At 40.9% G+C, this 144179-nt stretch overlaps 2 protein-coding genes across 3 annotated transcripts; one reads left to right on the top strand and one right to left on the bottom strand.

The window, feature by feature from the left end:
• The first annotated feature begins 38952 nt into the window (after positions 1-38952).
• Positions 38953-42866, top strand: LOC103544752 (calicin-like). Its single transcript, XM_070594925.1, has one exon. The coding sequence runs from the start codon at positions 41020-41022 to the stop codon at positions 42790-42792; it is 1773 nt and encodes a 590-aa protein (XP_070451026.1). The 5' UTR covers positions 38953-41019; the 3' UTR covers positions 42793-42866.
• A 10424-nt stretch (positions 42867-53290) lies between these two features.
• MELK (maternal embryonic leucine zipper kinase) lies at positions 53291-142000 on the bottom strand. Of its 2 annotated transcripts, XM_070597014.1 has the most exons (18): positions 141826-142000; positions 137531-137625; positions 132051-132136; positions 129346-129462; positions 125900-126043; positions 124916-124984; positions 123052-123144; positions 118449-118547; positions 90427-90495; positions 88892-88990; positions 83788-83874; positions 74335-74466; positions 70715-70837; positions 63664-63895; positions 60928-61024; positions 59753-59921; positions 56289-56392; positions 53291-53817 (listed from the first exon to the last, which is right to left on the bottom strand). In XM_070597014.1, the coding sequence occupies exons 2-18, from the start codon at positions 137586-137588 to the stop codon at positions 53640-53642; spliced, it is 1956 nt and encodes a 651-aa protein (XP_070453115.1). In that variant the 5' UTR covers positions 137589-137625; positions 141826-142000; the 3' UTR covers positions 53291-53639. The 2 variants fall into 2 exon arrangements, with proteins under 2 accessions (XP_070453115.1, XP_070453116.1); XM_070597015.1 differs by lacking the exon at positions 90427-90495 and having other exon boundaries at positions 141826-141975.
• Positions 142001-144179: the final 2179 nt, after the last annotated feature.

Raw genomic sequence — 144179 nt, 5'->3', positions numbered from 1 at the left:
AGGGCCCCTGCCCAAGCCCACACGGAGAGATGGGATCCAGAAGTCCAGACTCCACTCCGTGGGCCAATTCTAGTGCTGCCTGTGTCATCAGTCTCCGTGGGACCATCCTTGACGCCGGATCAACAATCCAACAGAGAGCTTTTAAAGGGGCCCCTCCCTGATTTAATTCTATGTACACAACGAATATCTCCTTTGACCTAGTGATGCCGCTTCCAGGAATGGACCCCTGGTGTGCACAAGGATGTTCATTGTGGTGTTGTTTATAAGAAAGAAAAATTGGAAACAACATATATTTCAACAGTAGGGGCCAGTTTAGTAAATGATGACATATCTGTTTTATGGAATGTTGTGCAATCCTTAAAAATAAATTTTAAGAAGAATACTTATAAAGAAAATGTTCTTGATAGAATGGAGAAATAATACATATAATATATTCCTAATATTGCAAAATTATATATATATAATCTCCTTATAGCTGGGTAAGGGGGTCCCTGCCTTGGGCCCCACAATTTAGGGTGCTCTCTGTTTCCTAACACACACTCCAAAAGTTATTCCAGAAGACACGGGCGCTTCTGTGACTTGGGATCTGGTGCTCAGTGCTGCACAGCATAACTCTGAACATCGACTGGCAGCTCATAATTGTGTCCTGGGAAATGCGTCTCCACCTCTTGTCCTGGGTCTTTGAAACAAAAGGGACCGAATCCCAGCGCCCCGACACTGTGTGTGCTGTGCTGCTGCGGACATCGGAGATGGACGCTGCTTCCCAGTGTGGGGAGGACCTGAGCAGTGGACGTGCTTAAGTAAGAGAAAAGACAAATCAATTTGTCAAATACTTCCTGTCAACTAGCATGAAATGCAGTCTTTTCTTGCAAAACAAAGTATCATCTCCCAGTAGTGCCAAGTGTCCATTTCCTTGTTTTTCTTCATGTTCTAATTCTTGGTTCCAGAGGTGCTCACTAATTAGCACGATATTTGCAACAGCTGCAGATAACGGCTGAGGAATAGTTCGCAATAGCAAATAATTCATTTTAATCTTAAATTTGTATATATGTAGGTCTAGATACAATGTGCATGAAGCAAGATACCAATTCTTTACATCCACCCCTAGACAGACCTTGGCTGTTGAAATAGCATAGAGTTTTACTAATTTTAATATTTAGTTTAATTTAATCAAATACTTAAAAATTAAATTAAAAATTTGGGCTTTATTGAAATAATTTTGACCTAAATTTTTTTTGGGCGGGTGGGGAGATTAGCCCTGAGCCAATATCCCCCACCACTCCTCCTCTTTTTGCTGAGGAAGACTGATCCTGAGCTAACATCCGTGTCCATCTTCCTCTGCTTTATATGTGGGACGCCTGCCACAGCATGGCTTGCCAAGCACTGCATAGGTCCACACCCGGGATCCGAACCAGCGAACCCCAGGCCGCTGAAGCGGACTGTGAGAACTTAACCATGTGGCTGGCCCCTTGACCTAAATTTTTAATATTTACTAATTATAATTTGAATTTTGTCTTTTCATCTTAATAATTTTGAATATTTTAGAAGAAAAACAGCTTTTGTAGAAAAATGGTTTAAACAGTAAATATTTAAGCTTGTGGTGTGTATAGTACTCTTGCTGTGGACTCCTCAGGTATACGAGGTAGGCCTGTGTTTAGAAAAAGATCCTGAGAGAAAATACATCAGAATTTTAAAGGAGATTGACTCTAGATTGTAGGGTTGCCATGATTTTTATTTTATTTTATTCTCTTATTTTTTCTTTGTACTTTTCCAGATTTTCTATCATGAAAAAAATATTACTTATCTGGTTGGTAAAAAACACTATAGGTGTATATGTCCAAGTGTTGCATCTTTGCCAGGTCAGCTCTCCAACTGGGAACGACTTTCTACCCTGAACCAGGATCGTGGGAAGGGTTTGTAATTCTGTCCCTCTGTTCCCACCACCACCCCAGACTTCCAGCAGGAGGGACCCCAAGGATGGCTCCACCCTTCAGCCACACTGAGCGCCCCCCCCTTAGCCAGCCTTGTGTTGGTCAATGAGGTCCACAAAGCTGCCCCTGAGCCTCCCAGGGGCCACTCCCCTAGCAAACAGCGTTGCCAGCCTGGGGTCCTCCTGGAGCATGTAACTCAGTGCTGCTTCTGGGCACCAGGTAGAAACTGGTGCCTCCCCCAACCCACGACAGGGCCGACATGCCCCACAACCTGATTGTCCAGAAGCCTCCTCTGGAAGATGATCAAGCACACTGGGGCAGAGGGAGGTGCTGTTATGGTTCTATGACCAGTTCTTGAGCCCAGCAGATGGAATTTCCCCATAAAGGGGACCGACATGGAAGGAGAAAACCGGAGTTTCTTTGGAGAACACAGCAGTGGGAACAGAGAGGTGGAGAAGGCAGGATGCTCTCCCTGGCTCCCACTCGATCCCCGTGGAGCTCTCTGACACCTGCAGCATCCCCATCTCACCCCGAGCCCCTTGGCCGCCCCCGCAGGCAGTGAGTGAGGCCACATTCCCCCGTGGGACCATCTAACTGGCAGGAGGCTCCTCCTGGAACTGGGGAGGGAGCCTTTGCCGCCCTGCAAAGCCAGGGCCTCACGCTGAATCAACCCCTTTTTACACACCAGGTATAGAGGTTGACCGACCACTGGCCCTAGGTCACAAAGCAGTCCTGTCCCAACGGGAACCCAAGATCTTTCTCTTCTGGCACAGCACACAGCCTGGAACTTTCCCTCACATTGTAAGGTTTTAAGTTGAACACAGGATACCCGTCACAGTCTTTGAGAAGACTTACACTTGAGGGGTTTTTGGAAAATCCCCACACCGGAAGCTTGCTGAGCTGCAGATGGAGCAAGGGCAGAGCTGATGCGTCCCTGTGTCCCGTGGCTCCCAGCCTGCCCCAAGCTCACTGCCTCGCAGGGGGGCGTTTTCTCACATTTTCACATCTCTGAAGGTGGGCTACAATTTGCAGTCAATCACAGGTCAAAGTTTAGTTGGCAGCATTTTTTTCCTTAAAAGGTCAATCACTGTGCATCATACAACTGATGCATCTTACATTCAATGAAATATAGTAAAATGCGGCCATAGTGGCCAAAGCATGTTTGTCAAATGTGCCTAGCACTATGCTAAGGGTCTCATGCATCATTTTATTTATTCCTCCCCAAAATCCTCCTATGAAGGAAGCAATATTATTACCACTTGACAGATCAGACAACCAAAACAGAGCAGTTAAGACACTTGCCCAAGATCATACCATAGTGGTGGAGCCATAATTGCCATCCAGCTCTGGGTGGGCAGAATCTCTCTGGTGACCACTGAGAAATCCAGCTCTCCCAGGAGAACGCAATTCTCTTGTCAGCAAGTAGGGTGACCAACCATCCGGGTGTGCCTTGGTCTGAGGGGTTTCCTGGAATACAGGACTTTCAGTGTTAAGACTCGAAAGCCCCTGACAAACCGGGATGGTTGGTCACTCTGCTACCAAGCCCAAGAGTCTCCCATGCCCCCTGCCCTCTCCGCTTCCACCGTCTCCAGGGCCTGCCCTGGACAGGCCCTCGGCCTGGCAGGATTCCAGGTCCGAGTCCCCGTCTGAACCAGCGGCCCCTCCGCTTTCAGTGTCAGGGAAGCCGCCCACATCCCACCTTCCCTGAGTGTCTGCCACCAGCAGTGCCAGATCCAGAAGCTCCCTGGACCTGCTGGGCTGTTCCCACAGCTGATGGCACACCTGGTCCGATTCTCGCCGCTTCACTGAAGTTATGTACCAGGCGATGGCTCCTCCATTCTGGTTTCTTGCTGCTACATGGATTTGACATGAAGCTCAGTGTCTTCGGGTTCTGGGAAACTGCTAATGGTAGCATATTCGGACAAAAGCGGGGCGGCTCCTTCCCTGTGAGAAGCTCTCAGCCCCCCGACAGAGGCTGCAGGAATCCAGACAAGGCCCACGCTTGTTCAGAAGGCCAGGCTGCCACTGGGCAGTGCTTCTTGGGGGACCCCAACCCGGAGCTCTCATTATGGTGCATATTCCTGGGCCCTGGCCCAGACTTGACAAACCAGCCTCAGGGATGGAGCCCAGACGTCTGCATCTGAAATAATTCCCCTGGGCGTTCTGATACCTGCTAAAGGTTATGCCCCACAGCTGATGACAGTTCATGAGACCTGCCTCATGTCTCATCACTCCAGACCCTCCTGCCACTGGGCCCCCATTCAGGTGGGTCCAGACTCTCAGTGTCCCAACCACTGGGACCCTTGACCCTAGCCCCTTCCTCGTGGGCCTGTCACTGCTGTCCCACAGTTGGCCGGGAGGCATTAAATAGCTCCGTTCCCACTCAGGAGGTGACGCTGCAGCCCCTGGGAAGCTGAGCACCGCTTTACTTAGGACGTGCAAGCATCTGTGGTGCCCTCTCACGCCAGCTTCAGCATGAACTGGGCTCCCTTCTCTGCCCGGCCATCCCTGCCTCTGCCTACTGCCCTGTCCCCTCTCCTCACCTGGGTGCTTCCTGGGGCCCTCGAGGGCATTGTGGACTCCCTTGTAGTCCTGGTAAATTTACATGAACAATTAATACATCCACATATGTTAGCCCAGCCTGACCACAGCTCCACAAATACAGGGATGGTCTGGGCTTTGCTCTGAACTATACCCTCAGCACTCAGGACAGAGCTCAGCACATTGTAGGAAACTCAGTGATCGCTGAATGAATGGATATATAAATGTCACCACACGACCCTACAGAGCAAGGACTATTCTCACCCCACTTACACAGAGAGGTTAGGGAATGGACTCACATGGCCCAGCTCCTAACTGAAGGAACAGAACTGGGACCCGCTCTGCTGGCCCCAGACCGCCAAGCTCTTATCCGCTGCGCTCCCCACCTTCTGGAGGGTTCAGGGGCAGGCAGACCGGGGCTGTTCTGGCACCTGGTTTGCCGTCTGTCCTGAGACTGGCCAATGTCTTCATTTGTAAACTCTCTCTCCGGTTCTTACTCTAGATTTCTGTTTCTGCTTCTCTTTCTTTCTCGCCTTCCTCTCTCCCTTCTCAGAATTCCCCTCTGCCCACTGGGTTTGCAGCCTGGTAGAGTCACAAAGACCTGGCGAGCCCTTACTGGGGAACCTCACAAAAGAAAGGCAGAGTTGTGCTGGAGACAGAAAAAGCCCAGCATCACGGCCAGGTGACTCACTCCTCCCAGGGAGCTGGAAAACGGCGGCAAAGAAATAGTGAAACGAAGTGGTGGTTTTTTCGTTTAGTCTGTCTTCAATATGAAAGGAAAATAAGTTTAAAACAATTTTAAAAAGCTCCTGAAGATGAAGAAAAAGAATCTTTGGAAAACTTCGAGAAACAGATATAATGATAATTGGAAACTGGCTTCCACCCTTTCTAGCGAATCCTGATGAGATGCATCCTGAAGTGTAAACAGATTTGAACAATAAGCTTATTGAACCATATACAATTATTTCTGGAGAGAAATGGATGAGCGGTTGGTTAGACAAATGGAAGAGGTGTGAATGATTCTTAACACTCTGATCTGGCAAAATGGTCCTTGGAAATTAATGGAACAAAAAATTATACCAGGGAAGAGCAGCAGCATCAGGAGAAAGCACTAAACATAGGAACCATGAAATGAAAACGCATTCTGATGAATAAGAGAATTAATGAAATGAATTTAAGAAAAGGTCAAGTTGGGGAGAATATCAGATGGACTGCAGCTCCACAAAGCCCTTAAATTTATGGTGGCATTTGAAGCACGGGACTTTGGAAGTTCAAAGAAATCATCCATTCCAGGCTTTTTTTCTATAGATGGGGAACCTCATGTCCAGAGAGGGTGAGTGACTTGCCCAAGGCCACACAGCAAGGTAGGTACCACTCCTTATGCTTCATCAGTGCCTCTGGTGGATCGAGGAAAGTTGTGCTTCCGTTTACTCTGAGCTGCCTTTAGTGACAGATGCTACCGTTTAGAGGGTGCTGACAGGCAGGGGACAGGCCTAGAGGAGCTGGCTCAGGAGTCTCCATGCAGGGAACACACTTTCTAGAGTTTGGGAGACCTGGGTTCAGACCCCGATCCTGCCACTTACCAGCTGTGACCTTGCAAATCACTCCACTGTTCTGAGCCTCAGACTCCTCACGAGTAAAATTCGGCCGACATTGCCAACTCTGCAGAGTGAAATGAGACAGCCAGGAAAAGCACCCAGAACCTGGCAGGAGCTCAGTAAGGGTGCTAATGCCAATGGCACCACCAGATTCGTTGTCTTGAGATTCTAAAGTCACCCAAAAAGAAAAAAAAGTACCTTTTAATGGCAATAAAGCAAAAGCAAAACATCATGACAGAATTAGAGGTTTGACAGAAAGAAATTAGGAACGGAGTGTGGTCCCAAAGCTTGTCATCTTTCCTCAGAGAAGTCCAATGGCCCAGGATTGCAGCACAATATACTCAGACAGTGGGCGTGGCCTGGAGAGGTGCTGGCATCCTTTCCCAGCCCGGTTCTCAAGGTCCTGTCGAAGACTAGGACTGGCCTTCCCCAGGTCACGCCTCTGAGGGCCGCCGCACAGAACACTGCCCCACAACCGGTGGTGCCCACTCTGCAGGGAAGTAGGGTTCCTTGTCAGTCCCTGTCACTTGTCTAGGTGTGGTTCAGGGGAAAAGCCCCGCTTCTCCTGACAGAGGGCACAGGCAGCGCCGTCCTCCCAGGGCGGTCTCGGGGCAGTCCTGTGGGGGCTGTCTGGCAAAGGCATGGGATTTTGTGGAGGTCAGGTTTGGAAACATCCATGGGGCTCCTGAGGTCTGCAGAGCCCAGAGGTGACTCCACTCCGCAGGGCCCCTGAGCGATCCCACCTGCGAGGGAAATGAGGAGAGCAGGCTGGCTAAGAACTCATTCCTGTTCTATTCCTGTGAGAAGCCAAAGTGTGTTAGGCTGGAACTATTTTCACAAAATAACACTATGAAGGACTTAATCGTTGATTGCCCAGTAAACTACTATGCAGAGAGCTCTGCACGGACGTGACCTAGGAACTCCTGACCAGCAGATCAGACAGGCTCACCACTCCAAGCTATGACCATGTGGCCACAGCTCTCCAGATCCTTCTGATTAAGCTGCCTGTTTTGACAGAATTAACTAGCCAGCAATGACACCCCAGTTCAAATTCCGCCCTGTTCATAAAGCCGATGACTGACGCCCCCGTCAGAATCAACTTCCTCCTCCAGCTCCCGTGACTCCATGTTGACCACTGTCTTTCTGGAATTTAAGACAAGATCGCATGTCAAGTGGCAGCAACTGAGGTCAGGGACCACCTTTTCCTTCATCCTCAGTGCCTTTGGCGGCATCTGGCTGGGTACCTGGCACAGGGCCAGGGCTCAGGAACATTCTTGAAATCAAATTAAACAAAATAACTGTGGAAAATGTGTTGTTGTTACATGCTATCGAGTCGACTCTGACTCCTGGTGACCCTATCAATGAGTGATGTGCACGACGTCCTGCCCTCAACAGCTGTCCTCAGCTCCTGCACACTCAGGCCTATGGCTTCCTTTACGGAGTCAGTCCATCTCCTATTTGGTCTTCCTCTTTTCCTGCCGCTTTCTACTTTTCCCAGCATTCATGTCTTTTCCAGGAGTCCTGCCTTCTCCTGATGTGCCCACAGTAGGACAGCCTCAGTTTTACCATCTTCGCCTCCAGTGATAGTTCAGGCTTAATTTGCTCCATGACCCACTTGTTCATCTTTCTGGCAGTCCAGGATATCTGTAGAGCTCTCGTCCAACACCACATTTCAAATGAAGCCATTCCATCCTGTCAGCCTTCTTCACTGTCCAGCTTTCGCATCTGTACATGTTAACTGGAGTATCAAGGTGAGGATCACCTTGGCCTTGGTCTCTGATGACGCTTCCTTACACTTGATGACCTTTCCTAATTCTTTCATTGCTGCCCTTCCAAGTCGCTGCCTTCTCCTGGTTTCTTGGCTGCAGCCTCCACTTAAATTGATGACTTATCCAAGGGAAACAAAATCTTTAACAACTTCTGTGTCTCGATTGTCTACATTAAAGTTGGGTAGTTCTTCTGTGGTCATGAGTTTTGTCCTCTTGATGGTCAATGCAGTCCTGCTTTGGCCCTTTCTTCTTTCACTTTCGCCAGAAGTCGTGTCAAGTCGCTGTTGCTTTCTGCCAGTAAGATGGTGTCATCTGCATATCTTGGATTGTTGATATTTCTTCCACCAATTTTCACTCCTGCTTCATCTGAGTCTAGCCCAGGTTTTCATATCACATGTTCTATGTACAGATTAAGCAGATAGGGAGAAAAAACATGCTCTTGTTGTCCGATACCTTTGCCTATAGGAAACCATTCAGGAAAATGTGCAGCTGGGCCGAATGGACTTAGAGGCCAAGTTTTCCAACTGTGGCTTTAGTGTTTCTGCATCCCTTGTTCTTTGCAGGGAATCCAAGGTAGTTTATACCAAGGGACTTCTAGTAAAGGGTAACGGACTCTGTGTTCAGCCATGGGCATGACAGTGACTGGAGAGTTGGCGTCCCAGCCAGGGAGCTGTCTGAGGGAGGGGGGTTCTCTGGTGATGGGTGGACCCAGGTCAGACTCCAGCTCTACTGTTTACTACCTTGGGCTTCACTTTCCTCACTTGTAACAAGAAGAGAATAGCATTTACCTTGCAGGATGGTCGTGAGATTTAAATGTGATAAATGTGCAAAGCGCCTGCCCCTAACATCCCCATAGGTGCGATAGTTCCACTCTCCTTTCATGTTTTAGAGAGACGTGGTGGGGCAGAGAAGCACCCAGGCTGGAGAGCGTGGCTGACCTGGACAGGGTGTGAGAGCTCCGTTCTCCACATGCGCTCCCGTGACTTTGAGCAAGTTATTTGATCTGTGCAAGCCTCTGTTTCCTCACCTGGAGATTGAGAATAACAGTACCAACTTTATTGGCTTTGAGGGAAGATTAACTGGGATTAGTAAAATACTGAGAATATTGCCTGGCACTTAATTCTAAACAAGTGGGCACTATTATTGTGCTCTTCCTTAGGCTAGCAGGAGGCACCCACCAGGCCCACAGTCAGGGTCCGGCTTTGTGGTGGTCTCGGTGGATTTGGGGGTCCTGGCTGAGAGGGCCTGCCAAGGCCAAGGGGGAAAGGATCTGGCTGATGGCAGAAAGTCTCCAATATGGTCAGCACCACCAACAGCTCCCCGGGCATCTTCGGCTGGACTGCGGAGATGCCCCAGAGGTTCACAGCCCCCTGGGGGTGTAAAGACGTTCCAGGGAATACTCAGCACAGGTGACTTTAAGGGACTTGAGTCCCTGGTTCTCGACTTCTATATGAGTTCTTTCCTAAAACTGATCTGCCCGTGGTGAAGGCATCAGGCTGTTTTCCACTCCCACCTTCCCTATAACCCCCCTTCTTCTATGGTGCAAACAAACTCATGCATCTCTTCACCTGGACTCTTACTATGGTGCTTTGTCCTGTTGAGTCAAAACTTCTGGGGCATCAAATGAGGGACAATTCCACAAATGGTGTTCTCAATGTCACCTTTAATCAAGACACTATAACCAACCACTCCCCAAATCCAGGGCCACCACGTATAGTTGTGCTGGTTGTTCACTGCATAATTCCGGGGGTTGCCATCGATATCATAGTCTGCATGAATGGCTCTCCCTGGAGTTTTGTGGTGTACAGACTGCGTGTTGTATGGGGTGGTCCTGCCCCCATCCATCTCACTGGGACACATTTCCAATAAAATTTAGCTGTGAAATAATTATTTATCAAAATTTCCAATACATTCATGTTATTTTTATCAAGTTTGTGTTACCAATAGTTGAAATGATAACTCAATCTAGAATTTTTTTTTTAATTCTTAGAGGCTTATGGTCACAGGAAATTAAAAAATTCCATTTATATACATCTTTTTGTTGCAGAGAAGTATGATAGGAAAATCAATAAAAGACTTTCAAGCATAAAAATACATTACATTAGAATAAAATTCTGTGGGGGAAGTGGATTGGAAATACAATTTCCTACTGTTAAATAAGAGCTCATTCTTGTATTTTTTAGAAGGATGGTGGTGGGTTTCAAATTGCTATGATTTTGTGTTTTATTGGACAGATTTAAAATGGCAATGTAAGAATTTTATCTTATCATTCCTATATTCATAATACACCAGACGTTACATCCTTTGTAATTATTTAAAATTGTTTATTCAAAATTGTTTAAGATACTCTAGATGTCAATTTTATTTTTTTATTTTTTTTATTTTTTTTTCTGCTTTTTCTCCCCAAATACCCCCAGTAAATAGTTGTGTATTTTTAGCTGTGGGTCCTTCTAGTTGTGGCATGTGGGACGCTGCCTCAATGTGGCCTGACGAGCGGTGCCATGTCCCCGCCCAGGATCCGAACCAGCGAAACCCCGGGCCGCCGAAGTGGAGCGCACGAACTTAGACACTCAGTCACAGGGCCGGCCCCTTTCAATCTTTTTTTTTTTTTTTTTCGGATGTCAATTTTAAAATTTTCAGGAAGGGACATAGATTTTCAAAATTATTTTAGGGAGCATTGAGCAAAAATTGTTAACCCCACTGATGTCAACCACACTTTAGACATCAGCCTGCCTGCGTCAGTGGCTGCATCCTCTGCCCAGCAGATTACATATTCCCTTTGGGGAGCGTTTGTTCTTAGCTTCTCTTTAGGCCAAGCTCAGGCTCAGGGGTGGGGAAGTTGCTCTGTGGGAAGGATGGCCTTTGGCTATCAGACCAGGTTTGCTGGGCTGCTTGCTGTCATTCCTCTCCTTGTCACAGAACTTGGGTTTTCTTCTGTGTGACCTTGAGCAAGTGCTCACCTCCCTCTGGGCCCCAGCAGTCTGGCCGTCAGCAAGACGAAGGGGTCAATCAGGCCTCTCCCCACACAGAACCTTGGGACTCAGGCGGTGCTTGGGACTCTGGTTTCTCCTCCATCAAGCCTGCCTCATTGTGCCTGACACTGTACCTGGCACATAGTAGGCCTACAGTAAGTATGCCTGCCCCCGTGACACTCCAAGTCTAGAGTAATTTGCCTTTTCCCAAAGCTTTTGACCAACTTGTATGTATAAACTTTTAGGAATACAGATGAGATAATCAAAGGTGTATTTATTTAATAAATTTAAAAATTCGGTCCCACATATATTTAGAATAACTCATATAAAACATATTGATATGGCAATGCAGTATTATAAATTAATGTTAATCTAAAATTAGCATGTTAATATAAAATTTTATATGAATTACAAGCGTACTTAGAAACACCGCTTTTTTTCCATGCTCACATTTAATTCCTGAAACAATTACATTCATTCTCTTCACATACATCTTTGACATTGGTATCTTTGACACCACTAGGGCCACCTCTCAAGTCATCTGACACAGCTTTCCAGGGCGCATCTAAGTCATTTAAGATACAGGACGTTTTGTATCCATGGATGACGCTGTCACTGGAAATTATACCCCAGCCCCAAGTACCCATTCTCTATTCATGAGTTCCGCAAAGTCACCACTTAGAGCATTGTTTTTTAAAGGGATCTTTAAAAGGCTTGTTTACAACATCCAACACTGGCAATTACCAGGAAAAATGACTAAATCTGTGCTTAGCGTTTTTGTTTCCATTTTTGCTCCAATAAGTGACCTTTATAAGCATTTGAAGCAGAGCGTTGACTGAGGTTATTGGAGGCTAATATGTCATCCCCAAATAGTGCTTTCTGGGTCAAAATTAAGAGATTGAGAGGGAACCCTATAACGTGAGAGACTTAAAGGTACTTGAAAGTAAATTTGTCTTCTCAGAGATCGTGGGTGAGTGGCTGGTGGATGAGCAGGTGAATGTCTGAGTCTTTGGCTAAATTCAAGGCCCTCCCCTCAGGGCCGCCCTCCAGGTCCCGAGCGTCCTCCACCAGGATTTCCTTCCACTGAGCCTAGCGTGACGGGTTCCAGTCTGGGCAGAGGCTGGCGGCAGGGCTGTAACCCTGACTCAGTCCCCAGCCAGAGACAGGAGGCCGTGTTTACCACGTGCTGGCCCTGTACCAACAGGCCTGGAGCCTTCTCCTCTGCTCTCCAGCTGGGTCTCCCAGCCAGGCCGTGAGCTGGGTGTTCAGCTGCATTTGGCCATGAGGAAACTGAAGCTCTAGGCATTTCTCCACTGCATTTAAGGAGACATGGGAGCCTGCCCAATAGTTAGCCCCCTGAGTGGTTACAAACTTATGCCTGGCGGCTCAGAGCTGGCTTTGGAGTTAGTTATTCCCAGTTTAATCCCTTGTTCTTGCGCTTAGAAGACAGATGACCAGGAGAGAGTCGCTTCCTCTTTCTGGGCTTTATTCTTCCTACCTATCAAATGACGGTGATAATGTCTGCCTCATGGCGCTGTCATGAGCGTTAAAATATCAGTACCTAGCCCAGACCCAGTACATTGTCAGCTCTGCCTGTGGGAACCTGGGGCTGCTGACTCTGAGGGAAGACAGTACAATAGAGAAAGAGAGCCAGGTGCTGCTTGGAAGGACACAGCTTTCCCTGGACAGCGTGTGGCCACACTGTTGATCTTTGCGCATGTGAAATACAGGAAAGAAGACAGTCAGCTGACCACCCACCCAGACACAGTACCAGTGATTCTAGCAGGGGTCTTCGTGTGTGACAAGCACCTTAAAAATCATGTCTGTGGTCTGTTTCTCTTATTGCAAAAATGATGCAGTTCATTATACAGAGGGGCAAAAAGAAAATCAGAATCAATGCTAACTCCCAGGGACAGCATCGGTTCTTGTTTCCGGAGGCATCCTTCCACTTCTTTTGTTGTTGGTTGGTTGGTTTTTGCTTGTTTACTTGTTTTCGCTCTTTTAATTGCAAACATAGGGTCTTACTCTCCATACGATTTTGTACCTTGCTTTTCTCACTTAACACCCGTGCACACCTTTCTGTCGCAGTAACCATAACTTTAACCATTTTAATGATTACTTAATGCTCCACTGGGTGAATGTGCCATGCGTTTTTTAAAAACCAATCTCTGTGACTGGCCTGGTGGCACAGCGGTTAAGTGCACACGTTCTGCTTCGGCAGCCTGGGGTTCACCAGTTCGGATCCCGGGTGTGGATATGGCACCGCTTGGCACGCCATGCTGTGGCAGCGTCCCATATATAAAGTAGAGGAAGATGGGCATGATGTTAGCTCAGGGCCAGTCTTCCTTGGCAAAAAGAGGAGGACTGGCAGCAGTTAGCTCCGGGTTAGTCTTCCTCAAAAAAAAAAAAAACCAATCCCTCTTTTTGGAGGCTTTTGAGTTGTTTCTGGTGTTTCCCATTACAAACAAGGACTGTTAGAATTTGATGGTGGATAAAACACTTGCTCCCCTCACTTTCGATCATCTCCTTAACTTGGAAGGAGGGCAGTGTGATCGTCATTCCTTCCATTTGACAGATGAGAAAACTGAGGCTCATGAAGCGAAAAGTGGTCAGTCAGTGACCCATAGAACAGTTCCTGACCTGGGTCTTCCGGAGAAGGACGCTCGTGCGTCTTCCTCCCCAGGAGTATCTGGGCTTAGAGAGACCACTTAACCCAAGCCAGAAACCCTGAGCTCCCCATCCAAAGTAGCTCTCACTCGCTCTCTAGCCCATCACCCAGTTTTATTTTGATCACTGTAGTTATTGCTACTTATTATTTTCTTGTTTATTTCCTGGTCTTTTACATAGTTCAGTGATTCTCAGTGGGGCAGAGCCAACCCTCAGTGACTAGGAGGCAAAGCATGGGTTGTCTCACATGCTCACAACATTTGAATTTTAACTGGACACCCATGTAGATCAAAACCCATTTATAATTATCTAAATCTAGACTCAAAGTCCATCTTACACACAAGCACAAAGGGTGGTATGCTTGGTTTGATACACATCGACTTTTCCAGGAATGTAACCACCCCGGAAACCAAGAGACTATTTCACTGTCTTCACTTTGGAGTTTTCTCATTGCAGAAAAAGATGCCATCAATGGCAACTGTTGATGGTATTTGAACCACCGTTACTCCTCTTGTATCAGTGTGCACTTGTAGCTGTCACCTTCAAAGGTACATTCAAAGCGATTCTAAGTAGATTTACCAATATCTTTTTTTAGCCCTTGTTTCAAGTAAAGAGAAATGTCATCAACATTCAGTTGGACATTATCTCTTTTTTCTTAAATTCAAACATTCATTATAAGTAATGATGTTTTCTGGTGTATTTATGACCAAACATTTGAATATTGAAATACGTACTATTTTATTAAAATTGCTTTCCTTTCATTTTTCCATTATATTACAGTTAAAATGCTATATTGATTTTTTAAATTTTGTGAATAGATAGAATGCATTATCTGTGAATTTAATTTCAGGGTGTTGAAGGAGCCATTCACAAAATTTGAATTACAAAGGGGCCTTCAGTCTGATTATCTGTAGTGAGCCACCGGTGAGGTCATCTCCTCTCCAGAAGATCAGCCCCATGAAGGCAGAGCCTGGTCCGCTGGATCCCCACTGGGCCCGGCACCCAGAACAGACTCCCTAGTGACAGTTGAATGAAGGGGTGACAGAGGTGCTCCAGGCATTGTGAAACACTGGGCTGGGGGGGAGACAGCCTTCAACAAGCTGATTAGGCAAGATTTCTGAAGTTCCTTTTCTCCAAGCACCAGTTGGGGTAGGAACCCTGATCTGCCTGGATGTCAAGAAGATTCAAGGAGATCATGGATCTGAAGACCCCACACAGTGGCTGGCACAGGGCAGGGCTGAGGAATCGATTGTGGTGGTTGCTGTGGTGGGTAGATTTCTCAAGCAGTAAACCACAACTCTCTATTTTCAGCTACCTGGTGCCCTCCGCTGCTCAAAACCTGATAGTCGTTATTAGTACATTTTCCTAAGAACCTCCTATTCCCACTTATTTCCTCCTACCTCCCCCACTCCAGGCCTGGTACCTTCAACAATCTCACTCTAGTTGGAAATTGGGGCTGTCAGGATGACCTTCCTCTCCCCTCCCCAGTTCTCACCTTGGTCCTATCTCTGACATGCAAACGTCCCCACGGCTCCAAGCAGAAGCCACAGACCAGGAGGGGGCCTCGAGGGCCAGACTCCCCATGGGCCCCGTGGCGGAGCAGCCCGACGCCCCGGACTTCAGCTGCCACGCAGGGAGTGGAGCTGGCCCCTCTGCCAATGCTCCGCAATGAAAGGCCGCCGCCCCCGGGGAGCCGTCTCCAGCCTTCCACAGTGGCTCGGTGGCAGGTTTATCACACTCTCTGAGAGAAGACATAATCAATTCCCCAGCTGGCACTTTGTGCTGAATACCCACTTTTTCAGCTTGATAGCAGGACTAAATTAGTTATTTAGCAACTAGGCCCTAATTTAGAGCAAGCGAGAGACTTGACAAGGATCATTGTTCAAGGCCATCCTCCCTTTGCCTTCAGATAGGAGGCCCACAGATCCCCAGAAGGTGATAAATAGACAATTAGAAAATAGATATATTTGGTTAGATCTACAAGGCTCCCCGGTGCTGTCAGGCTCACAATGAAGGGGGCTGGGGTAAATTGGTGGCCAATGAACGCCAGCTGCACGGCCATCCGTCCTGCAGACACTCAGCCATATGTGGCCATTTACAGGCCGTCCTGAAGAATAGATCGGACCAACAAGACCAGAGGGAACGAAAAATACTTGCCGAAGTTGGCTGCTCTTCATTTAACAAGAATAAAATATCTAATGGGGTGTAATGGAGGCCATCAATCACCTTCTGCCAAACCCAGCCGTAATACCACACTTTTAACTATTAATGCAACTTTTTTTTCTCTCCTAAGTGGGACAGGCACATCCACTTTGCACACAGGGTGAATGTTTGGAGAGTGAAGATGAATGGGAGATGCTGGAGAGCCGTGGCAGAGGATGAATTCCGCTTAAGAACAGAAAGGGATGGTGGGAATGTAAAATGGTGCAGCTGCTCTGGAAAACAGTATGGCGGTTCCTCAAAGAGTTGAACACAGAATTATCGCGTGATCCAGCAATTCCACTCCTAGGTATATCCCCGAAAGAATTGAAAGCCGGGACTCAAACAGATGCTCGTACACTGATGTTCATAACAGCATTACTTACAATAGCCAAGAGGTAGAAGCAATGCAGTGCCCCTCAGTGGATGAACGGATAAACAAAATGTGGTCTCTCCACACAATGGAATATTATGCGGCCTTAAAATGGAAGGAAATCCTGACACAGCTACAGCATGGATGAACCTGGAAAACATTATGCTAAGTGAAATAAGCCAGACGCAAAAGGATAAATATCACGTTTCCTCTTACATGAGGTACCGGAGTAGTCATATTCATAGAGACAGAGAGGAGAATGGTGGCTGCAGGGGGCTGGGGGCAGGAGGGAGTGAGAGTTATTATTTAATGCACAGAGTTTCCATGTGTGACGATGAAAAAGTTCTGGAATTAAATAGAGGTGATGGTCGTAAAACATTGTGAATGTACATAATGCCACTAAATCGTACACTTAAAAATGATTAAACTGATGTTTTGTTATATATACTTTACCATAATTTAAAAAATTTTAAATAAGAAAGGGACAGCAAGCAAAACATTCCAATTTGTCTTAAGAACAGAAGAATCTTGGGAATTCAGTTAATCTAAGAGTATTTAAAAAAAAAAAAAAGTCACTCCGGAAGATTAATCTTCTCTTGGGCAAGTCATACTTTCTCAGAGTCTCAGTTTCCTTGTCAACAGATGATAGATAACAACCTCTGACCTGCTCACCTCCCAGAGCTGTTGCTATTGTGAGGCCCGAATGAGATGAATGGGGCATCAGCTTCCTTTGTAAACTATAAGCACTGGTGTCTAATTTGTCAGTCCATACCTGCTTCCAGCACAGCTAATAAACATTTCAGGAAACCTACTATCGGTACCTCATCCATATGGACAGAGCCATCAGTCTGAAAGACCCCACGGATGGGAAAGTCGGGTTCCCACAGATGGAGACGAGACCCTGTCCTCAACCCACCACCCACTTGCGGAGGCTCGCCCTTGCCCACTGCTGGTTTCATGCATTATTCAGAAACCAGAGTCACCCTACAGTGGCCCTGATGATGTCCTTCACACAGTCTGAGAGTGCCTCCAGGTAGGGCAGACAAGGAACAAGAAGCAGAATGACTTTGAAGATGCCTGCAGAGTGCCGACGAGCCAGGTGCTGTGGCAGCGTGGGGCTGAGTGCTCGTTACGAGGAAGACAGGGGAGGGGATGAAGATGCTGCAGAATCATGGCCTTCAGGCTGCATGGTAATGCCTGTGGTTTAGGCTTTTTGTAGTTTATTTACCCCATCCCACTCCCTAGAATGCATATTCTGGGTTTATTGAAAAGCTTCCTTCTACTTCAGTTTTGAAAGCACGTTTATGCCTCTTAACTCGTTTGATCCTCAAAGCCACCTTGTCCGTAAATAGACATCTCCTGAGTCTGGCATGCTCTGCCTGCATCCTACTTCACAAAGTTTGAATTCAACACAGTCCCTCTGCTCACTGTTTTATATACACTCAGGAACCCAAATGCCCTACATCCTCTTTCTTTTTCCATCAGACTCAAGCTCAATAGCGCATTCATTTAGCAAATTATATTAGTTAAGATTCACAAGAAGCAGACAGTCAACTCAAACGAGCTTAAGAAAGAAAGAGGAAGTTATCATAAGAATTAAAGAGAATCTCATGAAACCCAAGAACAAGAACGTGCCTGGGTCCGAAGTGCAAAACTCAGAAGCTCAGTCTTGGTCAGCACACTCTTCATCTCCCTTCTTGGGCTATCTATGATCTCTTCCCTCTCTTTGTCTCTCTCCCCAGATCAGTCTTCTCCAGTTCTCAGGTTCAAAGACAAGGAAATATGGTGGCCAACAGTTCCTGAGCTTTACTTCTTATGTTTTTAACCACTGGGAAGAAAGAAATCTTGCATTTCTTCTACCTCAAATTTTAAAAGCCCCAAGAGGGAGCTTACTGGCCCAGGGACTCACTCTTGGACCAATTCCCACCATATGCATAGAATGGGGAGAGGGAGAAATTCCAGAAGAAGATGGTTGCGGATTAGCACTGAGAAACAAAATACAAGGTGTCCATGACACAAATGCCTCCATAGTCCACCACGTGTGAGGCATCCATTTATTCAAAATATGTGTTGGGCCCCAACCACATGCAGCCTCGGTGGTAGGCACAAAGACACAGCAGTGAACAAGAGACTACCGCACTCTCAGGGAGCACACAGTCTGTCTGGCAAGACAGATCATACATAATCATACCCAGTAACCTATTGCAATTGGGTGTTATAAAGGAGGAGGACAGGACGTGTTTATACAGGGTATAAACCAAAATAAGCCAGGAAATATACATACGGATCATCCGACCTAGTTTGGTTGGGTGAGATGTCTTCCCTGAGGAAGTGAGATGGGAGCCATGAGTAGCTTCAATGAAGAGTTCCATCAAACACTGGACGCACAAGGTCTGAACAAGTCTATGGTTTATAAAACAGTTTCTGTGGTCAAATAAATTTTGGATACGCTGGGTTGGACAGTTAAACTGTTCTCCTTACTGCAGAACTTGTCAGAGATTTTTTTATGCCAAGGTGCCCTGAGAATCTCCAAAGAAATTCTCTTTTCCAATCAAGACAAACCTTTATAAGTAACATCTTAAAATGTATGCAAAAGTGCTCTGTCAGAAAACCCTATCAATATAGGGAGGGTAAGAGACGTGCTCAAGGACACAGAGCTCATTAATGACAGAATCTGCACTCTGTTGACCTTCCACTGGCCTTTCCTCTCCCCCATCTTCCTTGCATGATAGAGGTCGTAGATGCAAGATAGCCACTGTCCCAGCCTCTTTTACAGCTTTGGATGGCCATGTAAGCCATTTCTGCTAATGAGATTTTAGGAGAATTCTGCTTGAAGGCTTGTGAAAAAGATTTTGCTCCTGATATAAAGAGAGATTCAATAGGATGAATTCTCTCACTGCCCTCTCTTCCTACTTTTGGACTCCCTTGACTGAAGACATGGTGCTCTGGGCTGCTGCAGCTATCTTGTGACCATGAGGGGAAACAACACCAACACTGGGAGTGGAGTAAAGCATAAAGCAGGTGGGAATAGCCACAGCACTTGATTACATTGTTAAGTTGCTGGACCAACTCTGTGACCATCTACCTCTGGACTTCTTGCCATGAATACTTCATGAGGGAAGGTGTTGTGTTACTTGCGGCCAAAACAAAAATCCTCATTAATTCAATTCTCAACCCTGGTCATCATCCATCTTGGACTTTCTAAATACAGAATGTCTCCCTGTTTGACATCTTCCTGGTAGAATGCCTCTTAGAATAGGAACATCCAAATTTCCTAGGACGCACATATTTTTCAATATAACATTGCAGCCAATATTCAGAAAGGAAGAAATTTTTAATTCATTAAAAATGTATCACAAAAAGTCATTGTCACATTAACAAAGCAATGTATGAGCAAAATCTCAACTTCCTTCCAACTATAGTTAGTAGATCGTCAGAATCTCATATAAGATTTTGAGAGGCAAACCACCAGACAAGAGGCGTGTCCCAGATGGCGCTGGCCCTAACAGGAGCCTCGCCACTGTGCGCAGACAGCTGCCAACAAAGCTGCTCATAGAGGATGACGGGAAGGGATGCTGTGAGCCTTTTCACATCCTAGTCCTGTAATTTGTAACTTAAATTTATAAAGGCATTTGACCACGTTTTGGTAAAATTTGGTTGAGGGGTTTAGATTGCATGTAACACATTGAATTTTTTTCTTTTAAAATAATGGAAAATTGGTGCCCAGTTAACATTTGTGTAAAAAAGGTCTATTTTCAGGAATGGATTACCGAAAGTACAGATGCCTGTAATTTTATATGGCAGGAAAATTGAATTTGAATTGTTTTAGAAATGCCTTTACTGAACTACAAGTCAATATTCCTCTTATATGAAGAATCAATATGCTAATTGGTTGTATTAAGAGTTTCTGCATCTTCTACAGAACAATGATTACTCATTTGTTCTCCATAACGTTATACACCACTGAGCCACAGGCCCAGCTGTGCATCAAACCCACAAGACGAGCTTTTAAAAAATATAGATGCACATGTCCCACCCCAGGGAAATCAAACAGAATCTCCAGAGTAGGGTTCATACACCAGTATTTTTTAAACTCCTCAGATAATTTTTAAGTGTACTGAAGCTTGACAACCACTGCTCTAAACAACAAATTCCTCCAAGAACTTAAGAATAGGAACAAGAAGACACAATTTACGAAACCCACTAGTTTCCTTTTTATCTTGGCTACCAGGAAGCTCAACCAAACTTAACCACAGTAACTCTCTTGTCCCTGGTTCTTACTTCAATTAACTCCCTCCTTTCTCCAGATGTCCAGATGCTGCTTCTTTTATCTTAATTCAATTGTATTACAATAAAATCCCGAACCTTCTGTGGCCTATCGTCAGAACTTCTACCCACTCTAACCAACAATTCTAGCATCCAGGACCACACATGAACACACACACACACACACACACAAGCCAGGGCTTAGCTTACTCTAAGAAGCCACACCACCTTAATCTTTTTTTCCCCTCCAGAAGTTTGATTGCCTTCAACGTTCTACAATTGACTAATCCAATTTTCTATGAATCAGGGCTATCAAATATTAATATCAACCTACTTTCTAGGGCTAAAAAAACATTTGACTTTGGGAACAAAATATATGGCCTCATTTATGCCTGAGTTCATCAACCAGTTAAAATTTTTGTGCTGTTCTTTTCATCAGCTCTGACAAAGTGATATGGAATCAGACACCCTGTGAACCGTTATTTTGCTCTAATGTGTGAGCGCTTCACTAGAGGGAATAAAATAATCCACTGTCATTTCTGTTTTTATCATATTCATTTTTGGCAGAGAATTTATTCGCTCTTCGCTATACAGTTATTTACATGCTACAATCTCGCATTTCTACGTTCCCCAGAGAATGCACCATTAAAACTCTTAATGTGACACCTCATATTTTTAGTAGACTAGAAAATAGTTACAATTTTAATTTAAATTGAAATGACTGTGTAATAGCTGGACAAATCAGTTTGAGATCCCCAGAGCTCTTAATTGTAATTCTCCATTGTTTTCTATGCATAAATTTCTTTTCCAAAGTGCTCATTCTGAAATACTCACTCATTTTTTTTAAGCTGTTCCATGTTCATTCCAAAACCGCTTATTTAATAATTTTCTATGGTTAACAACTTTATGATTAAACTTTAATGTTAAAAATAAATGGTTGAAATAATAAGCTTGTTAGAGAGTGTTTAGAAAAGAAAGACGACTGGACATTTAAGAAATGATGAATTTAAGTATCCAGTGTAAGGATACGAAAGATATTCAGTCTGGCCAGGAACAAAGCGGAGATACAGGTTTTGATAGTTTAAAATAGTGTAGTTTTCTGTATCTCTAATATAATAATATAATAACACACAGACCTAGTGTGTGTTAGAGATGCCGTGGTGGATGCGGATGTCAGCCTGCTCACAGCAGCAGGCTGAGTAGCCTCGACGTGACAGGACTCAGGGCCACGGCCGCTCTGAGAGTTGCTAGTCTGACCTACTCATTTCACAAATGAGGAACACAAAGTTCGGGGAAGAGAAGGATTTTTTCCAAATCCAATGATTCATTAGCCATGACCAGGCCAAGAGAAGAGTCAGAAGTAAAGTAAAAGAAGGGAGAAAGCATTCTGCTGAAGGTGGTCAGACAGCCTCTCGTCCAGAATTCCCGTGTCCACCGACACAACTGCCAGGTCGAGCAGTGAATGATGTCATAGCCTCCCGTTACCCGCCGAGCTGAGGATGTGTTTCACAGCATCTGATTCTCAGTTTAAAGACAAAAACAGAAGTCAAGTCCTGAGCCACCATCAGATGACACTTCATTTAACCTGGTCTGGCAACACTAAGAGTTGAAAATGTCTCTGATAGAAAACTAGCATGAAGCGTTTCAGGCAAGCCTTGAAGGGTCTGCTCAGCAGCTTTGAACTTTGTTGGAAGCAAGAATATCTATTCTTCCCCTTCATGCCTCGCCATGAAACTCCCAGGACACTCACACACACACACACACACAGGGGCCTCATGAAGGCTGACTGCTGAGCGATCCCTCTACTTAATGAAGAAGATTTGAACATTTGAACCACCTAGAGAAGAGCCTTAGAAAGATTCTGGCATACCTGGGTGCAATACTGACCTGCCACCAGCTGGCCATGTGACTTCTGTCAAGTCCATTCACCACCCTGGGCCTCAATTTTCTTATCTATAAAATGAGAATGTAGGAGTAAGAGCCCACTCTTTCAGCTCCAATATTCTATGGTTTCGAACTCCATCCTCGTGTCCTTTATTGACATTTATTGAGCATCTTCTGTAGGCCGGACTCTGTGCTTGGCACTGGGGATATCAAAGTGAGTAAGAGAGTAAGACTCCTGGAGGGCTCAGCATCTCCTGCAGAGAGAGGAACAATACAGAATGTGGGAGTTCAGCAAGAAAGGGCTTAGGAGAAATATGAAGTTTCTGGCGTGGGCATTTAAGTAACTGGTCATGCTATTGTCTAAAATGGATAAAATGGCCATATAATGTATAATTCAAACCATTTTTTAGAGTAAAAGGAGGGATTATTAATAATTATACTGGGATAATAAGCTTAAACTGAGACCATCCCAGGCAACCTGGGATGTACAATCACCCTAAGGATGGGGACTGCAGGAGAAAATAGAGTTTAGGGGGAAGAATAAGTTTGGGTCTAGAAATGCTGCCTTTTAGGTGCTTATGGAACATCCAAATGGAGCTGTACTGTGGAAAGGTGGGCACAGAGGCTTGGAGCTGAGGAGGCAGTTCTGGGCCAGAGAGACCAACTTGGAGCCATCATGAGCCATAGGAAAGATGAGAACATCTAAAGAAATGTGAAGAGTAGAAGACAGCCAAAGTCAGGAGCCTGGAATTAACACCAAAGGGGCAGACAGAGGAAGAGGCTGAAAAGGAGACTGAGCAGGAGCTGTAGGAAAACCAGAAAAGGATAAAATCAAAAGCAGAGAGAGTTCTAAATGGTGGAAGCGGTGCTCAGTGTCAGGGGCCAGGAAGAGAGAACGTCGTCACCGAATTCAGCAACAACAGGTCAGTGGTGCCCCCTAACTCTCTACCTCTGTGCGGTTTCCTCTGTAGCCACTTTCTAAAATCCCCTTTAGACCAAAAGATTTCTCACTTTCCCTTAAACCTAGTCCCATGTGAATGGAGTCTGGTTGTGGATCTGAAAAACAGAGATGGTGTCTGAAGACGATAGTGCGATGTGAAAGATTGAATGGCATCATGGACCTGGAAAGCACTTTGCAAACTATTAATACCATGCTGAAGTTCTCTCTCTTTCCCCATCTTCATTCTCCTTCCCTTCTGCCTTCGATCTTCATAATCGTAGGTCTTATCTGTCTAGCCTTCAGCCAATCATCCTTGCAGCCAAATCTGTGAGCATGTGGCCTGGACTTCTTGCCTCCACTTCTCAGCAATCTTCTGGTGTTCCTGAGGTCAAGCTTCTGCCCACCACACTCTTGAGGTTACCCCTGGTTCCTCCTTGACAGATCCAATGCCCTCTTCTCATTCCTGAGCCTCCCTGTCCTCTATGCAGCATCCAGTACTGCTGTTTATCCCTCCTTCAAAGGTCTCATCTCTTGGCTTTGCTAACTTCTTATTTCCTCTCCCATCTCTCAGCTCCTTCTCCTATTCTTCAGAGATGTGATTGACAAAGGCCAGGTTCACCTGCCAGGTTCCCTGGGGCCTTAGACCTAGTTGTATAACCCTGGGGCCAGGAGAGATCCCGGGCCATTGGAAAGGGCCCATTTTCCCTTTCCTAAAGCCAGATATTAGACTGGAGCTTTCTACCAAGAAACCCCTGGGACTCCCACTCACCTAAAATTCAGATCCTAGATTCTCATGTCAAGAACCTCATAGAATTATTGCCTCTTAGGGTTACAAGGGAAACTCAAGTGATTTAGTTCAAATATCACCTAATCCTTATAACTCCTCCTCAGCTGTCCCAGTCAAGGGACATCCCTGTTCTGCTTCAGCACTCCAGGAACAGGGAACTGACCACTTCCTAGGCAAGCGTCTTTCCTTTCCAGATGGCTAAGAAGAAAGTCCTACAGCGTATCAAACCATATCCAGCTTCTTACCATACCCGTGCATTTGGTCTCCTGTGGGTCTCCCCAGTGGGTCCACCCAGAAAAGCTGAAATCCCTCTTTCACATATCTTCCGATCTTTGAAGATGCCTGACACCTGTCCTCCTCAGTCTTGTCTCTGTAAAATCTGGCGACCTCCATTCCTTCCACCATTCCTCGCACCACACAGCTTCGAATGCCCTCATGACCCTGACCCACTTATCTGCGCGTAACCTTTTCCAATAGTGAGGGGTGTGTGTGTGTGTGAACAAAGGGAATTTCTTTTGGTTTTCCTTTAAGTAGTTCATTTTTGCAAACATCAGGGAACAATTTCCAAGCGGCAGCATGACATATGATGACATGGAAACAAGGTTATCCAGAGCCCAGCGCATCAGACAGTCTGGAAAGCCCTTAAGTGAAGAATGCTTGTGTCCATGAAACCTTGATAATTTAAAAGGGACAATGACTATCTGAAGCAGTCAAGGTCTCCGTTAAACCCGGCAAAGCTAGGCGACTGGAAGGGGGGGCTGCTCCTGCAAGGGGACCCTTTGGTCTTTAGCGACATCATTATCTGTGGGTTATTATCATTACTACAAATACTAATACACTTTTATTAAGCACTGGCAATGACCCAGGGCAAGTGAGTTTAAGTTCATATTATATCCATTTTCATTATCGAGAGAAAAGAGGAGAAGGAACAAAGGCCTGTAATGTGAAATTCTAAAGTAGGAAAAATGAAAAAAGGTTAATTAAAAAAAACCCACAGAGGAAAGAGAAAGGCTCCAACTGTTCGTGGTCAGGAGCCATGATGCATGGGGGATCTTGTCACCCTGGACTTGTCCCCTGTGATTTCTTTCCATCTCTGTCTCTAAAAAGAGATCCTCCGCTCAGCTGAGGACACGGCAGGGCTGGCGGGAGGACAAGGGCAGGAGATTTTATCTCAAGGGCCCCTCTTGGCTCTAAAATTCTACAAACCAATGTTTCCTAATTCTAATATCTAGCCAAAAACAGAGTCAAATTTAACAGTAAACATACATTAAAACGTAGAAGTGAAATTAAAATTAAATCCTGAGAGACGCTTCCTTCCCCCAAAGCCTTTTTTTACATCTCCAACACTAAAAAATCAAAGTGCACCCTCTCACCTCTGAGCACACCCTGGCTTTCTGCACAGTTTATGTCTCTCAGGACAAAAGTAAGGAATTTCCCATCAACCCCAAATTTCTTTGAAAATCTGCTATGGAATTACATCTTTCTGCTCTATAACTCTGTGCTTAGTAATTAAAAATATTTTTCTAGGCAAGTTATTTCTCTCCATCAAGCCGATGCCTGAGGCTCTTCAGAGTGTATAAACCAGACTGGGAATTCAGAACACCAAGCAGGCCAGCAGAATGGACGTTTAATACAGGGAAAGTTTGTCATCCCGGCCAGAGTGTCCTTTGGAAGGAGTGCTGTGTTTTGAGTGGATACTTATGTCGCATGGGGAGGCCTTTGGAGCTATCCTGTTGGAGCTACTATCTTGGCTGAACCTTTCATTCCAAATGACACATCAAACCTTGATATTGTTTGTGGTGTCAGCTAGGAGGGACCCTAACAGAGGTTTGCAGGTGTTTGCATGTGTGTGTCATGTTTATAGAAACAAACCTGGAGACGGGTAGTGACTTACCCCAGGTCATACAGCCGAATCAGGTCTAGAGTCCAAGAGCCTGAGTCCCAGAATCCAGTGCTATTCCTACTACAGTGCTCGGTCTCATAGACAGTGGTACAAAATGCCACAGGGGGTCTGAGACAAGTCTCACGATGCCTCAAAGCAGGAATAAGAGGTCGTACCCCAGACCCTTCTCCTCATATGCTATGAGAAACACATGCCTCTTGGAAAGTTGGCTTAGAGTGAGGATCATGTGGAAAGGAGACACTGAAAAACCCTATGTGTGAACTTCTATACATCCTGGTGCCGCCTAGTGTATTTCTTGTTGAGGCCGGAAGCACCTTGATGGCAAAATCATACATATATTCTTTCCCACATCCCCCCTAATGCCAACTATGAAGTTCAAATTCAATAAATGTTCACAGAGTAACTGAACTCAATGAAATTAAAAGTGAGTCAAGAATGAAAAAATATTCAATGAATGGCATTGGGTCAACTGGCTAATCATCTGGGAGGTGTTAAGTTTGGTAGCAGAGGAACTGAGGGCAGGCACACATGGCAGATTTGGGTTTTGACCAGATGTCTCTGCACAGAGATCAGGCAGGAGAACACCGTGGGGCTCACCTTCCAGGGCCTACTTCTGGCAGGCCCTGTGCTATGAGCTGCACGTATATTCTGACAATTCTTACAACCACTCTTTGAGGAGGGCACTATTTTTTTTGTTTTACAGCCGAAAACCTGAAGCTTTCAGAGGCCAAACAATTGCTCAAAGTCTCCCTGCCAGGACGTAACAGAGCTTTTACAGTAAGTGCCATTTCAAATATCTTAAATTTTTAAAAATCTGCCAACATCCCCAAGTTCTTCCCCACTTCGTGATATACTCCCACCAATGTGGGTGTCAGCACTTCGTTCCTTTCTGGCACTACAAGATGCTCCAGACTCATCTTGTATGTTTCCTGCCCCAGTCCTAGAACCAGCCATTTCTCCAATGAGCCCTGGTTCCTTTTATTGGGGAGTGGGGTCAGAAACCAAGATTTGGGCAGTAGGTCTGCTTGTTGCTACTGAGGTGTCTTTCAGACCTTCTCAACTGACAGAACAAAGGAATATATGTGTGAATACTAACTTGTGTATATATACATACCTATAGCTATTTCTCTATGTAACCATTTGTGTCTATATTAAGGTAAACATGAGTTCTTACTGATGTCTCCTACCCTAATCCACTATCATATGGATCATTCTAGTCTCCCTCCCTTGCTTATCTGTAAATTCCCACTCTAACAGTGAGAAATCTGGATTCCACCATCCACCAACCATTTACTTCAATCCCAGTATACAAGCGTCAGCACTGCTAACCTGTACTTCCATGGGAAACGACTTTACCCTCTAGAGGACAGTGCTACATGTGGCTCCTTTTGCCTTGAGTCTTACACAGTCTTCTCATTTCCAAAGTTACTTAGGTTAGCACCCTCCCCCCACCCCCTTCAGTAAAGTTGTCTCACACGTTTATAATACCGTTAGATTCTCTTGTCACAATATACACTCCTTCCTGGGATATCCTAACTTCTTTAATGATTTTTTAAAAATTCACATGCAGTAATACTACAGACTGAATATTTGTGTCTGCCTCCTGTCCCCCAATTCATATGTTGACTCTTAATCCCCAACCGATGGTATTTGGAGTGGGCCTCTGGGAGGTGATTAGGTCATGAAAATGGAACTCTCATGGATGAGATTAGTGCTTTTAGAAAGACTCCAGGGAGCTCCCTGACGCCTTCCACAGTGTGAGGTCATAGCAAGAAGACGGTCATCTCTGAATCAGGAAGCAGGCATCAGCCAGCACCTTGATCTTGGACTTCCTAGACTCCAGAACTGTGAGAATTAAAATTTATTTTAGCCACTCAGTCTATGTACTTTTCTATAGCAGCCTTAATGGATTAAGACAACTAAGGTTTACTCTGTGCTGTAACCTTCTATAGGTTTTGACAAATGCGTAGTATTATGTGCCCACCATTATAGTATCATACAGAATGGTTTTACCACCATAAATTTCCCTGTGCTTTGCTTATTCAATACTCCTTCATATCCCACTGGCAACCACTGATCTTTTTAATCTCCACAGTTTTGTCTTCTCCAGAATGTCATATAGTTGTCATACAGTAGATAGTCTCTTCAGACTGGCTTCTTTCACTTACCGTATGCATTTAATGTTCCTCCATGTCTTTTCATGCCTTGGCAGCTCATTTCTTTTTATTGCTGAATAATATTCCACTGTCTGGATGTACCACAGTTTGTTTATCCATTCGCATATTGACAGACATTTTTGTTGCTTCCAATTTTTGGCAATTATGAATAAAGCTGACATAAACATTCACACACAGGTTTTTGTGTGGAACCTAAGTTTTCGAATCAATTGGGTAAAGACCTAGGGTGCAATTACTGGATTATATAGTGAAACTACGTTTAGTTTTGTAAAAAACTATCAAACTGTCTTCCAAAGTGGATACACCATTTTGCATTTCTATCAGCAATGAATGAGAGTTCCTGTTGCTCTACATCCCTGTCAGCATTTGGTGTTATCAGTTTCTTGGACTTTAGCCATTCTAATAGATGTGTAATGGTATCTCACTTAATTTGAAATTCTCTAATGACAAATGACGTTAAGTATCTTGTCATACATTTATTTGCCATCTGCATATTTTCTTTGGTGAATCATCTGTTCAGATCTTCTGCCCATTTTTTAAATTGTGTTATTTGTTTTCTTATGGTTGAGTTTTGAGAATTCATTTATATTTTGGATATAAGTCATTTATCAGATATGTGTTTAGCAAATATTTTCTCCCATTCTGTGGGTTGTCTTTTCACTTTTTTGATGGAATCTTTTGAAGCGCAGAAGTTTTTAATTTGGGTGAAGTCCAGTGTATTTATTTTTCCTCTTGTTGCTTGTGCTTTTAATGTCACATCTAAGTAAACATTGCCTGATCCAGGGTCACATTTACTTCTGTATTTTTTCTAAGAATTTTTATCATTTACCATTTACATTTGCGTCTCTGATCCATTTTAAGTTAATTTTTATGTGGTGTGAGGTAGGGGTCTAACTTCACTTTTGCATGTGGATATCCACTTATCTGAGTATCATTTGTTGAAAAGATTATTCCTTCTCCTGTTGAATTGTAATGGCATCTTTGTTAAAAATCAGTTGACCATTGTGATAAGCAGAAGAATGCCCCGCTACTAAAGACATTGCATCCTAATTTCTGGACCTACAAATATGGTATGCTACACATCAAAGGAGAATTAAGGTTTCAGAGGGAATTAAGGTTGCCAAACAGCTGGCCCTAAGACAGGGAAATAATCCTACATGGTCTGGGTGGGCCCAATATAGTCATTAGAGTCTTTAGAAGTGGAAGAGGGATGAGAAGAGTTCAGAGTCAGAGGAATGTGACTGTGGAAGAAGTCAGAGTGCTGTGCTGTGAGAAGGACGCAATTTGCCTTTGTTTAAAGATGGAGGAAGAAGGCCATGAGTTGAGAAATGCTGGCAACCTCTAGAAATTGGAAAAGGCAAGGAAATGGACGATACCTCAGAGCCTACAGAAAGGCTTTAAATATATAATTCTGTAGGCCTATATTACATAATAATCATAATCATAAATATAAGCTCTTTAAAATGCCTGATATCGCTGTGGAACCCAGAAGCTGAAAATCTTTCAATTCTTATTTCCTTAGTAAACTTAAGTATTCTCCTTATTCAGAGGAAGACACTTCAAACTTGTTACTTTTACTAAGAAAAATCACAATTGTAGTAATTACACTGTAATAAGGTCTGAATTAGTGAAGCTTTCCTATATCTTAACTAGTTTGTGTAAAATTGCTGCTATAAAAAAGCAGTCTTTTAATAAGTCTTGTATATAGTCATGTTTCCCTATATGGGGCTATTTCAGGAGAGAGGTGTGACTCCATCTCTCATGGAAGAAAGAACATGGACTTTGGAGCCTGTCACACCTGGTTCAAATCCAATGAGCCTATAAATTTTATGACCTTGAGAGAGTTATCACTTTGCCTCTCTGAGCCTCAGCTTTCTCCTCCATAAAAAGGTACCACCTACCTTTCAGAGTTAGTGTAAAGATTGAATGAGTTAATATATATAATACATGTTGTGATGATCTGAAAACATTTATCTAATCATGGGTCAGCAAACTGTTTCGGTAAATACTTGATGATAGTAGTTACTTTGTGCTTTGCAGGCCATACATTGCCTGTCAAAACTACTCAACTTGGCACTGTTGCACAAAGCAGTCAGAGAGCCATGGAGCATGGCTGCGTTCCAACAACACTTTACCCAAAAAGGCTGCAAGATGGCCCGTAGACCATAGTTTGCTGAGCTCTGATGTAAATCATCCAGGGAAGTGTCTGGCATGAGGTGGGCGCTCAATACCTGATAGCTACTATGATCGTTGCCTTATTTCTCCCTATCACAGCCAACATACACAATCTTTTATTGCTCCTGTCACTCCTTCATCATTCTATTGCTCCCAACTTCCAAAACATCCAAAACTTCCTAAAATACTGCTGCCAAAGCTTCTTGGGTCACTCTACTCTCAACATCCAAAGAATTGATTTATTATCCTCCACGCTTTTATTGGACCACAGATGCTAAGGTAGACAGGAGCTTTAGGACTATTGGTTCAGGTTAATGTCTCACTCCCTTCTACGACCTGTACCACGAATGGTTGTCCAACACGTCTGAACACCTCCAATGACAGGGAAACCACCATATTTCTAAGCCTTCTTTCTCTTGTCAGGCAGCTTGGAGTTTGTCTGAAAGTTCTTTATTGTGAGCTTAAGTTCAATATCATAAGTTCAACATCGTAAGTATATACGGAGTCCTTGCTTTGTTCCAGACACGACCACTATGTGCTGGGGCACAAAGATGAGTAAGGTATGACCTCTATCTCCAAATTCTTACTGGAATTTCTTTGCCTGCTGCTGTCACCAAAGCAAGTCCCATAATCTCCCCTCGTGGCAGACCTTCGGGTACTTGAGGATAATGCCCTACGTATTCTCCAGGTTCCAGACTCTCGATTCCTTAGACATGTCTTCACAAGCTCCTTTGTCATTCCTTCACTCTGCCTTCCTCTGCACATAAAATCACACACATCCTACGAAGAAGCCCAAGGGCGGCTGGACAATGGAGAGTGGAGCCGACTTACAACTATGCGGATTTAGTTCAAATCTAAACCATATTGCTTCTTTTTTTTTTTTTAAAGATTTTATTTTTTCCTTTTTCTCCCCAAAGCCCCCCGGTACATAGTTGTGTGTTCTTCATTGTGGGTTCCTCTAGTTGTGGCATGTGGGACGCTGCCTCAGCGTGGTCTGACGAGCAGTGCCATGTCCGCGCCCAGGATTCGAACCGACGAAACACTGGGCCACCTGCAGCGGAGCGCACGAACTTAACCACTCGGCCACGGGGCCAGCCCCCCATATTGCTTCTTATGAACGAATGTAGCCTGATTCACTTAACCCACAGTTATATCCCTTTAATTTTCTACGTTTCTTTGGAGTTGCAGCTAAGTGATAAATTTGAGATGATATAGTAACCATTAACATTTTATTTTCCATAAAGAAAAACAAGATTTAGTTTAAATAGCAGTTGGGTTACCTATTTTTACTTGATCCAGTGTAATGGGTAGTAGAACTAATAATTGCATTTCTAGGCTGAAATGATCCCCCCAAAATTGTTTTTAATTTTTTAAATTTTAAAGTAAATATACTAAAAACTCCAATCTAAAGACTACAGTTGTCAGGCTAGACGTTTAAAATAGAGAATAGCATCACTTAGAGTAAGGCTAAGCAGTGTTTTATAAATATGTTTAGTGTGATGGATCACACAGTAAAATGTGCTGCTTACTGTGGGTCATGGTCAAAAGTTTTTGAGAATCACTGTTCCAAACTATTGCCATCTGTCACAGGGATAAAAGGGTGATTCTTCTCTCATGTTTTATAAAAATAGATCAATTAAATTTTCAAAAATTAAAAACTTTGTTCTTCAAAAGACACCATCAAGAAAGTAGAAAAGACAACCTATAGAATTAGAGAGAATATTTGCAAATCATATATTTGATAAGCAACTTATATCTAGAACTATAGAATTCTTACAACTCAACAATAAAAAGAAAAACAACCCAATTAAAAACGGGCAAAGGGAGAGGGGAGGATCCAAGATGGCGCCGTGAGTAGTCCTCTTTGTCTCTCTCCCTTCGAGTCTACAATTATTTGGATACTCATTGCTTAACAAAGGATATCCAGACAGCATCTCAGGACGTCTGAGAGACCCACGCGACTATACATCAGAAGGCGGACAGACTTCCCTCCAGGAGGATGTGGAGATAGGTGAAAACTCTCCGACCCCGACCGAACAGCCTAGTACCTGCAAGCGGGTTTCTTCCAATGGATGCCCCCAGAAGATCAACACACACCTAGGGCAGGAGTGAGCACACACCAGAGGAGCGACAGTGGAAACAGGTGACCAGAACCCTACCTAAACCCCCCGCAATTACTCCTAAATGCAGAGGGAAACTCTAGAGTTACACACCTGAGCCCGCACGGAGAGTCTAGCCCCGCCGTTGGCGGGGAGATCCCGCCTAGTGTTCACGGCGCCCAGAGGGTCCCAGAGAGAATCACTGAGGGTACTGCGGCCCCCCGGCTACCACTGCCTGCACGGTGGGGTAAGGGATTGCCGGAGATCTCAGAAAGGACTGGGGCTGGGTGAAGCCCCAGAGGCCAGCTCCGCGCCCCGGAGGGGAAGCTCCAGAGTTCCGCCTGGGCAGCAGACAAAACTCTCTGTCTGCCACTAGCGGAGGGGCTACGCCCAGCATCCACAACACCGGGAGGGTCCTGGAGAGGAGACTATCAGGCAGGGCAGCAGCTGACCAGCTACCGCTGAAATAAGGATCTCCGGTTATCCCCCAGACAGGGCAAAGGGCTCCCCGAGTTCCTGGGGAACAGGACTGGGGCTGGGTGGAGTTCCAGTGACCCAGCTCCGTAGCCTAGGGGGAAACCCTACAGGCTCACAGCAGCCTCAGGAAAAGCCTCTGCACAGCACTAGTAGAGAGCACCCATCCAGCAGCCACAAGGCTGGAAGACCCCGGGACAAAAGTAGCATAGCTAGGTGAACTAACCACAGACTGTAGAAGATGCCAATAGCTCTGCTGCGACCCATAGTGGACAAGTGAGATTTTGTGGGTGCCGACAGTGACAGAGCGGCAAATATAAGTGATCCTACCCCTGGCCACTGGAAAAGCCCATAACACCATTGCAGACCCCAAGGAGGGAGCACGTCTAGGTGGGCTGCAACAGTAGGCACCAGCAGCCTGAAGCCCCCCGTGATGGCCCCCATGGCAGAAGAGGGAATCCAAAGGACCACTGTGACTACGAGGAGGGGCCCAGGCCCAGTTAGCAACTGCGGATAGGGTTCCTGGTTGGTGCAGTATAAACAGCTCCTCCCCCACCACACCAGCAGAAACAAGTGGAAGGAGCAACTAAACTCTATCTCTATGCGGAGGCACAAATCTACAACATCAAGCAATATGGAAAAATACATTAAATCTCCAGAACAGAAGGAAAATAACAAATACACAGAAAACAATCCCAAAGAAAATGAGATATATAACCTAAATGATGATGACTTCAAAACAGCCATCATTAAAATACTCAATGAGTTAAGAGAGAATTCAGATACACAACTCAACGAGTTCAGGAGCTATGTCACAAAAGAGTTTGATACGATAAAGAAGAACCAAACAGAAATACTGGAAATGAAGAACACAATAGAGGAGATTAAGAAAAATCTAGATGCACTGAACAGTAGGGCCGATAATATGGAGGAAAGAATTAGCAATTTGGAAGATGGGAATATAGAAATGCTGCAGGCAGAGGAGGAGAGAGAAGTAAGACTAAAAAGAAATGAAGAAACTCTCCGAGAATTATCAGACACAATTAGGAGACACAACGAAAGGATTATAGGTATACCAGAGGGAGAAGAGAAGGAGAAAGGGGCAGAAAGCCTATTCAAAGAAATAATAGCTGAGAACTTCCCAAATCTGGTGAGAGAGATGGATCTTCAGGTGACAGAAGCCAATAGATCTCCAAACTTTATCAATGCAAGAAGACCAACCCCACGGCATATAGTAGTGAAGCTAGCAAAAGTCAACGACAAGGAGAAAATACTAAGGACAGCCAGGCAAAAGAAACTAACCTACAAAGGAACCCCCATCCGGCTATCAGCAGATTTCTCAGCAGAAACTTTACAGGCTAGAAGAGAGTGGAATGATATATTCAAAAATCTACAGGACAAAAACCTACAGCCGAGAATTCTCTACCCAGCGAAAATATCCTTCAAATACGATGGAGAAATAAAAACTTTCCCAGATAAACAAAAATTAAGGGAGTTCATTGTCACAAAACCTCCTCTTCAGGAAATCCTCAGGAAAACCCTCATTCCTGAAAAATCAAAAAAAAGAAAAGGGGCTACAAAACCAAGAGCAGAGGAGATAAGTAGAAGGACAACAACAGAGAGTAGCAGCTCTTCATCAGAACAGATTAAACCATGGGACGAGAAACAAAGGAAACTGAAGAAAACCGGAAAACAAGACATAATATGGTAGTGGTAGGCCCCCACATCTCAATAATCACTCTAAATGTAAATGGATTGAACTCCCCAATCAAAAGGCACAGAGTGGCAGGATGGATCAAAGAACAAGACCCAACAATATGCTGCCTCCAGGAAACACACCTCAGCCCCAAAGACAAACACAGACTCAGAGTGAAGGGATGGAGAACAATACTCCAAGCTAATAATGAACAAAAGAAAGCAGGTGTCGCTATACTAATATCAGACAAGGTAGACTTCAAAGCAAAACAGATAAAGAACGACAAAGAGGGAGAGTATATAGTGATAAAAGGGACTCTCCACCAAGAAGACATAACACTTATAAATATATACGCACCCAACACAGGAGCACCAAAATTTGTAAAGCAACTCTTAATAGAACTAAAAGAAGACATCAACAACAATACAATAATAGTAGGGGACCTCAACACCCCATTAACACCAATGGATAGATCATCCAGACAGAAAATCAACAAGGAAATAATAGAATTAAATAAAAAATTAGACCAGATGGACTTAATAGATATATATAGAACACTTCATCCAAAAACAGCAGGTTACACATTCTTCTCAAGTGCACATGGAACATTCTCAAGGATTGACCATATTTTGGGAAACAAAGCAAACATCAATAAATACAAGAGAGTTGAAATAACATCAAGCATCTTTTCTGATCATAATGCTATGAAACTAGAAATCAACTACAAGAAAAAAGCAGAGAAAGGTGCAAAAATGTGGAGACTAAACAACACGCTTCTCAACAAACAATGGATCATTGAAGAAATTAAAGAAGAAATCAAATATTATCTGGAGACAAATGAAAATGAGAACACGACATACCAAATCATTTGGGATGCAGCAAAAGCAGTCCTAAGAGGGAAATTCATCGCAATACAGGCTCACCTCACTAAACAAGAAAAAGCTCACATAAGCAACCTCAAACGACACCTAACAGAACTAGAAAAAGAAGAACAAACAAAGCCCAGAGTCAGTAGAAGGAGGGAAATAATAAAAATAAGGGCATAAATAAACGATATTGAAACAAAAAAGACAATAGAAAGGATCAATGAAACAAAGAGTTGGTTCTTCGAAAAAATTAACAAAATCGACAAACCTTTAGCCAGACTCACCAAGAAAAGAAGAGAGAAATCGCAAATAAATAAAATTAGGAATGAGAGAGGAGAAATCACAACAGATACCAATGAAATACAAGGGATCATAAGAGAATACTATGAAAAACTATATGCCAACAAATTGAACAACCTGGAAGAAATGGACAAATTCCTAGACTCCTACAATCTCCCCAAACTGAATCAGGAAGAAATGGAGAATCTGAATAGGCCAATCACAAGTAAGGAAATAGAAATGGTAATCAAAAACCTCCCCAAAAATAAGAGTCCAGGACCAGACGGCTTCTCTGGAGAATTCTACCAAACATTCAAAGAAGACTTAATACCTATTCTTCTCAAACTATTCCAGAAAATTGAGGAAGATGGAGTACTCCCTAACACATTCTATGAGGCCAACATCACTCTGATCCCCAAACCTGACAAGGACAACACAAAGAAGGAGAACTACAGGCCGATATCACTGATGAACATAGATGCAAAAATCCTCAACAAAATTTTGGCAAACCGAATACAGCAATACATCAAAAAGATTATACACCATGATCTAGTGGGATTTATACCAGGGACACAGGGATGGTTCAACATCCGCAAGTCAATCAACGTGATACACTACATCAACAAAATGAAAAACAAAAACCACATGATCATCTGAATAGATTCAGAGAAAGCATTCGACAAGATCCAACACCCATTTATGATAAAAACCCTCAACAAAATGGGTATAGAAGGAAAGTACCTCAACATAATAAAGGCCATATATGACAAACCCACAGCCAACATCATACTCAACGGACAAAAACTGAAAGTCATCCCTCTGAGGACAGGAACAAGACAAGGGTGCCCACTTTCACCACTCCTATTCAACATAGTACTGGAGGTGTTGGCCAGAGCAATTCGGCAGGAAAAAGAAATAAAAGGAATCCAAATAGGCAACGAAGAAGTAAAACTCTCGCTGTTTGCAGACGACGTGATCTTATATATAGAAAACCCCAAAGAATCCATAGAAAAACTATTAGAAATAATCAACAACTACAGCAAAGTAGCAGGGTATAAAATCAACATACATAAATCAGTAGCATTTCTATACGCTAACAATGAACTAACAGAAAAAGAACTCAAGAACTCAATCCCATTCACAATCGCAACGAAAAGAATAAAATACCTTGGGATAAACTTAACCAAGGAAGTGAAGGATCTATACAATGAAAACTACAAGACTTTCTTGAAAGAAATTGACGATGACATAAAGAGATGGAAAGACATTCCATGCACATGGATTGGAAGAATAAACATAGTTAAAATGTCCATACTACCTAAAGCAATCTACAGATTCAATGCTATCCCAATCAGAATCCCAAGAACATTCTTCACAGAAATTGAACAAAGAATCCTAAAATTCATATGGGGCAACAAAAGACCGCGAATTGCTAAAGCAATCCTGAGTAAGAAAAACAAAGCCGGAGGAATCACAATCCCCGATTTCAAAACATACTACAAAGCTACAGTGATCAAAACAGCATGGTACTGGTACAAAAACAGGTCCACAGATCAATGGAACAGAATTGAAAGCCCAGAGATAAAACCACACATCTATGGCCAGCTAATCTTCGACAAAGGAGCAGAGGGCCTACAATAGGGAAAAGAAAGTCTCTTCAACAAATGGTGCTGGGAAAACTGGACAGCCACATGCAAAAGATTGAAAATTGACCATTCTTTTTCACCACACACCAAAATAAACTCAAAATGGATCAAAGACCTAAAGATTAGGCCTGAAACAATAAGTCTTCTGGAAGAGAATATAGGCAGTACACTCTTTGACATCAGTTTCAAAAGAATCTTTTTGGACACTGTAACTCCTCAGTTGAGGGAAACAATAGAAAGAATAAACAAGTGGGACTTCATCAGACTAAAGAGCTTCTTTAAGGCAAGGGAAAACAGCATTGAAACAAAAAAACAGCTCACTAATTGGGAAAAAATATTTACAAGCCACTTATCCGACAAAGGGTTAATCTCCATAATATACAAAGAACTCACACGGCTTAACAACAAAAAAACAAACAACCCGATCAAAAAATGGGCAGAGGACATGAACAGACATTTCTCAAAAGAAGATATGAATATGGCCAACAGACACATGAAAAGATGTTCATCATCGCTAATCATCAGGGAAATGCAAATCAAAACTACACTAAGATATCACCTTACACCCGTTAGACTGGCAAAAACATCCAAAACCAAGAGCGACAAATGTTGGAGAGGTTGTGGAGAAAAAGGAACCCTCATACACTGTTGGTGGGAATGCAAACTGGTACAGCCACTATGGAAAACAGTATGGAGATTTCTCAAAAAGTTAAAAATAGAAATACCCTATGACCCAGCCATCCCATTACTGGGTATCTATCCTAAGAACCTGAAATCAGAAATCCCAAGAGTCCCTTGCACACCTATGTTCATCGCAGCATTATTTACAATAGCCAAGACGTGGAACCAACCTACATGCCCAGAAACTGATGATTGGATAAAGAAGATATGGTATATATACACAATGGAATACTACTCAGCCATAAAAAAAGACAAAATTGGCCCATTTGCAGCAATGTGGATGGACCTCGAGGGTATTATGTTAAGCGAAATAAGCCAGTCAGAGAAAGATGAACTCTATATGACTCCACTCATAGGTGGAAGTTAATATATTGACAAGGAGATCTGATCGGTGGTTACCAGGGAAAAGGGGGGGGGTGGGGAGAGGGCACAAAGGGGGAAGTGGTGTACCCACAACATGACTAACAAAAATGTACAACTGAAATCTCACAAAGTTGTAACCTATCATAACATTAATAAAAAAAAAAAATGGGCAAGGGATCCGAATAGATATTTCTCCAAAAGAGATGTATAAATGGCCAATAAGCACATGAAAAAATGCTCAACATCATTAGTCCTTAGGGAAAAGCAAATCAAAACCACAATGAGATACCACTTCATATGGCTAAAATAAAAATGACAGATAATAACAAATGTTGGAGAGAATGTGGATAAATTAGAACCCTCATACATCGCTATTGGAATCATAAAATGGTAAGCAGTTTGTCAGTCCCTCAAAATGTTAAATGACTCAGCAGTTCCACTTCTGGGTATATCCGCAAGAGAACTGAAAACATAAGTCCACACAAAAATTTGTCCACAATGCTCACAGCAGCCTTATTCATAGTAGTCAAGAAGTAGAAACAACCCAGATGCCCATTAACTGATAAATGGATAAATAAAATGTGATATATCCATACAACAGAATATTATTCAGCTGTAAAATGGAATGAAGTACTGACACATGCTACAACATGATGAATCTTATTTTATTTTATTTTTTTTGCAGGGGAAGATTCACCCTGAGCTGACATCTGTGGCCAATCTTCCTCCTTTTTCCTTCTTTTTCCCCCTCAAAGCCGTAGTACATGGTTCTGTATAGTTGTAAGTTCTTCTGGTTCTTCTATGTGAGCCACTGCCACAGCATGGCTACTGACAGATGAGTGGTGTGGTTCTGTGCCAAGGAAGCAAACCTGGGCCGCCAAAGCAGAGTGTGCGGAACTTTAACTGCTAGGCCCTCAGGGTTGGCTCAACATGAGGAATCTTGAAAACATTATGCTGAGGGAAAAAGGCTAGACCCCAAAGGCTACATATTGTATGACTCCATTTACAGGAAATGTCCAGAATAGTCAAATCCATAGAAACAGAAAGTAGATTACTGGTTGCCATAGGCTGTGAGGTAGGGGAATTGGGAGTGACCACTACACTAATCAGCACAGGGTTTCTCTTTGAGGTAATGAAAATATTCTAAATTTAGATTGTGGTGATGGTTGCACAACTATGAATATACTAAAAGCCACTGAATTGTATGCTTTAAAGGGGTGAATTTTATGGTATGTGAATTATACTTCAATAGAGCTATTATAGACAGCCTGGTGGTCTACTGGTTAAGATTTGGTGCTCTCATCACTGCAGCCTGGGTTTGTTCCCCACTCAGGGAACTCCACCACCCATCTGTCAGTTGTCATACTGTGGCATCTGCATGATGCTGTGATGCTGAAAGCTACGCCACTGGGATTTCAAATACCAGCAGAGTCACCCATGGTGGACAGGTTTCAGCGGAGCTTCCAGACTAAGACAGACTAGGAAGAAGGACCTAGTCACCCACTTCCGAAAAAATTGGCCATGAAAACCCTGTGAACAGCAGCAGAGCATTGTCTGATGCAGCAGAAGGTGAGAGGATGGCACAGAAAGACCAGGCAGGGCTCCGCTCTGCTGTCCACAGGGTCTTTAGGAGTCCGAATCCACTCAAGGGCACTAACAACAATATGGCACCTAGCGTTTATTGAACATTTGCTGTGAGCCAAACTCTGTGCTAACCCTCTCTAGTCTTTTCTCATGTACACTCTTAACAACCTATGAAGCTATCTCACACCTGAGGAAACTGAGGTTTAGAGAGTCTGGGCAATGTGTCCAAGTCCACACTTGATGGGGAGAGCTGACCCACCGCAGCCCCCAACCTTTTACAACTAGAGCCTTGGAAATATTCAGAGGACGTCCCGGTTTGCCTAGGAACTGACGTAATCAGGGCTTTAGAGGCCCTCCCATCCCCACTCTCTGGATGCTGACTCTGGCATCCCTGCTCCATGGAGTGGTCCCCACCTCTCCCTCTGTTTTAAAGAAGAGTGGTCTCTGTGGCCACAAAGGTCAGAAGCCAAAGGACGGAGGCTTTCTTCTCTGATGGCCAGAACCTTGGCAGAGAAAGCTATTTCCTTGCCTGAGAAGCAGAGACTGGGGAAAGCTGAGTAGTGAGGAGCTTCCGGGAAGGGTGGAAAGAGTACTAAGTTCCAGAAGGCTTGGGTTCCAGGCCCTGCTCTACTTTCTATTTCCAACTGGCTGTGTGATCTTGGGCAAGTCCCTTCTCTCGTCTGGGCCTCAGTTTCCCTCCTGTACACTGAGACGATTCTTCTGGATGATCTAATAATCTCTTTCCTTCCCCCAGCCTCCCTTATCCCTCCTTGCACCACCACCTACCCAACTGGCTCTGATATTCCAGAAGCAGCCTTGGACTGAGCTTTGAAGGTCCCAGGAGTCATAACCCATCTCTGAGTTTCCTCCTGAGATCTGGGCCCTGGGCCCAAGTCCTGATAGGGTACCTGGCCTTGGCAGGTTGGAGCCTTCAGAGGGGAGAAAGACCCTGAGCCTCTGAGGAAGGCCTCAGGGGGACCTGCATTGTGATGACCTCATCGACTCTATGACATCATCCTCTCTCCCATCCTCTACTCCTCCCCCATCAACTGCTCTGCAAATGACCATGAATCTGAATCCCAGTGGCCTGAGAGAATCTTTTCTCCAGTACCTGCTGCTGACCTTCTGCCTCAGCTAACAAGAAACATCATGGAATTGGAATTCACCGAGAAAAACTACGACAGCTTCCTGCTGCAGAAGCTCAATGAACAGAGGAAACGCAAAGAGTACTGGGACGTGGCCCTGACTGTGGACAACCATGTCTTCTTTGCACATCGCAACGTGCTGGCTGCTATCTCTCCAGCAGTGAAAAGCCTCATCTCCAGAAATGATGTGAAGAGCACCAATGAGCTCTTTATCACCCTTGATCCCAACTACCTGAGTCCGGCCACGGTGGACCAGCTCCTGGACTACTTCTACAGCGGCAAGGTGGTGATCTCGGAGCAGAATGTGGAGGAACTCCTTCGTGGGGCCCAGTATTTCAACACACCACGCCTTCGAAACCACTGTAATGATGTTCTGATTAAGTCCATCCGCCATGCCAACTGCCTGCGTTACCTCATCTTGGCCGAGATGTTTGGGCTCAAAGAGGTATCAGACTTGGCGTACTCTGGCATCCGCGACAACTTCCACTACTGGGCCAGTCCTGAGGGCTCCATGCCTGAGGACTTCATGTGCTGTCCACCTGTCATCTTTGGCCGTCTGCTTCAAGATGAAAACTTGCATGTGCTCAATGAGGACCAGGCTCTCAGTGCACTCCTACATTGGGTGTACTTCCGGAAGGATGAGCGGGAGAAGTATTTCAAGAAGTTCTTCTATTACATCAATCTCAATGCCGTCTCCAACAAGACACTGATGTTTGCCAGCAACAAGTTGATGGACATGGAGAACAGCTCAGGCCACACATCCCTGATTGAGAGTGTCCTTGTGGAACGACAGCAGGACAGGCCATCCAGCCTGCTGAGCTACCAGCGGAAAGGGGCCCTGCTTGATTCGGTGGTCATCCTTGGTGGCCAAAAGGCCCAGGGCCAGTTCAACGATGGAGTGTTTGCCTATGTCATCCAGGAGAACCTGTGGTTGAAGCTCTCAGAGATGCCCTATCGAGCAGCAGCACTTAGTGCCACCTCTACTGGTCGCTACATCTACATCTCTGGTGGCACCACAGACCGGATTTCAGGGCTGAAGATGTCTTGGCGGTATGACATGGATGATAATTCCTGGACCAAGTTGCCTGACCTGCCACTTGGTCTTGTCTTCCACACCATGGTGACCTGTAGGGGGACAGTGTACTCAGTGGGTGGGAGCATTGCCCCAAGGCAGTATGTCTCTAACATCTATTGTTATGATGAATGGAAAGAGGTCTGGTGCCTGGCAGGGAAGATGAGCATCCCTATGGATGGCACAGCCGTGATCACCAGGGGTGACCAGAACCTGTACATTGTCACTGGGCGGTGCTTGGTGAAGGGCTATATCTCCCGAGTTGGAGTGGTGGACTGCTTTGACACCATCACTGGGGAGGTTGTCCAGAGTATCACCTTCCCCATTGAGTTCAACCACCGGCCCCTGCTCTCTTTCAATCAGGACAACATCCTCTGCATGCACAGCCACAGGCAGAGCATGGAAATCAACCTGCAGAAGACAAAGGCCAACAAGATGAGCACGTTACTGCCTCTCTTGCCCAACAGCTGCCCCCTGGATGTGTCCCATGCTATATGCTCCATCGGAGATGGCAGGGTGTTTGTATGTGGGGGTGTCACCACAGCCACTGATGTTCAGAAAAGGGACTACACCATCAATCCAAACGCCTACTTGCTGGACCCAAAGACAGGCGAGTGGAAGACCCTGGCCCCCCCACCAGAGGCACTGGACTGTCCCACTTGCTGCCTAGCCAAGCTACCTTGCAAGATTCTTCAAAGGAATTAAACCACTTTTAGTTGGGAGAATAATTAGATGCATTATTATTCACAATTTAATGAGAAAGAAAGAGAGGAAGATGGCCTGTGGGTTCCTTCTTAGTGTTCCTGTCTGTGTTTGGCCCTGAAGGGGAGATCCTGGGCTAGGGCTGCTCTCACTGGAGGGATCCAAGCTGAGGTGGAATGGAGTTCCTGGTGGAGGGGACTGAGGCATCTCCCGGGCACTGGCCAGGGTGGTGTCTGGAAACCCCCTGATCTGTCCCCTGCAGTCACCTGGCAGCATGTGCTAGACTGACAGGTGAAGCAGTTGCTTAGAGCTGTGAGGCCTCAGGCTCCTCCAACACTCACTTCCCTCGAGTCTGCCCGGGAAGGCAGGTGGGCCAAGGCCAGGTCTGGGAGAGGAGCCTCCTGGCTGGGAAGGGAGAAGGCGGTGTGGGCCAGGCTCGGGGATGAGGCAGAGGGAATGAGGGAGGCAGGGTGACTTGGCTGTTGTATTCGACCACGCAGCTGTGATGTGTTTGTGACTCATTTGTGAGGCACTTGGGGGTTACTTAACACTTGTTTCCAGAGAGCAAGTTTCATGGAGAACTTTCTCCAGGAATGTGAGTCTGAGGGACTGGAGGTGATCGAGAGGTCATCAAGGGAGAGAAAAGAAACCTGTGTCTCTATTGGAGAGCAGCTTGGGGATGAGGCGAGATGACAGGATGAGAGAGACAGGGTGGTGTAGTAGTTAGGGTATAGACGCTGGGGACAGATGGCCTGATCAAATACCAGTTACACCACTTACTGGGTCATCCTGGGTGAGTTACTTACCATCTCTGTGCCTTAGGTTCCTTATCTGTCAAAGAGGGACAATAAGAGTGCCTACCTCACAGGGTGACATGAAGTTTAAATGAGTTAATACATGCAAAATGCCAAGGACAGTCCCTGGCATATATTAAAGGGCTACAGGAGTACTTTTTTAGAAAGAAAAAAATGGGTGAGGCAAGGGTCCAGGCTCTTGGGTCCTTATATTAAGTGAGGTCCCATCAAATGCTCTTTGAGATCCCCTCCCTCAAAGCCTCAGTGAGCTTTCCTCAGTTCTAACTCCCTCTGTTTCCCTTTCCGTCATGTGTGTACTCAGACATAATCCTCAGCAATTTAGAAGGAACTGACCGTGTCCTGCAACAGCTGTAGAATCCTCATTCATCCCGTCTCTCATTCATCCATGAATTTACTTTCTCCTCCAATGACCACTTCACACACACACCATCACTGAGGTCTCTCTGTGCAGGGCCCTGTTCCAGGTGCTGGGGCCACAGGCATGATAGAGACAATCCATGTCCCTGGGAGGGCGTATCTGTGCCAGTGCCCTGCAACGGGAGTGTTATGCAAACCACATGAGTAATTTAAATATTTCTAGTAGCCACAGTAAAAAGGTAAAAAGAAACATGTGAAATTAATTTTAATTTTAACTCAATATATCGAAAATATTATCATTTAAATAAGTATTCAATGTAAACATTTATTAATACGATATCTAATGTTCTTTTTTTCATACTAAGTATTTGGAATCCAGTGTGTGTTTTACACTTAGAGCACAGCTCAGTTTGGACTAGCCACAGGCACAAGGCCCCAGGAGGCTAGTGGCTCTTATCAGACAATGCCGTATACTGTACATATCCCCATGGTTCAAATCTGCTCCATCTCCTTCCTTTCCTCACTCCGCCCTCCTCCACCTGCTCAGCATCATCTTCTTGACCTCTCTCTTGGCTGGCCTCTCTCTTCAAAGCCTACCCTCTGCCCAGGCCTTACTTTCCTCCTTCCAGGCCAGGACCTTGGACTTCACAGCTGACCCTCTCTACCCTGGAACTTTTCCCACATTTCTCACTTCTCCAACCCTGGGCAGCCCCCTCCTCTGCTCACCTCTCTACCGTCCTCCAGCTGGAAGAGCAGGGTCTTACGGATCAATGCAGCTAAGCCCAGCTGCCCCTTCCCCACCCCACCAGGCTTAGCTGACCACTGAGTCCCTTCTCTCTGACTCCAGAGGCCACTCCCCACAGCTGATTTTCCAGCCCTCTCTGGGGTCCTGGGGCCCCGCTCTTCCCCTGTCTTCTTTCTTGGCCACTTACCTCTCATTCTGGCACCAGAGCTCGAGAGAAATAGAGTCAGATGACCTGAGCTGCACAAACAGTCCCGTGTCCACCAAAACTCTCCCCAGAGCTCCTGCTGTTGAGCACCTCGGAGGAAGAGGTGTCCTTCCGCGATTCAAAGCTCGTGCCTCCGCTGTGTCTTCATTGTGTCCCCTCACAACTTCTCAGCCTCCTTGGTTCCCTCTCTCTCCACATCCCCTTCCCGATTCTTCTCTTCATCCCACACATATTCTCAAGTTTGCCCTATCCTGAAAGCAAACCCTCCTCAGCTCTGAGGTCTGCCTCTTGCCATCTGCCCATCTCTTTCCTCAGCTGAGCTTCCTGAATGTTGTCTGTGCTCTCTGGCTCCAGATCAGTCTCTAACCCACTCAGCCTGGCTTCTGTTCCCACCATGCCCCCCAAGTGTCTCCTGACGACACTGTACTCTTTGTCCTTTGCTCAGCATTCTTTCTTTTCCTTCCATTCCTCTTCTGTATAGTGTTGTGTCACAGGAATCCATCATTTTATTTATCTAGTCTCCTGTTGATGGACATCTGGGTTGTTTCCAGTTTGGGCAGTGTCAAACAATGCTGCTCTTGTGAATGTATCTTGGTGCAGGTGTACTCAAGTTTATCCAGGGCACATACCTAGGAGTGGAATTGCTGTCTTCATTGCTAGATAATGCCAGACTCTTGCAAAGCGATTGTGCCAATTCACATTGCCATCAGCAGTGTACAGGAAGTCTTGTTGCTCTACATGCTTGCCAATACTTAGTATTGTCCAACTTTTTAATTATAGCCAATCAGACGTGAATAGTACTCAATGTGATTTTCATTTGCATTCTCTTGACTGATAATTAGTTAAGACCTTTTCATGTTTATAGGCCTTTTGGATTTCCTCTTTTGGGAAACATTTGTTTCTTGTTTCTATTTGGTTGACTGTCCTCTCTTATTTGCTTGTTGGAATTCTTAATACATTCTGGAGGTGTTCATGTGGAAAATATCTTTTTCAGTTACACATGTGGAAAATATTTTCTCCCACTCTGTGGCTTGCCTTTTCACTCATATATTTTAATCTACTTAGTCTGATTTGTCTTTTCATTTTTGGTTACTGCTTATTGATACTTGAAGAAATCTTTCTCTACTCAGAGGTCACGAATTTCCCAGATGGATATGTAATTGACCCAGCACCAATTTTCCCCCTTCTCTGCAGTGCCACCTGTGTTGTAAATCACATGTCCATACACGAGTGGGTGTGTTCATGGGCTCTCTCACTCCATTGTCTATTTGTCTGAGCTGTGCCAATACCATAGCTTGATCATCTCCTACACAGATTAGAATTAGCTTGTCAAGATCTACCAAGAACCTGTTGGGATTTTGGTTGTGATTGTACTGAATTTATAGACCAATTTAGGGAAATTTCATTGAGTTACAATGTCAATTTTTAAAATTCATGGACATGGTATATCTCTCCATTTTGGGGAGTCTTCTTTAATTTCTCTTAAAGTTTTATACTTTACACTGTAGAAGACCCACACAACTTTGGTTAGATTTATTCCTAGGAACTTGACATTTTAGAATTATGTGTCTGTGTGTGGGTATATATAGTACATACATTATATGTACATATAAATACACATATATACATATTTGTATTTTTAAAAATTTCATTTCGTCCTTTTATACTTAGTCTATAGAAATATAGCTGATTTCTATATGTTGAATTTGTATTTAGTAAATTGTAGATCTTCAGATATTCTGGTTGTGAGCCCGTTATCAGTTGTCCATGTAAATATCTTCTCTCTAGGCAAAATGAATCACAGCTCTAAATGTAAAATGTGAAACTACAAAACTTTAGAAGAAAACATGGAGAAAATCTTTGTAATCTGAGGTTAAGCAAAGATTTCTTAGATATGACACCAAAAGTATGATCCATTAAAAAATTGACAAATTAGATCTCATCAAAATGAAAATCTTTTCCTTTGGGAAAGAAACTGTTAAGAGGATGAAAGGACAAGCCACAAATTGAAGAAAATGTTTGAGAATCACCTACCTGGCAAAGGAGTTGGGTTCGGAATATGTAAAGAACTTTCTAATAACTTACTTGTAGACATGTCCATACTTTCCATACACAATTAGATCATGTATAAACAATTACTTGTTTTTTTTCTTTGCAGAGATTTCCTCTTTTCCACGTTTGCTAAGAGTTTTTTATCGTGATAGATATTGAATGTTCTGCATCTACTGAAAGTAGCATGTTTTCTCCTTTAATCTATTAATAGGACAAGTCCCCATTATTAATTTGTCAATGTAAAACCCTCCGTCTGTTCCTGGGATAAACCTAACTTGGTTATGACGTGTTGTGTATTTTTTTTAATTTAAAATACTATATGTTTTTGCATAATTATTAGATTAAGTAATTATATAATTCCTTTAAAATATTACTGGATTCTATTTGCTATATATTCACTCAGGGTTTTATTTGTAAAGTTATCAAATGGAGATATTGTAAATGATATTTTTGAAATTTTAGTATCTAATCATACATTGCTAGTACTCTGTATAGAACTATAATTGATTTTTGTGTGTTGATCATGTTCCTTGCAACTTGGCTAAACTCATTTATTAATTTTAGGAGTTTTTGGGTAGATTCCTTGACATTTTCTCTGCAGACAGTCCCATCAACTGCAAATAGGGACGGTTTTCTTTCTTCCTCTATCCCTCTTCTTCCAGTTTCTTAAGTTGGGAACTTGTTTACTTGAGACCTTTCTCCTTTTATAATGTAAGCATTTAATACTATAAATTCTACTCTAAAAGTGACTTTAACTACATCTCACACACTCTATATTTGTATTTTCATTCATTCAGTTCAAAATATTTTCTAAATTCTCTTGAGACGTCCTCTTTGACTCGTGGATTTCTTAGAAGTGTTGAATTTGCAAAGGTTTGGAATTTTCCTCGTATCTTTCTGTTGGTGATATCTACTTTGACACCATTATGGGCAGAGAGCATACACTGTACTTTTTTCCAACTCTTATATTTGTTAAGGTTTGTTTTATGACCCAGGGCATGGTCTGTCTTCGTGAACTGTCCTTGTGCACTGGAAAAAAATGTATATTTGGTTACTGTTGGATAGAGTGTGCTCTAAATGCTGGTTGGATCCAGTTGGTTGATGGTGCTCTTCATTCCTTCTATATCCTTGTTGATTTTCTTTCTGTGAGTTCTACAGAGGTTTATGAGAAGAGTGTTGAAGTCTCCAACTATAGTTGTGGATTTGTGTGTTTCTCCTTTCACTTCTGTCAGTTTTTGCTGCCTGTATTTTGAGGTCATTGTTGTTACATAATACACATTTAGGACTGTAAAGTTTTCTTGTGAATTGGCCCTTTTATCATTGTGTAATATATGCCTTTATCCCCTGTAATGTTTCTTGCTTTGAGTCTAGTCTGTCTGATATGAGTGTTTGCACAGTGTCTTTTTCCATCCTTTTACTTTGAACCTATCTATATCACTATATTTGAAGTGAGTTTCTCATAGACAGAATATAATTGGTCCATGTCTTGTTAATCATTCTGACAACCTCTGATCTTTTTATTGAAGTGTTTTAAACAGTTGCATTTAATGCCATTACTGATAATGTTTGGATTTAGGTCTACCAGTTTATTATTTGTTTTCTATTTTTCCCCTCTTTTTCATTCCTCTGTCTTCTTTCCCATCTTCTGAGTATTTGAACATTGTTTACTGTTTCATTTTAATTTACTGTGTTTTGACTATAACTCTTTGTATAAAGTTTTTAGTGGTTGTCCTCAGGATTACAATATACATAATGAACTTTGTAGTCTATTTGAAATTAACAGTTTACTACTTTGATGGAGCATAAAAACCTTACTGCCATCTCAGTCCCTTTACCCTCTCCCTTTATTTGATAGTTGGCTTATATGTTACACCTACACAGAAATCCTAGCAGACACTGTTAAGGTTGTTTTTTGTTTTTTGCCTTCAAACATCAAGCATATCTTAAGAGAAAAAGAATAGTCTATTATATTTACCCAGATGTTTGTAATTTCTGTTGCTCTTCTTTCATTCCTGATGTTCCAGGTGTGCTTTTGGTGTAATTTCCCTCCTCTCTGAAAAAATTCCTTTAGCAATTCTCTTAGAGCACGTTGGCTGGCCCTGAATTCTCTTACTTTTCCTTCTTCTGAGAATGTCTCTATTTCGTCTTCATTATGGAGGTTATTTCACGGGATATGAAATTCTGGCTCAATAGTTCTTTTTTTCAGCAACCTTAAAAATGTTGTGCTAGCACCTCTTTCTGACCTTCATGGTTTCTGAGGTAATTCAGCAATCATTCAGATCATTGTTTCTCTGTCAATAATATGTTATTTTTGTCTGGCAGTTTTGAGGATCTTTTAATATCCTTTAGTTTTCAACAGTTTTATTATGATGCATGTGGTTATAAATTTCTTTGCCTTTATTTTGTTTAGGGTTCACTCAGCTTTTTGAATCTGTAGATTTATGTCTTTTGGTAAATTTGGGAAGTTTTTAGCTGTTATTACTTCAAATGTTTTCCCAGCTCTACAGTCTCTCCTCTCTTTCTGGAAGTCCGATGGAAAAAATGTTGGAGGTGGGAGAGTTGAGAAGACTCAGTGGTGACTAAATGAGCAAAATTTCTTTTTGGGAGTAATGCTGAAAATGTTCTAAAACTGACAGTGGTGATAGATGCACAACTCGGTGAATATACTAAAAGCCATTGAACTGTACACTTTAAATGGGTAAATTGCATGGTATGTGAATTATATCTCAATAAAGTTATTAAAAAGATACTACGCCTGTGTCTTGGTCATCCTTTCTTTCTTGGATTACTCACTCTGGAGGATGATGACGTCTGTGTCTTGAGCAACCTTTTGGAGAGGCCCATGTGGCAAGGAACTGAGGCCTCCTGCCAGCAGCCACGTGAGCAACCTTGAAAGTGGATTACTCTTCCCCATCAAGCTTTCAATGGCTTGAGAAAGCTATTGCCCCGTCAATAGCATGACTGCATCCTCAGGAGAGATGCCGGGTCAGAACCAGCCAGTGAAGCCCTCCCAGATTCCTGACCCTCAGAAACTGTGTGAAACAATGTTTATTTTAAGGTGCTATGTTCTATAATAATTTATAACACAGCAATAGATAACACAAGCTCATCTATCTCTTTAAGGCAGGAATTTCTAATAAAATTATACTTTTTATATTGAATAACTATTTATGAAATTTTCTGGTATATTTTGTTGCTTTAATTAAATGTATACTACTAGTACTTACAATAATGTCAGTCCGAAACAAAATTTTAACAGTCAGAGCCTTATAGTCATGGGATATTTTTTAAAAGTCAATATTTATATTACATAGAAGATTATGTACAAAGATTATGTTACAAAGAAGTCTGTTAAGTTGATGAATAAATGTCTTTCAACACAAAAAATTCTAATATGATAGAACTTAGAAACAAGTGCCGGAATGGTAGTATTTGTTCATGGAGCAAAAGTTAGAATCTGAAATTTCTTAATGAAAAGCTTTGTCATGTATTTTTTTAATGTATGATGGTAACAAATCACCATGCTATCTAGGTGCCATTGGATACACTGAAAAGAGCAATGGAACGATTTTATTGAAAAGAATCGATATTTACAATATATTAGAAATTACATCCCTTGCAACTAATTATTATGAAAAAATTTAGATGTCAATTTAAAATGCACAAGAGGCCTGTAGATTTTTTAAAAATTCGTTTAGGGAGGGTATTTTTATCTTCCTTGGAGTTAATGTTGATTCTTAAATCTGTGTCTTGATTTTCTACATCAATTTTGGGAAATTCTTAGCCATTTTCTCTCCTAACAATGCTCCATTCTCTCCTCTCCTTATAGCTAAAATTAAATCTTTATAAAATCTATTCCTCATATTTCATGTTTTTTTATGTTCTTTTCTGTGTTTTTCATCCTTTTGATTCTGTGTTTCAGCCTGAATATTTTTCTGCTCTATCTTCTGGCTCACTAATTCTCTTTTCAGCTATGTCTAACCCACTACTAAATTTATCCACTGAATTCTTAGTATCAGATACTGTAAGTTTGAGTTCTCAGATTTTCAAACTGCTGAAATTCTTGATATTTTCTTTCACTTCCTTGAACTCCTTAGTCATAGCTATTTTAAATCTGGTCTGATAACACCATTATGTGAATCCCCCGGGATTTCTGTTGTCTGTCCCTGAAAATGTCTCTGAGCATGCGTCTTTACGTGCTTAGTTATTTTTGGATGGAATTTTTTCCATCACAGAGAATTCACTTTTGCTTGTCTTGGGCTGCTCTAGGCTAAGGGCCCCAGAAAGCCTGGATCACTTTAATTCAACCAAGGATTGATATGACTCAAAGCTGGGCTTTAGTCTACTTTCACCTTTATTCCTAGCGTGTAGCCCACAGGGTCCCAACAAAAAGCCTGGTACATTTATCAGGGCCCCTCCCTCTTGGCAGGCCCTCAAGTGTTGCTCTCCTCAGCCCTGTTCACGGAAGCTCTACTCAGCTTCTCGGCCTCTGCTTTCAGAACTAACAATCTCCTTGAGAGGAAGCTGGCTCCAAGTGTGAGGCTCACTTTCCTTGGCTTCCCTCCTCTCCTAGAACTTGGGCCCCAGTTCCTCACTGATTTGGTAGTCCTCTGATGCCTTCAAAGAAGTGTTCTGAACTTTTTCCCCAGCTCTTCTGGTTGTTTTCAGCAGAAAAGTTTGCCCTAAACCCTTTGCCCACCATTGCTGGGATTAGAACCTCCTCTCTCCTGAACTTCAGACCTGGATCTCCAGTATCCTGTTGAACGTCTCCTGAACGTGCCACAGGTCCCTCGTGCTCAGTATGTCAGCACCAAACTCCACATTTGTCTCCTCTCCTGGCCCTCCCACTCAACTGGCTTTGCCTGTTGTGGCTATTCCTGTTCATGGTTTTCCAAACTATGAATATTCTCTGTGAGTCTCCTCTCTCTCTGCCTCCTAAATGCCCTCACTTACCAAGTCGTGTGTAGCCCCAATGGACTAGTGGTTAAGATTTGGCACTCACACTGCCATGGCCCAGGTTCGTTTCCCGCTCAGGGAACCACACCACTCGTCTGTTGGTTGTCATACTGTGGCGGCTGTGTGGTTGCTGTGATGCTGAAAGCTATGCCACCAGGATTTCAAATACCAGCAGGGTCTTCATGGTGGACAGGTTTCAGTGGAGCTTCCAGACTAAGACAGACTAGGAAGAAGAATCTGACCAGCCCACTACCAAAAAAAATTGGCCATGAAAACTCTATGAACAGCAACAAAGCATTGTCTGATATAGTGCTAGAAGGTGAGAGGATGGCGCAAAAAGACTAAGTGGGATTCTGCTCTGCTGTAGACAGGGTCGCAACCGTACACAGGGTACACAACTCAACAGCACAAACAAAAAAAAAAACTGTTACAAAAAAATGTAAAACACTTTGACAGCTCCTTTGCCAAAACACTTTAGTGGAGCATTCGAGTTCCTTCAAGTTCCTTCATCACTTATCTCCAGCTAAACTTTCACCCCCCTCATCTGCTATTTCCCCCTTGCACCATACCTCCTGACTCCACCCTAAGTACAGCATGCCACTTTACAATCCCATGTCTTTGTACAAACTATTCTGTCAAGAATTCATACTCCTTCCTCTCTTTCTGTTAAACTCCTATATATCCTTCAAGATCAAATACTGTTTCCTCCAAGAAATCGTCCCTTACTCCTCCAAAGTTGATCATCCCCTCTATAGGGGATTTATGCATTTGCCCCCGCTAACAGACTCTCAACTCCTTGAGCTTATGCGACAGTATCATCTTCAGCCCCAAGACCTAATGATGTAAGCACTTACTAAATTTTTACTGAATAAATGAATGACAAAACACTCCCTCACTACCAGTTAGAAATAGTGTTATTTTTTTCCCCAACTAGTTTAATTGGTAAAACTCATACAAAATATAACTTAATTGCTGACATTTAGAGATCAATAAAATGAAATAAAAAATACAAATTTGGAGCCAACAATGAGACTTAAGGAAAATTACATAAAAGAACATTTCATGGGGGTTCATAGTTCAGATACTTATTGTTGACCAAACACACTTACTGGAGTCTATACTCTTTTACTCAACATACTAAATGTGTTGTTTAAATCTGGTAACCACAGCTGTGACTTAGTTAATGATCTCAATAAATCCTACTTAAATCAGAGATAGGAAAAAATTATGCAAATGAATTCTCATCTGTTTTTCTGCCCAAGGCATATTTGATAACAGATAAAACATACTCCAAATAGTCTCTACGTAATAGTCAGGAAGCCATTTGAGGTTTTATTTGGATCAAAATCAAATACAAAGGAGAGAAGCCTGTTATATTCGCAGATGGTTTTATTTCAGAAAGAAATTACACATTAAAAGGAGACATAGTTAAGAGCGTACATTCACATATGGAAGTGAATCTAGGCAAGTCAACAGTTATTAATACACAAAGCCACATGATTAAAAAAGTAACAGATAATGACAGATGGGCTTGCCTTAGATTCATCCACAAAATAATATCTTTTGTTTAAAAACAAAAAGATATTGGTCTTTAAGATAGCTCTTTAAAAACGAGTTTGTAGTTCCAATGGACTTGAAAAATCAAAAACCCATCACACCGGTCTACATGTAGGCTGTATCATACCCACACTCATCCGGCAGGATGGGAACTATCCGTCACTCATACTTTGCAGCTAGATAAGATGTCTTCCACTAGTCTCTTGTAAACCCAGGCATCACCCTTAAGCCGCTGCCTCCTGATACCCACCACATCAGGTTTTTGAAGTTGGCACACTTCTAGTTCAAACTGCATTGTCACTTTGCCAAAATCTGACTGTGTTTGACACTTCAGTGTGTAGCTGTAAAAAACAAGAAAAGAAGCCAGTTAGTAGGAGAACTATGAATATTCTGAATATTACAAGAGATTTCTAAGCCTCTAAGAGGCCAGGGAAAAAATGAACCATTATTTCATATTAAGCAATAGGTATACTACTGCTTACAGTTTCCGAATGACCTAGCTATGTCTTAGTGATGGAGTACGACTGGTGTTTTCCTAGAAGCTGAACTAAGATCTTAAGAAAGAATAAAGATGAAAAGGCTTTACTAGAATTCTCCCTTGCTCCAAAGAAAAGCCCTTCTTTCACAGTTATACATGCCATTCATGCTCAAGAAATCTGGCATCCTTTATGCAACTCTTTCAACAGTGCAATCTGTGAACATCAGACCATTTCCATAATGTTCACAACAAAGTGCAGGGAAAGTGCAGGGAAGATTAAGAATATTTTTTTGCACACACCTCATTAGAAATTGTCTTTCACATAAATAAAACTGAAGCCACCCATCTGTCAGAAGAATATGTGTTTTGAGGTTTTTCTAACACTAATAAGAGGTTATGATTGTTACAGCACTTTATAGCAGAGTTAAAAAGAAAGCTCAAGATAGTACATTCCCATGGTTGAAATGTATGGCATATATAATCAGAACTGCCAAAATAACCATTCTTAATGGAAAGGCCCAGTCTAAATGAAGACACATCTTAGGAAATAGGTATGTTTCCGAAAAGTTGCATAAATTGAATTCATGTCAATTCAAGTCAATTTTTAATTAGTTTACATTATATTGTAGTTTGTCTCACAAATCTTAAATAAATAATAAACACAAACAATAAACAATAAACAATAGGATCAATTTAAAATTTCAGTTCCTAAATATTTATGGGCACATGATTAGGCACCATCCCACAGAAGTATAAAGAAATCACTGTATCTGTTATGCATTATAAGGTTTCACAAAATATCATTCTTTTTTTTTAAATTTTAAAAATTTTTTAAGATTGGCACCTGAACTAACATCTGTTGCCAATCTTTTCTTTCCCCCTTCTTCTTCTCCCCAAAGCTCCCCCAGAACATAGTTGTATATTCTAGTTGTAGGTCCTTCTGACTGTGCTATGTGGGACACCACCTCAGCATGGCTTAATGAGTGTTGCCACATCTGCACCCACGATCCGAACCGATGAAACCCCGGGCTGCTGAAGTGGAGCACATGAACTTAACCACCTGGCCACGGGCCAGCCCCAAAATATCATTCTTTTTCTCGCTAACTTAATCATATGTTTTGGGGATGGATCTCTTAAAAATAAGCAGTCAATATCAGAAATGCTAAAAGGAGTATCCTGTAGTTAAGGTTCCTGATGGGAAGATGAAGCATGGAGCAATTTAAATAGATATAAGATAAAACAAGGAAAAAGATAACAATGGAATATAACTGAGATTAGTAACATCATGCCACTGAAAAATTGAGCTTTTGTTATTCTGCTTTGTCACAAAAAGGTGAAAACAGAGAAGATTTTTAAAAAAAGGATCAAGGCAGAGACCTTCTGGTTGATCAGGAAGTTAGAAGAACAAACTACTGATTAACAGCCAGTCAGTGATCTGACAGAGATCATACGGCTGAAGGAAAGATGATCAAAAACTCTCTGATGTAGATTTGGTTAGAGGTTCTGGAACTGTGGATAAACCCAAGCATGAAGAACAGGTGGGAGTGAGTTTCATGTGTCCTAACGATGTCCAAAGAAGCAAGCCAGGGTTCATGTCAGGAAGGCTTGCCAACGTTTACAGACAGTGAAAATGAAAGTTACTTTTGCCAAAGACTGTTTCTTAAAATCTTACTCTATATTGACTACTCTATTTAAATATTTTTGTCAAAACTATTAGTGGCTCTTCTTGGCTGCTTTTATATAATATATAATAATGAATATATATAAAACAGTGAAATTTTAAAACACAAAACTGAGTGGAAGTGCTTAGAAATGCAAACATCTTAGGTAACCAGCAGAGGTCTGGCTATTCAGATCATGAGGTCAAACCAAAGAGGCTTCGATGGCAGTTCACTGCACAGTAGGCAAGAGTTTAAGGGGAAATATCTCCCTAAAGTACTGAAAATCTGGTTCTGCGAAATAGCAAGTCATACAGAGAAGGCATTTACATAAATCCTTGATTTCTTAGCGGTGTCTCACAAATCTAGATTATAATTTATAAATACTATTATAAAGCAGAACTTCAAAGGAGAATAGAGGATGTAAAAAACTGGAAGAAGTTCATATTTTCCTACTTTGAAAGTGGTGACAATATGGGCACTTAAAAAACTTCTATGGCTCATACAAAACAGAAGAGAAAAAATCATGGACAATGATTCTACCATAAAAGCTTTTTGGAATAAGGTGGAAGAAATATATTTTTTCAAAAGGGGAGAGGTGAATCAACCTAAGTTCTCTCAAAGCTGAAAAGATATCAAATAACAACTGCAACGGCCTGGTGAGTGTGCTGCTTACCCCTTCTGTACAAAGTCAACGTGCTGCTTTCGAAGAACAGACATTATTTCATTCAAGAGTTGATCTGGATTCACTAATCTGGTTGTAGTCACATTATAGTGCAGCTTAAAAAAGAAAAAGAAAGATGAGAAGTAAATCTTTACATCAACACAGAGACCATCCTGCCTGATTTAGAGACCCAAAACTCCTCAGTATGGTACCCTCTCAAAAGAAAATATTTCAAGAAAAATGCTGAAAGAATCGACAGCTAACTCTTGGTGAGCTGGAATAAGATGGCACTGAGAAAGCCTGGAGAAATCATGTTTATTAGTAACTGCATCCATATCATCCTTTTTACACTTTCATCTTCCTCTCCCACCAATCTTTTTAAAGAAATAAATATTAAACGTTATCTATCTGTTTGAGCTTCACCTTCTGCTCCCTTCCTATACTATCATAGAGACATCAACAGTCCTGAAAGGCAAACTGGGAGGATGAGACAAATGCCCTAGAAACTTTGGCTTGTATATAGCTGGATAGCTTTCCTTAATTCTTTCTTGACTATAAGAATATTATAGCATTGCAGGAGCTGATTCTATGACAAGTCTATCAGAAAATGAACATAACAAGTATTCCTTTAAAAAAGTAATGTCAAGCTATTTTTTTCTCATTGACTGAGAGCATAATTCTCAGAAACAATTACATTCCTAATCAGTATCCATCCATCATTCATTCAACTACTATTTATTGAATGTGTACTGGGTGCCAGGCATTGTTTTCATCCTGGAGACAGACAAAAATCCCTATCTTCCTGGTGGTACTTTCACTGTCAAAAAAAAAATCATACTTTCTCAGTCTTTCAGATTTGAGTTCCTTTTATAAATAACAAAAATGCTGGGGTTGGAAAATATCCAACTACCTTACTTTTCAAATTAACAACCTGTGGCCCAAAGAAGAAATACATATTTCTTAAGGCGGGCTTTCCTGAAATGTGATATAAACTATCACTCGAGACATACAAGATAACTCTAGGTGGTACATGGATAAATATTTTTATTTTTATATTTATGTATTTGTTTCAATCTGATTTAGAGAGATAAAATCAGCAAAAACTAAAGGTATATAGTTTCCTTTTAAATAAATCCAAGTTTTTAAAAAGCTGGTCATCTTGACGGTGGTGATGGTTTCACAGGTATCTATATAATGCCAAAGGATATGAACTGCACATTTTTAATACATGCAGTTTATTGCATGCCAATTATATCTCTAACCCTCTAGGCTGATATGAAGGTGAGTGTTAAAGGACTGGGGTTTGGGGACCCCAGTTTCAAGTCATAAAAGAAATAAGTGGCACAGTTGTGACAGGATCTGTGTCTTGGGTCCCAGTCCAGTTCTCTTTCACCAAACTAAATTGGCTTTGTCAAAATAATAATAAAACGAATACTTTCAAATCACAATTTTAATGATTCTTTTGTAAAATAATTAATCCTAATTCATCTATTTAAATTTCAGATTTTTATAGATTGCTTCCTAACATATGATTCTGCTATTTTAAAAAACTAATGTGTTCTTTGTATCATCCTTTTAACTTTTTGTAAGTTTATGATTTTTTAATTTAGGAAGTAGGTGGAAAAAATGGGGCTAATTTCCTACAGTAGGTCCTACAGTACTGCAGAAACTTAAAGCATTAAAAAGGGTTAAAGATCCAAAGTTAGGTCAAGTTTCAGATCTTGGGTCTGTACTCATTAGGACTGTGGTTCTGCTACACTGGGGTTGAAACGCTCAACATTAATAATAATGATACCTGACATTGGAACAGCTTATTTTAATAAGCATTTCATATGCAACGTAGCACTGCATACAGACTGTCTTGTTTATACATGCAAGCTCTGTCAAGTTGCTGAGTAGACATTATCTCCAGTTTTTGCAAATGAAAAAACTGAGGAAGTCGGGGATAAAATGACATATCCAAGCTACACAAGGAGAAGCTGAGGCTAGAATCCACGTCTTCTTATCCCAACTTTGCGGGTTTTCCCTATATTCTAGAAGGACGGGGGGGTACTAGAACACCAGCTGACATTACAGCAGTTCCTAATGAAAAACGCAGTCAGGTTCCAAACAATTTACAGAGGTGAATACTTTTAGAATATTATCCATCAGCATTTGATAAGTGCTTGGCTTCTCAATAATGTATATAACTGGACAAGTTTCCTTAACTTTTCTTTATTTAATATTTTTCAGGGAAACGGCACTATAGTTTTCTTAATTGCAATCACAGGGTTTAGAATACTTCACAACTGTCTCCGACTAGAGAAATCTTAGAATAAAAGGATAAAACATGCCTAATAAACAGCCATATGCAACATAAAACTCGGCAGTCTAATAAGCCAACAGGGCAACAGTCACTAACGGGTAAGTCCTACCTTCTTTAAAACAGGACATGATGGGATCTCAGAACACTCTCCCCTGAAGCACTTTTCTACCCAACAGCCCAGCATTTCCCTTCCCCCAAACCTGCCAGATTAGCTCAAAATGAGTGTCTCAGTGCAGAAGCTAATTACAGACCCTGTCCCAAATCATGGGGAACACTACCATCTTTTCCTCCCTCCTCTGGGCCCCACATGTTTGGAAACATGTTTTATTACAGCACTGAAGCCCAGGTGTCAGAGCAACATCCCTGCCTGTTTTCACTGCCACTCTGAGTTCTCAAGGACAAGGACACAGGCTATGTCTTATTCACCCTTCACCTGTTACTTCCCCCCCCCCACAAATGCCATTCATTAGATGATTAAATGAATGTGTAGAGAGAATCCAAGAGAGTAAGAAGTATTTTATATCTACTGATAACTTCTTTTCCTGACCAAATACATTGCCCACACGACTGACACATCAAACCTTTTGAAGCATTGTATAGATCTATCAGATAAGGTCCAAACCTCTCAGCCAGGCCTGTGAGGATCTCCCAGCCTATCTGCCCAGTCTGCTGCTCACCATTCTCTTCACATACACCACACTCCACATTCAAATGAACCTCCCAAACACTCATTTTGTGAGGGCTCACAAGGGTATCCACGTGTCAGGGTCTCTTCTATGTGTCAGAGAGATGACGACCGAGCTCAAGTGCCCGTCCTTAAGGCAGCTCTCAGTTCCCCATATATGCCCCATGCTTCCCCACCTCCCTGTTGCCTCTGTGATGAATCCCTCTACCTCAACTTGAATATCTGAGTTACAGTTATTTGCTCTTTGAAAGGAGCGACTGTATCTAACTTACCTCTGCATTCTCAACGCGCAGTGCATAGTAACATGCATATTTTAGGTGCTCAAAAAATATGTATTAACCAAATGAATGAATAAGTAAATAAAAAATACTAATCAATTCATTCATTCAGTACTCTTCTTTAAAAAAAAAAGAAAAGAAAAGAAAAAAAGAGGCCCAGTCAGCAGCCGCTTCTGAAATCCACAGTGAAGAATCCCAGTCCACTCACCTTCAGTCTTCTCGGCCCATCTTTGGCAGAGCCCCTCCTTTTGCTCCTGGTGAGCACAGTAATAACCTTATCCAAACCCCTCTCAAGGCTCCCAAACACTTTGGTTCCTTTTCTTTTGGGAGTTTCCTCTACATGTGCTTGGTTGAGATCCAGTTCCACTGAGCGACACCTTCAAAAAAACACAGAAAGCCTGGGAGTTGAGCTGGGCCTCCTGCCTGCTGGGGCCCTCACAAGCCGTGCGTTAGGTGAGCCTCACTCAGGTTTGCCAGGGCCAGACCATCCCACTCCGCCTCAGGGAGCACGAAAGCCATCTCCCACTGGAAAGCAGCCGTCACCCTTCCCCTAGGCAACTGCCACTTGGCAAAATTACTTTTCCACTCCTTTTTTTTTAATGTCAAATATACAGAAAAGTTGAAGGAATAGTACAATGAATATTCAAAAATCTTCTTAGATTCAACAATTGCTACTATTTTGCCGTACTTGCTTTTTCCACGTATATAGACAATAAATACAGTAAATACATGGACATCTTTGCTGAGCCATCTGAAAGTAACCCCTCTGAGGATGTCATGATACTTCACTCTAAAACACTTCAGCATACACTACCAATGAATAAGGACGTTTTCCCACATAACCACAATACCATTCAGACATCAAGAAAATTAACAATGCCATAGTATCATCTAATATCTAGTTCCCATTCTAATTCCCCCCAACTGTCCTCACAACGGATCCTGCTTTAAAAAATTGCTATAAAAGACAATGAAGGGTCACCCATGCAGCAGAACTGCTTATACAAGAGGAATGGGTTTTCTTTGAAACATCCTTTAGTATCTTTACTCTCTGAGTGATGCTGTTAGTGGATGTCTATACTCTGCTGGTAGAAGTGCAGGAAAGATGGGCTTTAGAGAGGGAATCATCTGGCTGGGGCCAGGGCCACTATCTTCTCAGCCTGCTGTATTTAAGGTAAGGTGCCAATCTTACTGCTGATGAGTTTCAAAATTCTACCCCATAAGGAGGCAGTGGTTTCAGCTCCAGTAATGGCCATGGACAAACATTCCTACAGTCTGACAGATTCTACTTGATGGTTTCCCTTAATCAGGTTTATCATGTATGAAAGAAGGAAATCTGGTTACATACGCTAAAGATCTGAGTCTGAAAAACAGAACACTTACCGCCTCTCAGGGCTAATGACGCCTGTCATTGATATTTCTGTTCCCACTGAATTTGCTGGCATTTTAATTGGAGTTTCCTTCAGGCACTGGTTTCTAGCTATTAGAAAAAAAGCAAACACAAACCAAATGTAGCCAACACACTATGGTTCAAAATTTCTATCAACAATGTAGACATCACCTCATTCACTGACTCAGAAATATTATAATCACTTGGCCAGTGATATTAAAGCTCTAATTCTTTAAAGAAATGTTTCCATGTGATTTATAATAAAAACAAAATATTTTGCTTTGCACGTGTGGCTCTTCTTTTTCTTCACTGCAAAACTGAGGCCATGCTTATGATTTTATTATAAATATATGACAAATCTAAATATATCATATAAATGCAGATTTCATGATTACTGATTCTCTTTTCTATAAATAAAAGTCAGTCTATATTTATACAAGGACTCAATTTATACCTTTAATTGATATAGTATTAAGAGGTGAATTCAATTCAGAGCCCTATTTGACCCTTTTAGGCTCAGAGAACAGTCCCTTGTGAAAACCTGACAACAGTTACTAAAGAGGTATGAGCTTTGGTTATTTTTATATTCCCTAACTCCAGAGTTTTGTGTCTTATTCTAGTAGGGTATTTGTATCCCAGACAGTTTGTGACAAATTTGCAATAATAAATCTGGTTACCACTGATAACTTTTTGCTCATGATCTAAAAGTTGTAATACTATTCACTTTATAATAAATATATATCAATTTTTTTAAAAGAAGTCGAGGGTTTTGTTTTGTTTATGCCTATTTAGCACTATTCTCACTGGTTCCACAAGAAGAAGATAAGATCAATCAATAACATCTGTGAAAAGTTTTCATCTTAGTATACTAACAGTGTCTACTACCAGATATAGTTACCCTGCAACAAACTGTCACTAACTGGATTGTACAGGATTCAGAAAAGTGAAATTAATGCTTTTGTCAAAATGACTCAGAGTGAAAGTAAAATGCAGAGCACTAATGGGAGCTCTCAGTCAGGGCTTCGGCCACTTGCTCCCAAAGTGGCTCTTACGTTTAAAGAAAAACAGCCAATCATAGCTTTTGACCAACACAATCTTTCTCACAGGGACAAGACATGTAAACTGATGCCACTTTAAGATCATAAATTCCAAAATATCTATATTTCAAAACGTTCAATTTAGCTAAAAAGTAAAATTTATCAATAATAGAAGGGACTATAAGCATCAAAGTTTTAAAAACAAAACAGCCCTCAATGAACTAAGGTCTATCTTATCTCCCTGCCAATTCCCTGACTCACAAAGGATGTTGTGGCTATATTAAGAGAAATAAGGGGAGAGAGACAGAGCCTCCCTCATTAGGAAAAGATGCAGTGGCAGCTCCCACTGAGGTCCTACTGCATGCAGATGTTACTTCACTGAGCCCTCTTAACAACCATAGGCAGCCACACACAAACACATATCATAGCAAAGTAGCACCACAATTTTGGGGAAAGTGTTATCTGAGCTGATGAACTGGAGAATGCGATTAACATAATAATAAAATCTCCAGCAAATATTCTGACGAGGTTTTTCATAACATCTTTATGTATAAGAAGCAGACCTCTGGATCCAATGGCTATCAGTCCCATTAGCAAACTGGGAGCATAATGGCAGGATGTGGTTTAGCAGCAGTTCACATGACAATGCTTCAGGGTTTGGGTTCATTAGAGTCATAACATAAAAAAAAGAGTAGGTCATAATTGCTGGAAAAAAGGCTTTTAATAAAGTTTAGGCATCATTTATAAAGTGACAGAGACTCGATCATAGTAAATAAAATCCCTTCAGGCTCTCTCTAATTTATTCATTCTTCATTCAACAGACATAGCCCCCACTTTGTACCAGGCATGGGGCGCCTACTATGCATCAGACCACAAACATGGCCCCTACCATGTACTAAGTGATGCTGCAGTAAACATGGCAGACAGAGTCTCTACTCTCCCAACAATGACTGTCTTACCCTGGTGAGCCCCAGGACTAAAAAACTGGGTTCAGTTCTAGGCATTGTGTTTTAAGAGGCACCCTGACAAAAGAGAACGCATCCAGATGAGACCAGCAAACAAAACACTGGGGTGTCATAAAGAAAACAGCTTAAATCATTGGTGGTGATAAAGCTGAAGAGGAAACCAAGGGAAATGAGAGAGTTGTAATATTTGGACATAGATAGAGACATCTGGAAGGGCATCACAGATTTATCCTGTCTGCTGGGGCATGGGCAATAATACAACAGGGCAGAGAAAGATCAGATACCAGAACCAGAGATCCAGACGAGGAAGAAGGGCTCAGCAGAGACTTCAGCTTTTGTTCTTATAAGTGGGGACAAAGTGTCAAGTCTAAACCTGGATACACGACCTTGGGCAAATCACTCGTCTGAGTCTCAGGTTCTTCAGCTGTGGAAAGGCAGGTGGATTAAAGAAGCTCTAACTTGCCTTTCAGCTTTGATATTCTATGATGCTGTGATTCAACTTTATATATGTGAAAAAGAGTTAATATCATTTAAGAAAAAATCAGAAGTTGACTTACATGCTTTCATTTCAACTAACGCAAATAACATATGATAAAAAAGTAGCTTGGCTTCCAGAAATTCCTGAGAGCAAGCTAGTCATTTCTGACCTGCTATATGTTTATTTAGCACGGTAAGAAGCATGGAATTTGAAGGTATTTTACCACTGCTTAATCCACATAGCAAATACCTTTTGAGGGTGTAGTGTAACGATTTGGTGTAGTGAGTATTTCTCTTTTATGCTGGTTCTTATTAACTGGAGTCTTTGGTTCAGGAAATACAAAGCACTCTTCATTCTTAACAGCAGACTTAGGAGTATATACATTCTCTTTGTTCTTTAATTTATTGGCAGATGCTCTGCATAATACTGGAGTTAATGATTTAGATTCCAGACCATTTGATTCTGTCCAATGCTTGGCAAACTGGAAAAAAAAAGTTACTAGATAAAGCACACTGAAGAAGGAGAAAAGTCAATTTCTTTACAACATGCCTTAATCATTTGCAAATTACCTTGCACCATTTTTATTAAAAGGAAATACCATCAAAAGGATATTATTGGCAATACCATGAAATTTAAAAAAGTATATTCAGTGCTCTTTAACACATGAAGATCACGATAGTCTATTCTATTGACAGGTAATTTTCAACATGTTTCAGGCCAAATAATCAAATGTACCAAGATCCTAGGTAATACTGAGAATGGCTAGAAGTAAATCCCTAAGAATTGCTTCCCATACTTAGATTGCCATGGTTTGTCTCTAATATGTACCAAAAAATAAAAGTTTAGTCAATGATTAGGCAGAAAAACCACGTTAAAATACTCTAACATAAATGTTGGATAGAAAATATTTTTTAATCCTTTTGAATTTATGGTTGAGCTAGCAAAGAAAGAAAGGAAAATCCTCAGAGGCCAAACTAAAAACAGGAGAAGTAACTGAATCCAGAGATGAAACCAAGGCCAAAATCATCCACTGCCCTAAGGGCATCTACCTACCTTCGCAGATAATCTACAGCATAGGTTTTAATAGCCACGGAAGCCTTAGACCTATGTAAGGTGGTAAATTAGGTTCAAAGCTCCCCTGTAAAGCCAGGAGGGGTTATAACAAAAATGAAAGGGGGAATTAAATATAAATCTGCCCTGCAAAGGAGTCAGCAAGAAAACATGTCTACCTTGGCCTTGGCTCTGGAGGAGAAAAAAAGAATCTCCTTTAATAATTTATAAGTAACCATAGGACAGTCTTCACAGATGTTTGGGGCCCAAATTCATTCTGTTTGCATGGTTCCTGTAATCTCAAGCCAAAACTTTAATTTACAATAGTCTTAAATAGGTTGTGTCTCAGGAGCATGGTAGAAGCAAACGCAACTCCTATCTGAAAGAAAAGCTTCAGTGCAACACAATCCAAGCCTTCAACCTTAATCCAAGCCTCAAAGAATTCCCACAGAGTTCCAAGAAAAATGAGCCCATAAAATAGTTCCAAAAGATACAAACATCATGAACAAAAGTCAGCAGAAAAAAATAAAAAGAATCAAGTCCATAAAGATGTCAGATATTAAAATTACCAAATACAGAAGATAAATATGTTTATGTTTAAAATAATAAAAGAAATTGAAAACATGAGAAAAGAAAGAGATTACCAAAAATGTCAAAGTAGCTTTGAAAAAGAATAAAAATCGCAAGAGACAAAAAAATGCAATGACAAAAATGAAAACCTCAGGGGGGCCAGCCCCATGGCTGAGTGGTTAAGTTCTCACGCTCTGCTTCGGTGGCCCAGGGTTTCACCGGTTCAGATCCTGGGCACAGACATGGCATTGCTGGTCAGGCCACGCTGAGGTCTGACATGGTCCCACATGCCACAACTAGAAGGACCCACAACTAAAATATAGAACTATATACTGGAGGGATGGGGAGAAAAAGCAGGGAAGAAAAAAAAAAGAAAAAGAAAACCTCAAATGGACATGTCATAAAGTAGATTAAATAGAAATAAAAGGAGAATTTATGAATGGGAAATAAATCTGAAGAAATTATCCAGAATGTAGTCCAGAAAAAAGAAGATATGAGATATATAAAAGAAAATTTAAGATAAATGGGAAATGAAGTGAGATGGTGTAACATAGGTCTGTTCTAAATTCCAGAGATAGACAATAGAGATAATGAAAAAGCAGCAATTGTTCAAGGAATTTTGCAAAATTGATTAAAGATACAAATCTTCATATATAAGAAGCACAGTGAATCATAAACAAGATCAATAACATGTGATCCAGGAAGGGGGATCAGAGATTAGTGTTCCAAGGACTTCATATATTTGGAGGGAAAATAAAGATAGATTATGTTTGGTTAAATTAAATAGTATGTTAAAAATTTAGAGTAAATATTAAAAGACTAGAAATGAAATAGAAACCAGTGGAATGAGGGGGGGAAATTAACATAAAAAACAAGAAATATGGGAAAAATTACAGGAAAAAGTGGGACAAACAGAAAACACAAAATAAGGGGCCAGCCCCATGGCCAAGTGGTTAAGTTCATGTGCTCTGCTTCATGCTGGTTCAGATCCTGGGTGTGGACCTACACACTGCTCATCAAGCCATGCTGTGGTGGTGTCCCACACAGAAGAACTAGAATGACCTACAACTAGGATATACAACTATGTACCAGGGCTTTGGGGAGAAAAAAAAAAGAAAACACAAAATAAGATGGCAGATATATGATAAATACATCAGTAATCAAAATAAATGTAAGTTTATCAGGCTTTCAATTCAAAAGACAAAGATTTTGTTTGTACTCCAAATGCAATTCTACGTAGTTTTAAAGAGATCTACCTAAAATATAAGGGCATGAAAGATTGTAAATAAAAAGATGAAAAAATATACACCAAATTACAACCAAAAGGAAATCAATATAGCTATCTTAATATCAGAGGAACAAACTTAGGGAGAAAACATTACTAATAATAAAGAGAATCACTATAAACGATAAAAGGTTCAATTCACCACAATAAAAATTCTGAACTTAGATGCTAATTATATAGCTTCAAATATACGTATAAGGCAAAAATAGAATTACAAAGAGAAAATTATAAACTACAATCACATTAGAAGATTTGTAACAGATCCCATGCTCAAGCAGAAAAATTTATGAATCAAGCAGACAATAAATTATATGGACATAGAAGATTTAACAGTAGAATTTACTAAGATTGATCTAACAGACAAATGAGGGCAGAAAATAACAAAAGAGAAACAAGGATATATCGGGGCTGGCCCTGTGGCCAAGTGGTTAAGTTTGCATGCTCGGCTTTAGCAGCCCAGGGTTTTGCCAGTTCGGATCCCGGGTTCGGACATGGCACTGCTCATCAGGCCACGCTGAGGTGGTGTCCCACATAAACACAATGAGAAGGACCCACAACTAAAATATACAACTATGTACTTGGGGGATCTGGGGAGAAAAAGCAGGAAAAAAAAAATTGGCAACAGTTGTTAGCTCAGGTGCCAATCTTTCGGGAAAAAAAAAGAAAAGAAACAAGGATATAATAGATAGAATCAACAAAGCCAGAAACTGCTTCTTTGAAAAGACTAATAAAGCTGACAAAACTCTGGCAAGACTGATCGAAAAAATGAAAGAGCTGCAAAAAAGCAAATACACTTTAGGAATGAAAAAGGGAATATAAACCATACTACAGATATTCACAAGATCATAATATTCTCCTATTGACTTTATGCCAATATATTTTAAAACTTAGATGAAATGGACACGACAGACAAAACTCACCAAACTGTCAAGAAAAAACAGAAATATATATATTCTTATAAACACAAAAGAAATTGGATCAGTCGTTAACTAACCTCTTATAAAAACATTCCAGGCCCAGACAGTTATATGATAAGTTCTATCATACATTCAGGAAAAATATAATTCCCAGCTCTTGAAAACCATCCCAGAGAATAAAAAAGCAACAAATCTCAATTGATTTTAGAAGACTAATATAATCTTAAAACCAAAATCAGATGAGATTAATGTAAGATGGGATGGACACAACGAAAGAGGAAGAAAATCTTTCACTCTATTCAGCATAGTTCTATATTGTTTGAATTTTTTATAAGATGAATGTATCCATGTATTACTTATGTAATAATAAAATTAACATTTTCCAAAGAAAAAAAGAGTCATTTAAGAAAGAAAATTATAGTTCAATCTCATTTAAGAACACAGAAGCAAAAATCCTAAACAAAATATTAGGAAACTAAACCCAGCAAGGTATAAAAAAAAAGACAGTAATACATCATGACCAAATAGGGCTTATCTAAAGAATGCAAAATTGGTTTAACATCAGATCTATTAATATAACACATAACGTACTTCAATAACAAATGGAAGATGACTATCTCAATAGATAAATTTTATCTAATTCTTTTTCTGCAACAGAGATTCATGAGTTTTAAACAAATCTTAGCAAACCAGGACTAGATAAAAAAAAAAAAAGGCTTAGCCTGAAAAATATGGGGTGGGGGGTGCAGGAGGGAGAAGAGGGAGAATGGAAAGAAGAGGGAGAGGGAGAAGGAAGTTGAGAGAGATGGGAAGCGGGAAGGTGAAGGAAGAAGGAGAGAGAGAGAAAAAATGTATTTAATGATAAAACAGTAGAAGCATTTTTTTATAATTGGGAAGAACACAGAATGCCTGCTACACTGCTAGGACTACTAAGTGAGGTAATAAAAGAAAAGATATTAAAGGCAAAAGAATTAGAAGGGAAGAAACAAAACTGTCATCCATAGATGATATAATTTTCTATACAGAACACTCAAAAGAATAAACAAATTATAAGAATTAAAAAGAGTTTAGGAAAGTTGTGGAATATAAGATCAATACACAAAATCTATCTCTTATCTGTACACCAGTATCCGTCAGTTAGAAAATGTGATTTTAAAAAACCTACCATTCCCAATAGCAATAAAAAATAAAAGAACCTAGGAATAAATCTAACGAAAGATACGTCAGGCCTTTTTGGAGAAACTTCTAAAAGTTTATTGAAACTAATTAACTAAAACATAATAAAGGAAGAGGTGTACTGTGTTTACGGAGGGGGGATTTGAGGGTCTAGATTCCAATTTTTCCCACACTGAATCTTAAATTCAATGTAATTTCAATTTTTGAGTGTATTTCAAATTTGTCAAAATGATTCTAAAATGTATATGGAAATGCAAAGGGGCAAGAATAGCCAAGACAGTCCTAAAGAAGAATGAAATGAGAGGAAAACCGACCAACCAGATAGAAGAACAATTATAAAATTAAAGTAATTAAGATGTATGGTATTGGTGCAAATAAACCAATAAACAAAATATAGCCCAGAAACAGACACACTCATATGACAACTTTATATTTGATGGAATGACCACTGTAGATCAGTGGGGAAAAAGGAGAATTTTCAGTGATGCCGGCACAACTGATTATATGTGGGAAAAATTGGTTCCCTACCTCATACCATACAGGAGAATTAATTCCCGATAGATTGAAGACTTAAATGTGAAAGGAAAAGTTGCAAACTTTTAGAAGCAATATACAAGAATGCATTTATGACTTCTGGATAAGGAAGGATTTCTTTAAAAAGACACAAATATTACAAACCATAAAGGAAAATACTGACAACTTCTAATTCATTAAAATTAATGACTTCTGTCATGAAAGTAAAAAGACAAGTAACAAACTCAGATAACATATCTGCAACACATAACCAACAAAGGATTAGAATTAAGATTAAGAACTTTTTCGATAAAACAAAAAAAGAGAAACAATCCAATAGAAAAATATGCAGGGCTGGCCCAGTGGCGCAGCAGTTAAGTGCACACATTCTGCTTTGGCGGCCCAGGGTTCACTGGTTCGGATCCCAGGTGCCGACATGGCAGCACTTGGCAAGGCATACTGTGACAGGCGTCCCACACATAAAGTAGGGGAAGATGGGCATGGATGTTAGCTGAGGGCCAGTCTTCCTCAGAAAAAAAAAAGGAGTGTTGGCAGCAGTTAGCTCAGGGCTGATCTTCCTCAAAAAAAAAAAAAAAGAAAGGAAAATATGCAAAGCACTTGAAAAACCATTTCACAGAACAGGAAACCCTATTGGCCAATTAATATACGAAAAGATGCCTAAGTAGTCAGAAAAGTACAAATTAAACCACAATGAGATAATCACTTTACCTTCACCAGATTAGAAAATATTAAATAGCTAAAAATATGAAGTATTAATAAGTATGTGGAGCAATGGGAACACTCTTAAACTGCTATTCGAAGTAAAATACAACCACTTTGGGGAAAAGCTGGTATTATCTGGCAAGGCTGAAGATACTCATTCCACTCAAACTCTCACACATATGTACCAGGAGCCTTGGCTGTGCACAAGAGTTGACAGAGCAGGTCCTGGCTGGAGCCTGGAAACTCAGCTTTTAAAAAGTTCACGACACAGATAAGTCTGTTTGCACGGCTGGGGCACTGAGACCTGCTATACCAGGTTATATAGACTGCACAAACAGTGTGAGTTACAGTGAATACCTGGTTTCCTTCTGGAAGTCTGGGATTTCTATGACTGTGACTGATTGCATAGGCAGAGTGCCTTTGTAACCAGCCCCCAGGGAAAACTTTGGACTGAGTGTCTGGTGAAGTTCCCTGAGCAGAAACACGTACGCCTGCGGCTGCGCTTCCCTGAGAAAGAAAGGAGTGCACCCTGCCTGGCTCCCTCGGGGACAAGAGAGGGAAAATATTAACTATACATTCAAGATGCTCAACAAACTCCAAGTAGGAGAAAAAGATGATCAAAGGGAGAGGAAAAGAGATCAGCTGCTGCTCTGAGTTGGGGGGAATGGGGAGTTGACTACAAAGGGACATGAGCAAATTTGGGGGGGGGTCACAGAACTGTTCTTCATTTTGGTGGTGACGCGACTATGCATTTGTCAAAACACACAGAGTTGTGCACTAAAATGGTGAATTTAACTAACTACATGGAAATTATATCTCATTTAAGAAAAAAAAAGGAAAAGAAAAAAGGGGTGGTAAAGTGCTCCAAACTGGAATCTTGGCTTTCTTCAACTTGAAAACAATTGGCTTCCCTTTCATTCATATTCCAACAATCTCCCATTAATGTTTTCAATGTCTTAGGAATTCACTAAATTTGCAAGAACATACTAGATCTCATGTTACAGCCTAGATGTTTTTATAATTGAGACAATATATCCTGCTATAAATAGTAATAAAAATAACCAACCTGTGGTGTTTGGGGAGTAGCCACACCTGTCGATGAATTGTCTTCACACCATTCATAGTCTCTTAAGCCAGCCACATAATTTTCATCACTTGTGGTGACATCTTCTAGACTCAGATTCTTTGACTATTCAAAAACAGAAGAACTTAGAGACACGCTATACTTTAAAATAGTATATCCCTGGCACAGAGCAAGGCCCTGGAAGCAGAAACTGAGAGAGACAGTATATTGAAGGAGCTCATCATTCAGTATAGAAAGCAGGCAGTCAAAAAATTTCATTCAAATTATTAGATAGGAGAATCTCTGACTCTCAAACAATATGTCTTGGAACATTCTGATGTTATACGGCATACTACATAGCTCATCATTATCAGAAAGCTGCTATAACACCAGACAAATAACTTCTTTGCAGATCTACAAATAAAAAGCTCTGACAAAGTAGAAGATGGAAGGGAAACAACTTTGAAACACAGGTTTCTTAGTTGTAAGAACACAGAGGGTAGTTAGCAGTTTCTAGTAGGAATAAATTAGCCTTATGAAAGATTCGCTGGGGACAGGTATTGTGGTCCCATGCTAACAATACCACCAGAATCATTTATTGTCCCTCATTCTTCCCCCTCTATAAGCTAAGGGTATACCAAATATACCCTAAATTCTAAGACTATGGAGTGTAATTGGATTTTTTTATTTCTCCCTCCTCCCCTTTTCCCCTCAACATCTAGTTAACGTGGCCAGGCAACTTTACTTGAATTTCTCACACCTCATCCTTTCTTTTCCAGTCCCATTGCCACTGTTCTGATTCAAGGACAAATCTTCTCAGACCTGAAATGTTCAAACATACAATATGGTCTGTGCCACCAATCCTTCCACCCTCTCAACTGGAGATGACAGAGTTCTCTAGGATTGCCAATTACCATCAACTAGAGATCTAGCTATACGGGGTGCCAGGCTGAGAAGAATGCTAAAGCTAGGCTCAGTGGGGAAAGTACAGTGTTGAATGAATGATGGCTGTCATGGGTACTGCAGTAGACAGTAACAGCACACACATCCCTGACAATTCTATACTCCACTGGATGAATTTTTCAAAATTAGTCATGTCAGTGACTTGCCACATCTTACTCAAAATCCATGGTTCCCATCACCTACGGCATAAAAGCCCAACCCCTCTGACGTGGCATTTTAAGCCTCTCTACAATCCAGCTTTCACTACCCTTCCAGCTTACTTGCTCTCTCTCTTCCTCTCACTTTTCCCTACTTGAACTCATTTTAACCAAACGAGTCTAGCCACTGTCAACAGAACATAGCAAGCACATTCAGGTACCTGAGCTTTTGCTAATCCCATTTGTCTTGCCGTGAATACTGTGTTCCTTCCTTTCCATTTTTCTAAACTTGACTGTGAGTCCACTTTGGATCACCTGGTGATCACTCCCATCCTCTAAAGCCCCTCTCTACAGCACACCTCTAGCCCCTCATCTGGCACTAACCATCTTTACGATGTGGTGTTGTCTCTGTATATGTCTTGCCTCACCAAGTACCACACCTTACAGAGATCTGCTTCCCAAGCGCCTAACATGGGGCCTGAAAATGCTAATAATGTTGATGATGTCATCTTTTGTGATTCTTGAATCAGACTGTATTATTGTTTCACTAAAAGTGCCATCTATTTATTAACAGTTCAGAATTACTTACTTTCCTGTCAACAACTCCCCAGAGGAAAAGGGTGATTCCATCAAGGGGAAGAAAAGTACAAAGAGACTCTGTGGCTTGCTTCAGATCTCAATGACTTGCATAAAGATCAGAAAAGAACCCAAAATTTGATTTCTACTTCATTTCTTGTCATTAAAACATCTCTCTGCTATAAAAATTGATTCAAATATATGAATACCCAAATAATTAAATTATTAGGTAAATGCTCATTAGATGGAAGATAAGAGTAAATATCTTCCCAGATCTTGTCCACTGGTACACTTTATGAATCATATAAGCAGAGGAATTGAGTCCAGGAGTCCAGATATAAGAAAATCCAATGGCTTAGGAAAATGTCTCAAACCTCTTAACTGAGATATCATAAATTTAAAAATTTAGCTGAAGTGGTTATTCTAAGTACAGAGGTATCTAATGTCTTTCTGAAATTACCTGGTTCAGAAGCAAAGTTCACGCTTTTGTGTCCTCTTGGACCTAACAGTGTTAACTTGAATCTGAAAGTTGAAAGTGTTTGGTGATGTGGGCCGGATGCCTGATGCTGATTCACACAAAGCCCATGGATAAAAGATCGCCGGGGTATGGGGTATTCAACAGCCCAATAAACTCTCTAAGAACACACTATAAAACCATCCCAGGAATACGATTATCTCACTGCACAGATTTCTTTACACAGTAGCCACTTGCCATAACAATTTTTACTTCTTAGTTTGGTCAAAAGATCAACTAGGGAGGGAAGAAGGGGCACAAGTTAGTCTGGCAGGGACATAAGACCCACTACACCTGCAGCACATGATTGACCAAGGCCAGAGAGAGATCTAAATGAGGTGTTAAAGGAACCCAAGGGGGTGGGGGACAGGGAATTCAACAGAAAATCATCAAAGAGGCAGCATTTAACATTTTTTTTTTTTTTTTTTTTTTTTTACAGAGTTTTGAAACCTAAAGAAAGAGAAACAAAAAATCACCTCACCCACATAATCATTTGGGCTATACTGGATTCCCAAAGAGGGCCAACTACCTCTTTCTGAGAATAACAAAAGTAGAGTTTCCTAGTGCTAAAATCATTTCAACTGCAACCTGAATTAATCTGAGGGAAGATTATATTACAAAGTTCCACACCCATCTGCGAAAGTATTCAGAAGGCACAATTTTAAGCCATGGAGATACAAAGAATCACAGTGAAAACAGACTAACGTGACCACTTAGGAATGACACAGCACTTCCAAATACATAAAGCTTCTCTACCATTCTAAATGTTAATGACCAAGGAAAATGAGACAAAGACAACAAAACAGAAAAAAAATAATTTGGTTACAACTAACTCATACAAGGAACTTGGGTTGCATGAGCTATAGCTACTGCTCACAACAAACAAAACCTAAACTCTTAACACAATGAGTATCAAGATAGTCACTGAAATATTCATGGCATATGAAGTATAACATGTCCTGTATTCATAGGTCTTACTCCCAACAATTTTTTTGATTAATTACAATTCAATAATACTGCATCCTTTAAAAGCACAAACGTACATAAATTATATAAATAAGCATACTAAAAAATGACTGGAAAGACACAGTAAAATATAAACTATATTATCTATAGGTGGTAGGTTTACAGGTAAACACTATTTTTCTTTAGCTTCTCTGTGGCTTAAAATTTTTTCTATAACAATCAGGAATTACTTTTGTGAAAAAAAGGGGAGGGGAAGAATTTTTAAATGCCATGTTAATCTTCAAAAGCTTAGAGTTCAAGTACAGAATTTCCCATTTTCCTCAACAAAAATATTTAAATCATAAAATGTCTTGCCTCTGGATTTTGACACCAGCAAAGTTAACTTTTGCAGTGGTGTATCCACCCATCAACAGGGCAGGCACATGCCTAGAGCAATAGGTGTTCACAAAGAAGGTTCTAACATTTACCTTGCTGTTTGTGAAGGGGATAGCACTGACTTGTCTACAGGAAAAAGAAGGAAGCCTTAAACGAACAGGTTTCCCTCGAGTCTTCTTGGCTTGAAGCAGAAGATAGGTAGCTGTGAGGTGATCATATTGCCACTGGAAGAAAAGAAAGCCAAGTTGTTTAGAAGACTAAAGTTGTTTTTTGAAATAATGTTCTATTTTAAATTAATTTTTCCTCAATGTAACAGACATTCAGGATTTTAAATGTTTTTAGCTTTATAAGGCATATAATGAAAACAGCAATCCCCTACATCATACTCCCCCAACACACAATTTCTACTCCCCCGAAGGAATTACTTTTAAACACTTTTAGCTATTTTTTCTATATTTCTAAATTAATGCCTATATAGCTTTAATTTTTTTTTCAGCTTCAGATATTAACTATAGATTTCCTACTATGGAAAACAAGAACTTAACTCTACTACAACTCCTTCCTTCCCCAAACGTCTCCTTCCTAATTTTATTACAGTTTCTAGTTAGATCAATATTTATATTATGATTATGTAAACAGTATTCACAACTAAGCAAAGGTAATGTTCAAAATGTTTAATTGGTACCCCGACACCAACCAATCAGAGCAGAGGCCAAGAGGTGAGTAGGGTCCTAAAGGGACTCCTGCCATGCCAATTATTAACCTTTTAATTGCTGGATGCGAAGCAGGACTGGAGGGAGGTGCCAAAGGGGCCTAAAGGAGGTAACAGGGCAAGAGGGAGGTCACTCGAGGTAGTAATTATTTACCACTCAGTCTATAAATACGCTAGTATCTTAACAACCAGCATGGCCACACTGGCTGAATATCAGCCTGGCAGCTAAACTACACAGCGTGCTGTCCCTTCACTTTCTTCCTTTGAAACTTTGTTTTTCCTGAAGTTAAAAATGAAAAAGAGACAGTTATTCATCTTACTAATTCAACTCCACACTCTCTAACACTTTTCACCTCATCTCAACATGTTCACACACATCAGCGAATCTGTCTCCTCCTCTGTCTCCCTTCTGCAGACACAGCACCTGATGTCTGCATTCCATGCTCCACTCTGGCTTTTCTCAGCCTGCAGCTCAACTGTCAGTCTAGGGATTCCCTTTACCTCTATCCTACAATGTATTCCCAGTTTCCTAGATGCCTCTTTCTTGGTTTACTCTCTTATTTTGGTGGAACACATTTTCCAGTAACTCCTTGAGGGTGGATGGATGGGAGGTAAATTTTCTGAGATCTTGCATGTCTGATAAATGACTGCATTCTGTTCTCACACTTAATTCTGGTCTGGCTGAGTACTGAATTCTAGGTTGATAACCATTTTCACAGTTTTTAAGACACTGTTCCATGATCTTCTTGCTTCTAGTATAGCAACTGAAAAATCTAAAATCTTTCTGATTCCCAAGCTTTTGGGTTTCTGATCTTTTGGTTTTGTCTCTAGAAATTTTCTGGATCTTCTTTTTCCCCAGTTTTCCAAAATGTCACTAAGGCCTTTGTGTGGATCTATTTGCACGCATTTTGCCAAGTCCTGGTTAAGCCTCTCTGTTCTTAGAAATTCAGTTCTAGAATATTTCTTCTTGAATTATTTCTTTGATGCTTTCTTCCCCTCTTTCTTCTCTGTTTTATCTTCCTGCAACTTCTTTTATTTGTATGTTGGACCTTTCTTACCACTTCTCTTCTATTTGTGCATCTCTTTGTCTTCAGATTCTACTTCTGAAAGATTTCAGAGTGACATCAGCAACATGGCAGAGTGAGCTGTTCCCCTTATCTCTCCCCCTTTGAACTACAACTAAATCAACATTCATTGACCAACAGAGGATACCCACATAGCACAACAGGATGCCTGAGACCCAAGAAACTATTCATCTGAAGATGGATGGTGGTGGTGGTGGTGGAGATAGGTGAGCACTTTCTGGCCCCTCGGCAGCACTGTACATGCGTGTGACTGCTCTCCCAGCTGGAGTGCACATAGTACCACTGCAGCCCCAAGGGTGGGAACATGTCTCAGCGGGACTGTGGGAACAGGTGATGGCAGCCCTGAGCCCCCACATGATCACTTTCCTGTCTCGTGAGAGAGCCCACAGTGCTACCATGGTCCCAGAGTGGCCAAGGCTCAGACCCAGTGGGGAGGCCCCACCCACCAAGCACAATGGACGGTGTGATCTAGGAAGAGGTGGCAGTGGACTTGCACGCCCGGGCAAACGAGTTCCTGGCTGCTGCGAACGCCCACAGTATCTCTGCAGCCCTGAAGGTGGAGCATGCCTCAGTGGGACACTGTGGAAGCAGGCGGTGACAGCTCTGAGCCCCAACATGATCACTTTCCCATTTGGTGGGAGAGACTACAGGACTGCTGTGGTCCCAAGGAGTGGCCCAGGCTCAGACAGGCACAGCTGACACAGATTGTGGCAGACCCAGAATACACAGCTCCTGCCCCACCCCCAGTGGTGGCAGGTGGAATCTTCTACCAGATAGTGCCACTATGTGAAGGCACAAATCCACCCCATCAAATATATGAAGAGGTATACTAATACTCCAGTCCAGAAGGAAAAAGACAAACACCCAGAAACCAATCCTGAAGGCACAGAAATTTACAATCTAAATGACAGAATTCAAAATAGCTATCATAAAAAAACTCAACAAGTTACAAGAAAACTCAGAGAGTTCAATGAAATCAGGAATAAAATTAATGAAGAGAGGGAATCCTTCACAAAACAGATTGAAACTATAAAGAAAAGCCAATAAAAAATGTTGGAGATGAAAAACACAATGAACGAGATAAAGAAAAATCTGGAGTCCTTAAATAACAGAGCTGATATGGAGGACAGAATTAGCAATTTAGAGGAGAGAAAAACAGAACTGCTTCAGATGGAGGAGGAGAGAGAACTAAGACTTAAAAGAAATGAAGAAATTCTCTGAGAATATCTAACTCAATTAGGAAAATCAACAAAAGGATTATAGGTATTCCAGAGGGAGAATGGAGGGAGAAAAGAGTGGAGAGCCTGTTCAAAGAAACAATAGCTGAGAACTTCCCAAACCTGGGGAAGGAGCTGGAATTACAAGTAAAAGAATCTAATAGAACACCTAATTACATCAATGTAAAAAGACCTTCTCCAAGGCATATATTAGTAAAACTGGCAAAAATCAATCACAAAGAAAAAACATTAAGGGCAGCAAGGCAGAAGAAAATAACCTACAAAGGAACCCCTATCAGGCTTTCAGCAGATTTCTTAGCAGAAACCTTACAAGCTAGGAGAGTGGAATGATATATTCAAAATTCTGAGAGACAAAAACCTTCAGCCAAGAGTACTCCATCCAGCAAAAATATCCTTCAGATACAATGGAGGAATAAAACCCTTCCCAGATAAAAGGTGAGAGAGTCCATCAGCACAAGATTCTCCCCTACACAAAAGAAACGATCAAGAAGCCCCTCATACCTGAAAAATTTCACATTAATTTCATTTTCAAACATTTCTACTGAGGTTCTCATTTCTGTGTTCATAACTTAAATTTTCAAGTGCTATCTCTTCAAATGTTCCTTTCTAGTCATCCCTATTCCTATTTCAAGAAAGAAATAGCTTCTCTTATGTCTAAGAATATTAATTATTGTTTCTTAGCCATTTTCTTCCACTTCCTGCTTAATCTCTTTTTTCTGAGTACCTTTACTTTTTCTTCCTTCTTCCCCCAACCCATGCCATTTGTTTTGATCTCTGACTCTCGTGTTACAGGCTTTCCTCAAATGCCTGGTGATCTTTGGCTATCTGTTTCTATTTAAAAGTGAAGAATTAGACTACATATAATTAAAGGCTCTCTGTAGTTTGGGGACGCTCATCACCTTGGGGCTTTTCTCAAATGTGAGCAGACAGGAACATGAACTCCTAACGACTGGTATACTAGGTCTTCTCTCTTGGCTTTTCCCTAGAAATGAATCTTACAATAGTTTCCTCATTCCCACTGCAAATAAGGATAACATCCTGGTTCCAGCATTCTCAGAGTTGAACAGGGAAGGGGATTAGAGGTAGTGGTTCACTGCTCAATCTGACGACTGTGTGTGTCCATGCATCCATTTCAGAATGGTTGGGTACCCCCACCTGAGCTCTGTCTGGTACAAGAGTGCCTCTTGTTCAATGTCTCCAATCTTCTGCTGGGGTTGGGGAAGGGGTGGCTGTCATGCAGCACAAAGTAGAGAAAAAGACCTAGGGGTCTAACCCCTTCTAATACAGACTTTCAATCAATCTTCCTTGTTTCCACCCTGCTCACTTCCCTGACTTCGGGGGATCCTAGTACCTCTGATTCTTGAGCCTTTCTGGAGCTCAAGGGCTCTAATCAATTTGCTTATTGTTCTTTCCCACTGCAAGCACTTAGCTTTCAGTTTTCTCCAAAATGTTGTATTAGCTACCACTTATCTATTTTATAACTTGCAAAACTTTATTGACATTCCTTTTGTCTCCTCTTTTATTCTCTTCATCTTTGTGAATTTTTTGCCTTTTTATCCCCCTATTGTTATTTTAGTGAGGTTTTAGGAAGTGTTGGATGTAAACACATCTGTTCAATCCACCATGTTTAACTGAAAGTTTCTAAATAATTTACTCACAAGACTATGAGACTCTCAGCCCTACGAAAGTGTCGGATTTTAATAATACTGAAACCATAAAACTCTTAGAAGAAAACATAGGTAGTACGTTCTTTGACATTGGTTTTAGCACTATCTTTTTGAATATGTCTCCTCAGGCAAGGGAAACAACAGAAAAAATAAACAAATAGGACTACATCAGACTAAAAAGCTCCTGAATGGCAAAGGAAACCATCAACAAAAGAAAAACACAACCTACCTATTGGGAGAAGATATTTGCAAATCACATATCCAATAAGCGGTTAATAATCTAAATATATAAAGAACTCATACAACTCAACCAAAAAAAACCAAACAACACAATTAAAAAATGGGCAGAGGATCTGGACAGACATTTTTCCAAAGACAATATACAAATGGCCAACGGGCACATGAAAAGATGTTCAGCATCACTAATTATTGGGAAAATGCAAATCAAAACTACAAAAAGATATCCACTCACACCTGTCAGAATGGCTATCACTAAAAAGACAAGAAATAACAAGCATTGGAGAGGATGTGGAGAAAAGGGAACCCTTGTACACTGCTGGTAGGAATGCAAACTGGTGAAGCCACTACAGAAAACAGTATGGAGATTCTTCAAAAATTAAAAATAGACTACCATATGATCCAGCTATTCCACTTCTGTGTATTTCTCCAAAGAACATGAAAACTCTAATTTGAAAAGATATATGCAACCCTATGTTCACTGCAGCATTATTTACAATAGCCAAGATTTGGAAGCAACCCAAGTGCCCATCAATGAATGAATGGATAAAGATGTCGTCTATACATACAACAGAATACTACTCAGCCACACAAAAAATATGAAATGTTGCCACTTGCAACAACATGGATGGACCTTGACCGTATTATGATAAGCAAAATAAGTCAGATGGAGAAAGTAAAACACCATACAATTTCACTCATATGTGGAAGATAAAAAAACAAACACACAGATAACAGAGAACAGATTGATGGTTACCAGGGGAGAAGGGGGAGAGGGCAAAAGAGGTAAATGGACACATGCATAAGGTGACAGATGGCAACTCGACTTTTGGTGGGGAACATGATGTAGTCTATACAGAGAGCGAAATGTAATGGTGTACACCTGAAATTTATACAACCTTATAAATCAGTGTTACTTCAATTTAAAAAATTAATAATATTGAATAATATTTAATGCTATGTATCTCCTCACAAAGTACATTATCCAAAGAGGTCTATTACCAACTCTGTTTTTATTAATAAATTTTATCAGTTAATGTTTTAGATGGCCAAAATCATAGTATGTGCTTTGAAGTTTGCATAATGGACCCATTAATCTAGTGGGAGAAGTATAAACTACTATGATAAATTATCATAGAATGTTGCCTTTAATCCAGACAGGGTAGTGGGTAAAAGGACAGAAAAGGTTTCATGGAGAAGGTACTCGGGATCTGAGTGAAAACTATGTAGTTACAATCACTCTCCAGTTTCCAAAAACTACACAAAGATTTTTTTCACTCCTCCCACATCTATGGTTTCATGTATGACAGCCACCTTTTTGAAAGAGATGCCATAAACTGATTAGAGACAACGGCTCAGAAACAAGTTGTCACTTGCTCATCAACAATGGCATAACCTGGTCATTGTACACAATACTTAGACAGTGCTAAGTGTTTGAGATGGAGTTTTCTAAACATCCCTAGGAGTTTTACAATCATCCTCTAAACCCTCTTTTTCCCGAGGCAAAAAAGCATCCTTTTTATAACTTTTTTGCCATAGCCACTGCATACTCATTACAATAAGATGCACGGGGAGTTCTGTGTTCAATAACAGATAAATCAACACATTAGTTACGCTTTCAAGTGATGTCAATCTACAAGTCTGATACAACCAACGTCTCCCTTATTCTTAAGGCACTTCCGTCTTCAAAGTCAAACGTTTGAAAGTAAAGCAATAGGCTTACCTGTTATAAAGAAGGTTCCATTTCTAGAAAACTAAAAACATTTTTAAATGTCCAGTTATTGCTCAGGCAGGCCAAATGGTAAAGAACTGCCCAGGCACCTGGGCTGAGGAGAGGCAGCTCCTGGTACAGAGGGCTTGAGAAACCGGGGAGTAGTCCTCCATCCTTCCCCTCCCTGACCTGGCTCCCAAGGCCCTCAATCTTTAAACTTCCGCCACTAGAATATACGGGTATTTGCACCGTGGGGGGGTACGGGGTGGGAAGGGATCTGTCTTGGTCTGAATAGGTTCTTGTATGCACATGTGACCCTCAGTTAAGTCCCCCTAAGAGAAGACTGGTGGCTCCCACAACCCAGAGCCACTCACAGCTGGAAGAATAGGGGTCAAGAAAGAAAACCAATGAGGTGGATGCTCTAGCACCACTGCTGGGAATCTCAAGAGGGCTACAGCAAGATAGCTCAAAATCATGAGATGTGTGAAATTCTCACTTCTGCATATAAAAAGCAGTTTTAAGAGTGCTCATGTATATAATATAAAAGTGGGAGTTTCACGAGTTGAATGTTTGGGAATAATACTGTTTCTCTCTCTCTGCACACCGATCAGCAGCACCATACCAACATGGGGCACACTAAACTAATATCTCTCTGTCCTGTCTAAACAGCCCCAAAAGGAGAGGCAGAGCTCCCAAGATGCCAGAAAAAATATAAGCGACTACAGTTGATCTCAAACCTGCTTTTCCTGAGGCTGTTTAAACTGGAAAGCACCTAGGACCAATGCCAATTCTCTGAGACTACCTAGACCAGGATTTCTCAACCTCAACACTGTTGACACTGACCTGGATAATTCTTTGTTGCGAGGGGCTGTTCTGTGCATTGCAGGATATTTAGCAGCATCCACGGCCTCTGCCTGGGTAGATGCCATTAGCACAGACACACACCCAAGTTGTAACAACCAAAAATGTCCCCTGAGGGGCAAAATCACTCCCAGTTGAGAACAACTGACTCAGACCAATGCTTCTCCAGATTTAATGCGCATATGAATCTCTTAGGGGTTTTATTAAGATGCAGATTCTGATTCAGTAGGTCTGATATGGGGCCTGAGATTCTGCATTTCTAATGAGCACCAAGTGATGCTGATGCTGCTGGTCCTAGACCATACTTTGAATAGAAAGAATCTAGAGTTGTACTTCTCAACTCCTGACTGTACACCACAATCATTTTGGAAGCTTTTGAAAATTCCCTGATGCCTAGGCCATAACCCAGACCAATGAAATCATAACTTCTGGGGGTGGGACCTAGGCATCAGGATTAAAGTTTCCAGGTGATTCCAATGTTCAGCCAAGCATGAGAAGATGTATTCTACTCACCCCTAGGAGTGGAAAATAAGTATAAACAGGCAATTAAGAATGAGGGAAGAGTAAAGAAAAACTATGACTTTCCTCACAGCATTCTTGATGCTGGTCATACCTAGCTTTCAGAATAACTGAGGTCTTTAGAGAGATGTAACACTAGAAAACAATCTCTACCGTGCTTCATTATATATCTTTTCTGTATCAGAAGTAAAGAAAATAATTCCTATTTCCATTTCACTTTTAAGTTTGAAAATTTTATGTAAAGACCACATAAAGGATACTATTTTAAAGACTTTTTTAAAAATGATTCTTGAAATTCTGAGTATGTTACTTTCAAGATTCAGATTTTAAAAGTTTGTGGATCTCATATTAAATTTTTTCTGGATAAAATGACATGATGTATGGGATTTGCTTTGAAACACTCTACCTGGAAAGGGCAGATTGGGGAGGATGCTGGGATATAGACAAAATTGGCAAAATGTTAATAACTGTTGAAACTGGATGATGAGCACATGGAAGATCATTGTTATTATACTATTCTCTCTACATTCATAGGTGTTTAAAATTTCTATAATAAAAACTTAAAAAGAAATTTTATGTATCTGAAATATATTCTTCTATTAAAGATCATTCAAGAAAGTCACACAATTCTTTTAAGTTGCTTATATGGAAACTTCAAATTTTCATTGTAAAAGACTAAGGACCTGACACATCTTGCAGCAAGTCCCAATTCTTGACATTTCATTCCATTCTGCGAAAAAGTAAATTATCATTCTGTTTTCCAGACATATTCTAGAGCCTTTGCTTATTACGTCATTCAAAAGAATTCCTTTATATCTCCTCTTTACTGAAAAGAACTGTGGCTTAGCAAAGCTTTGTTTAGTAAAAAAAATTTGCTTAAGGCCTTTACCTTGCAAGTTAGAAAACAGAAAAAACAAATAGAAATCACAGGTGCTGAAAGACACAGTACTGAACCAGGAGCACATATGGGTGCAGTCCCTGCCCATCAGGTTAGATTATTTTCTGAGACAGCTATGAATGTCCCCATCTCTAGAAAAAAACACATGTGCAATCTAGAGATTAAGCATGTGAAAGAGCTAAAATGACCCAACACCAGAAATCATGATAATGATTTCAGGTATTTGGTTCATAAGCTTGGGGGTGATGTGACACAGGGCTGCTTTTAGGTAAGAAGAGAACAACTCTGTGTTCACCTTACTCCTACAGCAGAAGCATAGTTCCATGTTAGAGAATTTGAAACCAGAATTCTGTCAATTCTTTGGACTAGTTTGTTTTGTTTCTTCATTTTTTTTTCATTATAATTCTCTTTAATCAATATCATTTTTAAAAAGGATATCCAGCAGACATCAGAAAAGAGTTAGTGGAAATGATACATAAAATATAAAATAAGTGCAATATTTAAACAAATAACAAAATCATAGGTGTGAAAAATGTTATACTATTTTTAATGTTCTCATAAAACAAATAACAATAAAACAGAAGACATTACTTTCAAATTCATGCTGTATTTCTTACCAACGAAATCAAATCCTCCATTGTTTGCCTATTGTTTCCGTGATGTACAGAAAGTTCTGTCACACAGTCGTCATCAAGGTGAATAAACTACAAAAGAAATTTTATAAACTTTATTAACAAAAAAATTACAAAATATTTACTGTTTTGAAATTTTTTAATTACCATAATTACTCTATAAAATCAAACCCCAATATGTAAAAACAACATGAGTTTGTCAAACTCTTGGGTAAGAACAAACATTCTCCATAATTTTTTAAGATATAAGCAGACGACAGTAAGAAGTTCAAGAAGATGACCTCTTCCCAGCCCTTCACATCCTCATCATCATCTGATCAAGTGTCAAAATTCTGCTGTGCAGCCACTGTCCTTCCCTACCACAAGACCTGCACTGGCGTTTTTATCAAAGAGCAGTCTTCTAGGCACCTAAATTCAGTGACTCAGACTTGTAGCAAATCATCCCTCAGGTTATGTTTGGGTTTAGCACAGTCCGAGGAGCCCTCAGGATGGTGCCATGGACGCTGCCCAATCACCGTCACGCTGAAGGTACTAGCAAAGTACAATTTTAGAAAGAAGGGGGAGAACTTCTCTCAAACTTCACTTTGCTTAAGGGTAAAAGTTACCCAAGTGCTCTGAGCCATGCATGATGGGACCTCACCAAAGATGGAGCCACAAATGGTTCTCAGAACCAAACTAGGATCACGGAGAACAAACAGGGAGGAAGGGCCTGGCGGGGACCTGGACCAGGAGTTCAGAAAATCACATGGGAAGAGAATCATAAGAAATGTAATTTTAAAGTCATTTTTCCAATGTAAGAATTCTCTTTACAACAGCCCCAGTAAGCGATGTTTCACTTTCTGGCTAAAGTCCTCCTCTGAAGAACAGCTGGGAAGGTTAGCTTCTCCCTCCTGTCCCATAAGGTCTGTCTCCCTGTGATCCCTTCCCAACCTGAGTCGGTACGGTCTGACAGCTAAGAAGCTTTGGAATTAGACAAACTGGTTTTAGTTGTGACATCACTGAATAACTGTGTGACCTTGAGCATGTTACTATACCTCTCTGAGACTCAGTTTCATCATCTCTAAAATAGAGATAGCAATACATGTAAAAAATACAGATAGCCTTGCAATACATGTAACATAGCTGGAGTGCCTTGTACAACATCTAAATAGAGTGGGCCCTCAAAAAACGGTTAACTAGTTTTACTAACAGTCATAATTCTATTTCTTCTTTGGTATAAGAGCCTTTCAGAAATCTGAATATTCATTCCTATTATAGACAACCTTTCCTCTCCAAGTTCTTTCCTTTCCAGTTCCTTTAACCACTGTCTTAATGATTAGCTCCCCTTAACATTCCAGCCCTTTCTTTAGATCACACAGTCCAAGATGTCACTGACCCTCAAGGTGAGGTGTCCAGAACCCAACATATGCCAAGAGAGGTTTGCCCAGCACAAGGCAGAGCAACATCATGACCTTCCCTTGTTTTGGACACCACACTTGTAACAAGGGGTTCAAGAGAAAGTCACGCTGCCATCATGAAAACAGAGGAACGGTATAGACAATGACCTGCACAATTGGCTGGTACGAGCACCGCATGGGTTACGGAGAATGTGGAGACCACAAAGGTTTATCCTAACAGCACTGTGGAAGTCCAAAACGTGAAGAATAAGTTTCCATTGTGTCCCTTTGACCTTGGCAGCTCCCAGAACTGTGAACTCCCGCTGCAGGAAGGGCTCAACCTCAGAAGCCCAGACACCTTTCCACCCAGTTGGGCAACATCTTGGTGACAGCACTACTCAAGCAAGAAGGGAAACCTTTCTGGGGTTTCCTCCATGATCTTAAGCTACTCTCCTGAAAAAAAAGCCTTCCCTCTCTCCCACAGCCTCCTGCTCCGCACTTTTACCACAAGGTGTGTGTAGGAAAGGAGGGAAGGGGAGGAAGCAGGTGCTATTTTCTTTGCCAGGTTCCTGAACTGGAAAAAATGAAAAGAGCGGAGGGCTGGGGGACAAGACACTGAAGTGTGAACAATACGGTTTATCTCAAGCTTGGTTTTCCCAAGAAGGTTAATACTTTAAATACTCTGAATTCTCAGCCACATGTACTCATGTTAAATTAAATACAAACATGCATACCAAAAGCTAACCAGTTATTTTGGATTATCCGTGCCTACTACATTTCCTGTTCAGTAGGGCAGAAAATAGAACTCAATATAACTTCTATTTGATACAATACTTGAGTACTAGAGTCATGTGTGAAAATAATAGATCCTGCAGAGTTATAGAATAGCATCTATACTTTAAATATCCAAGTAAATCTGAATTACTTTTTATAGTTCACTCTTAACGAAACACAATACTGAGGTACAAAAGCAAATACTTCAAAAAGCAACACTAATCCCGTATAGCTCTTCTGTCTATAACTCGTGTGATCCCTCCAACAACTCTGTAATGTGGGCAACACAGACGAATGACATAACATGTAAAGGCACTCTGTAAACGACAAAACACAACCCAAATACACCAAGAGATGACATTAGAATACCCACATTAGACGTGAGAAAATGAAGACTCAGGGCCATTCATGTGATCTGCCCGAGACTGGCATTTTTTGTTCCCAGCCCAGGTTTCTGCTACCACAACACAAAGCCACCTCTCCATGACTCTGCTCCCAGCTATTCCAAAAGAGACCAAACAAAGCTTGTCACAAAGGCTACAGCTATGCAGGATATACAGGCCCTGAGTTTGAACAAGCTGGCCTACTGAATCCATTGTATTCTGGAGTCCTTCTGTCTGGGTTCAGATCCTGGCTCTACACTTACTACTGTTTGAGCTCAGACAAGTTACTTCATGATTCTGTGTTTCAGCTGCTTCATCCGCAAAATGGGGACAATAAGAGTATCTACTTCAGGGGTTGGCATGAGGATCAAATGAGTTAAAAACATAAAGCCCATAGAATTGCACCTGACTCCTCCAGGTACTATCCGAAGGGCTCCATCTGTATTACACTGCAGTCTCATCACGTGCAGAGGATCGACTATAACAGCACACTATTCTATTATAGTAAGTGTTCCATCAATATTAGCAGTTATTATACTAAGAAGTAAGGAAAATAATACTTTTTTGGAACATTCAAAACTATGTATTTACTTTATACTGTGACTCAATTTTAAATCATTTTTATGTTGTTGAAATCAGAGGCCTTCTTCATTTTGGCATCTGCTCTATTGCAAATAGTTGTTTATCCTATCCTAATAGGATCACGGCTGGGAGGACATGCAGAGCCCTCCTACACATGGAGAAATGATGACCCCCAATGGTGGAACACAGGCATTGGCACCACCCGCTCACGAGGGCCACATCCAGCTTCCCTGGCCCTGCTGCTGCACTGCCCAGACTCCTCCACAGTCTACTGTTCCCAGGCTCTCAGTGAGGAGAGTTGTCAGAACTAAGCTGCAGCTCTAATTGCATTTGCTCAATAGATATTATAGACGTCACGAAGGGCCGACATGACAAGAGAAGAGAAATTTTAGGAGCTGACAGTCATGGGAGAATCAGGACGGATTTCAGCTCAGGCTACATGGCCATAGCAGTGGGCAGACTAGTGAGAAGGGGCTAAATACAAGCATAGTCTGTTTTTCCAAGACCAGCTGGCCATTAGGAAGAGTAATTTATGTTTATTGGTGTGACTATTACAGAAAGCAAATACCACACAGCTGTACCAAGTCCACACTGTGGCATGTCTGAGACACACCTCCGAGCTATTCTGTTGACCCGTGCACATATGCCACCTCACTGCAGAAATTTCAGTGGATTACCAGAGAATATCCCCAATTATCTGAAAAGGCTATTAAAATACTACTTCTTTAAAATATTAAAATACTTTTCTAACTACATATCTATGTGAGGCTGCGTTTTCTTCACATGCTTCAATCAAAACAACATAACAAAACAGATTGAATGGAGAACAGATGAGTATCCAAATGTCTTCTATTAAGCCAGACTTTAAATTGTTTTACATTTGCACAGATGTAAAACAATGCTACTCTTCTCACTAAATTTAATTTTTAAATAGTTATTTTTCATAACAATATTTTTGATAAAACGTAACATGTTTACTACTGTTATTTTTTTTTTTTAAAGACTTTATTTTTTCCTTTTTCTCCCCAAAGCCCGGTAGATAGTTGTATATTCTTCGATGTGGGTCCTTCTAGTTGTGGCATGTGGGACGCTGCCTCAGCGTGGTTTGATGAGCAGTGTCATGTCCGCGCCCAGGATTCGAACCAACGAAACACTGGGCCGCCTGCAGCGGAGCGCACGAACTTAACCACTCGGCCACGGGGCCAGCCCCTACTACTGTTATTTTTAAATAAATGAATAAATAAGTATTAAGAGTGTAGAAAGGTCCTCAGACTTAAAAATTTGAGAACTATGGGGCCGGTCCCATGGCCAAGTGGTTAAGTTCGTGTGCTCCACTTCAGTGGCCCAGGATTTCACTGGTTCAGACCCTGGGCACACACCTAGCACTGCTCATTAGGCCATGCTGAGGCAGCATCCCACATAGCACAACCAGAAGGACCTACAACTAGAATATACAACTATGTACTGGGGGGCTTTGGGGAGAAGAAGAAGGGGGAAAAAAAAAGATTGGCAACAGATGTTAGCTCAGGTGCCAATCTTAAAAAAACAAAAAAATTGAGAACTGCTATAACCTCATAACTCCTCAGGAAGTAGACAGAACTGGTTTAACCTACTTTTTACAGACGAATAAATAGGTTTGGCAAAGTTAAGTAACTTGCCCATAATTCCCAGAGCACTGTTCACAATCCTGACTACACATGAGAAATCCCTGGGCACTTTTAAAAATATCCATTAATTTGCTGGGATGGGGTGCATGCATTTTTTTAAAGGTCTCGGCGATTCTCATGTGCAGCCTGGGTTAAGAACCACTGTCTAAGAGATTAACAGCAAACATATAATTAGGTTACAAGTCTGATGAAAAAGTCTACAAAACACATTTCCTTTTCTCTTTAGACGATATCAGTGGAGGTCCTGAATCCCCACAAAGATCACACAAAGTTTTAAAAACATCCTACTGGATTTCATTTTACTTACAGGAGTCTTGCTTTGCCACTCAACAGCACAGTTGTAATCTTGCATGATCCAGGGATGGCTCAATAGATTTTTCACAGAAATCCGTTTCTTTGGGTCCACCTAGTGGCCATTAAGAAGTAACGAGAGATTAACATTTAAAATAGAGAACATAGAACTCTTTTCCTCTTGAGAACTCAAAATTCATCAGAACAGATGTAAACTTTATCATCACAAAAATGCTGGCAAGGACCTTAAAATGGCCTTGGAACAAATTCTTCACAAAAAAGCATCAGAGGCAAAAAAACTAGAGCAACCAACACAGGCTTAGAAGATAAATGTTTAGCAAACATGAACTTCATTGGTATGGACATTATTCATGAAGTTCCGTCAACCCATTGTATGATGTAATAGTCTTTTGCTGGAAAACCTATTCACAGGAAATATTCACCAATTTAATATTCGAGCAGCCACAATGCAGGGCATTCATAGTGAATATGCAATCTCTACCTCCGATGAGCTTACAATCACAGAGAACAAAGTTGAAAAGCACACCTTTCTTTTCCATTTGTAATTTTCAAATGTGAGCAGAGGAAAATTAATCAAGAGAGATTAAGGCTTTTGGAGCTTAGAAGAAAGGCTGAGGTGTTTTCAGTCTCGTTATGGAGATATGGTGGTCTGGCCCTACTTACTCAAGGTGGGTGAGCCTGAGGTGAATTCTGAGTAAAAAGTGGAGATGGCTTAACAGATGGAAAACTGGGAGATGTTCTGAATATGTAATAATGGAAAAAGAATTGCACTAATAAGGTACTCAAATTTTCAAAGAGTTTCCTATTAATCTCATTTTATCCTCATCACACTACATGGCAGTGAGGGCAGGCTCAGAATCCCCACTTTAGGGATTAGAACTAAGTTAGGTGGCTGCCTATCGATTGGTAGGGCAGATATCTAGACTTCAGCATTCCTATCTTCCACCCGCAGAGGCCATTCACTAAATGGGTGGTTCTCAAAGTCTGTCCCAGCAGCATCAGTGTCATCTGGGAGCTTGTTAGAAACGCAGATTCTTAGTCCTGCCCCCGATCTACTGAATCAGACACTCTCGGGATGGTGCCCAGCAATCTGTTTTAACAAGCCATCTGGCAATTTTGAAACATGCTAAAGTTGAGAACCACTCACTAGATCATGGGGCCCACTCAATTGTGTATCAGCTCACTCAAGCATTTATTCAGTATCTACCATACATCTAACGTATGAGAGTGGGAGCAGGAAACAGAAGACAGTAGAGCAAGAGCTGGTTAGAGAAAACAGAATGCTCAAAAAAAGGACAAGAAACCACACCAGCAAAGACATATGGTAGAGGTCTAAAACAAACGCATTTGCAACATAATGAAGAAAGCATCTGGTAGAGGATGTCTGCACAGTAGATACAATGAATGGAATTTTCAGGCTAATAGATAAGTGGCCTGTCCTCCAAATGTAGCTGCACCACTGACATCTTAAAGTTGGATCAAATACTTGCAGTTGTCTTCTATTATTTAAAAATTAATAACAAAGTTTACCTGTAGCATTTGTTGAAGAAGCAGAATGCTACTGGGAGAGAGCCACTTAGGAACCTCATATTTCCCTCTCTACAAAAAACAAAAAAAAGAAACAAAAATATTTAAGAGCTTTAGGTTCAATAAGCCCTGACACAAATTTCTAAGGTAACAAGATGCTGGAGGTTTATTTCCAAGCTTGAAGACTTCATCCAACTATAAGATTTGGTAAACACTATTAATAACATAAGAAATCAATTTCTTGCCTTAAAGAAGAAAATCCAGTAAATTTAATACTATTGTCACCTCTAACTTATCCACATATCAGAGAAGGACCAGAGCACAGAGAATGTAACAATGAAAAACACAAATGTGATAGGGCTTTGGAATCTGCAGCATGATTAAGTTGACAGCAAGTAAACATTGTCATTCATTTTTGTATTGCTGAACCAAAGTTTAGTACATACCCTAGAGCAATTATCTGTTGACAAAATGAGGCAGCAGAAAAGCATGTTCAGTGGGAGAACATAGGCTGTGCTTAAAAACAGGTCACATATCATCCACAAGACAGAATTCACAATTATCAAGGGAAACTGATGAAAGCCACCCTATCCTTTAAGGCAAGGGCCTCTTTTGGGAATGGAGGAGAGTTATGCTTACAACCTGGTATACTCAGAAATTAGAGTTGCCAAGTCATCAACCAAAAATTAAGACCAGGGGCCCGTCGTACTCATTCGTGACTGAACACCTCTGTATAACCTGCCTCAATTCAGAGGAAAGGATACAATCATTTCTCCCAGCAGAGAACAAATTGTTTAACGATGCTAGGATAACAGAGTAATTATTTAAGAAAAATTAAGACTGAATTGTAATTCAGTTCAGTCTACATCAAAATTAATTCCCGCTAGATTCAAGAGTTAAATGCAAATACAAAACCATGAAAGTCCTTAAAGACATCCTGGGTGGTTATTCATAGAATCTTTCTAGACAGGACAGCAAAACCAAAAACTATAAACACTAACAGATGACAAAATAAAAAGTTGACATTTCTTACAGCAAAACACTACTAACAAAGTTAATTAACAACAAATTGAGGAAACAAGCCTTTTCCACCTAAATGACAAAAGATTAATATGCTTCCTCACATAAACAGCTCTCACAAATCATTAAGACTTCACCACCACCAAACCTGTTCTTCCCACCTTTCCTTCCATCTTGGCAGATGGCTGCATTACCAGTTGCTCAGCCAAAAACCTTGCAGTCATCTTTAGCTCCTCTCCCTCTCAAACGTCACGTCCAATCCATCAGCAAAATCTACTGGTTCTATGTTCAAAACATACCCAGAATCACCAGTCACTGCCTCCAATCCACCACACCACTAGCCTCTCTCATCTGGCATACTGCAAGAGGCTCCTAATTGGTTTTCCAGATTCCACCACTGCCCTCCACAGTCTGGTCTCCACTCACCACCATGAATGCTCTTTTAAAACACTGGGTCAGGTCATGTCATTTCACTACTCAGAACTCTCCAATGGCTCCCCATCTTGCTCAGAATGAAATCCAGGTTCCTTATTCTGGCCCTTGGGCCCTGCATGGTCTGTCCCCACACCCACCCGACTCCTTGCTACCGCTCAAACTCACCTCCTAACTCCCCGTCATTCACCAGAACTCCGGTCACAAGTCAAACACAGTCCTGCCTCAGGGCCTTTGCCCTCTTTGTTCCCTCTGCCTATAAGGCTTTCCCCAATACCAGCAGACCCTGCGCCTTAATCATCCTCAGGCCTCCACTTAAAAACACTGGTGCGGTGAGGCCTCCCCTGACCACCTCATCACTCTCTACCTCCCTTTCATGCCTACTTTTCCTTACAGTCCTTCTCCCCACTTGTCATATTGAATACTTATTTATTCTCTGCCTCATTACATTAGAACATAAGCTCCTCAATCACAGGGATTTTATCTGTGCTGTTCACTAGAACAGTGTCTGGCCCTAGCATAGAAAAGGTGTTTCAATTAAGATTTGTTTAATAAATGAAGGAATGGGTTAAAAAACATACATTACAAAAGGAAATGGGCAAAGAATACTCACAGGTAATTTCTAAAACAAGAATTTTTAAAGGGCCAATAAACATGAAAATATGTTCAACTCATCTAGTAATAAAAAAGCAATAAACTTAAAACAAAACTATGATACCATCTGTTGTCTACCAAACTGACAAACTTGAAAAAAAAAAACACTACCCACTGTTAATAAGAGTTCAGGGGCAAGAGTGCTTACGAGAGAGTATAAACTTTTCTGAAGAGTAAATTGGAAATATGTATTAAAAGCATTCAAAATTGCATATCCTTGATCCAGCAATTTCACTTCTAGCAATTTATCCCAAGCAAATAATTTGGCATACAAAAACTGCTGAACAGTAACATTCATCACAGAATTGTTTAAGATAACTTCGGGAACTAAGGAACATAGTCTAATGGCAAACTCCAAAGGGTGCCCACAACTAATGAAGACAAAATTAACTGAATAAGGATCCTGGGTTAGAAACATAATATAGGTCCAGGGAGACAAGAGCAAGCGCGCGCGCGCACACACACACACACACACACACACACAAACACAAAATGCCAACAGTAATTGAATAAGCCTTGAAGGGTGAAGGCAGGGAGGTGGAGAAGCCTTTGAAGGGCACCACCATTGAACTGTCTAGGACATACTTCTTACAGAAATCAGTCCAGCTTAAAGGTGAGGGCAGAAACAGGTGTGGGTCATTCTGAGTCCTAGGACTACAACAGGCTGGATTCTGATTGTGTTAAAGAAATAATCAAGGTTTCAAACAAGTGTTATCAAGCAATGAATTTAAAAAGAAAATGTGCCGACATCAAAACAAGTCAATCTCTGACTCAGCCTCTCTGGTGAGAGCAGACAGGCTGACCTACAAAGTGTTTCCTAGGAAGAGCAAGAGCTTTCATTCTACAGATGACACTTAATATTACTGAATTTTTCATCCTCCTTTACCCTAAAGCACTCGCTATCACCCAGAGAGCCCACTCTTATTTACACCTTGCCAGGGCCCCTCAACACTTGCCAGTGTCAGAATCTGACAAAGTTTGCTTCTGAATTATCATGATGAAGCCTCCAATTCACTTCTCCTTAGTGTCCCTCATCCACAGCCAACCGAACCCCGAGCCGAAGGCTCAGTGCTGCCTGGGCTCCAGGCCTTATCCCAAGAATTGGGGGGTTTTTAGATGCTTCAGCCAACTCCCTGGGACTCAGCAGCAAGTCACAGTTGCTGCAGGACTGGCCCTGACCTAGTTGGCCCCACTCTGAGCTTTTCCTTATTCCTGAGCCCAAGGCCTCTCATGATGCAAATCCTGGGTGCCTGACTTGCTCTCTTCTTGGCAAACTGACCATCTGCCTGATACTTCAGACATTTTAGCTTGCTGCTGCCAGGGTCACGTAGAAAGTAGAGACCAGCCTGGGGTAAGGACTCTCCTATCTGCTTACACTGATCAAATGGTCATGACCTACCTGAATCTCCAATTACAACATGCTCAGAGTGACCTCCGTCAGGCTTCACTCACGAGGCAGAACCCCATGTACTCCAGCGGGTCTTCCCTCATGCTGATCATATGCGAGCCATTTGCTGCTTACTCTGAATATCATCTGCACTGGGTTGAACAGTGTCCCCCCAAATTCATGTCTACCCGGAACCTGTGAATGTATCCTCGTTTAGAAATAAGGCCTTTTGCAGATGTAATCAAGTTCAGATGAGATCATACTGGCTTAGGGTGGGCCCTAAATTCAATATGACTGGTGTTCTTGTAAGAGGGAAATTCAGACACAGAGACACACACACACAGGGGAGAAGGCCACGTGAAGACAGAGGCAGAGACTGCAGTGACACAGCTACAATCCAAGGAATGCCAAAGATTGCCAGTAAAGACCAGAAGCTAGACAGAGGCAAAGAAGAATTCTCCCCCAAAGTCTGCAGAGAGAGTAGGGCCCTGCCACACCTTGATTGGGACTTCTAGCCTCCAGAACCGCGAGAGAACGAATAGATGTTGTTTTAAGCCAGCACCTTGTAGTATTTTGAGACAACAACTCTAGGAAACTAACACACCACCTATGAAGGTTTAACTTCCTCGCATTACCTCTCTCCTGTCAGCACCTGCCCACCCCCAGGATAAGTCTGGTTCCAGGTTCTAGCCCTTTCTGGTCTGTTCCAACACACAGATAAAAGGCCCACAACCAGATCTATAATAATAAAAGAAATGTTATGCCTTTAAATCCAGAAACTACCATCCAAAACAAAAGCACTCAACTCAAAGTAGAATTCTACAGAAACGAGATGTAAAAATAAATATTCAGAACAAAGTACTGCATAAGAAGAGCTCCACCAGACCGATTCCAAGTTCCTCTTTGCCTCTTTTTATCACTCTTTCGTCACCCCACCTTGAATTCATGAAGTATCTTTTAATGGACCCCTGTGCTGAGCTCTAAGCTAGCACCACAGAAGCCATCCCACCCAGGCAGAGGCAGGGAGAGCAGATGAATAAGTGTGGAGCTTGACACGTGGGAAACAGCAATGCATTGGAGTCGCACATTATGTTTTACTCTCAGTTCTGCTTCTTATTAGCTCCTTGAACACGTACAAGTTACTTAATCTCTCTGACCCCATTTCCTAAGAGAGTAGGCTCTTGAGACAAGTTGCCCAGATTCGAATCCAGGATCTACCTCTTACTAGCTGTATATGAGCTATTTAACCTTGCTGTGTTTCCTCATCTGTAAAAAGAAGAAGAATAGTACCTACTCCATAAACTGTTGCTAGGAGTCAATGATTTAACACATATAAAGCACTTAGCACAAGGCCAGGCACACAGTAAGAACTCAATGTATGTTAGTTTCTACTACTCCTCCTGCCTCTACTACTACTACCATCACTGCTACTACTATTGTTACTCTCTGTAAAGCAAGTAACACCACTGACAGGATTCCAAAAGGAACAGAAGAGAATGTTTGTGAAAGCACCAGCACTATGCCTTGCATGTAGAGACAACCGGAAATAAACAAGAGAGGGAGATAGGGATGCTCAAACAGGTAGTGGACCAAGATGGGCACGTTGGCCAAAAGCCACGCATGCCAGAGTGCTAAAGACTCAGTACAGTACAAAAGGCTGAAGTCATTCTGAGGAACGCCACACGCCCTCCCAAGGGAGCTCTGGCCCAATGCAGCTGCCTCAGGGTCTCAGGATTGCCTGGTAAGGAACACATCACCTAGTCAAGTCCTACTCACATCACCTCCTGAAATGTACCTGCCCGCTCTCCCTATCTGGACAGAAGAGCTCTGTAGAGTACCATCCACAACAAGTCATGAGACCTGTGACCGTGACCATCACCTGACCTTCAGCTTCATTCTCTGTACCGAAATGCTGGCAGAAATACAGTCCAGAGCTTAGTGCTGCTGCCAGGCTTCATCCAACCTGTTATTTGTAGATGTACTTTAAAACACTCGTACATGTATTTTATCCTGCGCAGTAGGTGGGGATTATCAACCACCGTACACAGATGAGGAAACTGCGTCTCAGCCAGAAAAATCAAGTGCTTGTTCAATATTACATAGCACTTGTTCTCAGCCAGGGGTGAATTTGTCCCCAGGGGACATCTGGCGGTGTCTGGAGACATTTTTGATTGTCATGACTTGGGAGCTACTACTGGCATCTAGTGGGTAAAAGCCAGAGATGCTGCTAAACATCCTACAAGGCACAGGACAGCCCCCCAACAAAGAATCATCTAGTCCAAAATGTCAATAGTGCCCAAGTTGAGAAACATTGTTGTAGAGCAAAAAAGGCATACATTTAGGACTAGGAGAGAGAGACAGAACTTTTTGGGTTTTTTGTGCTGGAAAGTCTAAGGAAGCCTCGAAGGAGACAGGCAGAAAGGCTCCTTACTTAAATATTGAAAGTCTACATGTAAGGATCAGTCAGAAAAGACCTTGAGAGGCACAATTCTGCTGGGGAAGAGGCCTGTGTCAGCCAGGGCTGTGCCCCTTAACCCTGGTTTCCACTAAATCTTTGGAGAATTCTTGTTTATTTAAGGGATGATTACCTTGCAAACAAGAGCAAGAAACAGGTAATAGAGGGTGAAACCAAGTGGGAGGGGAAAAGATTTGTGGGCTAATAAGCAAGATAATCCTGTGAATTCTAACAGGCTTGAAATTGTTCGCTTTTCACATGGTGCCAAGAAAGGCAAGCGATCTCTCAACACATAATCATAGTCAAACTCTGTAATGGTAAAATATAATCCCATAAAGAGAGAATTTGCTCATTTTCTTTAAAATTGTAAATTATACTTGCTAGAAAGCAATTTTACTTTCAAGATACTCAACTTTCACTTACTAAATTATTTATAGTTCCCTAATATTTGTGTACCCAGAACTGGAGTACAGTCATGCTTGTTATTGAATGCAGTAGCAGCTAACGAATATAGGACACATTCATAAGGTTAATACTCAATCTATTAGTAATCATGCTGGAAATTGCAGTTGAGCATTTTGGTTAAAACAGTTAACAAATGCAAAAGATAAACAAAGTCTGTCTCTTAAACAAGTTACATACAGTGTGTCAAATATTGCCGGTTTTTCAATCACATCAAGAACTGAGGGAAGTGTTATTCCCAAGTGAGGAAATTTAGAACATTCCAGGCAAAGATACATACTGCATGCAAGTGATACGACACCTTAATTAGATTCAACCAGCAGACTGTATTACACTGCGACTCGGAACAATAGTTCTGAGCCAAGATTACAATAAATTTCAAAATCTATAATGTGTGAAATTAAATTCCACAATAATGCATAAAAGTCCTAATTTGAATCAATTTTCAACTTGCAAACACATGAAAAACTAAAAAATGAAATTCAGAGTAGGAGAAACAAAGAATATACTGTATTAGTAAATAATACTAATTAGGAAGGCTAAATCTGTACTGAACAAGAATTAGACATTTTCTACTATCATTCCACTGCAGAAATATTTGATTTACTGAAAACATCAAAACTTGAATCTAATATCTATTATTAGAATGCAACATTTTTATAATATCTTAAGGTAACTCCTCTCCCCCGAAGGATTAATCCAAGACCCACTGGTGAAATTCAAATAAATAAATAAAAGTAGGGAACACTGAAATCGGTATGTTGGTACATTCACCTTGTTTTGGTGGAACAATACATTAATAATTAAGAGCATTAATTCCATGGCTGCCAAATGAGTGTGAACTTGCAGTAACAGCAAACGAAGGCAAATAAACAGCACAGAAGTTTAGGTCCAAATAGGTTTAAAAAAAAAACAAAAACAGCAAAGCTTATAGTTAAGCCAATAATGAGGAACACCACTGACAGAATGTAGTTCAGTTTCAGTAGGGGATTAGCAGTCACTTATTTTATCTTTGTGGATAAGACCACAAAGTCTTGGTTAAGTTTATCTGATACAGACTAAAAACCAATACCCAGAACACTTAGGGATGGTCCTGTTCTATTCAGTTTTTTAATTGGCAACTTGGATTAGAGATATTTAAGAAATGTGCAAAATGGCACAACGCTGGCAAGGAAAGCTGATGTTACATGAGATCAGAATTAAGACTCAAATTTCAAGAGAGGAGAATGCTAGGCTAAAACAAATAAGGAAAATTGAATGTGAATAAACAGAAGTCAGGGAACTTATCACTACTCAGAGCTGGAACGGACCTAGGAAATCACTGATTACAGCAATGCTCTAACACTTCCAGTGAAGAAAATGAGGACTAGTAAGTTGCCCTACCAGGGGTGACACCTAAGGTAAGTAGAAAAGCTGATGCACAAAACCTCATAAGAATTAGGAGAACCAACTCGTCGTCTTGGTAAATCTGAAAAGCTGGAATGTCTGAGAACACTCCCAAGTTAAAGACACAAAAAGAAGCTCAGGATGGGGACTGCTTTCCCCTCTAGGAGTGTATGATTCTCTTCATACTAGCAACTACATAGTTGAGAAACACCATTTCATGGTGGTTATGAGAACGGGCTCTGAGCTTGACTAGCTGAGTTCAAATCCCAGCTCTGCCACTTACTAGCTATAAGACCCTGAGTAAGTTATTTAAGGTCTCTGCCCCTTACTTTCCTCATCCATAAGAGGGGGAAAATAAAAGCAACTACCTCACTTAGAGCTGAGACTGTAAATAAGAAAAGTTCATGAATGGTAAGTATTACTGTTGTTACGATAGCCTAAGAATAAACATGCCAGCAAACATTTACTTTTTCTGAGCAATTATGTGCAAGGGTCAGGAAAATATGAAACTTATATACCTCAGAATGCTCTATCTCCTTAGAGGAAAAACAAGGGACTGGGGAGAAAAGGCAAAAAAATTCAACAACAAAAAGACTGATGCAAATGCTGTAGGCAGAAGAAACTTCAGCACAACTCAAACACAGAACTCTTTTTCTGTACACCTACAGACAGACTCAGACCTGGCCTGCAGAAGGCACTGCCCCTACTTTCCACATTAGGTTTAGGGGTTCAAAACTCACACAAAACTTTATCATTCTACTTTTAAAAAAATAATTACTAGCAGACCAAATCCAACAGGATATTAAAAGAATTATAGTGGGGGCCGGCCCTGTAGCTGAGTGGTTAAGTTTGTGCGCTCCACTTTGGCGGCCTAGGGTTTCACTGGTTCAGATCTTGGGCACAGACCTAGCATCACCCATCAAGCCATGCTGAGGCAGCGTCCCTACATTGCACAACCAGAAGGATCTACAACTTGAATATACAACTATGTACTGGGGGGCTTTGGGGAGAACAAGAAGAAGGAAAACAAAAAAAGATTGGCAACAGATGTCAGCTCAGGTGCCAATCTTAAAAAAAAAAAAGAATACAAAAATAAATAAATAAAAGAATTATAGGGCTGGACTAGTGGCATAGTGGTTAAGTTCCATGCGCCACTTCAGCAGCCCAGGATTCACAGATTCAGATCCCAGGAGTGGACCTATACACTGGTCATCAAGCCATGCTGTGGCAGCATTACACATAAAAAATGGAGGAAGATTGGCACAGATGTTAGCTCAGAAATAACCTTCCTGAAGGAAAAAGAGGAAGATTGGCAAGAGATGTTAGCTCAGGGCCAATCTTCCTCACCAAAAGAAAAAAAAAAGAACTATACATCGTGACCAAGCAGGATTTATTCCTGGAATGCAAGGATCATTCAACATACACAAATGTTGTATAACAACAGATGTGATACACCACATTAACAGAATGAAAGAAAAAAAAACATGATCACGTCAATTGATACAGAAAAAGCATTTGATAAAATTCAACTCTTTTATGATAAAAACACTCAACAAACTAGGAATAAAAGGAAACTACCTCAACAGAATTTTTAGAAAGCTATATATGAAAACTCCATAGCTAACATCATAGTCAATGGTGAAAGAGTGAAAGCTTTTCCTCTAAAATCAAGAATAAGACAAGGATGCCCACTTTTACCACTTCTATTCAACATGGTAATGGAAGTCCTAGCCAGAGCATTTAGGCAAGAAATAAAACCTTTACATGACTCAAAATTTAAGAGGTACAAAAGCACAGAGAATGAAAAGTCTTGCTTCCATCCCTCTCTCTCAATTTTCCTCCCCAGAAGGAACAGCAACTATAACTTCTTGTATCTCCTTCACATATGAGTAATAATATAAATATACCTCCCTCCTCTTTACTTTTTACAAAAATGACAGTATACTATATGTACTATTCTACACCTTGCTTTTTTCCCTTAACAATATATCTTGGATATCATTTCATATCAGTATTTAAAGAACTTCCTCATTCACTTTTATGGCTGTAGAGTATTCTACCATAAAGATGAAGAAGAGTGACATCAGCATCACAGCGGAGTGAGTTGCTTCTTTTGTCTCTCCCCTTTAAGTTACAAGCAATAGGACATCCATTGGCCAAGAGAGGATCCTCTGCACAGCACACCAGAATGCCTCAGAGATCCATACAGCTGTATGTCTGAAGGTGGATGGACAGGACATTGGGGAAGCAGTGCACCCAGGGGAGCAGCAGCCACAGCTATCAAGACAGGAGGCTTCAGGAATGGCAGCAGTGCCTGCAACCAGAAGCTCCAGGAACTGTGCAGTGGCACCTGCAACCTGAGACTCCAGGAAATGTTGGCGTGCCCAAGACCAGAGACTCTAGGAACTGCAGTGGTGGCACCTGTGGCGGGAAACTCCAGAAACTGTGGCAACATTTGCAACACAGCCCTGCCTCCTCCCCTAGCAGCAGCAGTGACACCCACAACCTGAGGCTCTGGGAACCACAGCAGCACCCAAGACTAGAGGCTCCAGGAACCACAGTGCCCACGACCCAGGTACCCCTGCCCCTTGTGGTGGTGGTGCTCAGAACCCCAGCCTACCCAGCAGTGACAGTGACACCTGCAAATCCAGTACCCCTCACAGTGGTGGTGCCAGCACCCCTAGAAAACCCAGGAGCAGCAGCAGAGGTGGCAAGTGTGGCAGCAACCCCCCAACCACAGCAGTGCCCAAGGCCAAAGAGAGCCACAACCCCGGCCATCTCCAGCTGCAGCAGCACCTGCAACTCTGGACCCCCACCTGCAGCAGTGGCACCTGAAGACCCAACAAGCCCAGAGATGGTAGAGGTGCCCAGGACCCCAGCTCCCACTCCACCTCTCACCCTCCCCCAACCATGGTGGAGGAACACACAACCCAGGTAATCCTGGAAGCAGTAGTGGTGCCTGCCAGCCCTGTGACTCTAGTGGTGACACCTGTGACTGCAGTGACAGCATAAGCAGCAAGGGACCAGCAGCACAATGAGGGTACTGATGACACCTCTGGCAGAGGCAACAGAGGGTGGAAAGCACAAGCCCCCAGATGAAACCAGAAGCAGCTCAGAAATAAAGTAAATAAAGTCTTACCTAAATAAGAAAGGTGTTCACTACTACAAATGCATCAACAGAGGAACAATTCATTAAGCACCATGAAAAATTATGATAACACACTATCAGAAAAAGAAAATGACAGTTCTTCAGAACTGGAAGTCATGGAAAATTGTGATTTAACTGACAAAGAATTCAAAACAGCTGACATGAAGAAACTCAACAAGCTATGAGAAAACTCGGAAAGACAGTTCAATGAGCTCAGGAATAAAATTAAAGAACAGAAGGAGTACTTCACCAAAGAGACTGAAAACCTAAAAAGAAACAAACAGAAATTCTGGAGCTGAAGAACTCAATAAATGAGATGAAGAATAAAGTAGAAAACATTGGAAATAGAGTAGACCACATAGAAGAGAGAATTAGGGAGCTCAAAGATAGAAATGTAAAAATGATTCAGGTGGAAGAGGAGAACTAAGATTTTTTCAAAATGGAGACAACATACAAAAAATGTCCAATTCAATTAGGAAAAGCAACATAAAATCCCAGAGGAAGAACAGGGTGGGAAGGGAGCAGAGAGCCTATTTAAAGAAATAATAGCTGAGAATTCCCAAACCTGGGGAAGGAAGTGGATATACAAATACTAGATATATGAAGCTATTAGAACATCTAATTATCTCAATACAAAAAGATCTTCTCCAAGGTACATTACATTAAAACTGTCAAGTGGCTGGCCCAGTGGCATAATGGTTAAGTTTGCATACTCTGCTTCAGCAGTTCAAGGTTCACGGGTTCAGACCCCGGAGCAGAACTACACACTGCTCATCAAGCCATACTGTGGCAGCATCCCACACACAAAATAGAGGAAGATTGGTATGGATGTTAGCTCAGGGTCAATCTTCCTCCCACACATACAAAAAGACTGATTACAACTGGGGGCCAGCCCCATGGCCTGGTGGTTAAGTTCAGTGTGCTCTGCTTCAGCAGCCCTGGTTTACAGGTTTGGATCCCAGGTGCGGATCTACAGCACTCATCAGCCATGCTGTGGTGGCAATTCACATACAAAATAGAGGAAGATTGGCATAGACGTTATCTCAGGGCCAATCATACTCAAAAAAACAACTGTCAAAAGTCAATGACAAAAAAAGAATATTAAGAGCAGCAAGAGAGAAAAAAAACAATAACCTAAAAAGAAACCCCCATTAGGCTATCAGCAGATTTCTCAGCAGACACACTCAAGCCAGGAGAGAGTGGAATGATATATTCAAAATATTCAAAGATACAAACTGTCAGCCAAGAATACTCTATCCAGCAAAGTCATCTTTCAAATATGAAAGAGAAATAAAGGCTTTCCCAGACAAAGACAAGTTGAGAGAGTTCACTGCCACTAGACCTACCTTACAAGAAATCTTGAAATGACCTCTCTTACCTGAAACAAAAAGGCAGAGGAATACAAGCTTTAAGCAAGATGATAAACAGACAGACAGAATCAGAAAACTTTAACTCTATATCAGGATAGGTTAGTAAACACTTAATTATAACATAAAGGTTAAAGGGAAAGAAAGCATTAAAAATAACTATAACCACTTCAGGGGCTGTCCCCGTGGCTGAGTGGTTAAGTTTGCGTGCTCCGCTGCAGGCGGCCCAGTGTTTCGTTGGTTCGAATCCTGGGCACGGACGTGGCACTGCTCATCAAACCATGCTGAGGCAGCATCCCACATGCCACAACTAGAAGGGCCCACAATGAAGAACATACAACTATGTACCGGGGGAATTTGGGGAGAAAAAGGAAAAAATAAAATCTTTTGAAAAAGAAAACCAAAACTATAACCACTTCAATTTGGTAATGAACTCACAATACAAAAAAGGGATAATTTGTGACAATAAAATCATGGAAGGGGAAGAGGACAAGGATGAAACCTGCATAGGCAAATGAAGATAAGATATTATCAGCAGAAAAAGGACTATCTCATCTATAAGATCTTTTATATAAACCTCAGGGTAATCAAAACAAAAATTCAGAGTGGAGTCACAAAACGTAAAAGAAGAAGAAACCGAGAAACAAATGACAGAAAACCACCAAACCGAATGGTAGACAAACATAAAGAGAAAGAAACAATGGAAATATAGAGCAACCAGAAAACAAAAGATAAATTGGCAGTATTAAGTCCTCATATGTCAATAATGACCCTAAATGTAAAAGGACTAAATTCACCAATCAAAGGACAGAGTGGCTGGATGAATTACAAAACAAGACCCAACAATACGCTGCCTCCAGGAGACCCATCTCAGCTCTAAAGACAAACATAGGTTCAGCGTGAAGGGATGCAAGATGCTACTCCAAGCAAGTGGCCATAGAAAGTGAGTGTAGCCATATTTATATGAGACAAAATAGACTTCAAGCCAAAAAAGAAAAAAGAGACAAAGATGGACATTATATATTGATAAAGGGGACAATCAATCAAGAAGACATAACATTTATTAATATATATGCACCTAACATAGGAGCACCAAAGTATATAAAGCAGCTATTAACAGACCTTAAGGGAGAAATTAACAGGAACACAGTAATAGCAGGGGACTTTAATACCTCACTTACATCAATGGATAGATCATCCAGACTGAAAGCCAACAAGGGAACAGTGGCCTTAAATGAAATACTAAACCAGGTGGACTTAATAGATATACATAGAACATTCCATCCAAAAGTATAAGAATACACATTCTTTTCAAGTGCACAGAACATTCTCAAAGAGTGACCATATGTCAGGAAACAAAACGAGTCTCAATAAACTTAAGAAGACTGAAATCATAATCAAGCATCTTTTCTGACCACAATGGTATGAAACAAGAAATTAACTACAGGAAGAAACCTGGAAAAGTCACAAATATGAGGAGACTAAACAATATGCTACTGAACAACTATTGGATCAATGAAGAAATCAAAGGAGAAATCAAAAATACCTGGGGACAAAGGAAAATGAAAACATAGCATATCAAAATTTAGGGGATGAAGCAAAAGCGGTACTAAGAGGGAAGTATATAGCAATACAGGCCTACCTACCTCAAGAAACAAGAAAAATCTCAAATAAACAACCTAACACTCACGTAAAAGAACTAGACAAAGAACAAATGAAGCCCAAAGTCAGAAGGAAGGAAACAAAAATCAGAGTGAAAATACACAAAATAGAGACTAAGAAGACAACAGAAAAGATCACTAAAACTAAGAGCTGGTTCTTTGAAAAGATAAACAAAACTGACAAACCTTTAACTAGACTCACTAAAAAAGAGAGAGATAAGGCTCAAATAAATAAAATCAGAAGTGAAAGAGGAGAAAATACAATGGATACCACAGAAATACAAAGGATTATAACAGAATACTATGAAGAGCTATATGCCAACAAATTGGATAACCTATAAGAAATGGAGAAATTCTTGGAATCATACAACTTCCCAAAACAGAATCAAGAGGAAAGAGAGAAACTCAATAGACCATTCAGTAGTAACGAGATTGAAGGAGTAATCAAAACCTCCCTAAACACGAAAGTCCAGGACCAGATGGCTTCCCTGGTGAATTTTACCAAACATTCAAAGAAGATTCAATACCTGTCCTTCTCAAACTCTTCCAAAAAACTGAAGAGGAAGAGGCACTTCCTAACTTATTTTATGAGGCCAACATTACCCTGATACCAAAACCAGACAAGGACAACACAAAAAAGGAAAAGTACAGGCCAATATCACTGATGAATATAGATGCAAAAATCCTCAACAAAATATTAACAAATTGAATACAATAATATATTAAAAAGATCATAAACCACAATCAGGTGGGATTTATTCCAGGGATGCAAGGATAGTTCAATTCACAAATCAATCAGTGTGATACCACCACATTAACAAAATGAATAAAAACCACATGATCATCTCAACAGATGCAGAGAAAGCATGTAACAAGATTTAGCATTCACTTACGACAACAACTCTCAATAAAATGGGTATGGAAGGAAAGTATCTCAACATAAAAGGCCATATACAAAAAATCCACAGCTAACATACATCATACTCAGTGGTGAAAAACGGGAAAGCTATTCCTCTAAGAACATGAACAAGACAAGGATGCCCACTGTCACCACTCTTACTCAACATAGTATTGGAAGTCCTAGCCAGAGCAATTAGGTAAGAAAAAAAAATAAAAGGTATCCAATTTAGAAAGAAAGAAGTAAAACTGTCACTGTTTGCAGATGACATCATTTTATATATAGAAAATCTTAAAGAAACCATCAAAAAACTATTAGAAATAATAAACAAATATAGTAAAGTTGCAGGGTACAAAATCAACACGCAAAAATCAGATGCATTTCTATACTCTAACAACAGACTAGCACAAAGAGAAATGAAGAATACCATCCAATTTACAATCACAACAAAAAGAATAAAATACTTAGGAATAAATTTAACCAAGGCGGTTAAAGATCTATACATTGTGGGGCTGGCCCTGTGGCCGAGTGGTTAAGTTCGCGTGCTCCGCTGCAGGCAGCCCAGTGTTTTGTTGGTTTGAATCCTGGGCGCGGACACGGCACTGCTCATGAAACCATGCTGAGGCAGCACCCCACATGCCACAACTAGAAGGAACCACAACCAAGAATATACAACTATGTACCTGGGGGCTTTGGGGACAAAAAGGAAAAAAATAAAATCTTAAAAAAAGAAAAAGATCTATACATTGAAATCTCTAGGACATCATTGAAAGATATCAAAGAGGACACAAAGAAATGGAAAGATATTCTGTGCTCATGGATTGGAAGAATTAACATAGTTAAAATGTCCATACTACCTAAAGCAATCTACTCAGTCAAGCAACCCCTGCCAGAATCACAACAGCATTTTTCACAAAAATAGAACAAAGAATCCTAAAATTTATATGGAACAAAAGAGACTGTGAATTGCCAAAGCAATCCTGAGAAAAAAGAACAAAGCTGGAAGTATCACACTCCCTGATTTCAAAATATACTACAAAGCTATAGTAATCAAATCAGCATGGCCCTGACAGAAAAACAGACACACAGATCAAACAAAATAGAAGTGAGAGACCAGAAACAAACTCATACATTTATGGACAGCTAACTTTCGACAAAGGAGCCAAGAACATACAATGGAAAAAGGAAAGTCTCTTCAATAAATGATGTTGGGAAAACTGGACAGCCACATGCAAAAGAAGGAAAGTAGACCATTATCTTACACCATAGACAAAAGTTAACTCAAAATGGATTAAAGTCTTGAACGTAAGACCTGAAACCATAAATCTCTTAGAAGAAAACACAGGCAGTATGCTCTTTGAAATTGGTTTTAGCAGTATCTTTTTGAATATGTCTCCTCAGGCAAGGGAAACAAAAGAAAAAATAAACAAATGAGACTACATCAAATCAAAAAGTTTCTGTGTGACAAAGGAAACCATCAACAAAAGAAAAAGACAGGGGCTGGCCCAGTGGTGCAGTGGTTAAGTGCGCATGTTCTGCTTCTTGGCAGCCTGGGGTTCGCCGGTTCGGATGCCAGGTGTGGACATGGCACCGCTTGGCATGCCATGCTGTGGTAGGCGTCCCACATATAAAGTAGAGGAAGATGGTAGGGATGTTAGCTCAGGGCCAGTCTTCCTCAGAAAAAAGAGGAGGATTGGCAGTAGTTAGCTCGGGCTAATCTTCCTCAAAAAAAAGACAACCTATTGACTTGGAGAAGATATTTACAAATTACATATTCCAATAAGGGGTTAATATCCTAAATATATAAAGAACTCAAACAACTCAACAACAAAAAACAAACACCTCGATTAAAGAATGGGCAGAAGATATGAACAGACATTTTTCCAAAGAAGATCTACAGGTGCCCAATAGGCACATGGAAAGATGTCCAACATCACTAATCATCAGGGAAATGCAAATCAAAACCACAATAAGATATCACCTCATGCCCATCAGAATGACTATTACTAAAAAGACAAGAAAGAGGCCAACCCCCTGGCCAAGTGGTTAAGTTCGTGCTCTGCTTCAGCAGCCCAGGGTTTCACTGGTTTGGATCCTGGGCATGGTACCTAGCACCGCCATCAGGCCATGCTGAGGCAGTGTCCCATGCCACAACTAGAAGGACCCATAACTAAAATATACAACTATGTACTGGGGGGTTTTGGGAAGAAGGAAAAAATAAATAAAAAATAAATTCTTATTTAATAAAAGAAGAAAAGAAATAATAAGTGCGCGAGAGGATGCAGAGAAAAGGGAACCCCGTACACTGCCAGTGGGATATAAATTTTCCATAGTGTAACCACTATGGAAAACAGTATGGAGATTCCTCAAAAAATTAAAAATAGAACTACCATATGATCCAGGTATTCCACTTCTGGGTCCAAAGAACACAAAACACTAATTCAAAAAGATATATGCACCCCTATGTTCACTGCAGCATTATTCACAATAGCAAGACTCAGAAACAACCTAAGTGCCCATCAACAGATGAATGGATAAAGAAAACATGGTGTATACATACGCAATGAAATACTACTCAGCCATAAAAAAAGATGAAATCTTGCCATTTGCAACAACATGGACGGACCTTAAGGGGGTGGGAGGAGGGAAAAAGGGGTAAAGGGCACATGCGTATGGTAATGGATGGTAACTAGACTTTTGGTGGGGAACACGATGCAGTCTATACAGAAGTAGAAATATAACGATGTACACTTGAAATACATATGTCATAAACGAATGGTACCTCAATAAAAAAAAGATGTACTATAATTTAACAACGTTTCCAAAAGAAAAAGACAGGACTAATAGGACACCGAAAGAATTAAGAAATAAAAAGGTGGTCAAGTAGTACACAAAACTGTGTTTCTGCGCTGTGAGAATACAGACCCTTTGAAGGGACTAAAACACCCAGGGCAAGATCTCCAATCCTGGCTCATTCATTCACCATTATTAACACCAGAGATACATACCAAATCATCCCTTTTTAAAATGGAACAGACTTTATTCCATCAAATTATGAACCTATTAGCTTTCCAAATATTTCATTTAAAAAGTACACCACGGAAAAACAATCACAGTAGAACAGCCAGGAAAATTCTACAGGAAAAACAGAATAATAAACGGAGGCTAATTCTACCAGACATTAAATAAATGGTATTATAAAGAAACAGTAGGGGCCAGCCCTGTGGCTGAGTGGTTAAGTTCGCACGCTCTGCTTCGGCGACCCAGGGTTTCACTGGTTCGAATCCTGGGCTCGGACATGGCACTGCTCGTCAAGCCACGCTGAGGCGGCATCCCACATGCCACAACTAGAAGGACTCACAACTAAAAATGCATAACTATGTACTGGGGGGCTCTAGCGAGAAAAAGGAAAATTAAAAAAAACTTTAAAAAAAAAAGAAACTAAAACAATTGCGTATAAGACAAAAATAGATAAAAAGATAAATGCAACGAAATAAAGAGCCCAGAAAAAGAAATATGTAAATGTAGGAACTTAATATCTAATAAAACCATCAATTCAAATAAATGGGAAAATGATGGATTATTAAATAAATAGTACTGGGACAACAAATTATTTATTTTTATTTATTAAAGGGATGAAACTGGATTCCTAGAAACTATCACAGATCAGAGAAAGCTAAGGAGACATGACAACTAACTATAATATGGTATCCTGGAAGAATCCTAGAACAGAAAAGGACATTAGATAAACACTAGTGAAATCTACATAAAATACAGAGTTTAGTTAATAGTAATGTACCAAACGTTGGTTATTTAGTTGTGACAAACATACCTAGTAGGGTAAGATGTTAATAACAGTGAAAATTGGGTGAGGGATAAATGAGAACTCTCTGTACTATCTTTGTAACTTTCCTGTAAATCTAAAACTATTTTGAAATAAAAATTTTATTAATAAAGAAAGAAGTTGGGTCTCTATTACTTGCTATACCAATATTAATTCCTGGTAGATAAAAGAATTAGTATTAAAAATGTAAAAGTACTAGAAAAAACATGGGGAAAAAATTAAATTTATAGATAAACACAGGACAAAGTGTTAATTTTCTTGGGATGCTCTAGAGCATTGTAGTTAGGAATACAGGTGCTGGATCCAGACCACCTGAATTCATATCCCAATTCTGCCAATAATTAGTTGGATAACTTTAGGCAAATTACCTTCCCTCTCTCTGCTTCACTCTCCTCATCTTTAAAAAGGGTGTGAAAACAGTACCTACCTCATTGGACTATCGTGAGGATTAAATGAGCTAATCCAGGTAGAGAGCATATAGCAACACCTGGCACATAGTAAACACTCAATAAATGGTAGCAATTATTATGATTCCTTATTGAAGAAGTGTTCTTATAATTCAATAAGAAAAAGACCAACAACTTTAGAGAAAAATAAGCAAATGCCATAAATAGGCAGTTCACAGAAAAAAATATACAAACATTTAAAATAAGTTCAAACTCTCTAATTATTAAAGACACATGAGTAAAAACATCAGATGCCATTTTCACCCTTCAATTGACCAAGATCTAAAATTTTGATAAACAACAATACTGGAGAGACTGTGGAGAAACAGGCATTCTCACATACTGCTGGCGGGAATATAAATTGAAAAAAATGCTGGAGCACAATTTGACAACATCTGTTAATTTTTCAAATGTCATACCCCATGACCCAGCAATTCTACTACTTAGGATACCCAAGGAGGTATGTGTAGGGATGCTCACTGAGCATCACTTATATTAGTGAGAAAAATAGAAAATAACCTAAAATGTTCAACAAGGGAAGGGCCAGATAGACTATTTATAAAAATGAATGTGTTATATGTATCATGGCACATACTGTTGAGTAAACAAAGGAAGGTAGAGAATAATATTAGTATGATACCATTTATGGTAAGAAAAAAACACAAAATGCAGTCATGTGCCGCCTAACAATGTTTCAGTCAACACAGACCACACATAAAATGGTGGTCCCATAAGAATAATAGCACAGAGGCTAGGTGTCTAGTAGGCTATACCATTTAGGTTTGTGTAAGTACACTCTAGGGTGTTTATGCAATGACAACATCGCCTAACGATGCATCTCTCAGAATGTATCCTCATCACGAAGAGATGCACGACTCTACTACAATACAAATAAAAGGCCTGGCAGACCCAGGGTGATAACAGTGGTTACCTGCGTGAAGGCTGCCGGGTGGGGGACAGATATTGGAGGAGATGTCAAGAGAACTTTAAGCATCTGCAATGTTCTTTATACAGAGAATGTTTTCATGCGCTACTTGTGTAATTAAAAATTAATTTCTAGGGGCTGGCCCCGTGGCCGAGTGGTTGAGTCTGTGCGCTCCGCTGCCGGCGGCCCGGTGTTTCGTTGGTTCAAATCCTGGGCACGGAAATGGCACTGCTCATCAAGCCACGCTGGGGCAGCGTCCCGCATGCTACAACTAGAAGGACCCACAACGAAGAATATACAACTATGTACTGGGGGGCTTTGGGGAGAAAAAGGAAAAAATAAAATCTTTAAAAAAAAAAATTAATTTCTAAAAATGATATACACAAACATAGAATAAAGGAAATTTCACAAGTAACATGCAGCCATTAAAAAAAATAATGAAAACCTATACATACTAGGGACTAATATGAAACAATCTTCAAAGTAGAGCATTAAATTTAAAAGGAGGAGGGGGCAAGGTCCAGTAACTGTGTGGATGATATAATTCCAAAGGTTATATACAAGTACAGATAATTCCTGCAAACGTATTTCTAATACTCTCCTCTGTGGAAGGAAATGGGGCTGCATGGGCAGGAAGCTTCTTGTTCATTATGTACTCATGCTTCAAGAAGTTAAGTTTTAACTTCTTACCATACCTACTTGTTTTTCAATTAAAAACAATTCACTGAATGTGAGTTTCTTGATAAACTGCAAGCCTGGGTATCCCAGGCCAACGTTCTGGGAAAGGAGCAGGCGGCCTCTGGGGAGTGTCAGTCTACTAGAGATCACTAACTCTACACCAGGAGGCAGCAAGCTTTCTCTGTAAAGAGACAGTAAATATTTTTGGTTTTGTGGGCCATACAATCTCTGTCACAACTACTCAACTCCACCATTGCTGTTCGAAAGCAGCCACAGAGAGTACCTAAACAAACAGGTATGACTGTGTTGTAATAAAATTTTATTTAAACAAACAGGCAGTGGGCCAGATTTGGATTGCCAACCTCTGGTCTCTATCACCTAGCCAAGAAGACTGACTAAGGTTTTAACCAAGCTTTCCTGGCCTTTATAACACTCTAGAAAGGAATCAGTTAATGCAACACAGACTCCTAGCTATTCACACATCTACAGAATTGTGCATCACATTACTTATCCAAGAGTCAGGGTTGGTAGGATGATTTCTTAACAGATGGACTAATACTTTCCACCACCCACCACCTTCCCCTTCTGTTCAACTTGCCCCTAATGCCTAGATATTATTTGGAAGAGCTGAATGCCTGCCCTCCGGCCAAGTATTCCTCTTACAGGTGGATTACATCATTTTAACATTGCAAATCAAAGAGTACAGCCCTGTATAATCATCACTATAAAGAAGAGATATAATTATTCTAAAATCAAAGTTTACAGTTAGTAAATCCATACGGTACCTCATTTTGTCTTACTAGGTGTATCTCCAATGGCTATATGGAAGTTAGACTGCTCAAAGTCGGACACGTTTACTGAGACTGTCATATGGACGAGGTGAATGTTCAAACCTTTTCCTGGATAAAGTTATTATAGTCATCCTTCATGGCATAATGTCTTACTGCAATTGCTAAATACTCATCAAGAAGAAGTCAGGTATCCTTAGAAGGCTCAGTGTTCACAGAAGGATGTCAATCCCAGCCCCAGTTAAACTGACAGTCGCTTTTGTCCTTAGTCAGCATAGCCACAACTTCAGGATATTTCCAGAGACGACAATCCCTAATTCACTGACACTTGATAACTTGGCTGAGAGGGATGACATTAACTGAGGGACTATCTAAAGAATATGTAGAGTCTACCACTCATTCTTCTTGATGGGTGGTCTTCAGTGGTGGGACACGTGCATCCCAGCGGGTATGTAAGAAGATACGCTAGGGTGTGGGAAGCATACGCTAGGACTTCTATTTATATTCATTTTCTATCTAAAAAACAGGACAGAAATTAAGCTTTATTAATATTTAGTATATGGCTTGGCACTGGGACCCTCACTAGTCCCTAAATAACCTACAGTAGGAGGTAATTTTTCCTTGACTGTGACAGTGACACATGATAGATGACAGTGGCTCCATCTTGCCCCACTCTCTGTATATTGTGAAGTGTTGTGCTTTACCTAAGCCCAGTTCAATGGATTTACAGGCTATAGCATCTGGCTTAACTAAACTAAATCCTCACAAAATAGCCAAGTGGCTTAAGAAGATTCTTGCAAAGAAACCACAAATTAAAGATAAGACTACAAATACAAGCACAAGCAAATAACAATAACAGAGTTAACACCACTACTCTTAGCATGAGCCCATCAGCCAAAAGATAAGGTTAGAAAAAGACCTAATCAGATCCAACAAATTGTCTCGAAACTTGAAATTATCAAGACTATTTGAAATACAGATTTACGTGTATTGTTAATGACCCTCAAATATAAGTATATATGCGGGGCTGGCCTGGCTGCATAGTGATTAATTTTACATGCTCTGCTTCGGCAGCCCAGGGTTTGCAGGTTCGGATCCTGGGCGCAGACCTAGCACTTCTCGTCAAGCCCCACTGTGGTGGCATCCCACATAAAATACAAGAGAAGGATTAGCAACAGATGTTAGCTTAGGGCCAATCTTCCCCCACTCCTCCTCTCTCTCACACACACACACACACACACAAAATAAATAAATAAATATATATATATAAGTATATAGGGCTATGTTGCCACTATAATTACAAGATTTTTGAAAACCAGAATCTAGACTATGAAAACAAATCTCTACAATTTCTTTATTAATGTTTAAAGTCAAGAAACCATACTAAAGCAAATTCCAGGGGACTCGAATATTTAAACATAAAAAAATGAAACTGTAAAACTACTAGAAGGAAAGATAAGAATTTTAAAAAATGAGTAGGAAAACCTTTCCAAATACAACAATGAAAGATGAATAAATTTGACTAAATAAAAATTAAAAATTCCTCCATAGCAAAACAAAATCTTAAACATTAAGATCAAAAAAAGAGATACACTATATTGATGGGGATATGGAGAAATAGGCATTTTCACGCTCTTGCAGGTTTGTTGTATAAACAGATAGAACTTCGCTGGGAAGCAATTTGGCAATATCTATCAAAATTACTACTTCACATACCATTTGACCAGTAACTCTTCTTCTAGGAATTTTCATACAGATATATTTATAATGTACAAATGACCACTTGGAAATTACTTAAATGTCCAATAACCTAGGACTGGTTCAATAAATTAAGGTACATGTATACACTGCAATTTCATGCAGTCATTAAAAAAAGTGAAAAGGTTCTGAACTGGGTATGAGGTGGTATGATTTCCAAGACATACTGTTAAGTGAAGAAAACAAGAAGCAGAACAGCGTTTGTGGTATGCTACCATCTGTGTGAAAAAACTCAGAAGCAAGTAGCAAAAAGAGATAAAATACCTGATTCCTTCCATATATATAGACTAATCTGAAAAAAATACATAAAATCTGATATACACTTTGTCGCTGGGTCAACAACCTTATGCCAATAAATTTGAAAAATTAGACAAAATGGACACATTCTTTATGTTCCAAGCTGAACTCCTCATCCTCCCACTCTACCAGGAGTTTTCTCCATCCCAGCTGGGGGCAGCTCCAGCTGTGGAGTCGCTCAGGTTACTCTCCTTATCCCGTCCTTCAGCAAATCATGTCAGCTATACCTTCAAAAGACTACAGATTAGTCTAAACATATATCCTGACTATGGTAGCGGATACATGAATCTATATATGTGTTAAAATTTGTAGACCCCTACACACACACAAAAGCACATTTTATGCCGTTAATTTAAAAATAATTATAAAAAAAAAAACAGAATCCAACCACTTCTCACCACCTCGATGGCCACCATCTCTTATCTGAAAATTCTACAATATCCTCCTAACCAGTCTCCCTGGTTCTTTGCTCCCTACATTCTATCTCCACCCAGCAGCCAGTGTGATCCCGTTAAAACCTAAATCAGACCATGTCACTCTTCTGCTCAAAACTCTCCAAGGGCTCCCCATTTCACTTAGACAAAAAGCCGAAGTCCTTACGAGAGTCTACGAAGCCCGTCAGTCAGATCTCCTGTTCCCCAAGACTTCACCTCCTACGGCTCTCCGCATTTTCTCCACTCCAGTCGCACTAGCCCTCTTGCCCTCCCTCGACTATACCAGGTATGCTTCTGCCTATCGGCCTTTGCTGTTTCCTCTGCCTGAAACATTCCCCTCCTTGATAGCCACCTGACTAACACCCTCACCTCCTTCAAGTCTTGCTCAGATCTGACCTCTGTGAAGTTCACTCTGACCACCTTATTTATTTATTAATGCAACCTACCCTCCACTTCCTCCATACCCCAATCTGTTCTCCCAATTCCTCTTTACCCTGCTCAATTTTTTCTTTTCTCTAAAGCAAGTAGCATCTTTTAATATAATTCACTTATTTATCATGCTAGTTGTCTTTTTCTATATCCTTATCACTAGAACATAAACCCCACGAGGGCAGAGACCCTCCATCTGTTTTACTCACTGATACAGCCCAAGCAACTAAAAAAGCACATGGCACAGATTTGGTGTTCAATAAATATTGAACTGCTTCCTAAGGTGAAAGAACATTGAATGAATGGATAAATGAACAAATGATCAAACAAACTAACAAAAGAACAACAAACGAACAGCTGCCTTTCTAATTAGAGACCGTGTGAACAGAGACCTGAGGAGAGGAGGGAACAAAGTGTCTATCCAGGAGAAAACCCTTTCAGGCGAAAGAAAGAGCAAGAACAAATGCCCTGAGGCAGATGCATGCTTGGCATGTTCAAGCAACCAGGGGACAGAAAGAAACAACAAGGAGTACAAGTGAATGGAGCAAGCGAGGAGGGAGGAGCGGTAGGTGACGGGGGCATCGAGGTAATGGGAGGCCAGTACACATGGGATAAAGCCTGCAGCCCACAGGGCCAAGTCTGGTTTGACTTGATTGAGATGGGAAAGAAGACACTGGAGAGTTCTAATAAAGTGATGTGATCTGACTTACGCACTATTTAAAAATCTTCCCATAAAGAAGACACTGATGGAGATGGACTTACAAACACATTCCATAAAACACCCAAGGAACCAATAAAATAGTTCAAGAAAGGAAAATTTGCAAACAAATTTTAAGTCCTGGACAAAATATTGGCAAACTAAATTTAGAAATGTATGTTAATAATAATAGCTGACATTTATTGAGCACTACTCAAAATGCTTTCCATGGATTAACTCATTTAATCCTAACAACCCTATGCTAAAAATACTATCGTTCCATCCATTCTACAGATGAAGAAAGTGGGGCACAGAGAGGCTAATTTCCCAAAGTCCAGTGACAGAAAGGAGAGATCCTGGATTTTAAAAATACCAGTGTGATTCAGATTTAATTATTCTAGGAGTTGGACTCAGTATTTTTTAAAGTGCCCCAAGAGATGCGAACGTTCAGCCAGGATTGCGAACCCCTGCTCCAAGTCCATTAGCTAAGGCTTCCCTGCCCCGAGAGAGATTACCCGGACACAGCCAAGGCAGGAGACGTTTTAGTGAGGATTTAAATATGAAACAAGCAGCAGAGTGACAAACTTGATTTGTGAGATTTTTTCCAACAGGGAAATTCTATGATTATGTGTCCCCACACTGTCTTTCTGGAATTCTAAAAGTTATAAGCCTGGGGCTACATCACCTAGCAGATCCAAATCTAGCTCATCTTTGGAGAAATCTGTCTTGTCAGTTTATTTCTTTGGCATGGAGTTCCCCAAAAAGGAGTAGGGTAAAATACACTAGTAGCTTATAATACTGAAATTACTTTCAGAACAAGAAACACAGCTCTACTTCAGAGAAAAGAGTAGCGAAAAGAGGAAATAATTCAAGAGGCCAACCCAATGTTCTTTAAAAGCATAAATGGAAAATTGTTGCTGAGCCACCCAAAGACCAAGCCTCCTCCCGGCTCCACTTCTGTTAACTGATGCTGAAGCTACAAAGCGATCCTAATGCTGCTCTCCCCTGCTCCTGCTGTTGACACGGCGGGGTGTAGCTCTGTGTAGTCAGGAACTGCGGCCACAGTCAGCAGACAGAGCCAAAGCAATGACTGCTACCCCGCAAAGCGTAGAGGAGGCTTCTTGAGAAGGGATGGGAGGAAATGCAGGCTGTCTTGGCTTCCCCAGGAAGCCGGCCTCCAGCCCACTGCCACGTCCACCTCCCCTTCCCAAGGAGAAACCCACAAACACAGTTCCCCCAGCAGCGGTTAACAGCTACTGCTAACACTGCTTCTCTTCGACCCTGCAGAACTGGAGCGCCTCAGCCTTCAGAGAGTTGCGACTACTACCATTCCATCTCTTCCCAAAACTACTCTTTGTAGTTTTGGCATTTATTTTAAAGGCTTTTCCAGGGTGAGATATAGGAAAAACTATTAAGTCAAATAAACTAAAAAATAAAGACTGAACTCAGAGCTCTGAGACTTTGTGTTCTACAGGGTAAGCAATGAGCGAAATGGGATGACCACTCACCTCTGAGCGCTACTTCACAGAAATGAGAGTTGACTGAGGTAGTCTCCCTCCCTAAAGGCCGTTAGAGACCCAATGGTCCAGCCACATAAAACTTCCAACCACTTCTCCCATGCTTCTCCCACCTTATGCCTTGGCTCACACCGTCTGCTCTACCAGGCATGCTGTCTCCCACATCCCTTTCTGAACCACACTACCCTTCTTTGAAAGCCCTGCTCAAACCCCACTTCCTCTAAGACGTTCTCCCAAATCCCTCACCCGGTCCTTCATGTATACCTGTGTTACAATATGGCATCCCTGACCCTTTGCCCTTTTTAGATAGCCTTGCACCTGTCTCCAACAAGAAATCAGGCCCTGGTGGACAATGATCAAGTTCACAGATCCTTGTCCATGCCTTGCAGTATCCCATACAAACAACACCTTCAGGAAATGTCTGTTAAACAGAACTAAATTCAAGCTGAATTCAGAGAAGGTGCTCTGCTGGTGTGACCCTGGTTTGTAATGGACACAATATGGTGCTCTTTCTTCCCCTTTACATATCTTCTTTTGAATAGTAACTCTTTAAAAAGAATTTTACTATTTTCCTTGCCAGATATGATTTTTGGAGGTTTTCTGATTGAATATAATTCACGTAACGTAAAGTTCACCCTTTTAAAGCGTACAGTTCAGTAGTTTTCAGTATATTCACAAAGTTGCACAATCATCACCACTATCTAATTCCAGAACATTTTCATCACCCCAAAAAGAAACCCCGTACCCATTGGCAGTCACTCCCCAGTGCTATTCCACCACCCTCCCAGCCCCCCAACCGCAAATCTACTTTCTGTCTCTGATACATATGAGTTTAACAAAGCTTACAGTACTCTTATCCGTGGTTTTATTATATCCTAAAGCCAAACTCTACCTTCAAAAAGAAACAGTTTCTCTTATTTTATCACAACTCAATAGGAAAATATGATTTAACACAGCAACTTACTAAGGTATCATTTCAGGATACAAAACAAAAACTCTCACCAGGAAAATCAGCTCACGTCTTTACTTTCTCATTTGTTTTTGTTTTGTTAAGCTTTTTATTGAAGAAGTATAGTATACATATAGAAAAGTACACACATCATAGGGGTACACCTTGACAAGTTTTCAAAAACTGAATACACAAGTACAACTAGCACCCAGATCAAGAAACAGAAGCACCTCATGCCCCTCTTCTAGTCACTACCCACTTCTAAAGAGTAACCTATCTATCTTCACTTCTAACACGTTACTTTTGCCTGTTTTTGTACTTTTATAAATAGAAGTATATAGTATGCAGTATAGAAAACCTTTACATTGAAACTCTATGCCTTGTAATACTCACCATAATCTTCTTGTACAAGGCCATGACATTATCGTCATCAAATGGTAGAAAGCCACACATAAGTACATATAAGAGTATGCCCATGCTCCAAACATCTGCCTGAAAGGGAGAAAAAAATAGTTCAAAAAAATTTAGAACATATTTCAGAATGGCAGTACATGTAATAGAATCACAGATTCTTCACAGAGCTGGAAAAGAGCTCACAGATCATCCAATTCAACCTGCTCATTCTACACACAGGGAACCTAAAGCCCACAAAGGAAGGTGGCCCAAAGTCACCCAGTCAATGGCAGGCCACCCAGGTAGACCTCCCAACTTCTAGTTCAGTGCACTCTCCTCTACTGCTGGACTCTAAGGCTTAATGAACAGTAATTTCCAGTGGCCTGGCTGGATTGGGCATGGTAAGGAAGGAGATGAGGCCGCATCTCTGATTCTGAGAGACAACTGTACGGTGCTCCTAAGGGTTTACTACATACGAGAATTATGTAAACATGCATGAGGACAGTAAAACAAGTCCTAAAATTTACATTAATAATCTGCAAATGTGACTAAGCTCAACTGTAAAGTCCCCTCCATGTAGAGAAACCTTAACAAAGTTCAACAACTGACTTTTCAAATATAGAGGCTAGAAATTAGCCTGCCAGCACAAATAGCCCTACAAATCTCAAAATCCCAGGAGGTGCTTAACCTTTATATAAGCTACCCATGTGTCCCATGAGTCCTAAGCACTAACTACTTATTCAAGCAACATTTGGCCTTAGCCAATAATGATGCCACCATTGGTTGAGAAGTCACAGCTCCCACCATTTGAGCCACAGGAAAATTTTCAGAGGTAAGAAGGGCAGTATCTGTTTCCTAATTAAGTTGGATATTTCTCATAGAACTTCTTCATTTCTTTTTAGTCTTAGTTCTCTCTCCTCTTCCATCTACAGCATTTCTATATTTCCGTCCTCTAAATTACTGATTCTGTCCTCCATAATATCAGCTGTTTTTTAAGGACTCCAGATTTTTCTTTATCTCATTCACTGTTTTTCATCTTCAACATTTCTGATTGTTGTTTTTTTTAAAGTTTTAATCTCTTTTGTGAAGAATTCCCTCTGTTCATTCATTTTATTCCTGAGATGATTAAACTGTTTTCTGTTTTCTTGTAAGTCATTAAGTTTCTTTATGATAACTATTTTGAATTCTCTGTCATTTGGATCATAAATTTCTGTGAGTTCAGGATTGATTACTGGGTACTTGTCATTTTCCTTCTGGTCTCAAGTGTTAATATACTTCTTTATGCTATCTGATGGGGTGGACTTTTGCCATTGCATAGTGGTAGTATCTAGTCACAGATTCCACACCTGCCACTACTGGAGGGCGGGGGGAAGGCATAGAAGCTGTGTTTTCTGAGCCCTCTGTGATCCCTGGCAGATGTGCCTGTCCGTTGGAAGCTCTGCCAACAGGACCCATCTGCATTTGTCCACTCGCCATTGCTGCCTTACACACGTACATATGCACAGGCATTCTGGCTGGGATCCCCTGCTCTGGCCAATTGGCTGACCTGGTGTGCCAGGCAGGGGGAGAAGCGCTCTTTCTTTCACATGCATAATCCCATGCACCCCAACTCTGCACTCACTGTTTGCCTGCCTGGGCTACTCAGCTTGGTGTGGATGCCCCCACGATTTCTCAGCTACTTCAGTGTGGAGCATTCCCACAGGCTGGGAGACAACTCCAAGAGTACAAGCATTCCCATACAGGGATGCATTTTCCCCCTTCTCTTCTTAGGGTTGCATGGCAGCTGACACACAAGGTCCTACGCCCTAGATTGCTGCCGCTTGGGAGAGAGAGGAGATCCCCTTACCTCCTTCCACTCCCTCCTGGGGGCATCCAGCACCCCCAAGCTTGAGACATACGGCTGTGTGGATCTCTCAGATGTCTACTGTGTTGTGTGAATGTTCTCTGTTGATTTATGAATGTCCTTTTGGTTGTATCTTAGAGGAGAGAAACTAAGAGAAGAGATCACTCCACCATGATGCTGACATCACTCTGTGCTTTGTGTCTTTTAACAAGTGCCCTGACATTTCCCTGGTAAACTGTCCTTAAGACACTGTCCTACAAGGATGGGAAGTTGTACTAAAAGGGAAAAGAAAACTACTTAAGATCCCATAGGAAAATCTCAGATGCATTCGAATCACCAGGGCCTCATCATCAGCCCTCTAGGAATCTTGTGAGCATTGGGCATATGATTATCCCTCCTTCTGGGAGACTTGATAGAATAGTGGAAAGAGCACAGGCATGTAGTAAAGCCTTACTCAGTTCAAATCTTGACCTCTAGTTATCAGCTGTGTGACCCTGTAAAGGCACTTAATTTTTGAGCCTCAATTTCTTCATCTTCCTTATCTTATAAAATGGAATAATAGCATTCACTCCAAAGGATTTTTGTGGCCTAAATGCATGTGGAACCCTTGTGCATTGTTGTGGAGCGTAAAATGTTGCTGCCACTATGGAAAACAGTATGGCAGTTCCTCAAAAAATTAAAAACAGAATTACCATACAATCCAGCAATTCCACTTTGGGGTATACATCAAAAAAAAGTGAAAGCAAGATCTCAAAGAGATATTTGTTCCCATCAGCATTATTCACAATAACCAAAAGGTAGAAGCAATCCCACTGTCCATCCATGGATAAATGGATAAACAAAATGTGGTATATGCAAACAAAAGAATAATATATTATTCAGCCTTAAGAAGGAAGGAAATCCTGACACATGCTACAACACGCATGAACCTTGAGGACACTATATGAAGTGAAATAAGCCAGACACAAAAAGACAAATGTTGTATGACTCCACCATATAAGGCACCTAGTGTAGTCAAATTCAGAGAGACAGAAAGAAGGATGGTTGCCCGGGGTGGGGAAAAACAAATAGAGAGTAATTGTTTAATGAGTAGAGTTTCAGTTTTGCAAAATGAAAAGAGTCCTGGAGATTGGTTGCACAACAAGGTGAATGTACCTAACATTACTGAATTGCACATTTAAAATGGTTAAGATAGTAACTATACACTTAAAAATAGTTAAGACACTCAAAAAAATTGGTTAAGATGGTAAATTTTATGTTGTGTATTTTACCACAAATGAAAAAAAAAGGATCTAGTATGATTCCAGAACAATGATGAATGCTCAGTGAAAGTTTATTCCCTTTCCTATGATGCACCAAGAAGGCCACAACATCACTTTGGTGGTATTTGTGCCAAAAATGCACGACCTGAATTTCATCATAAGGAAGCATCACACAAACTCAAACTGAGAGACATTCTACAAAATAATTTTTGGCTTCCTCAAAAATGTCAAAGCCAAGGAAAATAAAGAAAGCCCAAGGGACTCTTCCAAATTAAAGATCAAAGAAACACAACAACTAAATGCAATGTATGATCCTGAACTGAATCCTGGACTGGAGGGAAAACATAGCTCTAACGGACATTATTGGTACAATTAGCACTTTTTGAACATGAATTCTGGGTTAGATAAATAGTATCAATGTTAAATTCCCTGATTTTGACAAGTAAAGTGCAGTTATAAGAGAGAAGATCCTTGCTTTTAGGAAATATATACTTAGCATTTAATGATAAACAACTATGATGTCTCCAACTTACTCTCAATTGGTTCAAAAAGATAATATACATATATATACATAAACATAGAGAGTGATAACGCAAATAGGGAAAAATGTAAATAACTGTGAATTTGATGAAATATATACAGCAGTTCCTCACTCCATATTTGCAACTCTTCTGTAAGTTTGAGATTATATCCAAATAAAAACTCACCAAAAATAAGTTAGTTACTGTCTTCTCACATTACAAATTAAATAAACTAGCATATCCCCAAATTTCTCTCACATAACACTAGTTCCAAAAGATGCTCCACATAAAAAGTAGTTTCTGTAGGCAAGTAAAATCGAGATCAGCTGCTATCTGTGGCACTCCCATACCCAAAGGATCATACCGTATAAGAACATATTAAAGGTTCAGAGATATCCTGAACTAAAGGAAACTCTTCAACCCAGCATTTCCTGAGCTTTTAACGACTAAACCTTTTTTATCTTATGATGCTAATATCAGCTCAACTAGCACTCCAGAGAATGGAAGGGGCTGAGTGGCTTGTGGTAGCTGGCGGTAAAGCAGGCAATGCCCAGGCCTTCTGAGCCTGGGCCTCCTCCACAGGACTGCTGGCCTCGGAGAGTTGGTTATGGACAAAACACAGGTTTTCTTTGTGCTAAGCAGCATTTCTGAAAACTGAGCCTGCAACCCTGGCCTTGTGCCCTACTGGGCTGGACTAACCAGTCTAAACTACAGCACTGTTTAACACCAAAGAAACCAAAACAAGGACACCAGAAATATACCCTTGCTTCATGAGTATGCTATGTATTATATTTCTTACAGGTTATTGATTTCCTGTATTACTTTACATATCTCACTCTCTGAACAGACTGAACTCTCTGATTAACAAGATTATTTCTTACCACATCATTATATCCCCAATGCACAATGCCTGACTCACTACAGGTCACCAATATGTGCATATTGGTTACATACTGAATTAATCAATGAATAATTACCTCTGAGCCCAGATATGATTTGCCTTGTATTAATTCAGGTGCTGCATAAGCAAGACTCCCACAGCATGTCTGTAGGTGGTAATCCTTGTTATCCTGCCAATAAGGTAGAAATGAAACACTTCGTAATTACAGCACTTAAGAGAATTAAAACCTTGATAAACATTCTTTCAGCACAGCAAAGAGAAGCTAGATGAAGAATTACCCAAATAAGAGACTTCTGCAGCCAACCCAATGCTCTCTGCCTACATGCATGTGTGGTTCACTCTTCTCTGGACTTCCAGTACTGCTACAACCTGGTATGAGCAACATCCTTTCCCCCGTACCCCAGTCGAGTGAGGTTCATATTTCCCTAGATATCCACTCGCATGATAATCAGCTTAGCATACACGGAAGCACACACGTCTTCTCACCTCCAAGCACTTGAGGAAAAAGGACTATTTCTTTACTGGACTTTACCTCCAATATCAAATCTTTACCAATACAGAAGAGCAGCTTCTTCCTTACAGGGAAGAGAGCAATATGCTACCTAGAACAGTGCCTTGGGAGTCTGTTTTCAGACTCAGTTATAACACAAATCACAACATGAGCTTCCAGATCTGTTAAAATGAGGAATCTGCTTAACCTCCTCTGCTCTCCCACAGAAATATTGAGACATAATGAAATTGCTACTACTGCCCAACACTTGTATAGAGTTCTACAAGTGGCGAATGACTTGTGAAACTGTGAGATTCATTGACAACTGCAACAACATGCCCAGAAGTGAGCTCCTCAGCAGAAAGCTAAGGCAATCCACTCCTAGCCAACTCCTGCTTCCTTAGATGGTGTCTGTGTGGGTCGAATCTGCGGCAGCCATAAAGAAAGGCTAAAGGACTCTGTCAAATATTCTCCACTGCCTCCTGTGGAGAATGTGACTTAAAACCACTTTATCTGCTCAAAGTATGTTTTATCTTTATACGCGTGAGGATCAAAAAGATGCCTTCTAGCATTTAGTTCCCAGACACAAGGCTCCACTGAGGATCTCTGAAGGGCCAAGGGAAGGAGAGGAAAATCAGAAAGAATAAGACATTCAGCCAAAGGGGCAAAATCTGCTTCCCTTTGCACCTAGCTAATTCTCACTGGGGCAGGAAATAAGCGTGGGACTACACAGGACTGAGACAGGTCTGCAATTTCAACATTCTGAATGAGTACAGACAGCTCATTTTAGAGACTGTGAGAACCATCATTAGAGAACTCAGGAGGAAGCCTCCAACAGGCAGCCACACGGAGCCCTGCTGCAGACAGCTGAGCCGGAGAGTTCAACGTCACCTCAAAGAGAAGGTGTGCTGGAGAACACCAGTGCCTAACTGCGGGGTGCAAACTAAGGAAACACGTAACAGTATAAATTTAAAAATGCATGTGAACTTTTTCCTTCTTCTTTTATAAGGAAAGGGGACTATCTCTCAAAATGTAACTAATGGTTGGTTATATAACCATTTGGATAACAAAGATTAGATTTGCACTAAATTCCCAAAACTCATATCTAAAAGAACAAAGGCATCATCTAGTGGCAACATACTCAAACTGCAAACACATGGTCAATGCGGCATTCATGCTGCGGTGGCCCCTTGTCACCTCAGCAGTGCAAATTCTCTCACAGCACACCCATGGGGTCTTCAGCAGGACAAATCCTGGACCTAGAGCAGTTGTGCTCAATCTTGGCTACATAGTAGAATCATCTAGAGAACTTATAGAAGGGATGAAATTTAACATTCTTCTCAATGGATGAGACCAGGCTCAATAAAGACTAAGTGGAAGTCAATGCAAGATAACACATTAAGAGGTGCATTTACAAAGGAAATAAATGCATTTTTATTTCTGTACTTACCTTGGGTTTTGCACAGAGACCAAAGTCAATCAGCTTTAATTTATGATATTCATCAAACAACAAATTTTCCTGGGGACAAAAACATATTTTCATAACTATATACTGACTTCCTTATATAACTTATATACGTCTAGCCCTTTGTAAAAATGACTTAAAGTTGTTTATATTAAATAGCCTGTGTACAACAGAGTGAAAAACATTTTAAAAAAATGAAATGATAAGAAGTATAAACAGAGAGAGAGGAGGAATGTTGATAACTATCCCACTTCCCCTTAAGACATATTAGGATAAACCGTTTTCGCCTTGGTGGTCTGAAGTTCAACTAAAAGCAAACACAATGTATGCCAAAGGCAAGTTTAAACCAAAAGAGTGACCTCAAATTAAAGGGTTGGGTATAAACAGATGGGAAAGTAGAGTAACACTGCCATATCTTGTCAGACCAATTCTAGGTCCCTGACTCTGGTACCAAGTAACATTAAAAGCCACGTTCACCATCATCCATATTATTCAGGGCCTGCAGACTTAAGAGTATTCACATTTTGTTCTGTCCTTGAAAAGCAGATTCTGTCAATTCCATTGAACTGTTCCTTTCTGAGGTGTAATGAATTAAAATGAAAGGAAAATGGGTTAGGGAAAGAGTACTGAATGGAAATAATGACAATACTCTTGAAGAAAATACTCAAAATTCTTCTTTCCTAGAGATAAACACCTGAGGTTGATAGTCCACAGCTGATTACAAAGACATTTATAATGTCACACACAATCGACAGACAGATAAAATGCCACTAATAAGTCCATCCAATAAAGCCCATCAGAAGTCAAAAGTAAAAGAGGAAAAAAAACGTGATATATGATGAGTGAAACAAAAAAAAGAAGCAAAGCCAAGATAGATCCTAAACAGAGAGAAGATCTGGAAAGCTAGTAAAAACAGATAAATGATGTTGAACTCTGGAGTGAGCGTCTAACTGTGATGCAGTCACTTACTGGTTTGAGGTCCCTGTGAGCATAGCCCTGGCTGTGCACGTAAGCAACTGCAGCTACTATCTGCCGGAAGATGACGCGCGTCTCCTCCTCTGACAGGCGATCCTGGGAGATGATGTAGTCAAACAGCTCTCCTCCAGGGCAGTACTTCAACAGCAACACAGCCACAGAGACAGTTACTACTTACAAAACTCACTTCCAAGCAATTTAAAATAAAAAATTATACTTAACTCAGAGATATTATTAATTCAACTTATCGGCAAGGGAAAAAAGTGAAATACATTCACAAATACACTCAGGATCAAAAAAGTCAACAGTGATTCTAGGAAAGAGAAAAACAGCTCTTCTTCTCAACCAATTTTATTACCAGTAGGTAGAAGTACAACCAACTACCACTGTGATTTTTAAGCTCATTCAGGGTTTTATATTTTATAGCAAAGTATTAAATCCATTCTCATCTTAATGCACTCACATTTAGTGTGGTTACTTAACACAAAAAAAACCCAGCAGCATTACTGCTTCTCCATCCCAAACACCAGTGATTTTCAGTCTGTACTAAAGGAGCCCAGTTCTACACAGGGTCCACAGAGGCTTCAGGAGAACAGGTGCCAGAGCATGAAGCTCCAGGCTTTCCATCCCTTCTTCTCCAGAGCAGCTCCAACTTTCTGCAAACTGGGGTTTCCATTTAAGATTTCATTTCATTTAAGCAATATCAATTAAAATGATAAGTGTATACAGCCTTTGACCTCATAGTTCCTCACTGAGGAACCATTCCTATAGATAGATTCTCATATTCAAAACAATGCACGTTCAAGGTCATTCACTGCAGCAGCATTATTTGCAACAGCAAAAAGACTGGAAACAACCCAAATGCTCACAGATATGAATTATGACACAGCTATAAAGTGGAATTCTATGCAGCCATAAGAAAAGCTCTTTATGAACTAATATAAAACAATATTCAGTATTAAGTGCAAAAAGCAAAGTGTAAAAGAGCATATATTGATATGGTGACTTGCAAAAGCATTATGCTGAACAAAAGAAGCCAAACACAAGAGTACAGACTGTATGATTCTATTTATCTCAAGTTCCACAACAGTTAAAACTAATCTATAGTGACAGATATCAGATTACGGCTGGGAAGGGCAGTGGGTGGGTAGGATTAACTTCAAAGGGTCAGGGGAAAACTTTCTGGGGTGATGGGAATGTTTTATACCTTGACTGGGGTGGGAAGTACATGGGTACGTACCTTTGCCAAACTGTATATACCTAATGTGTACATTTTATTGTATGTCAATTATACCTCAATTGTCAATTTTTTAAATGCTATCCAATAAGATTTACATAAAGAAAACAGCCTACTTTATATTTCCAAATAAATAAATATAAAATAAAAAGAAACAAAAGCATCTAAAATCTCTATGAATGTAGCTAGGTGGTCTCCAAGCTAAAAGGTTAAGTGAGGGGGAAAAAAACAAGTACAGAATGATATTATAGTATGTGACCATTTGTGTGACAGAAAAGAATAAACTACACATATATATGTATATATATAAAAACACATACATACATTTATATACATATAAAATATATGTAGGTGTTTATAAATACATGGCATATCTACAGGAAATAAAGAAAAGCAAGTGACTGACTCAGGGGAAGGGAACTGGGTGACTCGGATATGGGAGAGAGAATGTCACTTTTTAATATATACTCTCTTGTACCTTTTAAATTTTGTCCTAAGTTCAAGGTTTTTTGCTGTTCTTTAAGAATTTAATTTGGACAAAGAGATCAACTAAAAAAAGTTTTAAAATCACCACTGTAGACCATGTGGATGTATCTACTATGTAATAAAGAGAAAATGGCTCTAGGTCCAAAATTTTTGGCATCATGAATTTTAAAATGTGCTTTTAAAACAGTGCTAATCTGTGAAAATGATGTGCAGTTAGAAATTATCTGCCTGAGACTAAGGAAAATGAAACCAGATGAATGATATAAGTTCCAAAGACTTTACTCTCGAAGCCAAAAAGGGCAGTTAAAACCTGAAAGAGTTTGGTTTGCATAACACATACAGTGAAGGCTAACTATAGGCTATGGGTTGAACTGTGTCCCCCAAAAAGCTATGTTTCAGTGCTAACACCCAGTACCAGTGAAAGTGATCCTATTTGTAAATCAGGTCTTTGTAGATGTAACCCAGTCAAAATGAGGTCATACTGGATTAGCGTGGGCCCTAATCCAATGACTTGTGTCCTTATCTGAAGAGGGAAATTTGGACAAAGACACAGACACACAAAGAAGAAACTGACAACTGAAGACAGAGGCAGAGACTGGAGTGGTACATCTATAAACCAAGGAATGCCAACAATTGCCAGCAACCCCCAGAAACTAGGAAAAAGGCATGGAACAGATTCTCCATAAGGAAACAACCTCATCCACACTTTGTTTCAGGCTTCTAGCCTCCGGAACTGTGAGACAATAAATTTCTGTGTGGTGTGTTTTTTTTGGTGAGGAAGATTTGCTCTGAGCTAACACGTGCTGCCAATCTTCTTCTTCTTTTTTTTGGCTTGAGGAAGATTAGCCCTGAGCTAACATCTGTGCCAATCTTCCTCTATTTTGTGTGTGGGTCACTGCCACAGCATGGCTTGACAAGTGGTGTAGGTCCACACCCGGGATCCAAACCTGTGAAACCAGGCCACTGAAGCAGAATGCGCTGTACTTTTAACCACTACACCACAGGGCTTACCCTAAATTCTGTTGTTTTAAGCCACCAAGTTTGTGGCAATTTGTTATGACAGCCCTAGACTAATATACTATGTAAAATCGAAATGGATTCTTCCCTCTAGGAACAAAATTTTAACATATTCTATCCACTAAACTATACCACTCCATTACAAGTATATTAGCAAGACTACATTTACAATGAATCTTCAATTTATTATATATCTTTACTTGATCTAAACTCTTACAGACAGAATTCAAACAGGTAAGCCACTAAACATTCTAATCTTTCAGGTGAAATGTACTTTTCTCTTAACTATTAATAAAGCGACCACTATGGTCTGAATGTTTGCATCCCCCTCCCCAAATTTATATGTTGAAGTCCTAATCCCCAAAGATGATGGAATTAGGAGGCGGGGGTTTTGGGAGATGATTAAGACATGAGAGCAGAGCACTCACGAATGGAATTAGTGCTCTTATAAAAGATAATCTAGGGAGATTTCTTGTCCCCGACACCATGTGAGGACACAGCCAGAAGGTGCCAGCTGTGAACCAGAAAGAGGACCCTCACCTGACCACGCTGGTGACTTATCTTAGACTTCCAGGCTCTAGAACTGTGCAAAATAAATTTCTGCTGTTCATGAGCCACCCAGTCTGTGGTGTTTCCTATAGTAGCACAAACACTAAGACAGTGACCAAATACTTTCAGGTCTCTGGAACATACTACTAACCTCAAGAACCATGAATATTTTGTTCGCTGTCTCTAGCACATGGTAGAGTTGACATATATGCTGATGTCTCAGGTTCTTCAGGGCATCGATCTCTGTTTTGATCCGGGGCAAATCGCTCTATGACAAAACATTATATGGAATGAACAATAAACCTATTTGGGAAATGCTCCAAGCATCAATATATCAGCAGCTTTAATAGAGAGCAGCAAAAATGATCAACAGCTTCAAAACAAATTGTTCAACAATTCAGAAAAATATCATAACACAGCTTATTTGTATGTACATAAAACAGGCCTGAGGGTTTTATGAAAGACAAGTTCAATGTGGGTCAATAGTACAACATCCAGAAAAATTAAAAACCTCAGACTCCTATAGAAGGTTAGCATTCCAAACAAGGAAAATGACAGACACTCTACTCTGTGCATGCCCGGGATACCACTTTTGGTCTCAGCAGTGTCCCTAAGTAACAAGCTGAGCTAAAAATCAGTGAATGTTGGTGAAAGGGTATGCAGGTATTCACTGTCTCAGTCTTCCAACTTTTCTAGGGTCTTGAAATGTTTTAAATAAAAACTTGGAAAAAAACTTAATTACAAAAAAAATTTTGGTTGTAGGGGAGGATAAGCCAAGATGAAAAAATTTTCAAATCCATATTAAAGACAGAAATCCAAATATCCATGAAGTAACAAGTAAAATTTTATTATAAAAAGGGACATGGGGTTAGGCCAGTGGTGTAGTAGCTAAGTTTGCATGCTCCACTTCAGTGGCCCAGGGTTCACAGGTTCAGATCCTGGCAGACATAGCACCTCTCATCAAGCCACACTGTGGCAGCATCCCACATAAAATAGAGGAAGACTGGCACAGATGTTAGCTCAGTGACAATCTTCCTCAAGCAAAAAGATGAAAATTGGCAACAGATGTTAGCTCAGGGCCAATCTTCCTCCCAAAGAAACAAACAAACAAAAAAACAAACACAAAGAGACTCAATCTAATAATCACTGTCTCAAGATCCAGTTATAATGACCATGCAACCAGATATCAGGTCTCGACCACGAAACAGTCATAACTTTGACTATTCTGATATGATAATCTTTGTTTCTTCTTTTTTTGTGGCAAGTGGGAGTCTGATGGCCAAAACTTCTCAAGTAATCAAAATATTATTAAAATCCTAGAAATTAAAATAAGTATAATAACATTAGAAAATATAAAAACAAGTTTAGAAATAATGAATTAACATCATCATATTGACGTTATTGATGTGTTATAAGTTTTGAGTATCAGTGTGGTAATACATTTTGTAATAACAGTTCACATTTCACTCGCCATTTAAGTGTTTGAAGTATTCAAGTGACTAAGTCATACTAAAGTTGTAACAAGCTTAAGCTATTTAAGGAAATTAATCATATTTATAATCAGTGTTTAAATGCTCAAGAAAAAATGTTTTTTAATGCCTTTTTATTAGTTAACTAAATACATTATTGAGTACTGAAAAACAAAAATATTAAAAGAGAGCCTGAACTGCCAGTTGATAGAGTATTAAAAATAATTTCTAATATAGGTCACTGTGTGATTGAGGCATATATTTTTGAAGGAGGTCAAAGAATTGCGCTACATTTCTGTAACAAATCCCTTACATTCCCTTTGACTTATTTATGTATGCTAATCTGCACTTACATTCTTAAAAACAAAAACAAGGTAACAAGTGATGTTAAATTCTGTCTCATTTCAGCAACATGGGAGACCAAAAAAGAGTCCAGAGTGTCTAATTTAAAAAGGCATTTTAGTGAATTGTTTTTTATGTTTGATAATTATTAACATTTATAAAATGTTTGTGTTGTTTTACTTAATTGTATACTACTAGTAATTATAATGCTAACTCAATCCAGAAGAAAAAAAATTTTTCTTTAGCACTTAAGAGATATTTGGTTAGAAAACAAAAGATTTTTTTAATTTTTTAAATTTATCATCAAAAAAAGAAATAGCCACAGATACATACTGAGAGTGAATTCTCAGCAGGAGACCAGCACAAAGAAAAGAAGACATCAAACCACATGAGGGATGGTAGAAAGAACTAGGAAAAAAAGACAACTTGGGATGACTTCAAACACTGGAAAGGGTATAAAAGGCCCAAAAAGACAATCTAAGGATACAGGTTTCCCTTCAACAAAATAACAAAAAAAACTATATACATTATAGGCAAGATCACAAACTGAACGGGCTGCTTGAGGAGATGATGAGTAGCTCAATTCTAGAAGCATTCATGTAGAGGAAAAAAGAGGCTGATTAGGAAAAGGATTTCATCTGATAACTTCTAAGGGCACTTTGAATAAAATTCTGGGACATAAGACTGACCTACCTATCTATACTATAAAATAGATTGACATTTAGTAAGTGTATCATGAAAGGATAAAGAAATGCAATATTAATACCCAGGACACCTACAAGACTATGAAACAACTGCAGAAAAACAGATCCTATAGACTTCAACTATGCACCACTGCCCTGCGTTAAAATCAGGCACAAAGTAACTCCCGCCCCAAAATGACTTTTTAAAACCATAGATATATAACTGGCAATTTAAAAAATGTTTAAAAAGCTACAGAAATATTATTCAAATAAAACAGCAGTTAACTAGAACATTAGAGCAAAGTTGGATTTTAATTCACAATACCAACATATAAATATTTAAAAAATAATTTTGAACTTACCCCTAGTGCATTCTTATCCATGATTTTTATAGCAACCATTTCTCCAGTGAGGATATGGCAGGCAAGTTTGACCTTTGCAAAGCCACCTAAGTACAGGAAAATGTATTATGAAGAGATAAGCAAGACTAACCTAAATACCATCATCCAAGCAAACTGAGGACTCAGAGACAAATACTTTTCCACACACTTTTAAAAGGCTCCATTGACCCCTATCTTCCTGGAAGTTTGTGGCTCTTTCTTCCTGTTGCTTCCAAAGTGTCAGCCATAACCCTATACTCTCTCATCCAATGTCTAGCCAAGATGTTTTTTTTTCACCATGATAGTATATCTCTAATTTTGTAAGGAGGAAGTAGAAAAATAGAATTCATTCTTTAGAAATTTGCTTTATAATTAACATTGCAAGAACACACTATAAAGTACAGAGACAAAAAACAAATAATATGAAACTTCCATTCAGTTTTAAAACTGTGAAGATAAGCAATTATGTTTCAAAACTGAAATCAAAAGCTGGATAAATGTCCACACTTAGGTATCTAAAAGAAATCTCCAACTGAGTATTTCTACAAAGAAGCTCCTGGTAGTCCCTCCCATGGTCTTCCCCATCTCAGTAAATGGCTACTCCATTTTCCCAGGTGCTCAGGCCAAAAAGCCAGGAGTCACCCTTAGCCCGTCCCTTTTGTCTCACACCCCATATCCAACCCATCAACAAATCCCATCGGCTCTGTCTTCAAAATTTGTCAATGGTAATCTTGGGGGAAAGGAGGCAGGAAATGGAAGGAAATGTTCTATGTTCTGATCTGAGCAGGGAAGATAGGGATGTACATGCATGTAAAACACCATCAAGATTAGTGCACTCTTGAGGCCCGCCCCGTGGCCGAGTGGTTAAGTTCGTGCACTCTGCTGTGGCGGCCCAGGGTTTTTGCTGGTTGGGATCCTGGGCAAGGACATGGCACTGCTCCTCAGGCCACGATGAGGCAGCATCCCACATGCCACAACTAGAGGGACCTGCAACTGGGATATACAACTATGTACTGGGGGGACTTGGGGAAATAAAGCAGAAAAAGGAAAGGAAAAGATTGGCAACAGATGTTAGCTCAGGGCCAATCTTCCTCACCAAAAAACAAAAAGGAAAGCAGGTGTTGTCATACTTATATCAGACAAAGCTGACTTCAAGATAAAAAAGACAATGAGAGACAAAGAGGGGCAGATAATAACGATAAAAGGACAATCCACCAAGAGGACATAACACTTATGAATATATATATATATATACCTAACACAGAAGCACCAAAGTATATAAAGCAATTATTAACAGACCTAAAGAGAGAAACTGACAGCAACATCATAATAGTAGGGGACCTAAACACCCCACTTACATCAATGGATAAATCACCCAGACAAAAAGTCAACAAGGAAACAGTGGCCTTAAATAAAATACTAGACCAGATGGACTTAATAGATACATGTAGAACATTCCATCCCCAAACAGTGGAAGACACATTCTTCTCAAGTGCACATGGAACATTCTCAAAGATAGGTCATATGTTGGGAAACAAGGAAAGCCTCAATAAAGTTAAGAAAATTGAAATCATATCAAGCATCTTTTCCAACCACAATACTATGAAGCTAGAAAGCAACTACAAGAAAACGCTGGGAAAGTCACAGATGGAGACTAAATAACATGCTACTGAACAACCAGTGGATCAACAAAAAAATCAAAGGTGAAATCAAAAAATACCTGAAGACAAATGAGAATGAGATCACAACATATCAACTCTTATAGGATACAGCAAAAGAAATCCTAAAAGGAAAATTTATAGCACTGCAGGGCTACCTCAACAAAGAAAAATCTGAAACAAGTAATGTTAAACTACACCTAACAGAAATAGAAAAAGAACAAACAAAGCCCAAAGTCAGCAGAAGGAGGGAAATAATAAAAATTAGAGCAGAAATAAATGAAATAGAGAATAAAGAAACAATAGAAAGGATCAATGAAACTAAGAGTTGGTTCTTTGAGAAGACAGATAAAATTGACAAAACCTTAGCTAGATTCACTAAAGAAAAAAGAGAGAAGGCTCAAACAAATAAAATTAGAAATGAAAGAGGAGAAATTACAACAGATACCACAGAAATACAAAGGATTATAAAAGAATACTATATAAACTAGAGGCCAACAAATTGGACAACCTAGAAGAAATGGATCAATTCTTAGACTCTATAAACTCCCAAAAGTGAATCAAGAAAAAATAGAGAATCTGAATAGACCAATCACAAGTAAAGAGATTGAAACAGCAATCAAATACCTCCCAAAAAACAAAAGTCCAGGAAAAGATGGCTTCTCTGGAGAATTCTACCAAACAGTCAAAGAAGATTTAATACCTATCCTTCTCAAACTATCCCAAAAAATTGAACAAGAAGAGATACTTCCTAACTCATTCTATGAGGCCAACATTACCTTGATACTGAAACCAGACAAGGACAACACAAAGAAGGAAAATTACAGGCTAACATCACTGATGAACATAGATGCAAAAATCTCAGCAAAATATTGGCAGACAAATAGAGCAATATATTAAAAGGATCATACACCAGGATGAAGTGGGATTTATACTAGGGACACAGGGATGATTCAACATCTGCAAATCAATCAATGTGATACACCACATTAACAAAATGAGGAGTGAAAATCACATGCTCATCTCAATAGATGCGGAGAGAGCACTTGACAAGATCCAACATCCATTTATGATAAAAACTCTGAATAAAAATGGGTATAGAAAGCAAGTACCTCAACATAATAAGGGTCATATATGACAAATCCACAGCCAACATCATACTCAATGGGGAAAAACTGAAAGTCATCCCTCTGAGAACAGCAACAAGACAAGGGTGCCCACTGTCACCACTCCTATTTAACACAGTACTGGAGGTTTTGGCCAATGCAATTAGGCAAGAAAAAGAAATAAAAGGTATCCAAATTGGAAAGAAAGAAGTAAATCTCTGACTGTTTGCAGACGACATGATTCCATATCCAGAAAACCCTAAAGAATCCAACAGAAAGCTATTAGAAATAATCAACTACAGCAAAGTTGCAGGATACAAAATCAACACACACAAGTAGTTGCATTTCTATACACTAATAACAAACTAACAGAAAGAGAAGTCAAAAATACAATCTCATTTGCAATCACAACAAAAAGAACAAAATATCTAGGAATAAATTTAACCAAGGAGGTGAAAGACTTATACACTGAAAACTCTAAGACATTATTTAAAGAAATCAAAGAAGACATAAAGAAATGGAAAGATATTCCATTCTCATGGATTGGAAAAACAATCATAGTTAAACTGTCCATATTACCTAAAGCAATCTACAGATTCAATGCAATCCCAATCAGGATCCCAACAACATTCTTCACAGAAATAGAACAAAGAATCCTAAAATTTATAGGGGAAAACAAAACCCAGAATAGCCAAAGCAATCCTGAGAAAAAAAGAACTACAAAACCAAGGTAAAATCAAAACAGCATGGTACTAGCACAACAAGATACACACAGATCAATGGAACAGAACTGAAAGCCCAGAAATAAAGCCACACATTTACGGAAAGCTAATCTTTGACAAAGGAGCCAAGAACATACAATGGAGAAAGGAAAGTCTCTTCAATAAATGGTGCTGTGAAACTGGACAGCCACTTGCAAAAGAATAAAAGTAGACCATTATCTTACACCATACACAAAAATTAACTCAAAATGGATTAAAGACTTGAATGTAAGACCTGAAATGATAAAACTCCTAGAAGAAAATATTGATAGTACACTCTTTGATATCGGTCTTCACAGCATCTTTTCAAATACCATATCTACTCAGGCAAGGGAAACAAAAGAAAATATAAACAAATGAGACTACATCAGACTAAAAAGCTTTTGCAAGGCAAAGGAAATCATGACCAAAATGAAAAGACAATCCATCAACTGGGAGAAAATATTTGCAAATCATATATCTGACAAGGGATTAATTTTCAAAATATATAAAGAATTCATACAACTCAACAACAAAAAAAAAAACAGCTCAATCAAAAAAATGGGCAGAAGATCTGAATAGACATTTTTCCAAAGGTACACAAATGGCCAACAAGCACATGAAAACCATTCAACATCACCAATTATTAGAGAAATGCAAATCAAAACTACAATGAGAGATCACCTCACACCCGTCAGAATGGCTATATTAACAAGACAAGAAATAATAAGTGTTGGGAGCAGATTTGGAGAAAAGGGAACCCTCATGCATTGCTGGTTGGAATGCTCATACAGCCATTATAGAAAACAGTATGGAGACTCAAAAAATTAAAAATAGAAATACCATGTGATCCAGCTATTCCACTACCACGTATTTATCCAAATAACATGAAATCAACAATACAAAGAATTCTATGCACCCCTATGTTCATTGCAGCATTATTCACAATAGCCAAGACATGGAAGGAACCCAAGTGCCCATGTACTGATGACTGGATAAAGATGTGGTATATATATATATAGAATGGAATACTACTTGGCCATAAAGAAGACAAAATCGTCCCATCTGCAACAACATGGATGGACCCTGAGGGTAGTATGTTAAGCAAAATAAGCCAGACAGAGAAAGACAAACACCATATGATTTCACTCACATGTGGAAGATAAACACATGGATAAAGAGAACAGATTAGTGGTTACCTGAGGGTAAGGGTTTGAGGGGTGGGCAAAAGGGGTAAAAGGGCACATGTGTATGGTGACAGATAAAAACTAGACTACCTGTGGTGAGCATGATGCAGTCTATATCGAAGCTGATATATAATGATTTACACCTGAAATTACACAATGTTATAAGCCAATATGACCTCAATAAAATTAAAAACAATGGTTGAAATGACAAATTTTATGTTATGTATATTTTACTACAATAAAAAAAAAAGTAGTACAGAGGGGAAAAAAAAAGATTAGTGCACTCTGCATATTTTACTATGGGTTACACCTCAATAAATAAATTAAAATTCACACACACATGTTGTATGTGTGTCTGTCTGTATACAGAATGCCACCCCTTCACAACCTTCACTACTATCGCTCTCATCCAAGTCACCCTCATCTCCAGCATCACTGCCCTGAATTATTGCAATACCCTCCTCACACTCTCTGCTTCAGCCCTTGCCCTCCTCCTCCCCATCTTTTCACAACCAAGCAGTCAGACTGACCCTTAAAAACAAAGGTCAGATCACTCCTTGGCTCAAAACCCTTCAGTGATTTTTATTCTAAATCAAATGACCAACAAAGCCTCTCCTACTCTCTACTCTCTTGCTCCACTTTCTTTTTTTTACTAAAGTAGGTTCAAGAATTTTAAAACTACATGGGTTAGACTAAAAAGCTTATGACTGTCCAAATACACTTTACTCTCAAAGACTTGATCTCTGCCTCCAAGGAAAAAATAACAATTACCTGTCCCAATAGTTTCATATAATTCATAGTATTTGAGAAGTTCATCATAATCTTTCATAGTCCTCCTGGAAGTTTATTCAAAATTAAAAAAGAACCTGTAAAACAGAAATAGTACATGATCTAAAAAGGAACAATTATGAGGTTATCTCTTCCGTTCTTGTAATTGCAAATATAAGTAAATCTCAGGCATATAAATGATACTGGAAAAACTGATTAGCTATATGAAAGAAAAACTGATTATTCATATCATACACAAAAATAAATTCCAGATCAAGTAAAGACAAATACGAAAGATAAACCTTTAAAACTTTGAAAGAATTTTGTCATAATTTCAGGATAGAAGAATATCTTTTAAATAGAAACAGAAAATGCTAATCATAAAAAATTAACACATTAAACATTAAAATTAAAAACTTCTGCATGTCCAGTTTTAGTAAAAGAAAGTTTCTGGGAAGCAGATTTCTAAATAAATTTTCTAAAAGTACTCATAGATAGGTCAAGTCATAGGGACTGAGTTTAGGTGCTGCAAAGTGGAGCTTTCTTTATAGGTAGACCTGTGGTGAAAGCGCTCTGAACCGGTACAGAAATGGTTGCTCTACGGGTTTTTTCTTCCCAGAGGCTGGTATGGAAGGACAGGACTTGGGATCTCAACCCTGGGAAGAGAGGCCCCCACACCCCTTAGAAAGCCAAGCAGGAACCAAAGGGTCCCAAGCAAGTGGAGGTCACTGAGTCAGACACACAGAATCTCCCATATGGTCCAGCACAGCACACCAGGGCTCTGGAAAAAAGAGGTTTGAGGCCAAGATACAGCTGGTGAGGAACTCTTCCTTTGCCTGGCCTGTCCCTTGTGCACAAATCTCCCTTGGTGACCTAGCAGTGGACTAGCTATGGCAGCACAGGGTTCAGGATCCCGGGACCCCATTTTCTCTAACACTTAGGTGAGTACACGCATAACCACTGGGACTTGGGAAGCAAGGTCCCCACTGGAAAGGGCAAAGCTCATGCATCTTGATCACTGCCTCTCGGTAGTAGAGACCCGGTGCTAGTGGTCATTTCTAGAGCCAGACAGTCTCCTTTCTCTTTCACCAACAGAGAGCCCCACAAGCCCAATGACGGACCTGGGATGGACAGGTGGCCAGCACCATGTTCCCTACCTTTAAGTTCTCTGTTCTTCATCCTCTCCTCATCCAGAACAGAGTGATCGGCATGTTACAAAGCTTTAACCATGGTCATGCCTTTGGAAGACCTGGAGCGTGAGTGCAATGTCAGGGGTGTGGTGAGTTTATAAAGGAAAAGACAGTCACAGGGTAGGTCCTGACTACAGCAAGGATGGATCATCTTATATTGAGGTGGATAAAACAATGAATGAAATTATCAAAAGCCCAAGAGCCACAAAGGGTATTTTTTTAAATGTCCTTTTAAAATACCTAAAGCACTCTGATTCCATGAATCATTTTACTTGGAGATGAAAGGTAAAGCTCCATCAGCAAGTAAAAAGCCACTAACAATGTGTCAGTGAACAGAAGCTTTGGAAGCAAAAATATCAAAACTCAAGAAAAAAATCAGCTTTAAAGAAAAAATGGTTTTAATCTCAATGTCGAAGCCGAAAAAGCTAGAAAGATAAACATGATGAGCAAAAGACATTCCGATCCAATAAACAATATTAGCCATTTCCCAAAAAGAGATGGCACTGGATCAACTTAATAAAAAGTATGAGCTTTTATTCTTGTTGAGCCTGCATGAATTGGGTAGGCAAAGGGAAGAAACAGTCAGGCCTGCTGCTGAGGGAAAGCTGGTGGTATAAAATGAAACAGTTCTGCTTTCACTGGAGTGACAAAAGTTCCTCCAGGCAAGGAGACACCACAGAGGACATACTTATTCTCACCGGGCACCTGAGGCACAGGAGGAGAAATCTCCTTAGCAGCAGCACTAACTCGGAAATCTCTTCAAGGGCATTTGTCAGCGGGGCAAACGTGGGAATGCAGTGAAAGCACACCCTCACCAGACAGGAATCACAGGACTAAGAAATTTCAAAACAGGCAATAACAACAGTAAAGGTACAGAGGTCAGCACACGACTAAGAAATCTTTGGGATCTTGATGAGGGGGAAGAGAAAGAGCAGGAGACTGGAAATAGTGGAATGTCAGTCTATAAATGTTTGGAAAGTTGCCTGCTATGGACGTAGGCCATCAGGTTCATCAGAGAGCACAGCCCCAACTAATGCAGTACTAGGGTACTCAGAACACAGAGGCTGAAGAGGAGCACAGAGACCAAAGTTTACAAACCGTGAGATGGAAATGGACAAAGGGAAAGAAGTAGGCCTCAGGAAATGCAAGAATCCTAATCGCCACCATTGCACACATCTGAATTTCACACAAAGGACTGGGCTATTTTAAATTGCCACACTCAGAGAGAGCAGTTTGTGTAATGTTGGAATTCACTCCCCCAGATGAGGGATCTAAGAGTATTATAATTAACTTCTTGATAGATTTCTCCCAAATGAGCTTTGAACTTCCAGATCCAGACCTCTGGTCAACTAGCAGAGCTCAAACCATGCATCAACTTCGCCATTTTCTCTATCTACCCCCATCCCTCAATTACACCATGTCTTGGGTGAGTAACACCAATGTGGGCCTAGATTATATCTATTGAATCGGGAACATCGTACTTGCTACTGTACAAGAAAACTGGTGTTCGCATTGCAAACTGCTAGAATAATAACAGATTTTACTCGGTTTTAAATTTGTGGATGTGAAGCTGGTTCTAAAGATTAAGTGCCCTGTTTATCCTCCAGGGTTTGGAAATATAGAACACAAGAAAGATGTGATTGGAATAACCCAACTTGTAGCTGCTAAAGGAGGTATACGATCAGTCAGTGTGGACGGCAGCCTCTCCACTGTGGATAATGAGGGAAACTAGACCCCAATCAGACACGTGAAGGACCCCCTGAGCGTAACTAAACAGAAGAATTGGGAGCCATAGAATTGGGATCTTGAACTCCCCTGAGGAAACAAGGAATTGTCTAGACAATAAGAGAAGGTTTACCACTAAATTTTATAGGATAGCAACAAATCGGGGACATGTTCTTACTAACAGTATTTCTTACTAACAGCATTATGCTATTACCTGCTATGTAGTACATTTATCTTATCTAGTAATACATTTATCTTATCTAGTGAGCTTGGAAAGACATGGATGCGGGGAAATTTCAAATGAGAAGCAGAAGGCAGACGGCTTATAATGTGGCCTTGTAATACATTTAATTAACATGCTGTCCTGCTCCCTTGCAAAGGCTTCTGGGAGCACCAACCAAGAGGCATTCCTTCCTAAAGGCATTAAGGGACGACCTGCCCATCTCCTTGGTCCACAGGAGACACACGGGGTGGACAGATCCACGGGTGAAAGGAGCCCACGAAGGTGCAGTAAGGGCTTTTCTGACTTCTCCCACAGAACGTGGGACCCAGAAACCAAAATGCCAACACAACGTTAGGAACGCTGGCCTCCAAGCAACCTGCAGGCCCCTGACATCCCGCCCCGCCTCCCCCACTGCGCCACCAGAGACGCCGAAGGCAAAGCTCAAGCGCGTCCCTCCCAGAGCGCTCGAGCCTGCCGCTCCCCGCACGCCCTGCTCCGGGAGGCCCCCGTCCCCACGCGTTTCCCGGAGCAGCTGCTCCTCTCACTGCCACAGCACGCGGTGCCTGAACCCCTCTAGCGTGGCCTCTAACCCACTCTGGGGCGAAGGGACGGCAAGGATGTGGACTCTGAGAAGCGGGTGGTAACGCGTGTCCTTTTCTACAGGGCCGCCCCCGGAGACTTCGCCGTTCAAGAGAAGGAACTTCCGAGCCTGCTCTGAAGTTGGTCCGCGGAGCCCGGGTCCTGCAGACGCCGAGGGGGTCCTCCCGGCCGAGCCTGCGTGGTCAGTCGCTCCGCCTGCGGTCCCCATGGTAACCCTGAGCCGGGGACCAGCGGAGCGGACCGGGCGTCGGAAGGGGGACGAGCTTATCCGGGGAACGGGCTCCACGGCGGGGCTCCGGTGAAATTCTCAGTCGCCTGGGACCCAGGCCAGGGGCCCGCGCCGCCGCCCCCGCGCCACCCCGCCCGGACCCGGCGGCTCCCGCGGGGACCACCGACCCGAAGGCGGAGCGCGGGGGCCGGGCCGAGGACTGAGGCGGCGGCCCGCCGGACCCGGCTGCTCCAGCGGGGACCACCGACCCGAGGGCGGAGCGCAGGAGCCGGGCCCGAGGACTGAGGCGGCGGCCGCCCGGACTCGGCGGCTCCCGCGGGGGGCCACTGACCTGAGGGCGGAGCGCGGGGGCCGGGCAGGAGGACTGAGGCGGCGGCCTGCCGTCCGGGGCCAAGCGGCGAGCGCGGAGGACGCCTGCCAACCTTTCCGACCGCCGCGTTCTGGCCGCTTCCGCCCGCCAAGGAATCAAACCTCCCGGGCCGGAAGGGGCGGGGGGGGCGGGCGGCGGCGCTCGGTCGCCTAGGAGCTGCGAGGCCTGGCTGCGGGCTGGGAGGGCCAGGCGGCCTCGGGCTGCTGAGGGGTGACTGAAGCCTTTGGTGCTCGAACTGGGGTAGCCCCCCGCGGGGCACAGGGAGATTTTCCAGGTGGCGGGGACAAGTTCCCACATAGCTCAACTTTCTTACGTTGTTTCCTACAATTGATCTGCAGAGAAGTCGCTAGTAGTCACCGTTCTCGTGTTCATCCTCCCCTTGCCCAGTGGCCCTTCTCCCACCCAACAAAAGACAAGTACACCTCTCCCCTCCCCAAATCTTACCAAAATGTGTTGCCACAAAAAATAAAACCCCCCTAGGGACCAAATTGATTGTCCCTTAGATAACTCAAGGTACCGTAAATACCAACCCAGCATCGTAATAGAAGTCTTCCTATTTTACTGTTCAGTCATTATTTGTGTAATTTTCATCATGAATTACGGTTTGTAATGATAACTCGATCCAGAAGAAAAAAATTAAAAAATTATAGCCATGGGAAAAAAAATATATTAAATATAAATTTATATATGTATTTTATTTGTTTATCTTTTTGCTGAGGAAAATTCACCCTGAGCTAACATCTGTGCCAATCTTCCTCTATTTTTAGTGTGTGGGCTGCCAGCACAGCATGGCTGCTAACAGAACAGTGTAGGTCCGCACCTGGGAACTAAACCTGCACCACCAAAGCCAGGGCACTTAACCACTAAGCCACTAGGGCTGCCCCTGTATAGGTCTATTTTAAATAGACTTTGTATTTTTGAGTAGTGTTAGGTTTACAGCTGATTTAAGGGCACGGTACAGAGATTTCCCCAAACCCTCTGCCCCCACACATGTGTAGACTCTCCCATTATCAGTATCCTCCATCAGAGTGGTTACATCTGTTGTAACTGATGAACCTATGTTGACACACTGTCAGCCAAAGACCATAGTTTACATTAGGGTTCCCTCTGGCGGTGCACACTTTATGGGTCTGGACAAATGTACAATGACATGTAGCCACCATTACGGTATTATACAGTCACTTCACTGCCTTAAAGCTCCTCTGCTCCACCTACCTGTGAGGCGATATAGTGTTATATATGTATTTTTATTGCAATGAAGTACGATAGAGTGCTCCATAAAAGATTTTCAAGCAAAAAAAAAAAAAAAACCATTAAATTAAGATAACGTTCTTTGGAATGGAAATATCAGTAAGGAAAAAGGAGGGGAAATGAGCAAATGTTAAAAAAGAGGTTGTGTATTTCTTTAGTGGATGATGATGGGTATCAAATCACCCTGGTATTTCTAATCCACTGGTTATCTTTCTTTCTTTCTTTCTTTCTTTCTTTCTTTCTTTCTTTCCTTCCTTCTTCCTCCCTCTCTCTCTCCCTCTCTCTCTCTCTTTCTCTCTCTCTCTCTCTCTCTCTTTCTCTCTTGCCTTTCTTGGCTAACATCTATTGCCAATTTTCCTCTTTTGTCTTGAGGAAGATTGGCCCCGAGCTAACATCTGTGCCAGTCTTCCTCTATTTTGTATGTGGTACACTGCCACAGCATGGCTTGATGAGCAGTGTGTAGGTCTGTGCCTGGGATCTGAACCCAAAAACCCAGGGCCACTGAAGCAGAGCATGCAAACTTAACCACTATACCACCAGGCCAGCCCCCATTGGTTATCTTTAAAGAAGTGATGTTACGGCTTTACTTTTGGAGGTTTACAATAACCAAGCTTTTTAAAAAAACAATTTTACAATGATCCAAAAATTACAACATTTGTGACTATTCAAAATTATGATGAGAAAATTTAGATGTCTACTTAAAGTTTTTCAAAGTTATTCTGAGTGTACTTACTCAAAAGAGTTTAACTATTACTGAATTAAGGGGAATAATTATGCCCCAGGAGAAAATAGTCCAGTGCATGGAGGCACGGCTCTGAGCTCCAGGGCCCGACCTGAAAGAAGAGCCTGCGGACCTATTTCCTCAAATGGGCAGTAAAGAGGTTGGATGTGATTCTGCTGCTCCCTGTTTCATGAGTCACTAACTGAGTGGGTCAGGCCATTTGGGATGTAGCATCCTTGCCAATAATACCACCATTAACAGCAATAATAAAACGCACTACTGGGGCCGGCCCGATGGTGCTGCGGTGAAGTGCGCACGTTCCGCTTTGGTGTCCCGGGTTCGG

Source organism: Equus przewalskii, chromosome 26, assembly GCF_037783145.1.
Source record: "Equus przewalskii isolate Varuska chromosome 26, EquPr2, whole genome shotgun sequence".
Classification (NCBI taxonomy): Eukaryota; Metazoa; Chordata; class Mammalia; order Perissodactyla; family Equidae; genus Equus; species Equus przewalskii.
Note: the sequence above shows the minus strand (reverse complement) of the source record. Positions and strands in the feature narration are given on the sequence as shown.

What these genes read in the sequence shown, in the direction of transcription:
- MELK (XM_070597014.1), bottom strand. Translation starts at nt 137,588, where the DNA reads ATGAAAGATTATGATGAACTTCTCAAATACTATGAATTATATGAAACT. An exon ending in AATCATATCTGGGCTCAGAG is followed by an intron (nt 118,548 to 123,051) that starts GTAATTATTCAT and finishes TCTCCCTTTCAG; the next exon opens with GCAGATGTTTGGAGCATGGG. An exon ending in CCTTGTACAAGAAGATTATG is followed by an intron (nt 90,496 to 118,448) that starts GTGAGTATTACA and finishes TGTTTTTTGTAG; the next exon opens with AGAGGGAAATATGAGGTTCC.
- LOC103544752 (XM_070594925.1), top strand. Translation starts at nt 41,020, where the DNA reads ATGGAATTGGAATTCACCGAGAAAAACTACGACAGCTTCCTGCTGCAG.